We start from the raw sequence: 144,179 nt of genomic DNA on the forward strand, positions 1-144,179 counted from the left end.
CTACAGAGGGATGAGGAAGTAAAAGAATTGGCGAACAAGTTGGCAGACCTTCAGTCAGTCGTCAATTTTATGATGCAGAATAATGTTATGCAGCCACCATACCCGCTGCAAGATACACCGATGCCAGCAACCAACACCCAGAAGGGCAGAAGAAAAACAATCCCCGAGGTCCCTCAGCATACCAGGAGCGGAAGGCATTCTCACCGACCTTCCAGGGAAGTCGGACGAGAAGAGCCGAGACAAGAAGAGTCCCGAAGGACGCACCACATGAAGAATCCAGAGCCCAAAGAACATCGGCATGTTCAAGGGCAAGCACTCTGCTTTGACACAACTCATGGAGAAAGATCCAAACGGGCCCACCACGAGGCCGAAAGCAGTGTACCAAAAAGACTAAAGTCAAAAGACAGCCGAGCTCCGGGGAGAAGCAAAGAAGACCTGAGGGACTACCTCAAAAGGAGACAGCAGAATGTTGAAGCCGAGGTAAACTTCCCAGTAAAGCCGAAGACAGCCTTCTCGGTGGAACTGGACAAATTCGAACCACCAAAGAGATTCAGTATGCCGAGGTTTCAAATTTATGATGGTAAGTCAGATCCAAACTTTCATGTCGGACTATACCTGAATTCAATGGCATTATATAGCGGGAACGAGCCGTTGCTCTGCAAAGTATTCCCCTCATCCTTTGGGGAAATTGCATCTGATTGGTTCCATAAATTACCAAAGAGAAGCATAAAGACATGGGAAGGCCTGGCCGAGATATTTGTGGCCAGGTTCGTGACCAACAAACTGTAGCCCCTGAGGGTTGATGCTTTGATGGCTCTCAGAATCACCAAGGAAGAAGGCCTTAGAGCCTATGCGAAGAGGTACTACGAGGTATTCAACCGAATACCCGAATGCAACCAAGAGGTAGCGGTCGTGTCTTTCAAGAACGGCCTGAAAGATGACTGCCCACTACGGAAGTCTTTGGCAAAAACATTGCCAAAAAGCATGGAAGAACTCATGGCAAGAATTGAGAAGTACGCCAGAGCAGAAGAAGATACATCGGGAAACAAAGAAGTAAAACAATAAAAGGGAAACGGCTCGCCGAAGCGAGGCCGAGGCAACAATGGGCCGACCAAACAAGAAACAGAGTTGAGAAGTAAACAGGCGGTAACAACGGTATTCCGAATCCCAATCCATAAAGTCCTAGATCAAATACGAAACCAACCTTATTTCAGGGCTCCGGCAAGAGCACCAGGGGAATTCATGGGAAGGAACGTTGGTAGACGTTGTGCCTACCACAATGAAGAAGGGCACCCAACTCAAGGCTGCAGAGCCTTGAAAGCACACTTGGAGGACCTAGTAAGACAAGGCCTTCTGAGGGACCTGGTCGATGAAGCCAGGACAAGGGAAGAACAGGCAAGGTTGCCTCAAGCACCAGCGGCACCGCCTCCCCCAGCACAGCCACCACAAGCAGGAGGACCAAGGGTGGTTAATGTGATCCACTCAAGGGTCAACGAAAATGAAGTCAGAGGGGAGACCCAGAGGGTAAGACATTTACAGCATGTCTACCAAGTCGGGGAGAAGAGACATCGGCCAGAAGAACCCCAAGGGCCGATGATAGCCTTTACTGAAGCCGACCTGGAATTGGTCCAACATCCGCATAATGATGCCTTGGTAGTATCCCTCCAGGTTGGGGAGTGCCAAGTGAAACGCATCCTAATAGATCAAGGCAGCTCCTGTGACATCATGTATGTCAGATGTTATAAGGAGCTGGGCCTTCACCCTGATGACTTAGAACAATCCAGCGGCCCGATGGTCGGCTTTAATGGAACGCCGACATGGCCACTGGGGGCAACAAGCTTGGAAGTACAAGCCGGCACTAAGAAGATAAAGACGGAATTTCTGGTAATTGACACACCCTCACCATACAACATCATCTTGGAAAGGCCGTGGTTGCATGCAATGGGGGCAGTTCCCTCAACATTGCATCAACTACTGCGATTCCCAACAGGGAATGGGATTGAAGAAGTCAGAGGAGATCAACTGCAAGCAAAAAATTGCTCCATGGTAGCAATGAAGTCCACCTGTAGTATACAGGAGCCAAGGAAAGCAGAAGTTGAAGATGAGGACATGGAGGTCCTAGAAGACGTCGAAAAAGAACCAGCCGAAAAGAGCGAAGAAGTGCTAAAGAAAGTTTTCGTCCAGGAGGGCAACGAAGAACGTTTCTTTCTTCTCGGCTCAGGCTTAGCTAGAAACGAAGAGAGAGAACTGGAAGATTTTTTACGGACAAACATAGAGGTGTTCGCCTGGACACCTTATGAAATGCCAGGCGTTGACCCCGAGGTCACTTGCCACAGACTGAATGTCAACAGGTCGGTAAAACCTGTGATTCAACGAGCTAGAAGGCCGACGTTGATGCACGTCGAAGCAGTAGAAGAAGAGGTAGACAGACTCCTGGAGGCTAGGGCCATCTGAGAAGTTCAGTACCCAACATGGCTGTCCAACACAGTAGTAGTAAAAAAGAAGAATGGCAAATGGAGGGTTTGTGTAGACTTCACCAGCCTTAACAAAGCCTGCCCCAAAGATAGCTTCCCTCTGCCCAAAATCGACCAACTGGTAGATGCTACTTCAGGACATGAAAGAATGAGTTTTCTTGATGCATACAGAGGATACCACCAGATTACCATGTACCCTCCAAACGAGGAAAAAACCGCGTTCATCACCCCTAAAGGCCTGTACTGTTACAAGGTAATGCCTTTTGGGTTGAAAAACGCAGGAGCAACCTATCAGAGGTTAGTGACAAAAATGTTTAAGCACCTGATTGGCAAAACAGTAGAAGTCTACATTGACGACATGGTCGTAAAGACCAAGGAATCAAAGGATCATCTTGCCGACCTAAAAGAAGTCTTTGACATACTCAAAAGATATCAGCTCCGACTCAACGCCTCAAAGTGCGCCTTTGGAGTTGGATCAGGTAAATTTTTAGGGTATCTGGTAACAAGAAAGGGCATTGAGGCTAGCCCAGACCAAATCAAGGCCATCCTGGAACTACAGAGCCCGACGTCGGCAAAGCAAGTTCAAATGCTTACTGGAAGGGCCGCAGCCCTAAACAGATTCATCAGTAAAAGCTCAGATAAGTGCAGACCCTTCTTCAACCTGGTGAAAAAAGCCACAGACTTCCTATGGACAGAAGAATGTGAAGCCGCTTTAGCCGACCTAAAAAAGTACTTGACCACAACTCCTGTACTTTCCAACCCAGTACCAGGGGAGGAACTGTTTTTGTACTTAGCAGTCTCAGAACACGCAGTCAGTGCAGTGCTAATCCGAGAGGAAAAAGGGGAGCAAAAGGCTGTTTATTATGTAAGTAAAACTTTGGCCGACGCAGAAACAAGATATCTACCACTGGAAAAATTAATGCTGGCCTTAGTAATGGCTTCAAAGAAGTTGAACCATTACTTTCAGGCACACAAGATTGTAGTCCTAACAGAGCACCCACTGAAGTCCTTGTTGCAACAAGGAGACTTAACAGGAAGGATAGCAAGATGGGCAGTAACCCTAGGCCAGTTTGACCTGGAGTTCAGGCCAAGAACAGCAATAAAAGGACAAGTTTTAGCCGACTTCGTTGCAGAATTCACACCTGAAACCATCGCACATCGGGCTCCGTCAAGCCAAGATGAGCATTGTCCTAACAAGCAAAAAGAATCTCAGCCAAAGGCAAAAAAGCAAGAGAAGGAGAAACTCAGACCCTGCAGCATCTACATCGGCGATTCATTCAGACTATTCGTCGATGGAAGTTCAAACCGTCAGGGAGCAGGGGCAGGAGTACTGCTGATATCTCCAGATGGAGAAATAGTAGAACAGTCCATCCGTTTGGGGTTCAAAGCCTCAAACAATGAAGCAGAATATGAAGCATTAATTGCAGGGCTAAAGCTGGCAGCAGCAGCAGAAGCAGATGAGGTAATTGTTTTTTGTGATTCACAACTCATTGTTAACCAGTCAACAGGAGAATTTGCAGCCAGGGACGAAAGAATGTCGGCATATGCAAAGGAAGTCATCAGATTGGCAGCCCTATTTCAGAACTGCAGATTACTCCAAGTAAGCCGAGATGACAACACTCACGCCGACGCGTTGGCTAACCTGGCCAGTTCAATTGAAACTGGAAAAACAAGGACAATTATGATCGACTACATGTCGGCCCCAAGCATAAGTAAACAGAGCACCGAACAAGAAGCAATGTGCGTGTACTTGGGACCAAGCTGGATGGATGCAATCATTGCATTCCTAAAAGAGGGGAAGCTGCCAGAAGACCATAAGGAAGCACATAAAATCAGACTGAAGTCAGCCAGATTCAGTCTAACAGCAGAAGGCCATCTCTACAGGAGGTCCTTCACTGGGCCGCTTTTAAGGTGCGTACACCCTTTGCAGGTTGAAGATTTTCTTTATGAAATCCATGAAGGAATTTGTGGAAGCCATGCTGGGGGCAGATCATTAGCCCATATGGCCATTACCCAGGGGTATTGGTGGCCCTACATGCAAAAGGATGCTGAAGCCTACGTGAAGAAGTGTGAACAATGCCAAAGGTTCGCACCTTTGATACATCAGCCAGCTGCTGACCTAAACCCAGTATCCCCTTGGCCGTTTGCCCAATGGGGCATGGATCTGGTTGGGAAACTTCCCCAGGCAACTGGACAGAGAAAATACTTGCTGGTGGCAACAGACTACTTTACAAAATGGATAGAGGCAGAACCTCTTGCCAAAATTCGAGATGTGGACGTCAAGAACTTTATATGGAGAAACATCATCACCAGATTTGGGATTCCAAGAGCAATAGTTACCGACAACGGAATACAATTTGACAGCAAACTCATCAAGAACTTTTGTGCCAAATTCAAGATCAAGAACTACTTTTCAACACCAAGTTTTTCCCAAAGTAATGGGCAAGCAGAGGCATCCAACAAAGTAATTCTGGATGGAATAAAGAAGAGGCTACAGGCGGCAAAAGGAAAGTGGGTAGACGAATTGCCCAACGTACTTTGGGCATATCGGACTACGCCGAGAAGATCAACAGGAGAATCCCCCTTTGCCATGGCTTATGGCACAGAAGCAGTCATCCCATTGGAAATCGGCATCCCAGGGATCAGAACCCAGGGAGTAGAGAATGGCACCAATGACATACTCTTAGCCCGAGATTTGGATTTGTTGGAAGAACGAAGAGAGAAAGCTGCAATTCAGCTTGCAGTATACCAGCAACAGCTTGCCAGAGCTTACAACAAGAAGGTTAATCCAAGAGATTTTCAAGTCGGCGATCTAGTCCTGAGAAAAGTCGTCGGGAACAAGAAGGATCCCAGGGAAGGCAAGCTTGGCCCAAACTGGAAAGGACCCTACAGAATTACTTCAGTATTAGGCAATGGAGCTTATCGGCTTGAGGACAATGAGGGCAAAGCATTGCCCAGACCTTGGAATACTTGTAATCTAAAATTTTTCTATCATTAGATGTGCATCATTTTTGGACGATATCATCAATAAAGTCTTTTCAGAATTCTTTCAACACATATAAAATTGTGCATTGATGTTTATTAAGAACATGAATAATGAGAACCCAAGTAGAACTCAGGTTCACATTGGGGGCAGAAAGAAGAAGAATACGATTACCACTTGTCGAGATTTATAGCAAAAACTGAAATTAAACCGAGATGATGCTTAACCGAAGATAAGCCGAGATGATTCCTTGCCTCCACTTGTTGAAATTTGTAGCAATTTACAAGTTGGAGTCAAGCCGATTCCTTGCCTCCACTTGTTGAAATTTGTAGCAATTTACAAGTCGGAGTCAAGCTGATTCCTTAATTCACTTGTTGAAATTTGTAGCAATTTACAAGTTGGAATTAAGCTGATTCCTTGCCTCCACTTGTTAAAATTTGTAACAATTTACAAGTTGGAGTCAAGCCGATTCCTTGCCTCCACTTGTTGAAATTTGTAGCAATTTACAAGTCGGAGTCAAGCTGATTCCTTAATTCACTTGTTGAAATTTGTAGCAATTTACAAGTTGGAATTAAGCTGATTCCTTATCTTCACTTGTTGAAATTTGTAGCAATTTACAAGTCGGAGTCAAGCTGATTCCTTAATTCACTTGTTGAAATTTGTAGCAATTTACAAGTTGGAATTAAGCTGATTCCTTACCTCCACTTGTTAAAATTTGTAGCAATTTACAAGTTGGAGTCAAGCCGATTCCTTGCCTCCACTTGTTGAAATTTGTAGCAATTTACAAGTCGGAGTCAAGCTGATTCCTTAATTCACTTGTTGAAATTTGTAGCAATTTACAAGTTGGAATTAAGCTGATTCCTTATCTTCACTTGTTGAAATTTGTAGCAATTTACAAGTTGAAGTTAAGCCGAGATTATTCCTTAATTCACTTGTTGAAATTTGTAACAATTTAAAAGTTGGAATTAAGCTGATTCCTTATCTTCACTTGTTGAAATTTGTAGCAATTTACAAGTGGAAGTTAAGCCGAGGTTATTGCTTAAGTTCTCATAACAATATGTGGGTTGCTTAACCCTAAGGAAGATGCTTAACACTTGTTGAAATTTGTAGCAATTTACAAGTTTATGTTAAGCCGACGTATGGTCACCCGCTGAGTTATACAGAAATTTACAGGTTGAAGTCAAGGCTAAGTATATTATTTAAACACTTGTTGAAATTTGTAGCAATTTACAAGTAGGATAGACCAAGATCACTGTTTGATACTTGTTGAAACTTGAGAAGAGGCTTGAAAAGCTTACATTGAGTAGTATATGTTTTATACTTGTTAAAATTTATACAAGATTTGCAGGTCAGTATCTTGCCGAAGTAAAAGTTTTACAGTTATAGCCGAGGTATATAACCCCGAGAAAATTGCACAAAGAAGGAAGAAGTATGTAAACCATACAAAATATTCTAAGTATAAGAGCTATGCAGAAGCAATCAACAGAACATCACAAGATTGAAAACACCTATAGAAAAACAGTTGAAATTATACTGGAGAAAGTAAATTGTTTTTACGGGAAAAGGCACTTCGGCCATACAAAGAAACTTACACTGTTCAAAGGAAAGAAAAAAGTACAAAGGACATTCAAATCAAGACTCTTCAGTGTTAGCAGTTGCAGGGGCTGGGACCTCGGACGACTCTAGGGGAACCTCCTCAGCAACCTTTTCTGCCTGTATCTCGGCGTCAATCTCTGCTAATGTTGTATCAAGATCTCTTTCAACCAGTAGAAGGTCGGATGATAATTGCCCGATGGCAATTTCCTTGGACGCCTCCCCAACTTCATCACCCTCATCATCCAAAGTTAAATCCATCACTTGCTCAGCAGGAGGAGGGGACTTGGCTTCAGCAGCATCCTTGGGTTTCCTCACCAAGGCTCCATCATCATTATTCTCTTCATCCTCATCCTCAGCATCAGCCTCAGTCTCTGATTCATCTTCAGTCTGACTTAGAGGAGGGAATGGTAAAGGAATGGCGTCGGCCTGGCGCAATGGCGAGTCAGCAGGAAGATCAAGCTTCTTTATCAGGGCCATCCAACCAAGGGAAAATCCCCTGTTGCATGCCTGCCTGACTTGAAGTTTATAGTCTTCTGTGACGTCGGCCATACCCCGGGCATAGGCCTTTTCATCGGCCTCTTTGATTTCGGCCTCTTTGGTGGCCAGAGCTTGCTGGAGCTCTTTCTCCGCTTGGGCCTTCTTAGCCTCGGCCTCTCTTCTCTCGGCTTCAGCAAATTTTTTGACAGCCTCAGCGGATTCAGCCTTCTCAAGAGCTAAAGTTTGGGCTTTAGTTGCAGCCTCGGCCTGATCCTCCAGTTTTTTCATCTTTAATTCAAAGGACTTTATCTCCTTCTTCAGAGAGGACGTCTCCCTCTTCATATCAACCAATCTTTGACGATTTTCAAAAGATTGCATTGAAAATGAATGGGCGTGTTGGATGGCCTGAAGAAAAGACAGAAGTGTTAGAAGATATTCTCAGTAAGAAACAGAAGCAAAAATCACAAGTGCAAACAGGAACACTTACTTGAACAGAGTGTTGGAGCATAAGAGCGTAATTCTCATACTCACTGAGCTTAGCATTTCGCTCCAAATCCTGCGGAAGAAGAAGAGTAGTGCTGACGGCGACACCAACGTTGATATCGTCGGCACTTTCACTGGCCATAATAGGCCTATCCTCCAGAGTTAGTTGAGGGGCCCATGGAACGTCTGGCTTCTTAGACGCCGAGGTCGTCGCAGACGATGACCTCGGCTTTTTTGATTGTGTAGACCCTGAGGGTTGGGCCTCAGCAGACCTCTTGGTGGAAGCAGAGGTTGATTTTTTGCTTTCTGCCAACTGAGAAATAGGCAGAGCATCCTCAGCCTCGGCATCAGTAGCCTTGGCCTTGAGCTGAGCCTTTTTTGCTCTCTTTGGCTTTGGCGGGGGCATCGCATGCGTTGAAACAGCATCGGTGTCGGTTGGAAGGTCAGCAAGAAGATCTTGAGCGACAGGCCTTGGGCGAACCATCTCGGCAGTCTTCACAAGTCTTCGTCGGCGTTTACGTTCTGGAATTGGTATTAAGTAGGGGGCCGAAGTAGATGGAAGATCAGCTGGATCAGAAGTAGATCCTTCGTCGGCTCGTGATATGGAAGCAATGGAAGGAGTTATGGCAGAAGGTGGAGAGAGACTTTTCTTCTTTTTTTTCGGGATGTCGGGTAAAGTGGATTTATATGTAGGGATGAAGTTTAGTAACAATGGGGCTTTTCGTTTATGAATTGGAAGGCCAAGGAGTTTTTTCAGATCTGTTCCTGGGAAGAAGGATTGACGGAAGTTCTTGGGTGGCTGGTGAAGATCTGCAGAACAAGCAAACAGACATTAGCAACAGACAGAATTTTTAAGACTTAAATAAAAAACAACTGGGAGTTGGCACTGGGCTCTTACCCTTGCCCTCTATAACTGTTCGGGGAAGAGGGTAGAGGTGGACGTCTTCGTCTGGGCCAAATTCCCAGTTTCCCGAAGCAATGACAAAATCATCCCCAGCCCTTTTGTTAGAGTCTGGGAGGTCGGCTACGATTTTGAACTCGGTTGACCTCGGTTTGAGATAGTAGACATAACCTCTTTCTTTCAGGTTAAGGGGGTACATTGTATAACAGTACTGAAGGTCGGCCAGGGTGATCCTAAGATTCTCTTGTCTAGCTAAAGCTATAATACCGTTAATCACCCTATAAGAGTTGATAGTAAGTTGCATGGGGTTCAGCTTGTAAAAATAAAGAACTTCACGAAACAGGGGATTAAGTGGAAGCCGAAGTCCACATTCAGTAAAGGCTACTATTGGAAAGGGCATCGTATGGTCTGTGGGCATGATGGTATCATCATCCCCAGCTAACTTAAGGTGAACATCGGCTGGGATAGAGAATTCCTGTCTAAAGTATTCAAGTTTTGTTGGGGTATTTACCCTATGTCTCCACATACCCATTTTATCGACCTAAATAAAGGAAGAATGTGTTTCAGAAGATAGGTATTTTTAGAAGGGTTGCAAGAACCTCGGCAAAGACCTAGGAAAGGACTGACAAGGCTTGTTTCAGTTTTCCCTAAGAAATTAAAGGTTCTACACACCAATCCCAAGCTTAAGAACTATAAAGATCAAGATAGAAGGCAAAGATCTGGAACAGATACGAAAAAACAGAAAACAAAGGTAAAGTTTCAGATTCAAGAACAAAGATGGGCTATCAGAAACACGAAGAATACAAAGAGGTAAAAGTCAAGAACGATGGCAAAAGAAAAGTGGTGAAATAGTACAAGTATTCAAAATATAGCCACGATTCAAGATACAAACAGATCCAGAGCTATGAACAAAACAATAATGGCATAGGGCAGACAAAAGCACATAAAGAGAACTAAGAGTAAAAGGGACAGAATCTTACCAGAACAAATGAAGTCGGAAAGAACGACGCCGAGAAATGGTAACGATTGCAGGCACGACGAAACAGAGAAAGCTTCACTGAGGTGAAAGGACCAAAAAATCGCAGAGCTTCGATTTTGAACAATGGCGGATTTCAGAAAGCTTAGAGAGAGAGAAAGCAAGAAATCAAAAGTGCAAAAAGTAAAGAAAGGAAAAGAGAAAGAAAAGTTTTATCAAAAACTTGAAACGGCGGCAAAATTAGGGCATTTATTACGCCTGGAGCAACGCACGCGTCAGACGGCGCAGACGAACAAAAGACAGCTTTCAGGCGCGTCACAGACACGCTCCAATGAAGACAAAGCACGTGAAAGGAACGGTTAGATGTGCATGACAGCTCATGCGCGTGATAAAGTTTATTTGAATCCTTGTTCTCCGAAGAGAACACATCGGCTGGAAATGGATTATGTCGGCTAAATAGTTTTTGAGCCATTACTTAGAAAAGAAATGTCGAAATATCGATATAGGTTCCATCACCTCAGAATGCCGAGGTAATAGAACCTAGGGGGCAGTTGTGGGAATATATTTTCTGAATACCAACACGTGGCATGGTGACGCCGACGAGTCAGCCGAGGTGCCACGTGTCGTGGTAGTTAAGCCAAGATGATCTCGGAGTTGCCGAGGTTATCTCCGAAGATATCGGGATCCGAGATAAGCGGATACGGAACAAGAGTCCTAAGACGAAGAGGGAACTTAACCAAGATAAGGATAAGGCTCTTATGGAGTTTATCTTTATCTCTTGAGGAGTCCAAGGTAAGCACTAAATTGGAGTTCATAGAAGTCATATTTCTAATGGGACTTGGATTGAGAATATTATAAAAGAGAGGCACCCCCATGGGTCTAAGGTATGTGATTTATGTTTTGAGTATTAAGTTTAGCACTTGATTATCCTTTGAGAAAGATACTGACTTGATCGTCGGAGTGCCCCCGGGTGGAAGAACCACCGCCGGAGCCTTTTCTTTATGTTACAGGTTACTGAAGGCATCTATTCTGCCTGTGCTCTCCAGTTGATCACTAAGCAGGCAGTGTGGTCAGATTTTCACCCACACAACTTCCATATAAGAAAGCTAATAACTATGTATAGTTAGACTAAGAAAGCTTAAAAAGAAATCTACACCTGGACAGAGTTTTTGTAAACCTCTAACTTGACTTCTATAAATTTGACATAATAATTATATTGAGCTCTGTTAAGATTTTAATTTACCTAAAACTTGGCTCCATTTTTACTAATAATTTGTTAGGTTCATGGATGAAAAAAGAAAAATGTCAATGCTTTACATTAAAATATATATTCTACTCTTATTTACCATATGTCCACAAATTAGCTGCATTAATTTCAATCATTTCAATATTATTGAAAGAGAATTCGATTTAATTATATCAAACTTATAGGATACTTATTATATGGCAGCAAAGGAATAATTGGATCATTTTTAATAATCTTTAACACCATCTAGTCTGTCCCTTGAATATACATCATCATTTTTTTTTTTCAATAGTTGTAATCACTACCAGTAAAATATGGAGGGTTGGAACAACCATCAATAATTTGGGTTCTTATAATGGTTGCCATTGATCAGTTCTAAGATTGTTAAGTCCAAAAATAATAGAGCCCTTGCTCTGATATCAATTGTTACCGAGAAGACAATCTAAGAGAGGGGGTGAATTGAGTTTTTAAATAAATTGCTAAATTAAAAATTAACCCAAATAATAAATAAATAAAAATGCACAACAATATAAAAAGAGTAATTAAATAAAATGAGCAAAGGGAAGAGAAAGCAAACTTAGCAATTCATAGTGGTTCGGCTTAACCAAGCCTACATCCACTCTCCAAGTATCTTCCTCAAGAATTTCTCCACTATTCTTCAAATAGTAACAGACCCCTAGCTTCGCAGGCGCTAGTGAACATTTACATCAAGTAACCAATCTCGATAACTTTGACTAGTTTAAAATTCAGTGCCTAGTTACACCTAACCAAGTGATTTTATCTTAAAAATCACTCACAAAAATATCCCTACTAGTTTTGACTTTGGTACCTAGTCACACCCAACTCAAGTGATTTTATCTCCAAAAATCACTCACAAAAACTCTCTCTTTTACAAGAATAATACGAAGGGTATGAAAACCCTTTTACAATTTTTGATCAAAGACTCAACAAATTTTCTCACATAAAATAATACTCAATGAAGCACAATAATATTTTAAGAACAAATAAATATCACAGATTTTTCTTTTACTTGAGAAACTCCTATAGCACGCTGCTTCGGATCATGAGGAGACAACACATGGAGAGCACGCGAAAGTTTCAAAAAAATAAAAGATGCATAGTGAAATCTATTTAAATATTATTTAGATCATATGCATCATACAATATATATTTTAACAGACAATATTGTGTTAAAGAATGTAAAGTATGTTTAATAAAAATCATGATAGATCTAATGTATTTTAGATATCATCAAAATCAAACAATATGATTAACATATTCATTCCAGAGTACCAAAAAAAAAAAAAAAAACGGTTACCAAAAGGTATAGTTCAAATCAACAAAAGAAACTAATTAATCAACAAATCGAATTAATGAAATGTTCCAGTGGTGTGAAGCAAACATAAATGATTCACATTGTATTACATTGAAGAGTGAGATAATATTTGTACTTCACCAGCAGTGTGAACCAAACATAAATGAAAAGGAAACATGACTATATAATCAATTTTCCACACAAAACACACAATCCACTCACTATCTGATATTTGATAGCAAAGAAATTATGGAACACAATTTAATAAGACAAAATTAGGGGAAAAAAAATTAGGTAGACTTTATTCAATTAAAATATGATAAAGACATAGGGTAAAATTATTTATTCTATTAAAATCTGATAGTTTATGAGAGAGAGAAGTTATGGTAAATTTTTTTGTTTTAATTGGCCCAATAGAATTTTTAAATCAACAAAAATAAATTAGGCTTATTTAAATTTTAAATATACTACTAACGAATTTGGGAGTTCTATTTTGAACCAAATTTTGGGGCTTAAATCACAAGTCTTAGTGGCCTTAACCCAAGGCCAGCCTGCTCCTGAGTCACAATGGAGAACAAAAACAACAAATGAGAAGGATAATCGAGAATTACTGAAATGATCAAATAGATGGCTTTTATAGAGGAATTATAGAAAGTTTTACCATGAGGAGGAAATTTCAGTTTGGAAGTACATGTGGCCAACTTAAGTCCTAGAACAATATGTCAACAAGAAACTTGGTGTGTGTATAAAATAGAATCTTGAATTATACAAATGGTGTATATGAGATGGAGAGTATTGGCAATGTGTTCTCTCTCTATTATCCCATCTCTTTTCCATTTGATCAGTATTTATTGTTGTTAATTGTACTTCAATTTTTATTATTTTTTTGGGCACAAATTTTCCTTAGTCCAATACATATGAGCGCACCATTGTTTTTTCTTTCTTGCTAAAATTTTAGTTTCAGGTCGTGTGAGACAATGGTTGGAACATTAATCTTAGATAATAATAAAAAATAAAAAATAAAAACTAAAGACCAAATAGGATAGGAAAAATTACTTATATTAATGTGTGATTTTGGTACATATGAAAAAATAAAATAAATTATTTACAAGATGTTCAGTCCCTCCCTTTTCTTTTATTTTCTTATATATTATAAAAATGTGGTGTGGAACGTGAAATGCCTCCAAATCCTTAATACTAAACTCTTAATCACTTTCTTTCCAACTTTGTATTCTTTCAAGTCTCCTTTACTAATTTTCCTAATTTCTAATTAAAAATAAATAAATAAACATAACAAAAAAAAAATATGATATTCGAACAGATAAAATTAATAAATTTGATCTATATAGCTTCAATTAAAATCTTTCTTAATTAACATTGATCTCTATCTCTTTAGTTAAAATCTTTTTTTACCTCTCAATATCTAATTGTAAATTTTAAATTTTTTTAAAGTCTATCTAAACAAATCTAATTTGAAAATTTGATTTTTTTATTTTTTACAAGAGCTTCAAAACATTAAATAGAATTTTTCAATTTTAAAATTTTCAAAAAATAAAAAATATATTTGGCATAAAGTGATAAAAAAAATTACACACCCACAAATGTTTATAACCATATACATAAATTAAAAATATCTATAAACCCACAACAAATATAGATAGATAGATTTTTGACATTCAGTTTATTATTAGTGTTTTTTAGCATATATATGTTTTAGACATTAGGGTTATTGAGAAACATCTTATTTATTGTTAGTATTATTTCATTAGTTAAAAATCAAGTATATTATTTCAAGAAAAATAGATCAGTTGAATGATAATAACATTTTGTGAATATTTGTTTTGAATTATTGTCTTTACTTATGAAATTTGAGAAGATGATCCTCTATGCATTATGATTATAATTTTATGACCTAAGTTAGAACTTAATGCATTATTAAAAAATTTACACATTATTAAGCCAGTCTTGTGCATAGCACAAGTTTACCACTAGTATATAATAAAAATATTTGTATGCCATGTAATTGTGAATGTGCCATTTGTATCTAATTTTGAATAAAAATTAGCTTAAGGAGTAAGTTGGGAATAACTTGAAACATAAAAGACCAAAGTGGGAAAAAAAAAAAAAAAAAACTTTAAAGGCTAAAGTGGGCAATTGTCTAAACATAAAGGGGCAAAGTGTAATTTATCCAAAAAAAAGTGGACCGTCTGTAATTTCCTAATCTCTCGTTCTCCGTCCTAGTCATCTTTGTAATCGCTCCAGTGCTTTGTATTTCTCGTCATCCTCATCCATGGAAGCAGCCCCTCCTGAAGGTAAAATACATAAAAGGAACACTAGCATTATAATTGTGGTTTGTATTGTGTATAACATATATTCACTTTGTTATCATTATTATACTTTTTTTTGTTTTAATAATTAAAATTATGATCAATTAAGTTTCATATGCATGGAATACAGAACTTAATTATGTATGTCTAATTTTTAAATTCATCTATGATTGGTACTGTATTAATATATTTATATTTTGGATGTTTATTATAATTTTATGATTTGTATGATTTTCATTATCATAAATAATTAAAAAAACAAAATAAACATTTTATGCATTAAAATAACAAATATGTTTTTGAGTTTTTGTTTTTAAATTTTTTTAAACATTTTGTTTAAATCAAATATGTTTGCAATTTTTATTTTTTAAAAAAATAAACAAAAACTAGTTTATAATTTTTTATAAACATAAACAAAACCGTAGATATTACTAAACGCCAACTTATCTTTCACCGATAATGATATGATAAGGATGTTGAGCATTACATAATTAAGTTTCCGACAAATCAAAAATTGATACATAACCTCTAATGTCATTGTAAGTAAAATTATACGACTTAAATTGTGAGTCTGAATATTTTTTCTTATAAAATTATAGTTTCTTTCTAGGTGAAAATACTATTTTATTTGGACAAACAACAAATAAAAGTGGACATGTATGTTTTTTATTTTCTTTTTCTTTTTCTTTTTCTTTTTCTTTATTGAATTCAAATTAGCAATTTAATTTATAAAATTTATAAAAAGTAATTTTTATTTTTTTATCAAATCTCACTACTTTTAAAGAGAATCAAAACATGGGTTTAAATTTTTTTGTTTGTCGCTATTCTATTTTATTTTAATTTTTTTGGGAGAGGAATTACTTATCTGTTGATAGAAAAAAAATAAATCACACAAACATGGAGGGATGCAAGTGAGACTTGCATCTCACAACTTTTCACTTGCACCCCACCAAAAAATCACTTGTAATTTTTTTCTCTACTCCACTATTAAGTAATTCCCCCCCCCCCTTTTTTTTCTCTCACATTTTTTATCAATTTAATCATCCAACAAACTAACGAGAGAACTCTTTTTTTCTTTTTTTCTATTTTTTTTTTAGCAAAAATTTCAATCCAATCAAACTGTAAGAGAGAAATTTTCGCTTAAAATTAATGAGGTGGGTGATTCATTATCATTTTTTGGTTTTCTCTTAAAATTAAGATTAGTGTTTTAATCTTAATTTATTTATTTTGATTGAACTTTAAAAATTTTATAAGACTTACAAATGTTTTCTATTTTTTCATACTTTCATACTCCAAAATGCCCCCACACGATCAAACACCAACCTCCTCTTACATGACCATTTGTAATCTACACAACCTAGTCCCCAACCGTTTCACTTTTACCCAATTGTTGGGATTTTTGGTAATAAATTCCATTTGTTGTGCTGCTCACATAATGAAAAGTTATCTAGTAGGTTCATCATACCTTATCGTTGTATGCCTATATTTTAGCAAGAGAATACCTAATCATTTTGTCTAAAACATAGAAGAAAAAGTAAAAAACATTAATTACATGACTCAATACAATTGTAAGGACGCACCCCGTCACATATAAAGTGAACCTATTTGATAATTTCTTGGATGAGACACTTGTTGCCTTTCTGCTCTTCAATTGGCAATAGTGCCTCTTGACCACCACTGCCACAGTCCATCTTCAAAACTTTTACACAGATAATGACTTGAAATGTTTCATCTCATAAGAATATCCATTCACCACTTAGCACAATTACATTCTTTCTAGAATTACTTCACACAAATCACCTTAACCTCGACTGCTTCTACACTCACAAATTATAGTACAACCACGCCAACCACACTACTTGAAAACTCTAAGTCACAATATTTGTTACCCAACCAAAACAATTAAAACATGAGTTAAAATTTTTTTTTTCCCCTTACAAAATTTCACCACTTTTAAAGACAATCAAAACATGAGTTTAAATTTTTTTTTGTTTGTCACTATTTTTCTTTCTTTTTTTTTTTTGGGGGGGGGGGAGAATTATTTATCAGTTGGACATAAAAAACAAATCACACAAATATGAAACTTTTTACTTGTACCCCACCACAAAATCACTTATATCCTCTATATTTTTGTAATTTTTTTCTCTACTCCACTGTTAAATAATTTCCTTTTTTTTTTCCTCACATTTTTTATTGCTTTAATCATCCAACAAACTAACAAGAACTCTTTTTTTTCTATTTTTTCTTTTAGCAAAAATTTCAAGGGTAAACTACCAATAGGTCCTAATAGTTGGACTTAATTCCCATAAAGTTCTACTGAAAATAAGTCTTGATAAAATTGTCGCTAAAAATAATTTTTTGTGACAATTTTTTTATATATGTCACTAAAAATTGACAATTAGTGACTTTTTTTGTCATGATTTTTATAAATTGTGGGTAAAACTTACCATTAGTGACTTTTTTTATGAATTTTTTTTTCTATAGGATCTATTAGACAATAAATCCACTTATTATGACCTATACGTAAGTATCCCAAATTTCAATCCAAACAAACTGTAAGAGAAAAATTTTCTCTTAAAATTAATGAGGTGGGTGATTCATTATTCTTTTTTGGTTTTTTCTCTTAAAATTAAGATTAGTGTTTTAATCTTAAATATTTATTTTGATTGAACTTCAAAAACACATTATTTTTCATTATCAGAAATATAAGAATGTTATGGGTTGATGAAAAAAAAATTTACTTCTAATTTTTTTCACTAAACTACTTTAAAGTGAAGACTTACGAATGTTTTCTATTTTTTCATAGGGCCAGGCTTCTCTCCATTCCTAGATTGAATTGGAACGTGTTGTTAGGCTTGTGGGGGCCCATTATGGGTTATGTTTATAGTGATCCTGGTTTTTCCTCTATTTATTGTATTCCGGATTCGGTTCCGTGGATGTGTTATTGTCTTATTCTCAATTCCATCCTTTACTCTTTGTATTTGAGTCTTGGGTTGTGTTGGGCAGGTTTGGAACAGGTTGGTTGTGCTTTGAAACCTAGAGTTGATGCCCAAATTTTGGCCTTCACGCTCGAGCAGGGCTTTTGACGCTCGAGCGGGCCCTTTGATTTTGTTTCTCCGCTCGAGCGGGAGTTTTGACGCTCGAGCGTGATTTTCCATCTCCCAATATTTTTCTCTGCAGGTCTTCAGATGCTCGAGCGGCAGTTTTGACGCTCGAGCGTAACCCTTTGATTTTGTTCTTCCGCTCGAGCGAGGAGTCTGACGCTCGAGCGGGGACCATGGTTTGCAAAACTTCTGGAAGTGTGCAATCGACGCTCGAGCGGCGCTTTTGACGCTCGAGCGTGAGTCTGAGTCTGATGCTCGAGCGGGGCGTTCCACGTTCGAGCGGGGAGTGCAGTATATCAGTTCGAAGTCTGATTTTTGGATCACTTTTTCAACTTCTTTTCTCTTTCTTACTTTTCAAAACCTCCATGGGAGAGCTTCTCTCTCTATAAACACTACTTCTCTCTAGGTATTGATCTAGTTTGAGTGATCTACTCCCTTTGTCCCTTTGTAAAAAGTGTGGAGTTTGTTGTGGGCTATCTATCAATCTGAAAATTTCTTGGTTTGGAGCACTTCGAGATTTCTTCATCTTCTCCATTGGGTTTTATCTCTTGAGGTAGGGATAACTACTCATTCTTATGTGCTCTAACATAGATGTTGAGCTATTTGTATAGATGGTTTGATTTGGGAAGTTAAGGTTTGAGATGTGTTATATTGAAAAGAGGGGTTTTGTCCTTTTGACTCATATATGTATATTTTGGGTCTTGAAAAGGTGATTATTGAAGTTGTTGATAATATTTGAGCCTTTGGGTCAATATTGAGAAAAATGGGAAAAATGCCATGTTGGGGTATATTTAGGTCATTAGTGTAATTAATGACATTTATCTTGGAATTATGAGATTGAGTTGGAAATAATGAAATTGACTCATTATGAGATAGAATGGTGGAGTTGGATTTATTAATCGCTCACTTTGAAAATGTCAAAATTATATATCTGTTGAGACATTTATTATATGTTTAGAAATAACTGCTTTGGGCTATCGGTGGAGGATAGCCTTGATTGTTGTAGACAATGCATGATGATTAGGCGAACCAAAACTAATCAATTGAATATGTCATTGAATATGACGGTGCGAATAATACATCAAATTTATGTATTGATTGATTATGTATATGATATGTGTTTATATACATTGTGTTGTGTGAGAGAAGATAGGGGATGTACTCCACGGTTTAGGGAAAGATAGGGGATGGACTCCTAAACCGGATATTATTTGGGAGGAGATAAGGGATGTACTCCATTGATACAGCAAATATGCGTATCTATTGAATTATTGATACAGCAAATCTGTGTATCATTTGTGAAGTATGGAAGTGTTTTATGTGTTATTGATACAGCAAGTCTATGTATCTATTGAAGCTTATGGAAGTGTTTTGAGATGAGTTGTTATCTCATTTGAATTGTTGAAATGGAAGAATTATTTATATGAGATATAATCTCATTTAAAGTGTATGGCCAGGTTCTGAGCCAAGGTTATGAATTGAGAAATTGGTTAAGAAATGAAACATGGACACATTTGTCATGTAATTGAAATGGGTTATGATTTGATTCATGCGAGTTAAACATTTATCAAATGCTAATGTTTTAGTTATTGCTCATATTATGTTTAGTATATCTCTACTGGTCATTGGCTCACCCTATATGGGACATCATTTTCAGGTACAAGTATTATGCCACCTCCAAGGACGTAGCCTGGAAGGCTTGGTGTTGTGGACTTTTGTTGTTTTTGTTGTATTACATGTATATCAAGCGAATGGCTTATTTCTTGTAGAGTTAGTACTCTTTTTTTTTGTAACCAAGTGTTGACTTGGAAAGTTGTAAGCCCGTAGGACATTTACTTTTGTTGTCAACATGTAATACTTTTGGACTAAATACTCTGATGAATAGAAATATGTTTATTTCTCTTATGTTTATAGATGTCGTGAATGCATGATTTATGGGTTTATTTTGAGGGTGTTACAACTTGGTATTAGAGCGTACCGGGTTTGAATACTTTGGGTGCGTGGAAAGTGATTAGTATCACAATAGGTTTGTCTCGCTTGTTAGAGACTTATGTGTAATGTTATGTGCTTATGTGATAACATGTTTATGTGACTATATGGGTATGAGATTTAGTTTCTAGGATGTTGATAGGACCCTTGGGTTTCTGTGAGTCTTGTTGGAAAAGCACTTGATCAATGCTGTTTCTAACCGGAACTCTAGTAACGGCATAGGATTATCATTATCCAGAAATGAAATTCATAGGTGCTTATGTGATTATGTGTTTACATGGAGTGAATTACAGTTGTCCATGCATTAGGACGCGAGTGTTATACCTTCGGCACACGTGTGAATGTGCTAATGTTCTTCGTTACCTTTATTAGGATGTCAGGACGAGAACGAGGACGTGGAGGTAGACGTGGTAGGCGTGGTAGGCAGGAAATGCCTTTACCGGATGATATTCCGGTGCAGCAGGAGGGTGTTGGCCAGGCCAATGTGGCCGAGCCAACGGGTCAGCAGGCCATGGGTGCCTCAGCCCGCGAGATAGCAGGAGCCTTGAGGGAATCCATGGGCATTCTCAGAGTTGAGAATCAAGTTCAGGCCTAGGTTGTTGATGCAGGGCCTTCCTTTCTGAAGAGGGAGTTTTTCTGGTCTAACCCGAACGAGTTTGTGGGGAATCCGAAAGAGCCACTGAAAGTTGATGAATGGCTCGAACAGATGACGAAGACGTTTGAGATGCTTGGCATTGAAAACGGGGCTTTGAAGGTGACCTTGGCATCTTTCCAGCTTAAGGGGGATGCGGGTCAGTGGTGGAAGTACATGAGGGGTCGTATCGGTGGCACGTGGGAGGCTTTTGTAAATGCTTTCCAGGAGAAGTTTCTATCTCCAGCTGCCAGGGAGAAACTAAGAGACCAGTTTTGTCAGCTCAAGCAGTTGAGTTTATCAGTGGCCGAGTTTGAGGCTGCATTTACCAGTCTATCTAGGTTCGCACTTGAGCTTGTGGCATCTGAGGAACGCCGTTGCCTTGAGTTTGAAAAGAAGTTGAGGCATGGCCTCAAGATGAGAGTTGGGGGTTCTGTGACCCGGGACTATGGGCGCCTTGTAGATGCTGCGGCCTATATGGAGATTATGATGTAGGAGGAGGAGGAGAGACAGAGAGGCTCCAAGAGGAGTCAGGATGGCCAGGGTGATGGCAGGAGACAGAGGGGTTCTAACCCTTAGCAATCTCAGGGTGGTTTTATTAGATCTATCTTTCCAGTGCTGAGTGCAGGCCCTGGGAGTGGCAGCCAGGGAGACATGACTTGTTATAAATGTGGTCAGTTGGGCCACAAGTCTCCAGCTTGCCCACAGAAGGGCGAAGGGCAGAGAGCAGCTTCATCTTCAGCTCGACCTTAGAGCCAGAGTCAGGACAGAGGTCAGCCACTGTCTTGTTATCTGTAACAACCCTCACTTCATCCTAGTTATGCTCGCATATATTATATGACCTTATCTTGATATGTTGCGTTTGCAAAGCTTGATTTGTCTTGCATAAGTGTTACTTACATGTTTCGTTCCTTGTTTGGTGTGTGTAGCCGAGGTCTCCTTCAGCCTAGAACCATCTTAGAACCACTCACGTTGACCTCTATCTTCATCATAGCATATTGGCCGAGATGTCTCTATCTAAGCCGAGGTGTATACCACCGAGGCCGAGATGTGTATCATCTAGGCCGAGATGTTATCCTTGAACCCAAGTGATCCTGTTCCTGGACCGGTACGACCTAGACCGAGGTGTGGCACATCTAGGCCGAGATGTGGCACAGCTAGGCCAAATGTTGTCCTTCCTAGCCGGGATCATTGATGTCTTACCTACCAGAGCCGATGATTTCACCCGATGTCAGTACCTTGCCAGAGTGCCATGCCGCTTTACTTGTTGAACACCCTTTCGCCATGCTTTTGTCTGGTCTGTCAGCCACCCTTTTTGAGGAAACCCAACCGGTTGCTGCCACGTGTCCCAGCAGAAGGTTAAGCCTAGAACCAGACGGGAGAACCCATCATTTTGTATCATATCCTTGCCTTTTAGAGAGAGAAGCTCTAGGAGGAAGAAGAAGTTTAGAGTAAGAGAGTAGATCTCGAGCTTGGTTCCTAGAAGATCAAACCGTTAGATCCGAATTTCGAGGTTAGAATCTTAATCTACTCTTGTTGTTCTTGTTGATCATCTAGCTGCATTGCATGATCGAACCTGATTTGCAAGCCATGCATTGATTGAAAGTTTAGCTTTAGAAAGAGAAAGTGGCATTCATGTGTTCTTGAAGAAAAAGCCTTGTTTGATCCGAAAGTTTGCATTAAGAATCATGTTTTGTGTTTGTTTTCATAAATCTTCGAGCATGGGTGCCCAGGTCCATGTTTTTGAATTCATAGCATGAAATCTTAGATTTTGTAATAACAAGTTATGATTTTAACATTCGCGTTCTTCATGTTCTTCATGGTCATATCCTTCATGTTCTTCATGGTCATATCCTTCATGTTCTTCAAAGAAAGGGAAACCCAGATTTTCCCGACTTCATTTCCTTGGATGTGGCCATCGGAATCACACCTTGGTAAAGGAGGTGTGGGACCTCGGCCAAGACCTGGTCGGTACCCAGCATGTTTTCCGAGATGAGAAACAGTGTTTTGCTTTGGTTTGTCTTGGCTCTGAAAGAATGCCGAGATCATTTGCATTCATGTAAATCTTGTTTGAAAGTGCATTCAACGGACCTTGCCATGTGTTTGTAGGACTTGGACTCTCGCTTGACCCCGATGTTTGAAGAATTATGTGAGTGGTATTTTTAATAAAGTTATGTTGTTAAGTTTTGATAAAGTTTTGCCTTGCTTGTTTTGGAAAAGTATTTGTTAAGCAAAAATGACCATCCCTATTTTGTGTATCAAGTATTAGCTTTGGTTTTGACAACCTTTGAAAGTCTGTACGTGCTAGGGGACTATAAGCATTCGTAGCACAACCTTTGAAAGTCCGTCCGTGCTAGGGGACTATAAGCATTCGTAGCACAACCTTTGAAAGTCCGTACGTGCCAGGGGACTATAAGCATTCGTAGCACAACCTTGAAAGTCCGTACGTGCTAGGGGACTATAAGCATTCGTAGCACAACCTTTGTTAATGTCGTCCCTTGAAACTTGGAAGCTTGAGAGACTTTGATTGATGAAGCTTGAGAGATTTGTTAGATGAACTTGATTTATTCCACGTTTGTTACAAGCTATGATTATGTATTGTTTTGTTAAAGATCTTGGATGTCATACATGCAAAGCCTTTATTACTTATACCATTCACTGAGTATCCAAGCTCACCCTCTATATATATATATGTAGGTGATGAGCAGGACAGCGGCGACGCCTAGATGTGCTTTGCAACTTGTTTTGGATTCACATTTTGTAGCATCTTGAAGATCATGCTTCTTAGCTTGCATTTCATTGTATTTTGTATATGATGGCTCCAGAAGCCTTTTGGTCAAGATGTATTTTTGTACTTCATTTCTATTGTACTCAAGTTGTAAAGCTATGTAAAGATGTATGCCATTTCATTTGACTTATGCACAGCTCTTATGGACTAATTAGATCTGTATATACTGCTTCCGCACATGCTAGCCCCATATGTAATACTCTGATTGTGTGTGAATTTCGAAAGTTGGCCTTCGGTAATCTCGGATTACTGGCCATTACGACACCATTCTACTAGGGGCGGAATGGGGTCGTGACATTATCAGTGTGGTCAGGCGGGGCACCTGAAGAGGTTTTGCCCGCAGTTGAGTGGCACTTTTGGTGTATCTGGGCAGAGGCAGAGTTTCCAGCCAACTCAATCAGTTCAGGCCTCGAGGGCCAATCAGGGGGCTTCATTGTCCCAGTCTGTGCAGCAGTCCTTTGCTCCGAGAGGTGAGCAGGTAGATCAGGGGCCTTCAGGGCACGTGTATGATGTTACCGCACAGGATCTTGTACTGGCTCCATCTATTATGAGAGATACTTTTTTTTTTTTGCAACTCTGTTGCCAGTGTGTTGATTGATACGGGTGCATCCTATTCTTTTATATCTGCTGCATTTGCATCTGTTTTGGGTTTGGAGTTGGCACAGTTAGCATCTCCTATTTGTGTTGTATCACCTGTTGGAGGTGAGTTGATTTTGAAACAAGGGTGTCGGGGTTGTGATATAGAGGTCGCCGACCGTCGACTTCGATTTCCTTTTGTAGTTATGCCTATGTTGGGTTTCGATGTTATCTTGGGTATGGACTGGTTATCGTCATACCGGGCTGTTATTGATTGCTACCGCCAGAGGGTCACAGTATGTACCTTGAGCGGGGATTGTTTCCATTTCTTGGGGGATCGGGTTGGTAATGTGTTGCCACCGGTGTATGATCCGCGAGGGCGGAGTGAACTTAGTGGTCTGTTTGCTAGCTTTATGAGTGGTGAGTGTGATAAGACCCAGACTGTATTGCCGAGAGTGGTTTGCGAGTACTCGGACATCTTTCTTGAGGATCTTGTTAGTTTGCCACCTCATTGAGAGATAGAGTTCTCCATTGACTTAGTGCCCGGCACGGCGCCAATTTCTATGGCACCTTATCGTTTTGCCCCAGCCGAGTTGAGTGAGTTGAAGATTCAACTCTAGGAGTTGCTAGATAAGGGTTTTATTCGCCCTAATGTTTCGCCGTAGGGAGCACCGGCCCTCTTTGCTAAAAAGAAAGATGGTGCCTTGAGACTTTGCATCGATTATCGAAAATTGAATCGGGCTACGGTTAAGAATAAGTACCCTATGCCTCGTATAGATGATTTGTTTGACCAGTTGAAGGGGTCCCGTTGTTTCTCTAAGATAGACTTGAGATCGGGTTACCACCAGTTGATGGTCAGGGAGGAGGATATTCCAAAGACAACATTCCGTACACGGTATGGCCATTATGAGTTTCTGGTGATGCCTTTTGGGCTCACCAATGCACCGACAGTGTTTATGAATTTGATGAACCGGATATTCTGGGAATTCCTAGATCGTTTTGTAGTCGTTTTCATAGATGACATTCTGATTTATTCACCTTCTGAGGAAGAACACGAGAAACACTTGAGAGTGGTGCTTGAATTGCTTAGAGCCCATAGGCTGTATGCCAAGTTTGGGAAGTGTGAGTTCTGGCTAAGAGAGGTTAAGTTCTTAGGCCATATGGTTTCCGGGGAAGGAGTGTCTGTTGATATATCCAAGATAGAGGCAATACAAGATTGGGCACAACCTAAGAGTATTTTTGAGATCCGCAGTTTTCTGGGATTAGCTGGGTATTACCGCCGGTTTGTGAAAGATTTCTCCGGGCTAGCTTTGCCATTGACTAGATTGACGCGGAAAGGGGTCAAGTTTGTATGGAGTGAGACTTGTGAAAAGTCGTTCCAAGAGTTGAAAATTAGATTGACCACCGCTTCGGTCTTGATTATTCTGGAGAAAGGTTTGGGTTATGCGGTTTATTGTGATGCATCACGAGAGGGTTTGGGTTGTGTGTTGATGCAAGAGGGGAAGGTCGTAGCCTATGGCTCGCGGCAATTGAGAATACACGAGAGGAATTACCCTACTCATGACCTAGAGTTAGCCGCCGTCATTTTTGCGTTGAAGATTTGGAGGCACTACCTTTATGGTGAGAGATTCGAGGTGTTCTCGGATCATAAGAGTTTGAAGTATCTGTTTAAACAGAGAGACTTGAATTTGAGGCAAAGAATGTGGATGGAGTTCATTGAGGATTATGACTTCGAGTTGCACTATCACCCGGGGAAGGCCAATGTTGTGGCCGATGCCCTTAGTAGAAAATCCATTAGTGATGTAACTTGTATAGCCATCCGGGAGTGAGAGATATTGGGTGCACTTGGTGAGTTTGATTTGCTTCTGGGCGAATCCGTTGAAGTTGCGACTTTGTTTTCTGTTGTTGCGCAGCCTACACTTATAAATCGAGTGTTAGAGGCACAGAGAGGTGACCTTGAGGTAGAGTCTCTCCAAGAGAAGATCTCCAGTGGGAAGGCTGAGAAAGGTTTGTCTGTGTGTCCCGACCTGAGTGTGAGATATCGAGACCGCTTGTTTGTACCAGAGTCTTGCTGAGAGGAGGTACTCCGAGAGTTTCACCATTCACGCCTTACGATGTATCCGGGAGGCACCAAGATGTATAGTGATTTGGGTTGCCAGTTTTGGTGGTGGGGTATGAAGAGAGATGTGGCAGTTTTCGTATTGAAGTGCCTTACGTGTCAGCAAGTGAAGGCCGAGCATCAGAGGCCAGCGGGTTTGTTGCATCCCTTGCCTATTACCGAGTGGAAGTGAGAGCATGTCACTATGGACTTCGTTGTAGGTCTTCCGAGTACTCAGCGGGGTAGTGATGCTATTTGGGTGGTTGTAGACCGGTTGATTAAGTCGGCGCACTTTATCCCTATGAGCGTGAGAGATTCGGTAAATCATCTTGCCGACTTATATATTCAGGACATAGTGAGGTTGCACAGGGTCCCAGTGTCGATCGTCTCAGATAGAGATCCACGCTTTACTGCTAGGTTGTGACAGAGTTTGCAAAGTACCTTAGGTACTAGATTGACCTTTAGCACGGCTAACCATCCTCAGACTGACGGGCAGTCCGAGCGTACTATTCAGATCCTTGAGGATATGCTTCGAGGTTGTGTCCTTGACTTTAGTGGGTCGTAGGAGAAGCACTTGTCCTTGGTGAAGTTTGCGTACAACAATAGTTTTCAGTCGAGTATCGGTATGGCACCATTTGAGGCCTTGTATGGTTGACCATGTAGATCCCCAGTTTGTTGAGCCGAGGTGGGTGATGCACCTTTGTTGGGCCCGGAGTTGGAGAGGGAAACGACGGAGAAAGTGAAACTTATCCGTAGAAGGCTTGTAACAGCCCAGAGTCACCAAAAGAGTTATATCGACCGTAGGATGAGGCCTTTGGCATTTGAGACGGGTGATCATGTTTTTCTGAAAATATCACCTAGGCGGGGTTTGATGAGGTTTGGGAAGAGTGGGAAGTTGTTCCCTCGGTTTATTGGTCCCTTTGAGATCCTTGAGAGGATTGGCGAGGTTGCCTATCGTTTAGCCTTGCCGTCACTGTTGTCCGGAATGCATGACGTATTTCATGTTAGTATGCTTCGGAAGTACGAGTCGGATCCATCGCATGTATTGGATTGGACCGACTTAGAGGTTGACGGTGATGCCTTGTATGAGGAGAGGCTGGTTCGGGTCTTAGATAGGCAGGATCAAGTCTTGCTAGGCAAGACCATCCCCTTGGTGAAGGTTTTGTGGAAACATCCCGAAGTGGAAGAAGCCACTTGGGAACGTGAGTTGGAGGTCTGTGAGAAATACCCGGACATGTTTGTTAATGTGTAATCATGCATTGGAAATTTTGTAATATTAATGAACTTTAAGAGCATCGAATATGTCTTAAGTTGTAAAACATCGTATATGTTTTGAATAATGGAAGTATTTTGAAACTTGCCTTGAAATGGAACTTGCCTTGTAACATTGCTTATGTTGAATGTATTGTAGAAATGGAAATATATCATGAACGCTGAATATGATATAGAATATGTGTTGAAATTGGTAAATTTCAAAGGGAAAGCATGTTGTTAATGCATATTGAGTTATATATTGTGATTTGCCTCTTGAAAAGAGATGGGATGACCGGTATTGGGTCAAGTTGATGAATGTTGAGTTGTAATACTGTTGAGAATTGAGAAAAACATGTTTTTGAAAACTTGTTGTTAGGTTTTATTTCTTGGCAATCCCGTTTGACAAAACTCCTTTGAGTTGTAATTTTATTCGCATTTTTATTTCAGTGAGGCTATGAGTTGTTACATGCGAATCCAATCCGAATCGAGCGTTTCAGAGAAGTTTGTGATGCAAATACTTTCAAGATTGCCACTTCGCTGATTATTACGGGGGTCCCGGTCAGCTCGCGGGCCGAAGCAAAATGCAAAATTGCACTCAAAATTGTAATAATTTTTAGTTCCAGATTTTCCAGTTTTGGTCTTCCCGCTCAAGCAGGGAAAGTGACGCTCGAGCGGGGTTTGCGAGCTCACAGTATCTCTGCTATGCTTGAAAAAGTGCTGGATGGTGTGATTCGCCGCTCGAGTGGGGAAACGGACGCTCGAGCGTGGAGCCTATATGAAATCACAAAATATGAAGTCTCCGCTCGAGCGGGAAGTCCCACGCTCGAGCGGACCGCGCGAACACAGTTTTCTGGATTTTAATAAGGATTGGGTTTTCTTCCAAATCTAGGATTACTTTTAGTTTTCTATAAGTAGTTGGTTTTCTCTCAAAACTAGACTACTCCACAAGTCCTCCAGATCTTTTTTTTGGATTCTAAAGGCTTATATCTGGGGATATTTTGTTAAGTTTTCTTTGATATTTTATTGAGTATTCAACTCATGGTTTAAAGATTATATAGCAAAGGTTTGTTTGTTTATTCTATACAAAAGAGAGAGTTGTTATTCGGTGGATTTTGAAGAATTCGAGCCTGAAGCTTTGGTGGATTCTGGAGTGGCTCATCGTAAAGACAATTTCGAGGTGAAGACGGGGTTGGAAGAGGCACATAGAGGTTGGTTCAATTCGGGCGTGGATTCGCTAAGTAATTGAGAGTATACCTGTGTAATTCCTTTAAATCTTCTTAGTGGATTGTCTTGTGGCTGTTGCCCGTGATTTTTTTATCACGATTGGAGGTGTCCAATTGTGGTTTTTCCACGTAAAATCGTTGTGTCAATTTGTCTTGATTGTTTGATTGGGATTGTTATATATTGCTTAAAATTGATACATAATCACAAATCAACATCTAGGGGATTTCTAGATTTTTCACTTGTACTTAATTTCGGAGACAAAATTCCTTAAGGGGGGGAGGTTATAACGATCCTGATTTTTCTTCTCTTTATTTATTGTATTCCGGATTCGGTTCCGTGGATGTGTTGTTGTCTCATTCTTAATTCCATCCTTTACTCTTTGTATTTGAGTCTTGGGTTGTGTTGGGCAGGTTTGGAACAGGTTGGTTGTGCTTTGAAACCTAAAGTTGGTGCCCAGATTTTGGCCTTCACGCTTGAGCGGGGCTTTTGATGCTCGAGCGGGCCCTTTGATTTTGTTTCTCCGCTTGAGCGGGAGTTTTGACGCTTGAGCGTGATTTTCCATCTCCCAATATTTTTCTCTGCAGGTCTTCAGATGCTCGAGCGGGAGTTTTGAAGCTCGAGCGGCGCTTTTGACGCTCGAGCGTGAGTCTATGTCTAACGCTTGAGCGGGGTGTTCCACGCTCGAGTGGGGAGTGCAGTATATCAGTCTGAAGTCCGATTTTTGGATCATTTTTTCAACTCCTTTTCTCTCTCTTACTTTTCAAAACCTCCATTGAAGAGCTTCTCTCTCTCTATAAACACTACTTCTCTCTAGGTATTGATCTAGTTTGAGTGATCTACTCCCTTTGTCCCTCTGTAAAAAGTGTGGAGTTTGTTGTGGGCTATCTATCAATCTGAAAATTTCTTGGTTTGGAGCACTTCGAGATTTCTTCATCTTCTCCATTGGGTTTCATCTCTTGAGGTATGGATAACTACTCATTCTTATGTGCTCTAACATAGATGTTGAGCTATTTGTATAGATGGTTTAATTTGAGAAGTTAGGGTTTGAGATGTGTTATATTGAAAAGAGGGGTTTTGTCCTTTTGACTCATATATGTATATTTTGGGTCTTGAAAAGGTGATTATTGATTTTGTTGATAATATTTGAGCCTTTGGGTCAATATTGAGAAAAAGGAGAAAAATGCCATGTTGGGGTATATTTGGGTCATTAGTGTAATTAATGACATTTATCTTGGAATTATGAGATTGAGTTGGAAATAATGAAATTGACTCATTATGAGATAGAATGGTGGAGTTGGATTTATTAATTGCTCACTTTGAAAATGTCAAAATTATATATCTGTTGAGACATTTATTATCTGTTTAGAAATAACTGCTTTGGGCTATCGGTGGAGGATAGTTTTGATTGTTGTAGACAATGCATGATGATTAGGCGAACCAAAACTAATCAATTGAATATGTCATTGAATATGACGGTGCGAATAATATATCAAATTTATGTATTGATTGATTATGTATATGATATGTGTTTATATACATTGTGTTGTGTGGGAGAATATAGGAGATGCACTCCACGGTTTAGGGGAAGATAGGGGATGGACTCCTAAACCGAATATTATTTGGGAGGAGATAGGGGATGGACTCCATTGATACAGCAAATATGTGTATCTATTGAATTATTGATACAGCAAATCTGTGTATCATTTGTGAAGTATGGAAGTGTTTTATGTGTTATTGATACAGCAAGTCTGTGTATCTATTGAAGCTTATGAAAGTGTTTTGAGATGAGTTGTTATCTCATTTGAATTGTTGAAATGGAAGAATTATTTATATGAGATATAATCTCATTTAAAGTGTATGGCCAGGTTCTGAGCCAGGGTTATGAATTGAGAAATTGGTTAAGAAATGAAACATGGACACATTTGTCATGTAATTGAAATGGGTTATGATTTGATTCATGCGAGTTAAACATTTATCAAATGCTAATGTTTTAGTTATTGCTCATATTATGTTTAGTATATCTCTACTGGGCATTGGCTCACCCTATATGGGACATCATTTTCAGGTACAGGTATTATGTCACCTCCAAGGACGTAGCCTGGAAGGCTTGGTGCTGTGGACTTTTGTTGTTTTTGTTGTATTACATGTATATCAAGCGAAGGGCTTATTTCTTGTAGAGTTAGTACTCTTTTTTTTGTAACTAAGTGTTGACTTAGAAAGTTGTAAGCCCATACGGCATTTACTTTTATTGTCAACATGTAATACTTTTGGACTAAATACTCTGATGAATAGAAATATGTTTATTTCTCTTATGTTTATGGATGTCGTGAATGCATGATTTATGGGTTTATTTTGAGGGCGTTACAATGTTTCAATGATCCGAACCATTAATATGTGGAGCTCGTCGAGTACTTTATTCTTGTAAAAGTCCACGTTGATCGGATATCGATAGCTACTTGATTGATTTAGATTTCTGTCAATGGTAAATATAATTTTCAAAATAAATTGTTGACAAAAATCTGAACCGATCAAATATCTATTGATATCCCATCAATGTAATTTTTTATAGGGATAAAGTACTCGATGAGATCTATACATTAAACGATTTCGATTTTCAAAACAAGACCCGTGGTGGACCCACGAGCCCAACAACACCGTTGGAGCCCAACAGCGACATGGTCTGACCTTTTTTAATATACACAGCTTGTTACCCAACCATTTTACTTTTACCCAACTGTTGTGATTTTTGGTAATAAATTTCATTTGTTGTGCTACCCACCGAACGAGAAGTTATTTGGCAGGTCCGTTTTACCATGTCACTGTATGCCTATATTATAACAAGAGAACACCTAATCACTTTGTCTAAAACATAAGAGAAAAAGTAAAAAACATTAATTACATGACTCGATACAATTGCAAGGACACACCACGTCACATATAGAGTGAAGTTATTTGATAATTTCTCGAACGAGACACTTGTTGCCTTTCTGCTCTTCAATTGGCAATGGTGCCTCTTGGCTACCATTGCCTCAGTCATTCTTCAAAACTTTTGCACAAATAATGACTTGAAATATTTCATCTCATAAGAAGTTCCATTCATCACTTAGCACAATTACATTCTTTCCTGAATTACTTCACACAAATCAAAATTCACAAATCACCTTAACCCCAACTGTTTCACCTCGAACAATAAGAGACACCTACACTCCTGAAATATAGTACAATCACACCAACCGCACTACTGGAAAACTTTAAGTCACAATATTTGTTACCCCGCCGAAACAATCTTTACATTAGCCTTACATATCTACTCTATCCTACACAATTGTTAACCACATTACACTCTAGGATTTAACTAACAATTCATGTAACATCTCCATGAGGGTGTTTGGTAGGGCTTTTTTGAGCCAACTTATAGCTTCTGGCTTTTAAAAAGTTTATTTTAGACTTTTTGGTTAAACTTATTTCAAACAGCTTCTGATTCTAACAACTTATTTTAAGTCAAAAAAACTGATTCTGAGAAACTGCTCACCCCTTGCTTCTGATTATTAGCTTCTGCTGTGGACATATTAATTCACGATTATACTCTTAAATTTTTTTATTTTTTATTTTTTTAAAAATAGAAAAAGACACAAATGGACTATAAAATATTATTATTATTTTTTATGAGAAATGTAGACAAATAGTGAATAAAAAATAAAAATTAATTGAAAAAGCTACTTCACAGCTTATTTAACAAACACTACTCAGCAGCTTAAATTTATAATCCAACATTTATACCAAACAGATTAACAGCTTCTGATTAAAGTCATAATTTATAATCTGTTAAGCTATAATTTATAATCTGTTTTAACAACTACACCAAACAGTACCCATATCCACTGAAATGATCTTATTCTAAACTTTAGGCCTAGTTTGGGAAGATTGAAAAAAGACAAAAAGTTAAAAAGTCACTATCCTATTTAAGTCACATCATCTTATTTAAGTCACATCACCTCTCTAATACATCACTTCAAACCCAACCCAAACCCAACTCATATTTCATAAAAAGTCAAAAAGTACACTTATTTAGTATTCCCAAACTAAACCTTAATTTACCCAAAAGCTATCACAATACTATTTTAAGTTGACATAGAACTCGTGATGATTAGGTACACTTCCTAACTATAATAAGGTACTCCTAATGAAAAAATTAACTCAAAGCCACACTTTCAATCCTTTAAACCAATGCCATGCCATGCCATGCCATTAACTCCCAATTTGCAGCACGACTCCATTTCACGCTAATATTATAATGATCCACAAGATTAAAATTCGACAACTCCCGTAATACAGCGAAAGCGCCGTAGGGATCGGTGGCGTCGGCACGGGGGCAAAGCTAGGAGGGCACAATCGACACGTATATTCTCTCGCCCAACTGTACAACGTCGCAAGAGGAGAAATTCACCGGTTATTCTCACTAGTCCGAGAGCTAAAAAGCGGTCTCGTCGGAGAGGAATTGGGGAACCGAAGGCTGGACAGCGGAAAAGGGGTGCCATTCAGGGCAGTAATGGTGGAGGCTTTTCCCAATATAAGCCTTTTTTCCATTTTATTTCCAAAACTAGGTCAACTTTTGACGGAATTCCAAAACTAAGCTAAAACGCCATTACTATTCGCGCTTTTACTGTTAGGAGGCCAAAAGTTGATGAATAGTGAAATCGCTATTTTAAATCGCGATTTTAATTAAGAAAACGCTGTTCCAAATCGCGCTTTTAACATAAAAAAAATTTCTGAAGAAAACGCTATTTAAAATAGCGCTTTTACTGTGCATATAATAATTTTTTTTTTTTTTTTTTTTTAAAACGCCATTTGAAATGGCGTTTCTATTGTAACCCACACACTGACGCGCGCACACACACACCAATGGCACACCCACAACACTCAAATTGAAATAATATAATTTTTATATATAATAATTAATTATATAATTTTTATAATTTTCGTAAATATAAATCATTTTTAGGTTATGAATGGTTTGATTTATAATACGAAGGATAAAAAATTTTATAATCAAAAATAATTTTTGCAATTTTTATAATTAAAAATAATTTATAATACGTATGTATTATAAATTTTTTTATAATAATTTATAATACGTATGTATTATTTAAATCTTTACATTTTTTATTTAAAATTTTTTACAGTAAACCCATCTTCACAATTTATAATACGTATGTATTATTCAAAAATAATTTATAAAAATTTATAATTAATACGTATGTAAATAATTTAATACGTATCTTCACATTTACATTTACAGTAAACCCATCTTCACATTTACATACGTATGGTTTAAAGGTAAATTTTTTTATAAATGACTTAAATGATAAATCAAACCATTCATAATCTAAAATTTTTTACCCTTACATACGTATGGTTTAAATAATTTATAAAAATTATTGCCATACGTATGTAAAAATCGATTATAAAAATTGCAAAAATTGATTATAAATTTTTTTATATATAATAATATTTTATAATAATTAATTATATAATTTTTATAATTTTTAAATTTTTTTAAATTTTTACAATTTTTACAATTTTTTTACCTTTTATTTTATAAATAAAGGGTAAAAAAATGATTTATATTTACGAAAATTATATTTTGCAATTTTAAAAATTATAAATTATCTAAATGTGAAGATGGATTTACTGTAATAATAATTTACTGTAATAATTATATCATTTTTTTACCCTTTATTTATAAAATAAAGGGTAAAAAAATTGTAAAAATTGTAAAAATTAAAAAAAATTTAAAAATTATAAAAATTATTATTATATATAAAAAAATTTATAATCAATTTTTGCAATTTTTGTAATCGATTTTTACATACGTATGGCAATAATTTTTATAAATTATTTAAACCATACGTATGTAAGGGTAAAAAATTTTAGATTATGAATGGTTTGATTTATCATTTAAGTCATTTATAAAATAATTTACCTTTAAACCATACGTATGTAAATGTGAAGATGGGTTTACTGTAAATGTAAATGTGAAGATACATATTAAATTATTTACATACGTATTAATTATAAATTTTTATAAATTATTTTTGAATAATACATACGTATTATAAATTGTGAAGATGGGTTTACTGTAAAAAATTTTAAATAAAAAATGTAAAGATTTAAATAATACATACGTATTATAAATTATTATAAAAAAATTTATAATACATACGTATTATAAATTATTTTTAATTATAAAAATTGCAAAAATTATTTTTGATTATAAAATTTTTTATCCTTCGTATTATAAATCAAACCATTCATAACCTAAAAATGATTTATATTTACGAAAATTATAAAAATTATATAATTAATTATTATATATAAAAATTATATTATTTCAATTTGAGTGTTGTGGGTGTGCCATTGGTGTGTGTGTGCGCGCGTCAATGTGTGGGTTACAATAGAAACGCCATTTCAAATGGCGTTTTTAAAAAAAAAAAAAAAAAAAAAATATTTATTATATGCACAGTAAAAGCACTATTTTAAATAGCGTTTTCTTCAGAAATTTTTTTTATGTTAAAAGCGCGATTTGGAACAGCGTTTTCTTAATTAAAATCGCGATTTAAAATAGCGATTTCACTATTCATCAACTTTTGGCCTCCTAACAGTAAAAGCGCGAATAGTAATGGCGTTTTAGCTTAGTTTTAGAATTCTATCAGAAGTTGACCTAATTTTGAAAATAAAATGGAAAAAAGGCTTATATTGGGAAAAGCCTCGTAATGGTGATCAGTGGCGTCCGGACAAGAAACATTGTTTTGACTCCGAGAAAGACTCAGGTAACACTCTGTTGCGTGCCTTTGGACATGTGGAAGCCATTCCTTTAGTTCTTCCATAATTTCACCACAAAAGACTTGTACAAATTTTATTAGCCCTCACAGTATGATCCTTATTCTACACTACCCTTATCTTCCTCAGCATATCTCCCTAGCCATTTTTCTAAAAAGCTTTGTTCAAAAACCTCAGTTTCCTAAGTCCCAATCCTTCATCCTTTAAAGGAAGACATGCTAAATCTTAATAAGTTAGTAATACTTGAATTCATTCTCAATACAAATTGAGTAGTGATGTAGGAAGAAGAAAAATGAAGAAGGACAGAAGAATAAACCTGCGATTAGGGATGTGCAATTTACCCGCCAATCCACCAACCTACCCCAACCCACCCCAACCCGCTACCCGCAGTTTGAGAAAGGTTATTCTCTTGAAAGTATCAGTATTGACATGTTGGATAGGGATAGAGCTCATCTATTGCAGTACCTATGCTGTTATGCTACTTAAAAACATTATTTATCAAACCTCCATTGGATACTAACCCTTAAGGGAGTTGTGTCTCTAGACTCTCTCCTCACTACTTCAATTACTAGGTCACAGTTTTGTTATGGCATTACAAAACTAGTTATCAAGGACAAAAGGACCATGACAAATATACATACTATGGGTATTAAGCTCCTGAAGGGTTTCTGTGAATGGTGTAATTATCTTGATTATGTTAGATTTACACCGGGTTCATTGAAAAAGTGTTGTAGGTGTAAAAAGGATGCCGAAAAAATGTTCATCATTTAATCTTACATTGGCATGTTGGTGGCAGTGATGATGCCAAGAATCTGCTATAGAGTTGATTGGGTGCTGGCAGAGGGGTTGCCAAAGGGGGAATATGAGGTTGTGGTAGTTAGCTCCTTCATGTCTCATGGGGTGCTTGTGGAGTGAGAGACAATAGAATTTTGAGGGAGATAAGGCATTGTTTCATGAGAGTAATTTGGACAGTTTTATTATCTTTTGGTCCAAAGAGTTCTTTCCCTTTGTTGGATTCTTGTCTTGAATTTTTGGGCAAATGTGTCTATTTGTAAATTATATTGGTTTTATATCTTTTGGATTCTTGTAGATTTATTTTTTGGTGCTTTTATATACCTCATTTGCACATGGGATGCCTCCACTTTTTTGTTTCTATTTTGTTAATCTTTGCTTTTTTAAAAAGTAGTCTTAACTATTCTTTTTATATGTTGATAAAACAGAAATTATGAACCAGTTTGATTTTAAGCTGATCATTCTGTTACTTTTTAAGTGGTAATCATATTCCTTTTCTATTTGTAATTGAGCCCCTTTTATCTGTTACAATTATTTTGCACTTGTGTCCTTGCTATGCTCCAACATTGATTAAATGTTTACCATTGTGTTATGCCATGTTTCCCACACGTGTCAAAATGCAGCCACATAGCCTGTAGCTTCTCTAAGGGTGCTACATACAAGCAGATTATCATAGCCTCGTGAATTTGAGAATGAGATAATGTTACACTCATTTTTTATTTTTCATTCCTTCTTAAAGTCTGTTGTATTACTTGGCTCAATAGCCATAGCTGAATATCTTCAGGTGAGAAGTTTGATGAAGCTAAAAATGCAGGAGCTGATCTGGTTGGTGGAGAGGAGTTGATAGGCCAGATAAATAGAGGATTCATGGAATTTGATAAATTAATTGCTACTCCAGATATGATGCCTAAGGTCTGTTTTGTTTGATCAATATAGACTGCGTCTGGTTTTTTTTTTTTTTTTTTTATGTGGATGCCAATAGAATCTCTGTTCTCCTATTTAGACAAAGTGTTTAGGATAAATTCTGAGCAGAAAATTCAAATTTAAGTTTGGAGATTTCTCATTAGATGAAAAATCATCATCAACTTGGTTATAACATGTCCAGCAAAAGTATTCATATAGATTGCGAGATTTGTGCATTACCTATGATCAAAGTTTTGTATTTATTCTATTTTCTACCTTTTTTTCCTCTCTTTCTGTAGCTGTACTTTCAGATACCAAATTTAGGATACAATTTGAGATCATTGTCATGAAAAGGTTTAGGCAATCTTAAAATAGTAATGCTGGGGATACCAAAATTTCTGCCAAATGTCTCACATGGGTATTGGTCCCCCCCATGAGTGTAGGGTCCACATGCATGTGAGTAAAACATTTGATAGAAATTTTGGGGCCTCTAGCAATTTCCATCTTAAAAACTTATGCAAAATCACTATTTGTTAGCTGATTTTTCATTTCAAAGGACAAAAATGTAATTGAGGTGTGTCATAAACCTTTTCAGATTAAAATTCAATCCAAACAGAAACTATGTGGATGTGTTGAAGGTTCTTATGCCTCAATGAAAAGGACTTAAACAGTCAACATGTGCCAACTTAAAGGAAATTGAAATTAAAGGTAGAGCTAGAGAGAAAGTTGTAATTACTGAAGGAAAGAATTGCAAAGCAGTTGGATCAAAAGAGGAATATTGGATTTGGCTTAACTTAGAATAGTAGGATTTATTCTTAATTAATTTGGTTCTTTCCTCTAGGTAAAAATACATATGCATAAATTAATGTGTTTGTATTGTCTGGAGATCATATTTCCTATGCCTGACTTTATTTACATTTTCCTATCCATCAGTTTGCCCAACTAGGAAAGATTTTGGGTCCTCGTGGACTCATGCCAAATCCAAAAGCTGGTACTGTTACAACTAATTTACCTCAGGTACGATCTTTTTGTTTCATATATACAAATTTGGTATGTATGCATGTATGTCTACATTTACGTTCTAGTGGATATGTTTCCTGATGATGCCAGACTTCTCATGAGGTGAGATATTTTGTGTTAAATTTTCATTCATTAATGGTATAGCTTCTGTAAGTTGTGTTTCACCTACAATTACAAATGAGACTGAGGAAAAGCAATTTGTGAGAGAAGAAAAAAAAAATGTATAAATGACTAAAAATTATTATGATCTTTGTATCATTGAAATTATTTTAGCCACGGCCAAGCTTCTCTACAAAGGTGGGTTTTTTGTGAGTGGTTAGTTACCCATTGGAGTTTTCGTAGTTGACAGCCTTAGGAGGAGAGCAAACATGACTACAAATTGGACTTGTCAGTGGACCACCTTGCCCTTTTTTAGGGCTGCAGTGGAAGTTCAGTTCTTGCTATTGGCATTACTTGGCATGGCATAGGTGTGTAATTCGAAGGAAGGGTATTCCTTCTAGAAGGCAAGAGAAGACTCTCAGTTTTTGCTATACCTTGTTTGGAGGTCTTGTTTGGTTGGCTGAGTAAAAGGGAGAACCGTTTAACACTATCAGTTTTATTTTTTGTTCTGGTCTGTGTGTTTTCTTGTTGTTGTTGATACTGGAGACACTTTGCCTTCGTGTAAATGATTGTACACATATTTTACACAGTGAATGCAAGATTTATGTCCCTTAGAGGCCAACTAATACGATTTACTTATCATTATAAAAAATAAATAAATAAAGGTCATCATCACGCTGCGCTATCAACAATATATGAGTTCTCTGATGGCCTACACTCTTAAAATTTGCTGAAATGAAATGAATTCAGGTTGCGTTTGTCTCAGGCCATAGAGGAATTCAAGAAGGGCAAAGTTGAATGCAGAGCAGATAAAACTGGGATCGTTCACTTACCCTTTGGAAAGTCAGATTTTTCTGAGGAAGATCTTCTTGTGAACTTGCTTGCTGCAGCAGTATGCTCTCTCTCTCTCTCTCTCTCTCTCTCTCATGTTTTGCACTGTCTGAATTATATGTACTCAATTTCTGAACTGTATTTCCTTTTTATCTCTTTAACTAACATGACAGAAATCAGTAGAAACAAACAAGCCATCTGGTGCAAAAGGAGTATACTGGAAAAGTGCACATATATGCTCATCAATGGGGCCTTCCATTCGGTTAAATGTAAGGGAAATGCTTGATTTCAAGCCTGCGACTTCGAATGTTTAAGGAAATCTAAATACACATGTAAATTATATCTTCTAAACTATTCAGGTAGCTTCTTGGTTTCCTCCACAGTGACTTGTGAATGTTTGAAAAGGGTAGGACACAGGCTGAGTTGAATATGATAGGGAGGTATTCAGATTCATGTTTGCATTTACAAAGAGCATTGCATTGGCTTCTTTATGCCAGTTGTATCAAAATCTTGTATTGGTATCATGATTTTTTTTGTGTGCACACGATAGGATGTTAGTAGGTTAGTAATAAGTTAGATTACAACAAAAGAGCTACGGCCGCTCTATCAACTCAGACCTTCAAACCCTAACCTTCTCACTATCCCAATGGACAGTTACATGGACTACTGAGCCAACTGTCTTATTCATGTTGGCATCATGATCAATTTTAGTAGATTTTGGCAACCCAATCATTGAAATTTTCACCTCAAGTTTAAACTGCCTTTGAAAATTACAAACAGGAAAACATGTTTTAAAACTATGTAGCTATATTATCTATAGTATTGTATAATGCATACACTTGAGTTGGTGTAGTTTTGTCACGTTTTATGATGTTTTTCAAAATATCCCACAACATGATGACTTCCATGAGATCTAGACTGCTTCAATTCTCTCAGATTTAAATTGCTTTAGATAATTGTTATAGTTATTTTAAATTTTACATGTGTGTTTACATGTAGTGTTAGGTACAAATGTGATGCATTTGTAATTTTATATTTAAATTTGTGGATGATTTGATGATAAATGAGTGGTTTGATAAATGAGAACACTGTTTAGTGACAGTTTGATAGATGAGAAAAATCATTTAGCAAGTTATTAAAAGGGTAATTCTAGTTGCATAACAATTTTATTTCATTACACAATTATTCTAAGGGTAAAATTCATTTTATTCACCCAATTCCCCAGTTGCTGTGGCCACTTTGGCTGTTGAAGCAGAGGTAGCAGAAGAAACTGAACAACTCCAAGAGGGTGTTGTGGAAAGTGGTGTTGTTGTTACCCCAACTAAGCCCATGAAAGGCAAAGCTGCATTGCTTCTCAAGAGTGACAGAGTATGTGTAATCTCATTCCTTATTTCCCTCTCTCTTGAATTATGGACACATTAGTGATTTAATTTATTGGGTTTCTTTGATTTTCACATTTAATTTAACTGTGATTGTAAAATTTTTAGTTTCAAGAATCTTATACTTGAGTTGGGAATAGATTGTGCTAGTTAAGATCTACTTTAATTGGTATTTATTTTGTTTTTCTTGGATTGTGGATGTGTGTAGTGAATTACATATATAATTTTGTTTGATTTCTGTTTATTTTGCAGTTTTAGTTATAGGAAACCAATATGAGAGATTGAAACCATGTATTGTGGGTGTATTATAGTAATTTATTTACTTGTTTTTGCTTGAGTTTTATCTTAATGATGACTTAAGCACTTCAATCCCTTAGAATCCTCCATTGTAGCGTCTGAAAAAGACTGTATGTCATATTTTTGTTTCTTCATTTCTTCATCTTTTGATTATCTACAAACTCTGACTATATCTAGTGGTTTTGCCCTATATTTATTTATTTAAGTTTGGCTATACAGGTTGTGGTTGCAGTAGAGTATTAGTTCATTCTCAAGTTTTGAGAACACCTTTTTTTGTCATAATTCATGATCATTTGAGAAGAATGCCTTTTATATAATTGGGTCTTGAATATTAACAATAATTCTGCAATTTTATATGAATTCTCAAATTATTCAAAATGATTAAAAGCCCTTGTGTTTTAAATTATTATAAATTGTAAATTGTTAGAGAACAAGAGTTAGAAGACCTCACGTTTAAAAAATTCTTGACATATATTGCCTTTTTAAATTAGAAATTTGCTTTGTATGAATCCCGAACGTGATATTTATCACTGTTGTTGCTGGTCTTGTCTCCTCTTTGGTTTGTTTAAGTTGTCTACCCCCATACTTTCACATTCCTGTCTCCTAGTTTCACATTCATGTTGTTACTGCATTTTTAACTTACTCCTTATCCTCCTTTTGTTGGGATTATTAGAGAAGGTCTAAGAGATTCTTGGAAATTCAAAAATTGAGGGAAAACAAGAAAGAGTATGACTTCAAAACAGCAATATCATTGCTCAAGCAAATGGCAAGCACAAAGTTTGTCGAAACAGCTGAAGCTCATTTCCGTCTCAACATTGACCCAAAATACAATGATCAACAGCTGAGGGCAACAGTGAGTTTTCCCTGCATTTGATTAACTGTAATGAGAAATATGGTAGCAATCTCATGGACTACAATTAGTTTCTGCTGTTGTTCTAATTCTTTCATGATAGGTGAATTTGCCCAAGGGAACTGGACTGACGGTTAGAGTGGCTGTTCTCACTCAAGGTAGCTACTATTTCTAGTTCTTTTTCTTGACTTCTTTAATAAGTAATGTTCTGTCAGGAAAATGCATCAAATGGGTGCAACCATGTACATAGGATAGGATGTAGATGTATTTTAGCAAGCAAAACAAGCCTGTAGGCTGTAGACTCATTCCACCCAAATTATAAACAGAAAAATCAATATAGAAGGAGGATTTTCCCTAATCCCTGCTAACCAAATTTGGGGATCTCACATCAGCATGTTTTAATGCCAGATCAGGTAATTCCAGTCCTTCAAAAGATTGCCTATGTTACTCCATCCAAATACAAGCATGGAGGAGCTGTTGGAAATTGCGTACCTAGGCTAGGTGTAAAGGAATTTAAAATTTATTTTGATTCTCAATCCCCATGATTATATTTGAGATATATATGAAACATAGATACAAACATCCATAGAAATAGTTTGAACAATACCTCGAACATAAAATTCAATTCCTTGCTTGATTTTTGAGTTCACTCCAATTCAAAAGTAGTTCAAGCATCCGACCTCTAAAAGTCTTATAGCAAAGGCATTGTCAAGCTCACAAGTATTCTAGAGAGACAATGAGAGGCAGATGTCAATCTCTGGAGTGCTAGCTCTTATAATAGCTCTCATATTTGAGGGCCCAGTCTATCTTGTCCCACAGGGGTTGATGATCTTCCTGATCTTATAACAAAGATGTTTTTTTTTTGTTTTTTGATAAGTACGTTACAATGAACAAGTTTTATCACAATTAACTCTTAATTGCAATAATCTCATTAATTAGCTCATGTTTTCAAAAAGCAGTGTTACGTAACGGTTGCAGCTGTTATGTAATGGTTGCGGTGGTAAGCGCTACCCGTTACACCCGCTTTTGTGGTGTGACGGAAATTCACGTGTAACCAAGGTTTTGAAAAGCGATTGCGGTCGCCGTAACGGTAGCGGTGGCGCGGTTGTGGTTGCGGTTGCGGGGTGTAAAGGCCGTAGCATAACGGTTGCAGTAACCAGAATCGTGATTTTTTTTATTTTTTACACAATTTGAAAAAAAACTTACCGGTACACATTTTTTTCCATGATCATATTTATTGGGTTTAAAATAAATATTGATCAATTTTTGTAAAATTTTAAGTATGATCCAATATATTTCATATTTTTAAATCACTATAAACTGAGTTTTTTACATTTTATTTTAATAATTAATGACTTTATATTATACAAAAAATCAATCACTAACTATTATATATAAGAAAAACAATGACAAAAGTAAGAGAATAAATAAGAGTCTAAATATATATATATAGATATATATTTTAACCAAGCCAAATAGATAAGGGCAAAACACCAATAAATCCTAAATTTTAATTTGTTAAACCATTTAGTCCTACCTTTTATTTTGTAGACTGATAAGTCCTATTTGAATGTCAATTACGTATATACCCATTTATTTAACATGTAATTTTTTTTTTGATGGAGGGAAAATGTAAGTTTTTACTGATGTTGTAATGACAAAATTACCCAAAAGGCTTACTATAGGCTTTTTTATGATTTCCCTCATTTCCGAACATCAACAACGTCAACTACACCATCAACATTAACTACATCATCAACATTAGGAAACATCAACTACATCCTCAACATCATCACCATCAGCAACATTAACTACATCATCAACATTCTCAACATCATCACCATCAGCAACATCAATTACATCAACATTAACTACATCATCAACATTAGGAAACATCAACTACATCCTCAACATCATCACCATCAGCAACATCAACTACACCATCAAAACATCATAAAAAATCACCAACATCATCAAAACATCATAAAAAATCACCAACATCATCAAAACATCATCAACATCAACTACATCATCAAACAACAACTACATCATCAACATCGTGAACATCATCAAAATCTTCAAACATCAATTACATCATCAACATCATCAAACATCAGCAACATCATCAACATCATCAAACATCAACTACATCATCAACATCGCGAACATCATCAAACATCATCGCCGGAGTCGCCTTCCACCTTGTGCCGCCGCTTCATACCCTCAGACGCTATAGATCTTCAAGCTCTCTCTCTCTCTCTTTTAGTTGCCGAAATCGCAGAGCTATAGATCTGAGCATGCCATCGCCAGAGCTATAGATCTAGGCATGCCTCACGCTGCCACTCCACAATGTTGTATCCGGCGTCACACGTTTCTTTCAATTATGATGTCCTCCAACAGATTCAATTTCATGGTAATCATTATTTCACAAACCCATATCATATATATATATATATACGCTTCACACACCAAAAATGTCCTTCTTGTGCCTTTTCACCTTGAAAACAGATCAATTTTGTATAAAAAGTTGTGCTTTTGAAATGTGATTCTACATGCTAGTTTCAGCTCCATGTTTGGTAAGAGTTCTCGAATTAATTTTCCAAAACTCTGCCGAAAGCTCTGTCCATTCTGCGCGTTTCTTGTATTTTTTTTGGCCAGGGGAAGACCGCCCGGTCGTCCCTAGGGACTACCACCCGGACGTCCTTGGGGACATCCACCTGGATGTCCTCTGTTGTACAGATTTTTTTTTTTTTTTTTTGCAATTGATTTATATAATTGGGAAAAATATTTTCTGAATTTTTTTTAATTTTTAATGTGCTTTAAAATAATTTTGAGTTGTATGTTTAGTTAGGAGTTGTAAATTTTTGTATCACATATCAAATATCACATCAACAATTCCCCACTCAAATCAAACCTCTTTTCCAAAACTATTTTCAAAACTCTTTACCAAACAAATTTTCTACACTCAAATCATAATTCTACAACACACAAACTCAAAATACAACTCATACTCTCAAATCACATTTACAAAACACAACCAAACGCAACCTGAAATTTGTTGTTTTTGATTGGTTATAAAACGTGGGTATTGTGTTGTTGGTTGATTGCGAACACGAGAACTGTGCTGTGAGTGTGTTTTGCGTGTTTTTGGTTTTTGGTTTTTGGGTTTTGCTGAGCTTTCTCCCTATTCGCAGAGACGAGTTATGGGTGTGTTTCAGTGTCGAGGAAAAAGAGGAGAGAGAGAGATTAGGGTTGTGATGGAGAGCACATTGAGGAATGGTGAATCGGTGGCTGACATTGAAGATAAATCTGGTGTTGGTGGTGGTGTTCGGGACGCGTATGGCAAGGATAGTGCCACGGAGGACGAGATCTGGAACGTCGTAGATCTACAAATCTTTTTTTTTTCTATCACCGATCTGTGCTGTAGATTTTTCTTTTTTCTATCACCGATCTTTCCAACATCATCAGCGGCCGAAGCACTAGACAGACTGAACCGGAGGAGCTGCCATTGTTGGCGAGATTGGGAGACCTGTAAAATGAAATCAATAGGGGTAAAAATGTAAACTTCGTATATAATATACCAAAAACATATATCATACCAAAAATAAAAAGGATTAAATGGTTTAAGAAAAAACACTCAGGACTAACTAGAGCAACATTTACCAAAATAGGATTTATGAGTAATTTTTCCAATATAATGACCACACTTATTATTATTATTATTATTATTATTTTCAAACAATATATAGATAGACACACAAACAAAATGGTTGAGTGATAGCAGCTGAATAGAATAGCATAGGTTTTACAGTTTCAACAAATCAATAACACGTTCTTCATCTTTCCTCTTCTCTCTCTCTATCTCTTGCTCTTCCATCTTCTCTCTTTATCTTCCCTCTTCTCTCTATCTCTCTTCCCCCATTTTTAGCTTCTTTTTTTTGTGTTTTTTTCGAAAGATGCAGTTTGGAACCGTTACGTAACGGTGCGTAACAGGCCGTTACGGTATCGTTACGACTACTACAGCAGCCGCTATAGCCGACACACCTGTGAATCTCAATCACACTACAAAAGCGGCCGTAATGGGTGGCGGTAACCATCATAACCGTTACGTAACGGTTGCGGCTGCTTTTTAAAACCTTGTGTGTAACTGTTGTTTCGGTGTTACGTAACGGGTTGTAACGCCCTCAAAATAATACATAAAACACATTATTTTAGACATGCAATGATATAAAAGAAACCAACCATTTCTATTTATCAGAGTAATTCTTACAACTGTATTACATGTTAACAACAAAAGCAAATGCCCTATGGGCTTACAGCTTTCCAAGTTAACACTTGGTCACAAAAAGAAGAGTGCTAACTCAATACATATTAAGCCCTTGGCTTGAATTTACAAGTAATACATCAAAATAAACAAAAAAAGTCTTCAACTCTCATCCTCACCCAAGCTATGTTCTTGGAGGTGGCGTACTACCTGTACCTGAAAATAATGTCCCATAAAGGGTGAGCCAACGCCCAGTAGAGATATGCTAAACACAGTATGAGCAATAACTAAGACATTAACAATTGATAAATATTCAATTTTCATAAACCAATTCATAACCCGTTTCTATTTCATGACCACTATGTTCATGTTTCATTTCAATTTCCATTTCTTATCAATTTCACAATCCACATCAACGGCTTAGAACCTGGCCAACCACTTACATGAGACAGTGACTCATATTAAACATTTCCCATTTTACAATAGATAAACATATTAGTTGTATCAACATCTCAACAGATAAGCACACAAGCTGTATCCACATTTCCACAGATATGCATATTAGCTATATCAACACTTCCAGTGATAAGCATATGAGCTGTATCAACACTTCCAAAGATAAGCATATGAGCTATATCAACACATTATCTGACAAGCATATGAGCTGTATCAGTGGAGTCCATCCCCTATCTCCTCCCAAACAACATCCGGTTTAGAGGTCCATCCCCTATCTTCCCCTAAATCGTGGAGTACATCCCCTATCTCCTCCCACACACACAACGTATATACTCAAAGGTCATATACACAATCAATCAATACATAACGTTAATGTATTCTATCAACCGTCATACTCTATGACATACCCAATTGATTAGTTTTAGTTTGCCTAATCATCATTCATTGTCTACAACAATCAAAACTACCCTCCACCGGTAGCCCAAGCAATTATTTCTAAACAGATAATAAAAGCTTCAACAGATAAAATATCAATGTTTTCAAAAGTGAGCGATTTATAAATCCAACTCCACCATTTCACAACATAATGAACCAATTTCATTATTTCCAATCCAATTCCATAAGTCTACTACTTTCCAAATTAATTATACCAATTAATTTATACAACAATTTAGGGTTTTCTACCCCATTTCCCAATATCAACTCAAAGGTTCAAATATCACCAATCAACAACTATATCATCATTTTGAAACCCAAAATACATATTATGAGCCCAAAATCACAAACCCTCTTTAACACATTTTGAAACCCTAAGTCCCAAAATCAACCATTTAAACAATAAGCTCAAAATCTAGGTTAAAACCCATAAGAATGAGTAGGAATCCCTACCTCAAAAGATGACACCCAACGAAGAAGATGGCGAAAACGAAGTTGCTCCAAACCACGAGTTTCTCGGATCAAAAGATAGCCCTCGACGATCAACAACCTTTTTGTAAAGCCCAAAGGTGGGGAAACAACTCTTACCAGATCAATATCTAGAGAGAAGGCAAGGCTCTAGAGAGAGAAGCTCTCAAAATGGCTTTTTCGGAAAAGTAAGAGAGAAAGAATGAGAAAAAGTGATTTAAAACTGCCCCACAGCCAACTGATATACGACATTCCCGCTCCGCTCGAGCGGAAAACACAACGCTCGAGCGTTAAGAACAAAAACTAGGTACGCTCGAGCGCAAGAAGACCCGCTCGAGCACCAAGACACAAGAATAAAGCACATCCGCTCGAGCGCGAAAACCAGTCCGCTCGAGCGTAGATTTCCCCCTCCCAGAACTTACACCAAAAGGTACTACCTGCTCGAGCGCCAGAGTACCCGCTCGAGCGTAAAGAAACCCGCTCGAGCATAAAAATCACACCGGCAGAAGTTTTGCAGGGACACGAAAAAGTGGGAGTGTGCAATCCCCGCTCGAGCGCAAGAAGACCCGCTCGAGCGGACCGCCTAAAAACTGGGCAACAAGGAATTGAAACCAAGGCCTAACCAACCTGTAACAATCCTGCCCAAAACATCCTAAAACTCAATCAAGTGGAATTAAGGGACGACAACAAGATAGATACAACTACCAACTTCACGGAACCGAGTTCGGAATACAACAGAACAGTAAAGGGACAACCGGGATCGCTATACGGGTGGTACTGTAATGGCTTGTTGCACACCATTACAATATTCTAAATAGTTTCTTTTCCAAAAAAAAAAAATCTTACAAAAAAAGAATGAATACTCAAGTGATTCAAGTCCAAAGAAAAAAAATTCATTATAATTTATTTTTTAATTTTTATTTCATTTTATTAGCATGTAAAATAAAAATATATAAATAGTGGTTGTATTTATTTTTATAATCATTTCACTTAATATTTAATTGTAAATATTTTTTATTTTGTTACTATAATGTGTTGTCTAAAAAATGTCTTTAAAAAAAATCTCAAAAATAATTTTTGCTTATGGCACAATTTTTATTTTTATAATCATTTCATTTAATAGTTAATTGTAAAGAATTTTATTTAGTTAGCTGTAAAGTGTTGTCTAAAAAAATATCTTTAAAAAAAAAATCATTAGCTCAAAAATAATTTTTGTTTATGGCCCAATTTTTATTTTTATAATCATTTCATTTAATGCTTAATTGTAAATAATTTTATTTAGTTAGCTGCAAAGTGTTGTATAAAAAAATATCTTTTAAAAAAAAATCATTAGCTCAAAAATAATTTTTGTTTATGGCACAATTTTTTTTATTTATTTATTATAATCATTTCATTTAATAATTGTAAATATTTTTTATTTATTTAGTTCAGGTATTCGTCAAAAATAATTTTATAGACATTTAAAATCAATTATTCTTAAAGTCATTAACTATTGAAATAAAATGTAAAAGGCTCTTTTTATAGTGATTTAAAAATATGAAATATATTGGATTATACTTAAAAACTAACAAAAATTGATTAAAATCTATTTTAAACCCTAATAAATTTTATTTTGAAAAAAAAAAATGTGTATCGGTAAGTTTTTTTCAAATTGTGTGAAAATTAAAAAATTCACGATTTCGGTTACCCGTAACCGTTACTCTACGGCCTTTACACTCCGCAATTGCAACTGTTACGGTGACTGCAACCGCTTTTTGAAACTCTTAATTATTTTAAATCCCTGATTAACACTTAATTTGGATTAACTCTTTTCATTCCATTATATTACATGTTGTCCTTATTGTGTGTGAAATTTTAGGTTCAAACTTATCTGTGTAGTAGAAATAATATAAATTCTTGATATTTATTATGAACAAGGTTTGGAAAAACGGTTGTGGTCGCCGTAACGGTGGCGGTGGCGCAGTTGCGGCTGCGAGGTGTAAAGGCCGTAGCGTAACGGTTGCAGTAATCGGAACCGTGAATTTTTTTATTTTTTACACAATTTGAAAAAAAATTATCGGTACGCATATTTTTTTCCATGATCATATTTATTGGGTTTAAAATAAATATTGATCAATTTTAGTAAATTTTTAAGTATAATCCAATATATTTCATAATTTTAAATCACTATAAACTGAGTTTTTTACATTTTATTTTAATAATTAATGACTTTATATTATATAAAAAATCAATCACTAACTATTATATGTAAGATAAACAATGACAAAAGTAAGAAAATAAATAAGAGCTTAAATATATATATATATATATATATACATATTTTAACTAAGCCAAATAGGTAATGACCACATTTATTATTATTATTATTATTATTATTATTATTTTCAAACAATATATAGATAGACACACACAAACAAAATGGTTGAGTGATAGCAGCTGAATAGAATAGCATAGGTCTTATAGTTTCAACAAATCAATAACATGTTCTTCATCTTTTCGCTTCTCTCTCTCTATCTCTTGCTCTTCCATCTTCTCTCTTTATCTTCCTTCTTCTCTCTATCCCTCTTCCCCCATTTTTAGCTTTTTTTTTTGTGTTTTTTTCCGAAAGATGCAATTCGGAACCGTTACGTAACGGTGCGTACCAGGCCGTTACGGTTGTTACGGTACCGTTACAACTGCTACGACAGCCACTACGGCTGACACACCTGTGAATCTCAATCACACTACAAAAGCGGTCGTAATGGGTGGCGGTAACCACCACAACCGTTAAGTAACGGTTGCGGCCACTTTTTAAAACCTTGATTATGAATTTTAAATGTCCCATGGAACATTTCCTTGGGCTTCCACAAATCTTGAGTGACACCAAGCAACATATTATGAACATACCAGATATTATGAATATACAAAATGAGCCCTTCTAACTGTTAACATATATTCAATCCTTTCATCGTATAATGTCTCAAAAGGTCATTAGGACATTGAGGTTTGTCAAACCCCTAACTCCAGTGGCGGAGGGAAGTGAGGACCAAGGGGGTCACGTGGCCCCCATAGATTTTGGGTTTTTTTTTTTTTTGCAAATATAAAGAAAATATTTTAAATAAAAAAAATTACAAAAATATTATTAGAGTGAAATGTCAATGACATTTTAAAAATTATGAGAATAATAATGGTTATTTTGATTGAAAATGAAGAGACTATTATAAACCATATTATCTATGAAATTTTTTGAATGTAGCGGTGATGTCATTATTATTGGCATGCAAGTATAAGTAATTGTTAAAATTAATGTATAGGAAAAGAGAGAGAGAAACAATTATGTATGTATTATGATTGATGTATTATTGATTGATGTATGTTCTATTACAAATGGTGAGGGGCTCCTTATATGGGAGATATAGTGGAGTAGGTGGAGTAGGTGGTAGTGGTAGGTGTGTAGTAGGTGGTGGTAGGTGTAGTAGGTTTTGGTACATTTTAACAGCCCCCCGCAAACTCAAGGGGGATAGGAACTAACCAACTTGAGTTTGGAGAGAGTAACAAAAACAAGAAAATAGACTAATACATAAAATAAAAGAGGATAGGAGACACTGTATGGTCGTGTCAGACCGTTGTAGAAGACTGTATGGTTATGGCAGACCGATGTAGAAGACACTGGCTCGTGTCGGACCGATGTAGAAGACAGTTTATAGGGTCATGTCGGACCGGTGTAGAAGACAGTTTACGGAGTCTTGCTGGACCCTTGTAGAAACTAACCGGAATCAATGTCGGGACAGTTTACAGAGTCTTGTCGGACCCATGAAGGAGCTAACCGGAATCAATGTCGGGACAGTTTACAGAGTCTTGTCGGACCCATGAAGGAGCTAACCGGAATCAATGTCGGAACAGTTTACAGAGTCTTGTCGGACCCTTAAAAAGTCGCACCCTCAAAAGGTGTGCCCAATCTTTCAAAAGGCGTGCCATCAAAAGTCGCGCCCTCAAAAGGCGTGCCCACTTCATCAAAAGACGTGCCCGACAGAAAGCGTCGAGCCATCAAAAGGTGAGCCGGACACGCGGCGAGGCACGTGAACGACAGAGCGGCGTGTCGGCCGCGTCGTCAGTGTCGATATAAACCAATGCGGAGGCTGTGGAAATCAAACCAGGCTGAAACCTCTGAACATTGGCATTCTGAAACACTCGGTAAATACTCTGTATCCAACCCTTCTCTGAAACACTCAGCAACCCAAAAAACATGGCCTCTTCTTCCCGTGGTCTGCTCACTCTCTTTCCCGACCTCAACGAGTCAACAGGAGAGATAACTGGTGCGGTGGCCCGTGAACCTCAACCAAACACCTCTGGTTTTGCTCCGTTGAACTTTCCGATGCGGTCGGTGGAGCAAAAAATGGCAGTGCAAACGGATATTGAGGCCAATCAGTATACATTGAAGTCATGTGTGGAAACCATGACTGCGGTCACAAACTTGTCGCACCGGCTGCAGAGTAGGACAAATGAGGTGCAGCAGTTAAACGCCCAACTGGCGCTGCTCCAGCGCATGTATGAGGATGCGCGAGCAGAGATAAGTGTGCTAAAGGCGGAAAATAAGGAGCTGAAGCGGAAGGCCACCGTGATGTTCCGATTTGGAGATCCACCATATGCTGCAGTGGAGGAGCAGGGGGGAGTGAACGTGCTCGGCGGCGTGGGAAACACGGAGGCAGCACTGGCAAGGGCCGCCCAGGACGGAGGCAAGAAGAAGAGACCGGCGGCAGAGTAGAGAAGAAAAATCTCACTGTTCCGATTTGTGTTTTTTTTTTTTTTTTTTTTTTTTGTGTGTGGTGTAAAATGGGGATCGGGGTGAGCCTCGACATGAATAAAATGAGTTTGGTGTGCAGTTCGTCTTCTTTTTTTTTTTCTTTTTTTTTTTAATGAAAAATAAATAAAATAAAATAAAAGAAAGAAAGTGGAGCAACGTGGGTGAGGTGCAAAAGGTGAAGATTGATTGTGCAAAAGTGGACATGGTGAGAGCTTGAGGTAATATATTATAATAAACATATATATATATTAAAAGAAAAGAAAGTTGAGTGGGATTGGTGTTGGTGAAAGCAAGATCAAGATCTGTGAGTGGGGTATTAAAAAAAAAAGATTAAAGGTGAGTGTCCTGTAAAGTGATTAAAAACAATGTGTTTATCTGAGAAAGTTGTGTTTGGAACCTGCGTCTCCTCCCAATTCTGCAGATCCATAGCCTCTCTGGAAATAATGTGTTTATCTTCTGCACATAAGTGCGCATGGGTTCGTACCCCATAGCCAGCGTATGTATAACGGGATTAACACAGGAAGGAATAAGTCCCAGATCTTCCCCACAAGCCAGACTCGAATCACCGTCCACGCGAATGTTGCTGAAGCTGCTGCAATGTTGAGGAAGGTGGTGGCGCCGGCACGGAGCTCCGTTGTGAAGGTGGTTTTGCGGTCGGCGAGCTTGAAGTGCTTTCCAACTTTGCTCTCTGCCCCCCACAAGAGAGAGATAGAACCTGTATGTTTCCATGTGGGTTGAGTATGGTGTTTTTCTTTGATCATTTCTGGTGCCATCCAACGGTAAGTGCTCGTGAATCCCTTTGCACTGCCGCATTGAGACTCCAAGCATGAGATTCCAAAATCTGCTACCTTCTGCCCCCCAAGCAATAAATTTTCTGATTTAAGATCCCTGTCAAGTATCCCCAGAGAATGAAGAAATTGCATCCCACGTGCAATGTCGAGGGCCAACTTCAGAACTAGGTTGAGAGGAAGTGAATAAGGCTCCTGCTGATGAAGGTATTTTCTGAGAGAGCCCACAGCCAAATACTCAGTGATGATACAAAACACGGGGGGTTTGTTACATGCTGCAACAAATAGTTGATCCACCAACTGTGCAAGCATCATCAGCATCGCCAAGAGGATTTTGTGTGGGAAGGTTCAGGAAAGTGAAGGTAAGTGTAGAAAATAAGCGGACTAGGTTGAGGTCCGGCGGGCGGCTAAGGTGAGGTTGCCGCCCGCCGGGGAAGCGAAAAATAGTAGGTTCTAAACCTGCTCTGATACCATATTAAAATTAATGTATAGGAAAAGAGAGAGAGAAACAATTATGTATGTATTATGATTGATGTATTATTGATTGATGTATGTTCTATTACAAATGGTGAGGGGCTCCTTATATAGGAGATATAGTGGAGTAGGTGGAGTAGGTGGTAGTGGTAGGTGTGTAGTAGGTGGTGGTAGGTGTAGTAGGTTTTGGTACATTTTAACAGTAATCCTACTATAAAGATATGAAATTTGTTAGATTGTTAGTTACATTTGACATGCGAGGTTCACTCTCTATGTGTTTATTTACTGTTAGTTGGTGATATCACATACTAATGATGACGTGTTATTCCCATTATGTTGAATTTTTAATCACATTTTGTATAAAAAAATAATTTATCATTATATAATTTATTTTAAGACATCTATATTTTTTTATATTGTCCATGATATACTAGTTATAAATAACATTATTTTTTTTATGTTTCTCAAAATCAATCGTAAAAACTTGTGTGAAATATTTTTGTAAAAATTTTTGATATTGTAATTAATAAGTGCCCCCTCTAATTTGATTTTTTGGCTCCGTCTATAGCGATCCCAGTTGTCCCTTCACTGTTTTGTTGTATTCCGGACTCGGTTCCGTGAGGTTGGTAGTCGTATCTATCCTGTTGTCATCCTTTAATTCCACTTGATTTAGTTTTAGGATGTTTTGAGGAGGGTTGTTACAGGTTGGTTAGGCCTTGGTTTCAATTCCTTGTTGTTCAGTTTTTAGGCGGTCCACTCGAGCGGGTCTTCTTGCGCTCGAGCGGGGATTGCATACCTTCAGTATTTCGTGTTCCTGCAAAACTTCTGCAGATGTAATTTTTACGCTCGAGCGGGTTTGTTTACGCTTGAGCGGTGGCACTCGAGCGGGTAGTGCCTTTTCGGTGTAGGTTCTGGGAGGGGGAAATCTACGCTCGAGCGGACTGGTTTTCGCGCTCGAGCGGAAGTGCTTTATTCTTGTGTCTTGGCGCTCGAGCGGGCCTTATTGCGCTCGAGCGTGTCCAGAATTTGTTCTTGGCGCTCGAGCGTTGTGTTCTCCGCTCGAGCGGGTTATGCGTATATGAGTTATCCGCTGGTTCATTTTAAATCACTTTTTCACTTTTCTTCTCTCTCCTACTTTTCCAAAAACACCATTGTTGAGCTTCTCACTCTAGAGCTCTACCTTCTCTCTAGGTATTGATCTAGTAGGAGTGATTTCCTCACCTTTGGCCTTTACAAAAAAGTTGTTGATCGTCGAGGGCTATCTTGTGATCCGAGAAACTCGTGATTTGGAGCAAGTTCGTTTTCATCATCTTCTTCGTTGGTTGTCATCCTTTGAGGTAGGGATTCCTAATCACTCTTATGGTCTTTTACCTAGATTCTTAGTTGTTTTGATAGAGTGTTGAACTTGGGAAATTTTGGGACTTAGGGTTTCAAAATATGTAAAAAGGGTTGTGTGATTTTGGGCTCATAACTTGTATTTTTGGGTTCCAAAGTGATGATATGGTTGTTGGTTGTTGATATTAGGCCATTGGGTCAATATTGGGAAAGGGGGTGGAAAACCCTAATTTGTGGTATAAATTAATTGGTATAATTAATTTGGGAAAATGGTGAACTTATGGAATTGAGTTGAAAATAATGAAATTGGCTCTTTATGTTGTGAAATGATGGAGTTGGATTTATAAATCGCTCGCTTTTGAAAACACTGATATTTTATCTGTTGGAGCTTTTATTATCTATTTAGAAATAATTACTTGGGCTACCGGTGGAGGGTAGTTTGATTATTGTAGACAATGCATGATGATTAGGCAAACTAAAACTAATCAATTGGATATGTCATAGAGTATGACGGTTGATAGAATACATTAACGTTATGTATTGATTGATTGTGTATATGACCTTTGTGTATATATGCATTGTGTGCGTGTGGGAGGAGATAGGGGATGTACTCCACGGTTTAGGGGAAGATAGGGGATGGACCTCTAAACCGGATGTTGTTTGGGAGGAGATAGGGGATGGACTCCACTGATACAACTCATATGCTTGTCAGATAATGTGTTGATACAGATTATATGCTTGTCATTGGAAGTGTTGATACAGCTCATATGCTTGTCATGGGAAGTGTTGATATAGCTAATATGCATATCTGTTGAAATGTGGATATAGCTTGTATGCTTATTTGTTGAGATGTTGATAAAACCTGTGTGTTTATCTATTGTAAAACTGGAAAATGTTTAATATGAGTCTTGGTCTCATATAAGTGGTTGGCCAGGTTCTGAGCCATTGATGGAAACTGTGAAATTGATAAGAAATGGAAATGGATTATGAATTGGCTTATGAAAATTAAACATTTATTAATTGCTAATGTCTTAGTCATTGCTCATACTGTGTTTAGCATATCTCTACTGGGCTGTGGCTCACCCTATATGGGAATATCATTTTCAGGTACAGGTAGCATGCCACCTCCAAGGACATAGCTTGGGAGGCTAGAGGCGGACACACTTTTGTTGTCTTATTTCTTTTTGTTGTATTACATGTAAATTCAAGCCAAGGGCTTAATATGTAACCGAGTTAGTACTCTCTTTTGTAACCAAGTGTTAACTTGGAAAGCTGTAAGCCCGTAGGGCATTTGCTTTTGTTGTTAACATGTAATACTTTTTGATGAATGGAAGAATGTGGAGTTTTTATATATCAATACATGTCTATATTGATGGGTTTAATGTTATTATTTTGAGGGCGTTACACCGCCACTACCTAACTCAATCATGTGTCTAATCTAATGCATATCAACTTGTATTGGTGAAATTAGAAACTCCTTCTAATTATTACTTTGCCTTGACCAAGGTATTTCTCAAGTTATATCCTAAAAGATCACATATATTCTATCTCTTTACTTGAGAGTGATGGATCAATTCTTAAACACTCAGGTGCCTCCATGGGTGTCTCACTAAGTCCTATCTATATAGGTTCATATTTCGTTGTTAGAATATAAACATATTGTATTGTCAAAACTTAGCAATGCACACAGGATAATCATGATGCTCTCAGTCTAAGGATTGTACACACAACTATAACATATAAGCGAACTAGATATGTTCCTGGGTGGTCACTTGTTCTCTAACAAACACACACTGGTTGTTTGATTGTTCCACGCAAGTGACTTGAGACTACTCCCTCTTCCAATTGAACAAACATAATACAGTGCTAGTCCATTTGGTTTGGATTACTAACATCCAAATAGTAATCGTATAACTAGGAACTTTTAAGAATAAAATACTGAGAAGTACATGTCTCTCAATTTTAACTCTTAAGACATAAATTCTGAACTTTAATTGTATGGGCTTACAATGTAAACAATAGCACAAAAAAGATAGTATGATAAAAATAAAACTTTTCCCTTCATTAATTAAATGACAAGGGCATACCACTAATAGGAGCCCACCATCCATCAATGTTTAACTCTTATCCTCACTTGACGACCACTCTGAGTTGTTAGCGCTCTAGTAAGGTATATCCTAAATAATGAAAACAAAAAGAAGCGTTTAGGCTTTAGCCAATAGGTTGTTAACTTTTTCTGGATTTCCTTTGAACACTTTCCCATTTCACCAAATTATCAAGATCATAATTCTTCCCAATGTTGATATCTATCAAGGGAAAAAGAGAAGGGACACTTTAGGAAGGCCTTGGTCGATTATTGGCTAGGAATATTACTAGAATAGAATCGAACCTTAAAATTTTTCACGCTTTGTGACTTCCTGCCACAAAATAAGCCTTCTACCCCTTTGGTATTTACCAGAGTGGGATAAAGCATGGCGATGTTTCCACCTTGTCAACGTCTCATTCTTGCAAGGCCCTATACAACTGGGCCAAACCACTGTACCATCTACTCCACTAACATTGCCTGGTACCATGGCTTCCTTATATGATGTGATTTTGAAGAGATTTGGAACTAGTAGTCTGTGGAGCTTACTACCATACAGTAGTCATCATGAAATCTCATCTTTGCAAATTTCCTACCGAAAAGTAAATATGTTTGGAGAATTCTTCTTAGCCATTCCTTTAGTTCTTCCATAATTTCACCCCAAAAGACTTGTACAAATTTTATTAGCCCTTACAGTATTCCTTATTCTACACTACCCATATCTTCCTTAGCATATCTCCCTAGCCATTTTCTAACATTCTTTGTTAAAAAACCTCAGTTTCCTAAGTCCCAACGCTTCATCCTTTAAAGGATGACATGTTAAATCTTAATAAGTTAGTAATACTTGAATTCATTCTCAATACAAAGTGAGTAGTGATGTAGGAAGAAAAAAAATGAAGAAGGACAAAAGAATAAACCTGGGATTATGGGTGTGCAATTTACCTGCCAATCCACCCCCCCAACCCAACCCAACCTGCTACCCGTAGTTTAAGAAAGGTTATTCTCTTGAAAGTATCAGTATTGACATGTTGGATAGGGATAGAGCTCATCTATTGTAGTACTTATGCAGCTATGCTACATAAAAACATTATTTATCGGATCTCCATTATTGATGGTTGTGGTTATTGTTAGTATGGTGTTGAACATCATTGGGTTGTTGGGCTTTGTTGTTGATAGAAATCACGAAATTTCGGGATGAAATTTCCTTAAGGGGGGGAGATTGTAACATTCTGTTCTAGGAGACCGCTCGAGCGATCAAGTGGTCGCTTGAGTCGTGATTCGAGGCTCCTAGTATCTTGCCTGTTTACAGGCGAGACCGCTCGAGCAGTCAAGTCTTCACTTAAGCGTAGATGTGAGGCTCCCAGTACTTTCACTGCAAACCTGCAAAACTTCTGTAACATTGTATTTACCGCTAGAGCAGTGAAGTGTTTCGCTCGAGCGGTATGTTCGAAATCTCTTCATCACTCCCATTCTTGCAGTCTTCATAGACGACAGATACATCTTTGAAGTAGAGAGGAGGTAGCGGAATAAACTGCAATATGAGCAATCAAAACTACCAGGTACTCACTCCTCAAAAATCACCCAAACTAAATATATCAAAATTATTATTTTATTATTTTTATCAATGCTAACACTGTCGCAATCTCCTCATCTCATCACAATAGAGCCTGTGTATTACTTATAATATATATATATATGGGGAGGTTGGGCTATGTTTTTTTTTTTTATTTTTATTTTTTATCATAGCAGTTTTCCTTTTTAAATGTAAAAAAAAAAAATTTAAAAAAAATAAAAACATTGAATTTGAAGGGTTGAAATTGAAAAAAAATTAAAAAAAAGATGAAGCATTTGAGATGAATTTTTTTTCATCAAATTTGATAGAAAGAAAAAATTGGGATAAGAGGAATTTTTTAAAAGATTTTGATGTAAGGATTGGAGTATTTCATATCAAATCAAACTTTTTATTCAAATTTGGAGTCAAAGTAGATGAAAAAATTGGTGAAGGGGTTGGAGATGCTCTAACTTGATGGAGGTTGAAGATAAAGAGGCCAAATTAATTTCTTAAATATATATATATATATATTATTGAAAAACAAGAGAATTCCATTTCAAGTGTTCTCACTGTTGGTCTCTTGCCAAAAAACCACTGTATTCTTCTTCATAGAGGGATTTTGGGCCTATGTTCAGAGTTTAAGGTGGTTTTATATGCTGCCTGTTTTTTTCTATTCTTTATTATCCCTTCCCCGTGTTTATTTATTGATTGTAATGATTCACATTATTATTCATAAACTCTTTTTGTTTTCTGATAAAAAAATAAAAATAAAAATCATATTGCAGAACGGTAATTTGTTTTCTCACTTTAACAGCCCAAACACAATTAGGATCACATGCCCAATCACAATATATTTCTTTTTCTTTTTTAATTTTTGGGTTGGAGCATTGATTACTTACCTAGAATTTATGTATTTTCACCATGAATCATTGATGTCTTTTTGCTTTGTCTACATATTTTGTTAGATCTTCGTTTTGTGGCAATCACTAACCCAATTACTTTTCAATTTTCAGCAATTTTTCTACTTAAGTGGTGATGCCTATGGATGACAGTGTGGTTTAAGGGTTCTTTAATGTTGAAGTTCTATTTCTTTCTTTCCGCTCTTCCAAAGCTCAATGTAAGCATTATCAAATCTGACTCTGCATCTAATATATTCTTTCTTTTATTTTTGTAAAATTGTTTCTCCACCTATGATTTTGAACTGATGAAGTAGAACATGAGTGAGGTTTGTCAAGTTTTTAAATTCCTAACCTCATTTATTTGGTAGACTCATCAAATAATGGTTTTTGACATGACTTTCATTTTGTTCATTAACGTCTAAAAGGAGACGGGCATGTTCTCTTTTGTATGTGTAGCTTTTGAAATGGATTCTACTTCAAACTCTACTCTTAAATCAACATTGGAATAGGTGAAGTGCAGCACCTTCTGCTTGCATCACGCACGTGCCACTATGGCCCCTGAAAAATCTAGAAATCCCCTAGATGTTGATTTGTGATTATGTATCAATTTTAAGCAGAATATAACAATCCCAATCAAACAATCAAACAATCAAGACAAAGAGACACAACGATTTTAACGTGGAAAAAACCACAATTGGACACCTCCAACTGTGATCAAAAAACCACGGGCAACAGCCACAAGAACAATCCACTAAGAAGAATTAAAGGAATTACACAGGTATACTCTCAATTACCTAGCGAATCCACAACGCCTAATTGAACCAACCTCTATGTGCCTCTTCCAACCCCATCTTCACCACGGAATTGTCTTTCTGATGAGCCACTCCGGATTCCACCAAAGCTTCAGGCTCGAATTCTTCAGAATCCACAACTGAAGAATAACTCTCTCTTTTGTGTATAACAAACAAACTTTTGATGTACTCTCTTTAGATCATGAGTTGAATACTCAATAAAAACATCAAAGAAAACTCACAAAGTATCCCCAGATATAAACCCTAGAAACCAAAAAGAAGATCTGGAGAAGTTCTACTCAAAATCTGACCCAATACGCGAATTTATAGAATCTGTCCCGCGATCTCCGCTCGAGCTCAACACAGCCCGCTCGAGCGGACTGACCAAAAACTGCGTGCGAACAAACTGAGATGCGCTCGAGCGTAGGAGCATCCGCTCGAGCGTAAAATCACACCTTCCAGTATTTTTACAGGCGACTGCAGAGATGCTGAGAGCTTCCAATCCCCGCTCGAGCGTCACTTTCCCCGCTCGAGCGGGAAGGCCAAAAATGGAAAAACTGGAAAAATATAACATGCTCGGACAGGCAACTTTGAATGCATTTTTGCATTTTGCTTCGGGGGCGCTGCCCCTCGACCCCGCCGTGGCGCTGCCCCGGACCCGCCAAGGGGCGCTGCCCCCTGGACCCCCGCGAGCTGATCGGGCAGCTCGATCCCCGTCATAATCAGCGAAGTGGCAATCTTGAAAATATTTGCATCACAAACTTTTCTGAAAGGCTCAATTCGGGTTGGATTCGCATCTAAACACTCATAGCCTCACTGAAATAAATGTGCAAAAAATAAATACAACTGAAAGGAGTTTTGTCAAACGGGATTGCCAATAATAAAACATAACAGCCCCGTTTGGTGTAGCTGTTAAAACAGATTATAGATTATAGCTTAACAGATTATAGATTATGACTTTAATCAGAAGCTGTTAATCTGTTTGGTGTAGCTGTTGGATTATAGATTTAAATTGCTGAGTATTGTTTGTTAAATAAGCTATGAAGTAGCTTTTTCAATTACTTTTATTTTTTGTTATTCACTACTTATCTACATTTCTTATAAAAAATAATAATAATATTCTATAGTCCATTTGGGTCTTTTTCTATTTTAAAAAAATAAAAAATAAAAAAATCTAAGAGTATAACCGCAAATTAACATGTCTATAGCAGAAGCTGAAGGAGTGAGCAGTTTCTTAGAATCAGTTTTTTTGACTTAAAATAGTTGTTAGAATCAGAAGCTGTTTGAAATAAGTTTAACCAAACAGTCCAAAATAGCTTTTCAAAAGCTAGAAGTTATAAGTTGGCTCAGAAAAGCCCAAACAAACACCCTCTATATTGGGCATACATGTGGTTATGCATGTACAACTAAAACAATTTTTTTCAAATGAAAAAAAAAGAATCGAAGTATGGATTGCACAAATATTGTTTCATCGTGTTGGTTGTACAAAGTGTTTGTTTGCTTTTGTACCAATGTTTATTTTCTGTAGTCCTACCTCACACCTCCTTTATATGGCTTTCATTAATAACAATTCTTCACATGAAGTAAATGAGCCGGTTGATCCATTATATATCCTGAGAGTCTATCAAGAATTGACCTATTGAACACACCCTTCCTTTCAAATAGCAGGCATATATCAATGTGATGCAATGATTTTGGCCATTGTTCACATTTATTTATCAAAATTTCAATAAATTTAATATGGTTATTAATTCTGTTTAACTTGACATATGTACTATGTTATTCATCTTTATGGCTAAACAAATGATGAAAATTGTAAGCTTATTTTGAAAAATTGAACACACCAAAGCATGTAACATGGTTTTACTTGAAGTTTTGCCTGTATTCCATTTCATAGAGATTTGGTTTGTTAGAGATTGTGTCTTCTCATGACTATCGAAGAAACTACAAATTTTACCATAGGTTACGGATATGGCTATGTGCTTAGTTGCTTACACCGACTCCATTGTTCATATTTGATTTCACTATGTTTAGGCATTGTGTATCTCTATATCTTTTAGTGGCATATAATAACTTCTTTTGGTATATGGTTAGTCTTGCTCTCATTTCTGCATTACTAGAAGCTTATGCAAATAGTAGTTTTATGATGAAATGCTTTTTCCTTCCCGTCAAAGAGTCATAGACTATTTATTTTAGTGCTTTCATAATTCACCATAAGTTTGTTGCTAAACCACTCTTTTATTTTATTTATTATTATTATTATTTTTTCCCCTGTGGTGTTTCTAGATTTTAGTAAAAATTGTTCAAGGTGTAAATGTCATCTATGCCAACTAAATGTTATTTAGGTTTCATGTGGTTTAAGTTTCGGTAGATGCTTGTCAAATATTTGTTTGTCATTGTATTTATCACAAAAAAAAAAAAAAAAAAATCTTTGTCATTGTTGTTATCGTTTTCATTTACAGGTTTGATACATTCATTTATCTGCTCTGCCCCAACTACTGCTATCCTTGGGAAACCAACAGAGCTTCCGGAGGATGGTATCAACTCTTTCAATCATTTTCTGCTGCGTCCGGTGAAGTAAATGTTGCATCTGATTTAAAGAAATGTTGCATCTTATTGAAGACCGAAAAAAGGTTTGACGAATCTAGATATGAAGTGGCTTGATGATTCTGTATTGTTGTTGTTTCCTTGGTTCTAGTCGTGCTGCTTCTTTTATCAAACTCTATTTGCTTTTGTGCACGTGTCACATATAAAAGCTCAATCGTGAATTGACTGGTTTTATGCTGATGCTACTGTTGTTGCCGCTTTGGCTTTCTAGCCTTTCTGTGCAGCTATTGCTATCTTCTCATGGTCTGTATGTTGTATCTGTTGTACATATGTTCATGTCAGATGTAAACAAGGCCTAGATTGACTAAATGGTATTGTCCTCATGTTTTGCTTGCTTAGATGATTCCCATCCTTGTTTGTGTTGTCCGTGTATGCTCCTTGTACTATGTATTTACTTTTGATCTTTGGTATATATTGACTTACCCGAAAAAAATGATGTTTTGTTCATCAAATAATTTGAGTGTTGAAATTTGATTCATATTGTTTGGCTTCAGTTGCAGTCAGCATATTTTCACATTTTGCAGCAGTAGAGAGTGAGTAAGTGACGGCAAACTAAAGATTGAAGTATCTAAGAATTACAAGTTCTGTCGAGGGGATGTCCACCTAGAGAATTTTTTTCTAAAAGAGAAGGGTGAAAAGATTTCACCTTCTAAACTCAAATCATATGAACAATGTTACTGTATAAATTAGTAATTATGTGCCTGAAATGGCAAAGGAAACTAGAGAATACTTCGTAATCTTTCAACAGCCTCCTTAGCCCTGCCTACTATGAGTTTGAGTCTTTCTGTCAAAACAAATCGAGCCAATAAACATTGAATACTAACCCTGTGACTATAATTACAGTGAGTCTAATCTCATATGATGAAAGATTCATTACATAGATTTATGGTTCTAGGTAGTTCTAATCTAAAAATCAAGAATGAAGCTCTCTTGATTAAGTGGTGGTGCAGGTTTGCATCTGAACCAAATCTCCTTTGGAAAAGAGTGATTTGTGAAAAGATAAATTGGGACAACAAGAGATGGGATATTTCATTTCTTAAACGATAATGCAGTTTTTTTTTTCCCTGAACATGTCCCCAATAATGTGCTACTAAAATTGGGAAATGGAATGAGATTTCTCTTTTTGTTTGATATATGGGTGTCTGATGTAACAAAGATGGTCTCATTAATGATTTCATCATTATGAGTATGTCATAGAGGAAGATTTTCTTGGTATGGGAGGAGGAAGACCATCATAGGTTGTTGCAAATGCTGCCAAAGGTTGATCAGGTTAATGCCAATCAATGGATCAATTAATTTTGAGAGTGGATCCATCAGGTAACTTCTCACTAAAATCTTAACAAAACCTGTTTACCTCATCTCAATGTTGTATTATTCCTACAATAGAGTTTGTGGAAAAGCATTGCCCCCTTTGGAGGAGTTGTTTTTGCTTGGCTAGTCCGGCGCAAAAGGATTACCATTTGTGGTCTTTTGATTAAAATGAATTCTCTGGATGAATCCTGTTCTAGGCTCTGTTAATATTTGTGCGAATGAGTTACTATGTAGAAGATCATGGAAAATTTGGGGTGATTGTTAAAATCCACCTACTCTCCACCTACTTCACCCACTTAAACCTACTCCACTAAACCTAACCCACTACACCACTACCACCTCACCTACTCCACTAAACCTAACCCACTACACCACTACCACCTCCACTTCACCTACTCCTTACCTACTACACACTCACCCTCTTCTATATATAGGAATCATGAATCATTGTAATAGAAATCAATTATTAATCAATCAATAATACAATTCTCTATTTCTCTTTATACATTAAATTTTCTACATGGTATCAGAGCAAGGTTAAGCATTTAGTATTTTTCGCTTCACCGGCGGGCGGCAACCTCGCCTTGGCCGCCCGCCGGACCTCAACCTAATCTGCTAGAATTTTCTACACATACCTTGAAATTTCTTCGAGTCCACCACCACTGCCTCTCCTCTCACTGTTGTCCTCCCATACACCACCGTCTCAATCGTCTTCATCTACAATGTTGCAGTGAAGGATCTCAAGCGTGGTTTTGTTGCATCCAACTCAAAGGATGATCCAGCCAAGGAAGCTGCAAATTTCACCTCCCAGGTTATTATTATGAATCACCCAAGTCATATTGGTAATGGGTATGCTCCAGTTCTTGACTGCCACACCTCCCACATTGCTGTCAAGTTTGCTGAGATTGATCGTCGATCTGGCAAGGAGATTGAGAAGGAGCCCAAGTTCTTCCGTGAAGATGCTCTCCTTCCTTTTACTCTTGGAGTGAGGCAGATGATTTGCTGCTGTAACAAGATGGATGCTACCACTCCTAAGTACTCAAAAGCAAGGTATGATGAAATTGTGCAGGAAGTCTCTTCCTATCTGAAGAAGGTTGGTTACAACCCTGACAAAATTCCTTTTGTCCCCATCTCTGGTTTTGAGGGTGACAACATGATTGAGAGGTCCACCAACCTCGATATGATTACACAGCCCAAGAGGCCATCAGACAAGCCTCCTCTTCTCCACATTCTTGATAACACCAACAGCAACAGTTTGACGCATTTATTAGAGAAAAGGTCCAAAGGCAGCTCCTGTCAAAGCTGATGCTCAGCAGGCTGTACCACCTATTGAAGTGCCAGCACTATCCTTGCACATGGGGGGCACCCACTCATTTCTTTATTGTTTTCTTTTACTCACCCATGTGACCCACGATGCAACCTATACTTTTTCTTTTCTTTACACTCTTGTTCCCCACTTTCTTTATTATATATATATATATATATATCTCTTTTTATTATATTATATTAAAAAAAAAAAAAAAAAAAAAAAATCTTCATCTCTCCTCCGTTTGATTTCCAACTCCATTATTTTTATTTTTATTTATTTTCTCCAAACCACTTTCCTTATTTCCTCCATCTTTCATTTTTTGATTTCAAATATATTATTATTATTTTTTCTTTATTTTTCTTTCACATTCTTTTTAATCTTTTTCCAATTCCCTTCATACCATATAGCTTTGCACACCAAATCATATTTTATTCATCTCAGGGATCAACCCCGATCACAATTTTACACAAAAAAAAAAACAAAAAAAAAAAAAACCAACAAACAAACAAACCACCACAACACACCCGCACCCACAGTGGGATTTTTCTTCTCTACTCTGCTGCAGGTCTCTTCTTCTTGCTTTTCTCTTGGGTGTCCCTTACCGGCGCTGCCTCCATACTACCCACTCCACCGAGCACGTTCACTCCACCCTGCTCCTCCACTACAGCATATGGTGGACCTCCAAATCGGAACATCACGGTAGCCTTCCGCTTCAGCTCCTTGTTTTCCGCCTTCAGCACACTTATCTCTGCTCGCGCATCCTTATACATGCGCTGGAGCAGAGCCAATTGGCCGTTTAAATGCTGCACCTCATTTGTCCTGCTCTGCAGCCGGTGCGACAAGTTTGTGACCGCAGTCATGGTTTCCACACATGACTTCAGAGTATACTGATTGGCCTCAATATCAGTTTGCACCGCCATTTTTTGCTCCACCGACCGCATCGGAAAGTTCAACGGAGCAAACACAGAGGTGTTTGGTTGAGGTTCACTGGCCACCGCACCAGTTCTCTCTCTTGTTGACTCATTGAGGTCGGGAAAAAGAGTGAGCAGACCACGGGACGAAGAGGCCATATTCTGGGTAGCTGAACGGGAAGACGAGGCCATGTTATGGGTTGCTGAGTGTTTCAGAGAAAGATTGGTTACAGAATGGCAACAGAGTGTTCCAGAATCTCTTTCTCAGAAACGGAAGAGTTTTTTCAAAGGATTTTCGGCGGTTTCAGACTGGTTTGCACAGCCTCCGCCTCAACCTTGGTTAAATAGCCGAGGCCGACACGCCACTCTGTCGCTCACGTGCCTCGCCGCGTCTCCGGCTCACCTTTTAATGGCTCGACGCTTTCTGTCAGGCACGCCTTTTGATGAAGTGGGCGCGCCTTTTGAGGGCGCGACTTTTGAGGGCTCACTATATATATCCATATATATATATATTTGGGCAGCCTATATACACCATCATACAGTGTATTTTTTAAGGGTCCGACAAGACTCTGTAAACTGTCCCGACATTGATTCCGGTTAGCTCTTTCATGGGTCCGACAAGACTCTGTAAACTGTCCCGACATTGATTCCGGTTAGCTCCTTTATGGGTCCGACAAGACTCCGTCAACTGTCCCGACATTGATTCCGGTTAGTTTCTACAAGGGTCCAGCAAGACTCCGTAAACTGTCTTCTACAACGGTCCGACATGACCCCATAAACTGTCTTCTACAAGGGTCCAGCAAGACTCCGTAAACTGTCACCACAACTGTCACAACATTGTCTGCTACAACGGTCCGACATGACCCCATAAACTGTCTTCTACATCGGTCTGACACCGCCATCCAGTGTCCTCTACACCGTTATGACACCACCATACAGTGTCCTCTACATGGTTATGACACCCCCATACAGTGTCCTCTACAACGTTATGACACCAGCATCCAGTGTCTTCACCAATGGTCTGACACGACCATACAGTGTCTCTTATCCTCTTTTATTTTTATGTATTTTCTTGTTTTGTTACTCTCTCCAAACTCAAGTTGGTTAGTTCCTATCCCCCTTGAGTTTGCGGGGGGCTGTTAAAATCCACCTACTCTCCACCTACTTCACCCACTTAAACCTACTCCACTAAACCTAACCCACTACACCACTACCACCTCACCTACTCCACTAAACCTAACCCACTACACCACTACCACCTCCACTTCATCTACTCCTTACCTACTACACACTCACCCTCTTCTATATATAGGAATCATGAATCATTGTAATAGAAATCAATTATCAATCAATCAATAATACAATTCTCTATTTCTCTTTATACATTAAATTTTCTACAGTGATTGTTTGTCTTGGTGGGGAATGGAATGAGTTTTTTTTCATCAGTTAGTGCCTTACTTGATTGGTGGTTTCGAATGAAATTCAAGAATGTGAAAAAGCTCTTATGGGAGGCTATAATCATCCATGACAGTTTTTTGGACCATTTGGAAAACCAGAAATAGCCTTATCTCCAATAATGGTTTAGCTTCTTGGGAAAATGTCTTGGAGTTAATTAAAGAGAAAGTTGCAACTCAGGTAAAAGGATATTGAAATATCCCTTGCTATACAGTTGCTGATTTAATCTTAAAGATGAAAGAAGTCAGAGGCCTACACTTCCCTTTAAAAGGCGAAGGACTTTTGTGATTTTCAAGTTTTCCCTCGACAAGGATCTGCTCGGTTCTCTTTGTTCTTAGTGGTGTTAATGGCGATTCAACTTTGGATGATGATAAGGACTGATTCAATATTGGAAGATGGATGAGAGTGGGAATGGAATGCAAGATGGCGTGGAATGAAATACTCATTCTCACTCTGCTGGTTGGTTTCTAACATTGAATGACGTGGAAATGGACACTTGTTAAGCTACTGTATTGGAATGAAAATTCTAAACCAAAACACTGTTCAAAGAAAAAAATTCTAAACCGAAACTGATGTATACTATTAGGAATTGAAAACAATACTTACACAAACTTTCTTCTACAGAAAAAGGAGTACCTAAAAATTGAGTTGGTTGGATTGGTTAAGATTAAAAATCTTATGCTTGAATGGTTAAAAAATCCAAATAAATGAGTTATTTATCTTGTGTGGACTCAGCTAATGTCTATATATAGCTCTCATAAAGTTTGTAAGTCCATAGAGTAAAAGCTTTTCTGGTTGGTTTTGTGGCTCATTTTTGTTACTAATGTTCCCCATATATCAGTGACCAGGTTTTGAGAATTGACTTTCAAAAGGTTATAAACATGAAGGAAGGAAACTCACAGAAATCATCCAAAGTTTTGGAGCTCAGCATCATCAAGAAACTTAACTAGTTGCTGTCTTGGCAGCCACTATGAGGCATTTGGCTCAATTGCCTGTGTAAGTCATTCATGGTTCTGCTTTGCATTGTTCGGAAAGGCTTTTTTGGTTTTCATGGTTAATTAAGAGCCGTCAAAATAGTGTAATTTTTTTTTTTTTTAAATTCTGATGCTTCACCTTTATTTCAGTACTAATTTTACCATATATTATATCACCTTCAGTTTCTTTTTCAAGCAGTTCATTCAGAGTCTGAGCTAGATAGATAATGCCATTGAGACTTGGGTTTTCTCTTTTCCATGTAAATTGTAAAAAAAAATTTCTAGCTTGTATACTGTTGTGACATGTGGTGTTTATCCAACTCAGGTTGTGTCTCTTTTCAGTTTCAATTGGCATAGACTTTGTGGACCTTCTTTCACATTTTATAGCATCACGACATGTAACATTGTAGAAACCATGAGTTTGATCGGTAAATCCTTTAGATTAGTTATTTAGATCTCTCTATATTTGTAGAAGTTCTCATAGGTGCATGCAAGTCGCCACCAATACCAAGATCCTAATGCGCTATGCAGGAACGTACCAATTTCTTTTGAAATCCTTGAACCTGGAATGTACAAAATTTCTTTATTCATCCAGAAGTTTACAAATTATGACTGTATTATAAGCAAAATAGCCTTTTAAATAGTTTACGAATGTGCTGGCAGGCCTCATAGTGACAGGAGGCTCATGAACTGAAACTGCATTTTTTTTTTAACGTGCATGTGCTGTTGAAGAGCATTAAGTTATATTGATATCATTGTCATATGCAAGCTCAAAACAAATTATGTTTGAAGCATTTGTGCAGTCATCCTCTTGAGGAATAACTAAAAAACATAGCATCCACAATTTTGTTTTTGTTTTGTTTTTTTTCTCCCAATTGGTCTTATTTGGTAATTGAAAGTTGAAATTGTCATATTCATAAGAGGCTAGCTTTTTCAGTGTTATATGAACTTCCTTGTCTTTGCAGAAATTTAATCTAAAATTATTTCTTAATTTCAGACAGTAGGTAACTCCAAATTCCATCAAATTAAATAAATATGGATGGAGGGTTGTTATATATCACTTAAATATTTCACTAATTTTTTTCATTTCTTATGTGACTTCTCATATGGCTTGACGGGTTGATGATAAACATTAATTTTTGTCAACACACGATCATGAAGTTAACATATTTAGAAACTAGCCATACACTTCATTGTTTCATTCAATCTGAAAAATTAGGTCCCTTTCTAGTTTCCTCTAAAATTTTATAAGTGTAACCCAAAAATTTTAAAAATATAAAAATGGTGAAAAAAGTTATAGGTACAAAAAACTATTCACAAAAATATGAATTATTTTATTTATTTTGTCCTTTCCTGCTAAGCATGAGCATGAGTCTATAGCTGAAAATATAGGCCAACAGCCAAAAGGTGACGCTAATCTAATTTAGGACATGTATTAACTACATTATCTAATTTAGAGCACCAAAATCGCCCCTGAAGTCGGGAGAGAGAAAACCTTCAGAGTGTATGGTTCAGAACCAGATTCTTCATTAAAATTGAGGTGTCTCATTTACTTGAAATGACTACTTCTCTTCAGCAGATTGTGCTCCATCACCCTTCAAACACTTTCCCAAAATGTCATATTAAGATCCCATTAATACACATCAATAAAAAGCACCAAATGGCATTTAAACATACACGCAAGACCAAAGGAAACCATGACAAACACATATATTCATATTAATTGAACACTTGCAATTTGCTCAATTTTCGCTGAGTGTATGAAAACAATATAAATAAATAAACAGTGATCAAGCACAGATAAAAAGAGTTCCAATGATAAAAAAAAAAAAAAAAAAAAAGAGTTCCAACGAAGACAATATTTGGTTTCTTCTTCAATACCTTGTACTGTTTTTTTTTTTTTCTTTTTTTTTTTTTTTGTACTCAACAACCAAATCTAACATGTATGTTGTGTTTGTTTGCTGCGAATTACAAGAAACAGAAAGATCATGAGTTTTATGACCATAGGATGAAGTGTGTGCATTGTTGTTATCCTTCCTACCTTGTCCATGTTTGGAACAAGCTCTTGTAGTTTCCTCATTCTTTCACTGATCTGGGTTCTCCTTGACTGTGAATTGCATGAATAAAGGAAGAAAACAAGTCACCAATGATAGATGTAAGCAGGAAAAAACTAGCTTTCGTTCTGGAAAATCAACAATAAGAAGATTTGAGGACATATGAAAAATGACATGCCTTGTACCAACTTATTTAAAGATCTCCTGACCTCAAGTAAAGCACTCTACTCGCGATTGGGATTTTGATATAACTAGCAGGTACCAAAGATGAAAACCAAGCTTGAAAGCTTTAAACCCACAACAATGGTGGAAAAGGGTCAGACGAGAGAGAAAGAACAAGAGAGAATGAAGAAAAGTGGACCAAAAAGTGACTTTTAAACATACTGAATTCGGACACTTCGCTTGAGTGACCAATCCTTCGCTCAAGCAAAGAACACGGATTCCCAAAAGTTCAGATTCAACAAGACAGACCGCTCGAGCAACTACTCATGCGCTCGAGCGGACATCGACAACTCACAGAATCTCAGACAGACCTGCAAAAATACTGGGAGCTTTGCGAGACAGCTCGAGCGAGCATTCCTTTGCTCGAGTGACGAGAAAAAGAAAAAAAATTCTAGAGTGCTATAACCTCCCCACCTTAAGAAATTTCATCCCCGAAATTAGGGAACGACTGAAACCAAAGGACAAACCAATACAGATGGAAACACAACCTCTGACTTAATACACGTGGGATATATTTCCGAAATAAAATCGGAGTCAAATTAGAAGCTATTCAATTCTGAGGGCAAGACATAACTTCCAATCAAAAGCTAGACTCACACTCGATATAAATTCTCGAATTCAGACTCAAAACCTTAGCGCCCCAAAGACACCCAAACAAGAAGAAACACGAGAAAGAGATCATAATTTATCAGTATACTCATCAAAATCCAAGAGACAAGGAACAACACCAACCATTCTACTCCCCTAATGACAACACCACGCAAAGATGACCACGGAGAGACCAAATCCCAATGCCGAAGGGAAAGGAAACCACCATAAAACAATACTTGGACAACACTTAGGAAAGAAAAGACGCCCCATACTCACTGCCCAAAACACAAATTGATATAACAACTGCAATCGCATTATATTTCCTCAAAATAAATATGCCAATATATATATATATACACATACACAACAAGCAATTCAACCCAGGTTTCCATACAACCCCATTATAAGAGATAGAACAATGAACGGTCGCAATTTTGTAAACAAAATTCTCCATTCCTCTTGAAAATCTTTTCATTTTTATATATATTCCCACTTAGATTAGATCTTCCACATTAATTTAACTATGCCATCCTAGGCCACAACACAAGGAAAAGAAATTTTCATTTTCCAAACCATTCTCAACATTCATTCGATGAATCCCAACCATCACCCAACAACCTCCATCACCCATCCGGTGATGTTACAACCCATTTACCACACACATCTGTAATAACAATGAATAGAAACAATAATAACAGTGCATTCAAGGCATAACACAGCACATTCGACTTCCCGAAAGTTGGAAGTTCCCAATCACTACAAACATCATCACTAACAATCGATAGTACACATTGGCACAAGTGCGATTACAATAATCTACATTCAAACAATTTGATTCAATTTGAGTCATTTCACAGGTTCATATCAACAACATACACACACAAGCGAAGCTCAATGCCCTCCAGTACTACCTAAGTACCACCAAACCGTACAACTTTTTACTCAAACCGAATCAATTCCCAAGATGACTATATGTCAATAAACTTCGAATACCACGCATCCAGACCACCGATTCCAAACCAAACCAAGCAACCAAACCAAATCAAACCAAGTCTTGAGTCCCATTAAAAGGGATCGGCCACAAGGATCCATTTGCTCTACATGACTTAATCCACTCATCGATTCTCTACTCTCACAATTCAAACATCGACAGGCTAACCAACATGTATCACCCCTATCCAAGTTTCAACACACACCCACTTCATACCTGAGTCCAAGTTGGACTCCCTAAAACCAAATCTCACAGCTCAGCGCCAAACCACTAAAGTGACTATTTGTCACCCAATCCAAATATCAACCATCCGACCACCCATCAATTAAAACACAGTCCATATTTAGTACCCAACCACTAAGTTCCCTTCACATTCATAAACTCCACACAACTCTTGATCATGACGTTCACTACTTAAATTCCATACTCCTTTGCACCCACACATGACTACCATCTCTCAGCAAACTTTACCACTTCCTCGTCATTACAAAACACAACCCTCACATCCCTTCCAAGCACTTTCACAATCTTCTGAGTACTCAGATTAATCTCATACCATCCTAAGGTTCTACCTCCTCCAAACCATGCACTAATTGAACCATATAACTCTCTCTTTCAACAAATGTTTTTAAATCAAGTCAAGACTCATAAGCCAATACATGCTTCATTTAGGAAATAAAATCAGCTACACAACAAAATGCTAAAATTACAAATTCATATAGCACTATCCACCGAAATGATCTTATTCTAACATATAATTTACCCAAAAGCTGTCACAATACTATTTTAAGTTCACATAGAACTCGTCATGACTAGGTACACTTCCTAACTGTACTAAGGTACTCCCAATGAAAAAGTTAACTCAAAGCCACACTCATTCATTGAAACCAATGCCATGCCACTAACTCCAAATTTGCAACACGACTCCACACTATACTAATATTATGATGATCCACAAGATTAAACTTAAATTCAACAACTCCCATAATACAAACTCACCCAATGATAAATATTAATATCACTCCCAAGACCAACTAACTAAAAATTTTACCTCTCATCTTAGAAGTATCTGGAGCAATCACAAGGAAACAGCTGTAAGAGTATTGAACAACTTAGAAACTAATCTACTCCAACTAACTAAAACGCAAGGAAAACATAACCTAATTCTTACAACTGCTCGTGTCACAAGAAAAAGGTGCCAATTGCCAAATAAGACAGAAGGGTATGCCAATGAATAATCATGTTCTTGTAGTCACTTCAAAATCCCACCTAAAATCTATAGTCAAGTCATCTTTACCCAAACTCAAAAAATAAATAAATAAACAAATTAAAAAAAAAAAATACAACCACGAGCTATAATGCCATCCATTCATTCTAAGAAATCTTATGTCAACAACGGATATTTCAAAACATTTTTTTTTCTTTTTTGTTTCAAGACTAACAAAATGATAAAAGTATTTCATACCAACTTACCCCCCAACGAGAGATCCGCCAAATAACTACTTCTAAGATAATGTCACCACAAAACACGATGGAATAAAAATTAAAATAAAGAATCACCTTCCATCAAACAAAACTAAATACCTCTTAATTAGGACCACCACTAACCACCTAAGATCAAATGCACCCAAATTAAATCCAATGATAATACTAGACCAACATATCAACACCACAAATTCTCATCACACCGCACCACACCTATAGCTAAACGAAATATCAATATAAGGGATTCACAATACTTATACCAATGATACAAGACAATCTTATAGCTAATAACTAGGGATACAAAAATAATCTCCATTTAAACACATTGTTTGGGAAGGGTTAAAATAGCCCATCCCAGATTAAAATAGCTAATTAAAAAAAACATCCCACCACATCACTCCCCTCCCTACTTTTTTGCATGTCTTTTCATGAAATGTCAAATAGCCAACTAAAATAGCCTATTCCTAAACGGGGCTTATTTCAATCCAAAATACTCACGTATTACCTCTAGTCTTCACAATTTCTAACTTATAGCTATGGATAACTATAAATGTTAATATTAATTATCCTTATCAAGCATATAAATTTTCACGAAAATATCCAAATCACAACCACACCAACTATCTCAAAATATCTAGTCATAATCTCTATAGAATCACAATATTCTCACAAGATCATTTCAAAAATTTTCTCCAAGGACATTGGTCATCAATCACATCATATCCCTAAACACTCATATATTACACTTGAGTACATCAACAACAAATTCTGAGACAACTGATTCCACAAATTCAAAAGCATACGAAATTCGACTACATATCCCAAAATGTCAACTCACAAGTCACCATTTTCACTACTAGAAATTCAACCAAATGGCACAACCCAATCAAATTTAATCTTATCCCGATTTATTCGAAAATTCTTTATCCAGTTCGTTCACTTATAATATGTTACAAGATTCCAAACTAAACAAATTCAATAAGCAACACTTTCCTTAATACACTTTACAATTCCCACCATAATAAGACCACACCTATTTCCGAATACATACCAAGATGATCAGCCTGAGGCCTAACACTAACCTCACAAGTAGTCAATCAAACAAGTGGAACAACCCAACCATAACTAATTTCATCTATCCCAAGGAAACTTAGAACTAGTTTTACATGTTCCGATGTCAACACTCCAAAATAATCTCTTAGGTCACTTTGATCATCATCAAGGTCTCAACCAAATCAGACTACTACAAGTTTAATGTTTAACTTATTCTACTTCCAAGACTCTTCATCTAGCCCACTTCCACAAATTTGATTTAAAGATCAGAAATAATTAACTCTTCATAACAACAAACTATTTGCTATGTAGCGTAATCTCTACCATTCTAATGTCACACTTACACTCATAAACATACATAGTTGGTTGACCTACAGTTCAATGCCAATTATACGGTTGATTTCTTACACAATGGAAATGATTAACTTGCCAAGTAAGGTGGCACAAAGAATCCAAGTCACAAATATCTCCCAATTGGGTCATTCACATCACAACTTGACATATGCATCACAATTCACATCACATAAGCACATAACCACACAGCACATAACGGATTACTCTTCAAGGATTATTATTCGCCTCAAGAACATTTCAAGAGTTCCTATTGGAATTGGCGTTGATCATGTGCTTCTTCCAATGAGACTTCTAAGAATTTCCTAGGTTTAAATAATACCTTAGAAATTTAATCCTATATCCAAATAGCCACATAATCATGTTGTCAAATAGAACATAGTATGCAATCATTCCTCACTCATGCATTAAACTCATTGTGGTAAAAATCATGTCCCACGAGCCTAAGATATTCATACCCGGTGAGCTCTGATACCAAGTTGTAACACTCCGATGATTCGAATAATAAAACAAATCGATTCTTTATTTAATTTAGGAAAATTATAATTATTTTTTTAGAGAAAAAATTTAAGATTTAAATAAAAACATATATGGAGCAAATTATTGATTGAATCCACAAAATAGAACAAACCACTCTTCGACAATGCATTGCATTCACTTCATGAGAATCTACGAATCTCATACATTTCATATTCAATCACTACGTGGCATGAAGATGAAACATGCAAAAACATCATATTTAACATTGCTCGATTATTCAAATAAAGTGTCTTAAAGACTTACATGTATAAGGGACATTGCGCTATTTACAACAAAAGAGAATCTCAACCCAATACAAAAAGAGCACAAGGCTTTACAAATAAACAAAAATAAATGAGCACCCCTCCTCTTATAATCTATCTCTCTCCTCCTCCAGTTCTCCTCCTATGTTATCTCACCTTTCGTTACATTTTTTTACCAACAATAAAAATAGAGGATGCAACCATCACAACCGGCCAACCCCTCGTTCTTAAGCTCTTAACCAAGCTGACCCAAATTGACATCAACATGACAAAAAAAAAATCAAATCAAATCCCTGTTAGTCTAGCAAGATAATAAATCAAATAATTGGCACAAATATTACATAAACAATGACAATAAATAAATAATAAATATTATATACAAAAAAAATAATAATAAGAGTAGGAAAATATAGCTGTGAGACTTTGGGAGTCGCGTTGTCACTGTCCTAAAACTACTTCCTTCCCTCGCGAAGAAACAACCAGAATGAAGCAATTCCAAGATATAACCCATATGGTGCTCACAACGTCTCTCATCTAGTGTTCACAACCACTAGGAGGCTTGAACCATACCACGAACCAGAGTTGTCCAAAACATAAACAATATATAAAGTATAGAGAACTCTCTTAAAGCATTTCAAAAAATAGGTTGATGAATTTATATAGGAACCTATGTAATTAACACGATTAACCACGATCAGTATTGAAATAGTTATATATTAAACCATATAATAAATTGTATTTATATAAAAAATTGTTATGTAATAAAACTTGTAATTGAATTTGTATTAAAACTCATTGACTAATATAATGAATATATTAAATATTATTTATTTTTGTTAAAATATCCCAACAGGTCCCCACTTTTAATAAAAATAAATTCTTTAAATATTTTCACAAAATTTATAATATACCCCCACATTTTAAAACTATAATCAAAACAATATAAAATAAAAAATATATAAATAGGCAACATATACTGTGTAATAGGTGTAGGTGTCTTCCGGATTTGAACCTCACTTAGTGTTAACAATTTCCTTCCGAAGAATCATAGTGAACTAAGTCTTAAACTAGACTCTTTGGACTGAAGGTCAACATGTCACACACACAGCACTGGTATTGGACAATAGTTCGTGGGTTAGTGCATTTAATGGCCACACACTCTGATCTTGATTTTCATAGGAAATTTAGAGACTAGCCCAAGTCCCACGGCCACGACTACGACGGTTCCCACTTAGTAGAATCCTCCAAGGCTACAGTGACGGAATGCACCTTGCGAAAGATTGTTTGCCTTGGATTCATTTGGGGTAAAAACTCTTCCTAACAAGTCACTCATCAGCACTATTGCCTTAGAGATGGGTAGGATAACAACTCTTGTGGTGTCTTCTAAAAATAAAGTGCTGGAATTAAATCACACCATAAGAATTGTTTCTACCCATTGAACCTCCTTCATACGGTTACCAATCATAGAGGTTGGGTTACTTCCTTAGGGCTTAGCCCATCCCCCTTGACAAATAAATATGGATTTAGCCTCGCTAGTGCAGAGGCAAAAACTCCTCGAAATTGTTAATAATATTTACGTCATAAACATTTTTGAGCTTCTCAAGCTTCAAATTTCATATATTAGTTTATCAATAATTTTCTCCATCACAGAGTATCTCATAATAAAGTCATTCTTATTCATTGCGCGCCACAACTTTTCCTTTTAGGGTTCATTAGGTAAATTCTTTAAATCAGACTCATGGGTGATGCTATGGTACATTTGGATGTACCATACATCTAGTTATGAGATTATGTGTTTTTATATTATAACCAATATCATATAGATCATAACCATTATTATATTGGCTCATAACTTAGTTATATTTAGTTATTCATACATATCATATTATGTCATAACCACCTCATAACTAAATTATTTTAATAATTTAATTTTCAATTGACAACAAATGTAACCGGTTACCAAAGGACGACAAAGGAAATCAGTCGAGGGGTGTAAAAATGGCCCGCGGCTCAGGATGGGCCTAGCCCGATTAGGCCCGGGACCCTGAACCTGGGCCTGGGTCATCATTTTGAAGCCCGGCTTGGCCCGTGGCCCGCTCAAGGCCCACTCAAAGCCTGGCCTGAGGCCTAGCCCACCCAAGTCCCAGTGTCATCTTTAGTAGAAATGAATAAAATTTTGGTGAAAAAAATAGAAAAAAAAATTTTAAAAATGTTCAGGCCTGGCCCAAGCCTAGACCGGAATACCCCCTGGTCCTAGGCCTAATTTTCCAACCCGTGGGCTAGCCCAGCCTAGCCAACCCGAACTCGAGCCTGGCTGGGCCAGGCCGGGCCAAATTTACACCCCTAGTCAAGGGGTCACAAGTCAATTGGCCTCCCTTTCTTGCTCTTGCTCTTCTCTTCTTCTCCCTTTTCTCTTCTGCCATAGTCAAAGCTTTAGCCATTGCCGAAGACCACCAGCCCAATCAGCGTCGGGGCCACCTTTCTCTTAGTGTTGACATCTTCACAATCTCTCACTCTCTCGACATCAAGAACTAGTCGCTTCCATTCTAATCGAATCTTTCCGAGAGATCTTTTTTGTAGCTCAGGTTTGTTTCTAACTCTAAACTTCATTTACATTAGGGCTTTTGATTTCAAAACCCTAACCCTTACTGCATATCTGATATTAAGTTTGGTTCTCAATCAAAATTAACATCTGTAGCCAATAGCTGTGCTACTAGAGCTTTGATTCCAAAGCTCTTAACTGTGAAGAATGAATATGTGGTATTAAGTTTTATTTTCTTAGCTTTTTCCTTTGAAAAAAGTCAAAATTTTTAATCCAATTATTGGCTCTATCTTTGACTTCATCTATAATACAATGTCATTGATCACATTCCCAAATCATCCTTTGTTTCTTTTGTTTCTGTATCATCCTCTGTTTTCTGGGAATTTATCAAGTCTTTGTTTATTGGGGGATGCACCAATAAATCCCAAATTAATAACTTATACACTGTTTAGTCCTAAAAGTTTCCTTATAGACTGAAAGGTCCCATTACAATGTTTCAAACATCAGATTAATGTTTCGAACATTAGATTTTGAACATCAGATTAATGTTTCGAACATTAGATTTCGAACATCAGATTAATATTTCAAACATTAGATTGATGTGCAAATGGGACTAAATGGAGCATAAGAAAACTTTTAGGACTAAATGGTTCAACTTTTCAGAAACTAGGACTTATGAGTAAATTTTCCTTGTTTATTTGTTTTTTAATTTTTATTTTTTACATTTTAATTTTTTTAAAACCAATATAAAAATTTTGGTTTTTAAGCTACAAAATTTCTTTGTTAAGTTTTTTGTAATTTTTTAAAAAGTTTTTTGTATTTTTGAGTTTGGAATTTTCAAATAAAACCAACACTAATTTTAACTGAATAATGTGTAAAAGAAAATTAATATTTGGTTTGGAATTTTCAAAAGCAATTTTTTGAGTTTTTAATTTGTATATTGAGACATTTAGATTGTTCCTTGTTGCTTGTTTATTTTCCTGTATTATTTTTGGAGAAACTCAATTGTCTTCAATCTTCTCTTCCAAACTAACCAGCCCAAGAACTACACTCTGGGGGGGATTAAACTTTACCTATACCAATTTACTGGTTAACAGTTGTGGGCCAGAACTTGCTTGGATGAACACCTGTGCTTGAGGCAGCCCAAAACAGATTATCAACAGGAGCTGATGCTAACGAAGTTTTGATACTTAAAACCTCCACTTTTCCTAATCATAAGCTGCCTTCTAAACTGAAACTCCCAATCACCTGCACTTTATTTAATCACTGACATTGAGTTGAAGGACACCACTTTATCCACAATCAATCTATTTAGAATAGAAAACTCTTCTTTCAGCACCATCTGTCAAACCAGAATTTTATTCTATGGCCATCCATTTATTTCTTTGTATCCAAATCTCGAGTTTAAAGCATCGAACGTCCCCTTCCCTCCAGATCAGATTGAGCTGGTTTCCCCCTAATCACACTAATCACATAACAAGAAGGATTGACAGTCTTAAGCCCCCAACTCTTATTTGACAATTATCTAAGCAAAACCTCAGTAGGATATTACTCTGGTTTGTAATGGACACAATGTCATTCCACACTCAGGAGAAATTGCTGGTAAATTCTATATTTGGCATCCAACTACCCACCTCCAATTTGTATTTGCTACAAATAATTCTTCTCCATAGTGCATCTTTCTCTACACCAAATCTCCACCACTATTTAATCAACAAGCATGTGTTAACTTCTTTCATTCTCCTTATCCCCAAACCTCCTTGTTCCATACTTTTTGCAACTTAGGAGAGAGAGATTCTAAGAGAGAAAGGTGAAGCAGTGTGCCATGCATTCTAATCACCTTATCAGATATTTTCTTTGGTTCTTGGTTGTTTTCCAAAGAGCTTATTGACTCATAAGAAGTATATTCAGACTAGAGAATCAAATCAAGAAAATCAGTTACAATATAGCCATAGGAATAAACAACCAAAATTCATTAAACTAAGGGAGAAAAATCCATGAATCATCACCTTGTTGCCTACACTTGCATCCACCAGTACAATTGCAGACATGCCTGTGTTCGGGCTAAAATCACCATTAAATGTGTTCTCCCACATGCTAACCTGGTGGTGGATTGGCTCACATAAACCTGTCATTCCTGAAGTGGCAAATTGAGTTGATGAAGAGTTCGTAACTTAATTCACAGATAAAAACGCAAAAACAATAATTCAGCTGAAGCATCATACAAATGATGTAACTGAAATTATGCAAAATTGCATCAACCCACAGTGAAAGAAGACGTCTCAGACGAAACTAAGAAATTAATTGAGTGACCAACAAGAAAGTAAATGAAGAAACAGAACTTGACCAAATTACAGAATTATAGACAAAGCCCACCAATCACAGCCTTTTAATTACAACTCTTGCTACTGTCATTTGCTATGATAGTATCAGGCACTTAACCCCTTAATTGTAAGTGGGTAAGTGCTACATCATTAGATCCAATTTTCAACCCCTTAATTAAATCCTGGTTATGAGTCCTTAAGAGTAATGCACTTAACCCTTCAGCTACAATGTTAAATAAGAAGGGGGATAGGGGATCCCCTTGTCTTAGGCCCCTTTGTGGACTAAATTCCTTTGTTGGAGATCCATTAACAAGCACAAATAACCTTGCAGTAGTTACACATTCCTTCATCCAGTCTACCCATTTTGATCCAAAGCCAAAATTTGAAAGCATTGAGAATAGGAAATCCCAATTAACTGAGTCGTAGTTGTTAACCAGTTAGCTAGAAAAATGAAAAAAACTAATAGTAAATTAGAAAGACATGTCAATGAAGTAATTATATAGTCTATTCAAATATATAAATATTTGGGGCCTCTTCAATGTTGGAGGCCTTAGACAAATGTCTTAATGGCCTATCAGTCAAGACATTACCAATTAAACACATTGCATTGCAGAGTTGACTATGTTTTTTCCCACTCCCCTATTCTTGATTGATTCTTTTTGTTATTCAATTCGTAAATACATTTTAAGGCTTTTTGGACTAAAAGTAGTCTCTGTTCTTCTAACTTTGAATGCACTATTTTGTCTCTCTTGGAAATTATATTAAATTATTGCTATTGTTTATTGCTTTTTCTACAAGAGCATGAAGATACTTGAAACAGAGTAATGCCTTTAAAAAATTATTCACCATGCTTGGTTTGAGTTTTCAGAAAACTCTTTTCAGAAAATTCTACTTTCTTATTTTCCATGTTTTTTTATTTTTACTGAATTTTTTTAATATTTTAAACAATTTTTTTACTTTTTAGACACACCTAACATAAATACACCTAAAAAGTAAAAAATTTGTAAAAAAAAACTTTTAAAATTCACTAAATACCAAAAATACAAGAAAAATACAAGAATTTAGTACATTTTTTGTATTTTTATGTATTTATTAATTTTTTAAAATATTTTTTCACAAATTTTTTACTTTTTAGATACATGTAACTAAGGCGCATCTACAAAAGTAAAAAAAATGTTTAAAATTTAAAAAATATTCACTAAAAACAAAAGAATACGAAAACCAAAAAACTCAATTTTCAAAAAACTTAATTCAGAAAACTCAAACCAAACACACTGATTGTTCTTCTGTTTTTGGGGACTTTGATTTATTGATTCATTCCAAACTAGAGTTTATATGGGGTTTTGTGTGGTATGTATGGTCATGCTACCACGCCCCTTTTGGGATGTGTACCATATGCAAATTATAACATTTGTGACGTTGATTACCACAAATGTCATAACTAAATATGAGTCATAAGTAAAGAAAAAAATATGATATGATTATATGAAAGAATAGGGGCATTGCTCAAGTGTGAGCATGAAGGTTTGAGTCTTCCTATCTTTTACACATCCCAACATCCTCAATTACTGGGACCAACAATGGGTAATGTTCTTTAGGCTCTTATGAAACAATCAATCTGAGTACCTCCCAAATTCATAAATTCAGTAGTTCCTTATACAAAATTGAAAAGATTTGTATTCTAATAGATAAATCCAAAACTGTTCATTATCCAATCCAATTATGATATACTATGAACAGAGATTTATGAAACTGATGAGAGGACCATGTGATAGGGGTTTGTTAAAAAATAAAAAGAAAAAAGAAAACAGAGCTGCAATGTATATATATAATATAATATAATAAGTAGTCAGAAACTAAGAGGGGAATAGGCATTTTTGCTAGGACACTAAAGTAGAGTTGAGGCTGCTTGAAAACATCCCACATATATTGATTTATTAGTGCAGAAATTTGGCCTAATTTCCAAAGGATTTACACTCTAACCTGTATCCTAATTAATATGCTATATACTTATTAGAGTTCTATAACCCCTCCTGTGCAATTGTAATTATTTCACATTTTTCCATCAGTTTGTAACATGGTGCCCTTTTGTATATACTATTTTCCCACCACCTCATTAACTCTTTTGCAAATAACAAGTTCATTTTGGAATTTCTAAAGTTTTGGTATGTTCTTTTATGTCTTTTCATTTTTTTCCCTCTCCCTTAGTTTTGTGTTTTGGTTGAAATGCTTGATTCCTTATTTTTGTTAGGTAAAAGGAGAGCCCAATACCTCTTACATCTAAGCTTATATTTCGAGCGACGGAGTACACTACAACTATTGACGTCTGGTCTGTTGGTTGTGTTGCTGCTGAACTACTTCTTGGACAGGTACATATTTTGTCCTACTAGGTCCTTTAAGCTTCAGTATATCTAAATTATATGGTATGCCTGATGGCCAAATTGAAAAGCAAAATTTTTATGATATAACTTGTACAGTCACACCCTCATTCGTCATAGTTTTTGTATAAAAAAAAAACTGAGATTAAAAGTTTAAGGTCACAGTCAAAAATTGTGACCGTTAACCAATTTTGTAGTAGTGCTCATATATTAGTAGTATGTATTATGAATCTAAAGTATCAATGATAGAATAAATGTAAATAATAAAATCAAACAATAAGCATAGCATTAATACAAGGCGTGCTCTATTCACAGCCCAAGATTCATTGTGAGTAGTAGTGGGTTGCAGCGGTAAGCAAGGGTCCTGAAGATCACACCCTTCAACTTCTCAGACCTCAAAAAGACCTTTATTGTATATATTAATTGTTTTATATATTTTTTGTACATTAATTTTTTGTGAGAAATTTTTTTTTGTCAACAATAGTCCCAAAACTAAAAAACGATGTTGTTCTTATTGCCTATTTTTTTGGGACAAAATAATTTTTGTCACCAATCACCTATTTTAGGCGCGCTCAATTTTCATATGGTGCCAAAACATTTGGCTCCTTATGCGAAAAAAAAAAAATTTCTTACCAAATTTGTGACATTTTGTTCTAGGTGACCGCTCGAGCGAAGGAAATTGCACTCGAGCGGAGAATTGTTGCTCCCAGTATCTTGCCAGTTTACAGGCCGGACCACTCGAGCGTAGAAAGCTGCGCTTGAGCGTAGAATGTGAGCTCCCAGTAGTTTCACTGTAGCTCTACAAAACTTCTGGGAATTGTCATTTTTCGCTCGAGTGATAGAGTCGTCGCTCAAGCGATCCCCTCGTCATGGTGTTGCCCGCTCGAGCGAAGGAAGTTGCGCTCGAGCGGTTTGCACGATTCTTCACTTTAAAAAGTACGATTCTAATCATTCTCTCCACTTTTCTTTTCTTCTCTCTTCCCCCTTGTCTCAAGCCCGAAGAACCCTAAGTTTCCTCTCCAAAATACTCCTCATTCTCCTAAGATCCAACCTAAAATCTCTTGCAAAGGGTGAAGAACACTTGAAGATCATCATCCTTACCGATTAGAATTTTGTTTGGTGAAGAGTTCATCTAGATGCTTGGTTCTTGTGCTCATAACTTGAGGTAGGGTTACTTTTAACCAAGTATTTCTTTGATTTGAAGAAGTTTATATGGTATTGTTGTGATTTTGAAGATTGATTAAATGATTGAGTTGGATATAAACTTTGGATTTAACAAAAAGGGACATTCCACTCACTTGTTATTAAAATGTCAATTAAATCTACATAAAAGAGGAGTATTGATGTTAAGACTTTATATATATATATATAAATAGAGGGAAAGCCCCAAAGGTAGCAAAAAACCCTAATTTCCAACTAAGTAGAGAGTAGAATTTTAATTGGAATTTCCTTACAGTCTTGGAATCTTGTGAACAATAAAGGATAAAAGATGTGAATATTGTGATGACAATGAGATTGTGGCTTGGAGATTAATTCTTCTTGAGTGTGATTATGTGTTTCATCTCATATTGTGTTAAATATTTGTTGAATGAATGAAAGTTTAGCAAATTGAGCATGAGTCTTTTGTTATGATTGTATGTGTTGATACCTGCGCAGGGAGTCAAGGTGCGCAATTGCCCTGTCTTGAGCTTATCGTCGGACGAATGTGGGAAAAAAGGTTTTTGGGTGTCTACTGGTCCAGCTGTATTATAGTCGGTAAAAGTGAAAAAATGGATGATTTTGGGTGCCCACGTCCTGCCGTATAATTGTCAATAAATGTGGGGATGGTTTTTAAATTAAAGTATAACTTGCATTTGGTTTATCTGGACTCTTATGGGGTACTCATGGTGTGTTTTCTTTTCCAATATGATGATGTTTGGCGTGAGATAGAAATGTGATTATTCAACGGGTCATTAGTTACATATTAACTATGTTTATAAGTGTACTTTAATTACTCACCCTGTCTTATCTTAATGGTGTCGTGGGCTTATTCAAATGATTAAATACTTGGTCAAATGTATTCCTACTAGGCATATAGCTCACCTCTATTTATTTTACAGGAGATAATGACATACAACTTTAGAAATGAATTGGATTTAGCAGTGGTTCAGTTTGGACTTGGCATATCAAGAACTTTTTGGTTGTTAAGACTTAGAATTTTGTATTAAGACTTTAAAAACGTACTTTGTTGTACCAGGCTAGTACTTTGGAATGTTGTATGCCCTTGGGGGCCTGTCTTTTTTGTAATATCGTCTAGATCATTGAACTTGGAGATGAGTTCAAGGTATTTTGAAAATATAAACTTTGTAGTTGTAACTTCTTGAATCTTAGTTCAATGGGAAAGATGGCTATTTTGTATATTGCTGCACTTGTGGTGGTGTATTCATGTGTAAATTTGCAAGGCGTTACAAAATTAAAAATTTCGTCTAAAAAAAATCAACTTCTTTAGTCTGTTTATTAGGGTAATGCGACCTAACAGCTGGGGTATCACTTTTTGTTTATTATTAGATTTTTTTTTTAGTTTCTTTTTTTTTTCTTTTTTTTTTCTTTTTTTTTGCATTGGAAACTTAGTCTCAGTATTTGTTAACTACATTATTATTAAACAAATCCATTCATGTGTGCATGTGGTGCACTTGATGTATTTACTGTAACCATTAAGATTTTTGTTTGTTTGTTTTTTTCCTAATCGAATATATTATAAATTTATTTTTCTTGTCTTTCTTCACAAGGAATTCTGATTGAAGCATGATGGATACATCAACTGGTCCTCAAAAGCGCCCGATCGCTCCATTCATTTTCTTTTGGTATTCCGTTAATATCTATTTGTATGTAGTTATATATTTTCCATTATACGAAATCTTATATTCACTTTCATATGTTTATAGCCAAGACCAATCAATGGAGTTGAAAAAAACCCAAATGAAAGTACACATAAAGGTAAATGTAACGTATTCTTGTTGCTTGTAGTATTCCTCTTGTACTTGTAAGCTTGTATGTAATTGTTCATATGGTTTTATGCATGCAATGTAGGATATTGGACACAAATGGAATCAACTTCTCGAAGAAGAAAAAAATAAGTACATACAAATGGGAATGTTGCAATCTGAACGATATATGCCCAATTAAAATTGTGGTCCAACAAAAGCCTCCAAAAGTAAAAATTCAAACCCGGATTGAGCTTACATCGATTTGTAAGATTATTAGAAGGTTGGACAAAGCACAACAATAGGCAATGACTAGAATGGGGTTTCACGGCATCCTAAGCCTTAGGTGCACGCACATAGAACAGGACTTGTGCCATTGGTTAGTTCAGAACTTTGATCCTTCAACTTGTTCATTGAATCTCCATAGTCTTCGAATGCTTCTTACCATAGAAGATGTTCATGTGTTGATGGGATTACCTTCCAATGGTCTAGTTGTCGAGTCAACAGGGTTCGCGGTTGAAATTACAAACCTATGTGATGACCTTGCGGTGAAGAATAAATTTGTTCCGTTCACATCTCTAAAATCTTATCTGATTGAAACAAAAGATATTGGAACTAAATTTAAAAGGAAATTTGTTCTTATACATCATAGGAGCCCTCTTATGCCCACCACGAAGGCAAGCGTACACCAATCATTCATTGAGATGGTTAAGAATGTTGAGTCCATCAGTCAATTCAATTGGGCAAAGCACACACTTGATTTTCTCATCGACCGCATTGATATTGCCAAGGTCAAAGAGCAGTCTGATGTGTAAGGCTATTTGCTTCTCCTAATGGTACCTACCCTCTACGTGTAATTATTTCATCTATTAATTTTTATTGCATATTGTCTTAACCCTCCCCAAACCAATCCCATACTTTTCATTTATTACTAGTTACAATATAAAAAAGATAAATCTTTATTTTATTTATTTTCTTTTTTATTTTTGTACTCTAATAACTACTCTTTATTTTACCTAATGACACACAAACGCTTTAAAGAGTCTTTCAAGACTATTCAAATGTAGTAATCCCTGAAGAATTTTGTTAAAAAAGCTATTATAATAGCTAATCCATTAAAGTGACTAAAATATGATAATGCTAATTATAATTGCTAACAAGTCTTGTTTAAAGACTCCCTTAGAGATTCTGATATATATATATATACACACTAGCATTACACCCATGGGATGCACGGCCTTAAAACAAATAATTGAAAATTTATTTTTTAAATTAAATAGTAACAATTTTAATATTTAAAGGTAAAATGGTTAAAATCATGTAAATTAAGTTGTTTTTGAACTACACTCAAGTGATGTTTTAATTATGTCGTCATTAATATTATATTGGGCAAATTATACCAATGGTCCCTATATTTTACTCATTGTGTAATTTTGTTCTCTACACTTTCAATTGACTCGATTTTAACCCTTAATTTTAAATTTTGCGTCAATTTGGTCCAATTGATAAAATCGCTAGTGTATTTTAAGAAAAATTATCACTAAATTAGTTGAGGTTAAGTTACTGAATTTGGTAAGTTTATAATTTCGCCTATGACACATGATAGTTATGTGCATAGTTTTCATTTAAAAAAATGCTAAGAGTTGTAACCAATTGGATCAAATTGGGACAAAATTATAAATTCAAGGTCAAAATCGTGCTAATTGAAATTACAGGGACTAAAATGACACACGGACCAAAGTACAGGGACTACCGTCATAATTTGCCCTATTATATTTTAAGTATTACCTAACAATAATTATGTTGCAACCTGACTAATTGATATTAAAGCAACGAAAAATTTCACTTAGAGTTAAAAATAAACACATTGTTTAACGTCAATATCCTGTCACGTGACAACCTGAAGCTTTTAATTTACAATTACATATTGAAACTCAAATTAGAGAACGAAATGAAAGAAAATTGAGAGGAAGTAATACTGACCCATTTTCTTAAGTCACTCTCTCAAATCAAATTCATCTTATCCTACATCAAGCCCTAACTATAAATCATTTCACACTCCCTTCTCATCGCTTCCAATTGCCTTTTTTAGTATCTTTTTCTAGTGCCTTTCTCCAGTCACCCTTACAACTTTCAACCCAACAATGCAATTTGCTAGAGCTCCTAAAATATTCTCCAATCTATACTCCTGTTAACTAAACTAACTCTTTGTGAATAATATCCTTAAATTGTTAATTTTAAAGTTAAAGGAGATTTTTGTAATTTTAAAGTAGGAGATTTTTTATCCTGATACGGTTAGCTTTAGTTTGGGGAGCTTCTATATACACACACCTAATCCCCTCAATACACACACTTAATGATATTTAATTTTATTACAATTTTATCCCTAAGTGAAATTACCATTTTAGACACCATTGTTAATTGAAAACATCTCAATGCACACCTCAGAGTTCACATTGTTGCATCGTGTGTGTAAGCCACTGGTTTGGCATGCTTCTTTGAAAATGGCTTTGGCATTTCTGTAGGGTTTTCATTTTTTACAAAGGGCTGTGGCATTTCTGTAGGGAAAATATAATTGTGATGGAGGATTTGTCTTCTGAAAATCAGCAAATAAGCATTCATGTGAAGCAGAGCGAAGGAAATGTGAGTTTAATTTTTTTTTTTCGCAGCGTCGTTCGAATAACCAGAGTTATAGCGGTCCCGGTATTTCCTGTTGTTGTTTAACTATAATCCGGACTCGGTTCCGTAGATTCGTTGTTATCTTATCCTCATTTCTATCCCTTACTCTTTTAATTAGAGTTTTAGGTTGTGTTGGGCAAGTTGGGAATAAGTGGGTCGTGTTTTAAAACTTAGAAATTTTGCCCAGGTTTTGGTCTCTCCGCTCGAGCGGCGATTTGACGCTCGAGCGGGATTTTGTTGTTGCCTCTCCGCTCGAGCGGACGTTTGGACGCTCGAGCGTGAATTTCCTTCTCTCAGCATTTTGGACATCTGCAGAAAATTCTGGGAGAGTGCATCCGGCGCTCGAGCGGATCTTGGGACGCTCGAGTGTGAACCTGTGTCTGACGCTCGAGCGGGGTGTTGTACGCTCGAGCGGACCTGTTTTTATATCAGTCCGTGAAATCACTTTTTTGATCACTTTTTGATTTCCTTTCTCTCTCTTACTTTTTCAAAACCTCCATTGGAGAGCACCTCACTCTAAAACCCTAACTTCTCTCTTAGAATTGATCTAGTAGGAGTTGTTTTCTCACCTTGGGCCTTTACAAAAGTTGTGTTGATCGTCGAGGGCTATCTTCTAATCTGAAAATTTCAGGATTTGGAGCATTTCCGTTTCTTCATCTCCTTCGTTGAGCCCCATCATTCGAGGTAGGGATAACCTACTCCATCTTATGAGCTTTGTCTTTGAATTTTATCATTTTGATATGTTGGGGGTTGTTGGGTAATTTTGAGAAAGTTTGGGCCTTTGTGTAATTTTACAAAAGTTGGGGTTTTAAATATATAAACCTATATGCATGTTAGGCATAGAGAAATGAGATTAATGTTGGGACATTGATGGAAATGGAACCTTAGGGTTGTTTTGTGAACTATGGTGATTTGCCCTAATTGGATTAATTAATTAATGCATACGATTAATTGAAGAAAATGAGGAATTGAATTGAGAATGTTAAAATTGGGAATGTATGTGACTAAAGAGTGTAGATGAATCTTTTATTGCTCATCTAGTTGAAATGTTGATATATTATCCATTTGTGCATTTATTTCCTGCTTAGAAATAATTGCTTTGGGCTACCGGTGAAGGGTAGTGTTGATTGTTGTAGACAATGCATGATGATTAGGCAAACTAAAACTAATCAATCGGATGTGTCATAGAGTATGACGGTTGATAGAATACATTAACTGTATGTATTGAGTGATTGTGTATATGACCAATGTGTTTATATGCATTATGTGTAGACGGTTAGTAGAATACATTAAATTTATGTATTGATTGATAGAGTATGTGATTTTGTGTTTACATGCGTTATATTGTGTATAGAACCTTTGTGTTTATATGCATTGCTTGTGTAGAGGAGGAGATGGGGGATGTACTCCGCGGTTTAGGGGAAGATGGGGGATGTACCTCTAAACCGGATAGGATTGGGAGGAGATGGGGGATGAACTCCGTAGACACAGCTCATATGCTTGTCTAGAGAAGTGAAGATACAGCTCATATGCTTGTCTTTGTGAAGTGTAGATATAGCTCATATGCTTGTCTAGAAAGTGAAGATACAACTCATATGCTTGTCTTTGTGAAGTGTAGATATAGCTCATAGGCTTGTCTAGTGAAGTGTGGATACAGCTTATATGCTTATCTGTTATGGTATTGATATAGCTCATATGCTTATCTGTTGTGGTATTGATATAGCTCATATGCTTATCTATTGAAAAGTTGGTTTGATTTGATATAACACTAAAATGTATATCATCATCGTTTGTGAAGTATGGAAGTAGTTTGTGTGTTATTGATATAACATCAAAATGGGTATCCACCGTGAATTTCGAAGGTGTTCTAGTGATGAACTATAACCTCATCAAATGTTTTGGCCAGAGTACTGAGCCTTGTTTTCAAACTCAAAGTTGAATAAGAAATGAAAATTGAATTGTATCATAGACTTAGTTGTCATGGAATTGAAATAAGATATAAATGGAGGTATAAGTATTGACCATCTTTCAGTTGCTAATCTTTTAGGCATTGTTTATAATTGGTTTAGTATATCTCTGCTGGGCTGTGGCTCACCCTATATGGGAACATCATTTCAGGTTCAGGTGGCATGCCACCTCCAAGGACATAGCTTGGGAGGCTAGAGGCGGACAGACTTTTGTTCTCTTATCTCCGTTTGATGTGTTACATGTAAATTCAATGCCAAGGGCTTAATGTGTAACCGAGTCATTACTCTCTTTGTAACCAAGTGTTAACTTGGAAAGCTGTAAGCCCGTAGGGCATTTACTTTTGTTGTTAACATGTAATACTTTTGCGATGAAGTACTCTGATGAATTGAGGAAATGTGGATCTTTTGTATATAAATGTATGTTTATATTGATGGGTTTAATGTTATTATTTTGAGGGCGTTACAGCCGAATTTTGTTATTTTGTTCGGAAATGTACTACCGAAATAATTATGTATTTTCGGAAGTTGATGTCCGAAAAAAGTGATAAATTTCGGAAGTTGTTGTCCGAAAAATGTATTCAAATTCGGAAGTTGTTGTCCGAACAAAGTTAACTTGTACAACATTCAACTTCCAAAATTTGAAAAAAAATTCGAACAACTACTTCCGAATGAAGTAAATTTTTTTTTCCATTTTATATTCCAAATTTGCAAACTGCATACCAAATTTACAGTTTCAAATTGCAAATTAATCTTTATAATGCCATTAAAAATTTGTAATGTTATACAAAACATGCAGGAATATGTGTCAACTCAAGGAAGTCAGGTTTGCGCGGATTTTGTGTTAGATTACACCACTCATTTCACAACTGAACAGGTTCAGTCTACGAAATTATAACGATTATGTTTTGAATTGCTCACCAAATGTAAATGTTTGATAATATTTATTTAACTTTGTAGGTATTCAAAAGTAAGGATGAATTGCTCAACTGGGTACGTGAAGTTGGAAAGAGAAATGGTTTGGTCATTGTAATCAAAACATCAGACTATGGTGGAGGGAAAAAAAGACCCAGGATGTATCTTGCTTGTGAGAGGAGTGGCCAATATAGAGCAACAAAGAAGTTAAAACATGATGGCAACAATACATCAAGAATAACCGGTACGAAGAAGTGTGGTTGTCCTTTTGATATGAGGGCTCACAGGTTTACCACATATGATGAATGGACATTGACTGTAATATGCGGATTGCATAATCATCCACCTGCGGTGCACCTCAAGGGACATTCATATGCGGGGAGGCTATCAAAGGATGAGAAAGCATTGTTAATGGATATGTCAAAGAGCATGGTTCGGCCAAAAGAAATCCTAGTAACCTTGAAACAGCGAGATGCCCTCAATGTAAGCACACTTAAAACCATTTACAATGTACGCCATCGAAACAGGGTGGTACAGAGAGCTGGAAGATCACAGATGCAACACTTATTGGGTGAATTGGCCAAGTATAATTACATTGAGCGCCATCGGTCTGAAGAGTCCACGATGACTGTGACAGACTTGTTTTGGGCACATCCTACCAGTTTAGACTTATTTCGGTCTTTCCCACGTATATTAATTATGGATTGCACATATAAAACCAACAGATATCGGCTTCCTCTTCTTGAAATTGTGGGAGTGACATCAACTGAAATGACATTCTCTGTAGCTTTTGCATACTTACAGTATGAAAGGGTCGATAACTATGCGTGGGTGTTAGCCACATTACGTGATGTCATGGATGGGTTTGTTGTGCCAACAGTTATTGTTACTGACAGAGAGCTAGCCTTGATGAATGCCATACAGAAGATATTCCCGAGTGCCAGACATTTATTATGTCGTTGGCATATCAGTAAGAATGTGTTGACCAAATGCAAGAAAATGTTTGAGACACAGCAAAAATGGGAGAAGTTCAACCATGAGTGGAACTCTGTAGTGTATTCATCTTCTGAAATTCAATACGAGGAGCGTCTTAAATCATTACTTAAGGAATTCAGTAGTTATCCTGATGCAGTCAAATATGTCATGGATACTTGGTTGGTTCCTTACAAGGACAAATTTGTGGCGGCATGGACAGACACGTATATGCATTGTGGCAATGTTACAACGAACCGGTAAGATTACTTTTCTTCAATATGTTATTAATAACTGCCATGTACTTGATTTTAACTTGACTTACATTGAATTGAACAGGGCTGAGAGTGCACATGCAAAACTTAAAAGATAATTGGGTTCATGTCAAGTCTCATTTCAGGCATCATTTGAGAAAATACACAGTCTGCTTGAGTTGCAACACACTGATATCAAGGCTTCATTTGAGAAAAGTCTAACTATTGTGCAACATCAATTTAAACCTTCTCAATTCAGGGAGCTACGGGGGAATGTGTCTATCTCTGCATTGGAGTATTTGCTTGTCGAGAGTAAGAGAGCCAATTCCATTGGTATTGATGTTGAAGCTTGTGGATGCATCCTTCGCCACACTCATGGTTTACCTTGCGCCCATGAGATTGCTGACTACATCAGACAAGATCGTCCTATACCACTTGCTACCATACACTCACAGTGGAGGCAACTTCATATCTCCATATGCAACAAAGAAGAGGAAACAGAGGTGACTTGTCATGCAGAAGTAGAGTTGTTTGTCAACAAGTTTAATGAAAGTGATAGAACCATGCGATTGGAGCTTTTGAAGAAGTTGAAAGAGATTGTATATCCGGAAAGCACTTTTCTTGTTGAGCCGGAGGTGAAGCCCAAAATACGTCCTCGGGATCATAAGAAGATCAATGTTTCTACCCGTCGTGACCCGTGTGCATTTGAGTTAGTGCAATCTGGACATGATTCCTTCTCACCTAGGGACACTCAAATCACTACATTAGCTTCTACTCTGCAAACCAAGAAGAAGCGACCTGTTAAGGGAAAGGAGAAGGTGAACCCGAAAGGGAAGGCATACATTACTAGAACAGTGAAGCCTGGTGCATATGTTGATGCTTTCCCTACTGGATTAAAACCATACATTAAGTTTGTCAAGGATGCAGCTGCAGATGGGAATTGTGGTTTCAGGGCTATAGCTGCTTCAATTGGTCATACAGAAGATGATTGGGCTCAGGTTAGGCGTGACCTATTGGGTGAGCTGCACACACACAAAGACGAATACATTACACTTTATGGGTCCTATGAAAGGTTTGAAGAATTGACAAGCATATTGTCATACTTTGAAGACAATCCTGGATACTCACATTGGATGACTATGCCAGACATGGGGCATCTTGTTGCATCGTGCTACAATCTTGTGTTATACCACTTGTCTTTACAGCAATGTCTCACCTTTTTACCTCTTAGAACCGTGCCAGTACCTCAACTTGATAGACGTGAGATTGCCATTGGGTTTGTCAACGGAAATCATTTCGTCCAGGTATAACAGAAACTTATCAATTGCGTTTATGCATGTACAAGAAGTTATGAGGTATGACCACTAAGTCAATTGATATTTGGTGCAGGTTTTGTTGCAGCCAGGCCATCCAGTTCCTCCTATTGCCACGAATTGGAGAAAATACCGTCACCCTTGCGCTGTGGACTGGGATGATGCATATGTGCGTCGCATTCAACATTTCAAGGACATTATTCATGATAATGTAGCTACTCGAGAGACTTTTGATGTTGTTGATGTCGCATGACACATGTATGCATTTGACAATGTTACAATTATGGAAGAAATTAATGGATGTGTTTTTGATGTTGATGTGTTATGTTTTGCAATGTGGATTGAATGTTATCGACCATTGTTACCATTCCATTGTAATAAGAAAATATCATTTACAAAATCAACGACCATTGTTACCATTCCATTCTAATAATAAAATGTCATTACAATGTCATTACAATACCATTGTTGCCATTCCATTCTAATAAGAAAATATTAACCACTGTTACCATTACAACAATGTCATCTTACAAAAAACACCAAACAATATTCATCAACTAACAAAATAACATGTAACAACATAACATGTCACGAATCAGCTGTATGCCTACGCCTAGGCCTACGACTGTATGTCAATGTCGAAGATGGAAAGCGACCTCTAGCAGAACTAGGTCCAGCAGAACTAGGTCCAACTTCGTCAATGTGCTGACCTTCAAGAACATGTGTCATACTCTCGATAGCCTGGTAAAGTCGATAAGGATGGCAAATCCCCTTCTGATAACCAGCGTCAATAATAGGATGTGAAATCTGTAGTGCATGTGCAATACGCTGCATTTGAAAAGAATATCACATTTTAGGGAACATATCAGAAAAAAAGAAAGTAAGTTACATATGCATCAGAGAGGATAATAGATTACATCCGCATGTTCGCTGAAATCCTGATGGTCATGGACACGCGGTTCATCAGTGTGCTCGACATATAGGTGCGTGATATTCTTATACCAATCCATGTAACCCGGTACACATTACCAAGGCTGACGAACTGGTGTGCTCCTCCGTTGCGCAGACAACACGTGGTTATCCCAAGCCTTCCACATCCTATCCAAGTATCTGTACATGACGGTATATCGTGCAGATATGTTGCCTCGTGCACCACGACTGGGAGCTAGCGGTGCATCTGGGATGGTTTGAACCCTGCCAAACTGCCTCAAAACTCTATCTGGATGATAGGGTTCGACAACGTCTAAGCACTTTAAGCATCCATGGTAGAACGTAACCGGGTTACATGGATGCCGGTCTCTGCAGCTGTGGTATGGATCCCAGATAACCTGTAAACGTAAACTGTTTTTGCATTAAAGTACATGAAGGGTAAGATAAATGGAAGTCTTAAAATTATCGCAGGATGAGTAAACTTACATCAGTAGCTACTAAACTGTCAAGCTCGGCTCGAAAAGATTTCAAATGGTCAATGGAGGAATCCGCCTCTCTCCTAGATGCCCAATGGTACACGTGTGGCATGTCTTCATTGTAGCCGATGTTCTGATGAGGTCGGAATGCTCGGAAGTGCTCATAAATCCACGCCTCGAAAAGAGTCATATAACCACCCATCTGCTTAACCCCAGACCGGCTAGCAAACCCCAACTGTCGATATAAAAATGCTAATGCAGCAGCACCCCAGGCATAAGTATGTATAGATCCCAAATCCATCAGCAAGCCGAGGTAAACAATGGGAACCCTGCCGCTACTCTTGTCACTGAAGAATGTACATCCCAACAGAAACAATAAATAAGCTCTTGCAGCGCACTGTATAGCCTCCTCGGGGTCTGAATCTGTGACACCAGCAAACTGACTTCGCAACCATTCAAGCCTGACTGAATTGCCACCAGTAGAAGAAACCTCTTCATGTGCTGCACGTTCAGTAATCCCCAAGCCATAAACGAGTAATGTAACTCCATGATAATCTGTCACATCTGGTATGCTGACTGATTTGCCTACAATGGGAAGGCCAAGAATAGTGCCAACATCATCCAGGGTCAAGGTCATCTCATCAACTGTCATGTGAAATGTGTTCGTCTCAGGTTGCCATCTCTCAACAAAACATGAGACTAGAAGCTTGTTGACGAACCGATAAGTGCAACGAGCTAACTGTGATAGTCTAGACTGCTCAATAATGGCTTTGAATCTGATGTTGTTCTCTACTAACCACCATGGCCATGCAAGGATCTTGGAAGAGTGATTATGACACTTTAGGGGCCCTCGTTCCTACAACACAAATGATATCTCATTACAAACTGCCATACAACACACAAAAAAAAAAAAAAAAAAAAACTCATATACAAATGAATTTCAGTTTTACTGAGGAATGTTTACCTCTCCATGCCAAATAGCTATAGCCACATGACTATTGAAACTCCGCAGTATTGATGGATCAGTCGGTCCACTTGGAAAAGCATGAGTAAGGTACTCTTCCTGAACAGGAGGAGAATCAGGTAAAGAGGTATCCTCCACAGCAATGTCAGGCATATCATAACCTTCAACTCGTCTTTGGCTTTGGCCCCCACTTTGACTGGCACTGGGAATATCATATTCTACCGAAACTGGATCACGACCTCGACCATGACCTTGACCTCGTCCTCGCCCACGCCCTCGTCCCCGTTGATGGTCTACATCTAATTCACGACGTCGTCTATTTGAAGCAGTAGGTGGGACACGTTGTTGATATTCAGAATCCATATTATCTGCAAAAAATACTAAGTGTGTGTAATGAGTGTGTGCGTAAATAAACATAGTGTGTGTAAAATTAATGAGAGTGTTTTAAATTATAAGTGTGTGTGTAATGAGTGTGTGTGCAAAATTAATGAGAGTGTGTGTGTAAATAATAAGTGTTTTAAATTATAATGAGAGTGTGTGTAGTGAGTGTTATAAGTAAGTGTTATAATTAAGTGTTAGAATGGGAAAAAAAAAAAAAAATTGTGTTCGAAAGTTGTTGTCCGAAAACACCTATTCTGTTCGGAAGTTGTTGTCCGAAAATACCTGTTCTGTTCAGAAGTTGTTGTCTGAAATTATAGCTAATACTCGGAAGTTGAAAACCGAAAAAAAAAATTATTTTCGGCACTTGAAAGCCGAACCAAGTAAATATTTTCGGAACTATAGTGCCGAATAGAAGCAGAAATTTCGGAACTCTAATGCCGAACAAAAACAAAAATTTCGAATAACCAGTTCCGAATGAAACACGACAATCACTTACATTGGAGTGGACTGAAAATTTCGAAAATGGTAAAAATTAACCCTACATTACAAATAAAATAGGAATGAGAAGATTCTAATCTGTGTAAACTAACCTAAAATGTGAAAATTTCAATGCTCTTCAATGCCCTTCAATGCCAATACTTCAATGACACAAATGGATGGATGAAGCTTTTGGGGAGGAACGGTGGAGAGTGTAAGAGATGGGTGTGTGTGTGAGAGGGGTTCTCAGATGGGTGTGTGTGTGTGAGGGGTCTGTCACGGGCGTGTGTGTGTGAGAGGGGGTGTGTGTGTATGATTTACATTTGGGGGTATATGTGGAATGATAGGTGTGTGTAGTGAGTCAAATTTATTAGGATTTATTTTTTTAGTGTGTGTATTGAGAAGGATTTGTATAGAGAGGAAAGGGTGTGTGTATATAGAAGCTCCCTTTAGTTTGACATAACTGAATAATACAATATTTGAGCCAATTTCTTTTGCCCCAAGTTCAACTATTTTAAGTTATATATATTTTTGACGTATATTTGAAATAATTACATAAGATTTTAACCATGAGATTCTTTTGTATGACATTTATGTTTTGTTTGAATAATGAATTTAGGAGAAATAAAATGAAATTAACTAAACAAAAAATATATTACTTTTTTTTTATAACAATTATCTTTTCTTTTCTTTCACTTCATTTTATTTTCCTACGGTTTTTTTGTTTTTCATGATTCTTTTATTATGTAAATCCAAGATCCAAACAAAAATTTAAGTCCATGATAATAAATTTATAATATTATAATAATTCCAATTATTTTGTCTTAACATGAAACATAAAGTGACAAATTAATCTTACTTGAATAATACCTTTGCGCCTATTTGATAGATTATTATCTATATGCATATTTGCTTCTTTCTTTTTTTTTTTTTTTGGAGAAGCGTATTTGCTTGTTGTAATAAAAAAATCATATTTTCTTGAATTAATTTATCTAACAATATTTAGTTTGTCTTACACTAATAACTAGGTATCATAAGATTAATAAGAAAGATGGACCATTTTGGTCAAGTGAATCATTTGACTCTTTAATAATAATTTATAAGAACATGTTAATATTGCAAAATAAATAAATAATAAGCTTATCCAGGCTCGTTTACTTAAAAAATTAATTTCAAGCATATTAGAGTTACGCTATAATGTTAAGTCAAGTTACTTGGCTCATATTCATACTTAATTACATGAAAATTATGATTTTGGGATCAAACTAATTTTTTTATGAATGATATATATGGAGGGAGGGCCTACGAAATGAATTATTTGGATTATCGCGTCTTGTGGTGGATCCCAAGTTCTCTCAATTTTAGATTTAAACTTGAGAGAAACCTAACCTAATAAAATTCATATGATAGTATGGCTAAACTCAATTTTTATACTCAATTCTCTTGTATTTTAAGGGTATATTATTCCTTTTTTTTTTACTCTTTCACATTATTTGTTACCATTAATCACTTAATTTATAAACAAAAACGATAAAAAAAACTTGTCTTTTTCTTATAATTTTTTTCACCAATCACTACATCCAAACAGAGTATTACTCTAATATTTTCCCTTTCTTTTTTGTTGGTTTTCCAATTACGCTGTCATGACTGTGATACAAGCAACAGACAAGTAGCTCTAGCTACTAGAACGAGGAGGAAAAGAAAAGGGCGGAGGAACAAACTCACTCTTCGGTGCTTGGCGCGGAGGACCTCCAGCGAGATCTTGTAGGGATCTTCGTCAACAGCTTTCGGAGCTTTTCTCCACAACGGAGGATGCGACGGCGAAAGCCAAATAGGTCTCGGCAGTGGCAATGGGCAGAGGCGACGACCGAGAGAGAGAGAGAGAGAGAAACTTCTGAAAACGCTTGGGCTGAACAAAGGGTCTAGGGATTTGAAAAAAAAATTAAGAGGGAATTTGATTTTGACAAAATCATTTGTGGAATTTTTCGTATTTTTTTTGTTTTTACTGAATTTTTTTAATATTTTAAGCAATTTTTTTTGCTTTTTAGACACATCTAACATAAATACACCTAAAAAGTAAAAAAATTTGTAAAAAAAATCTTTTAAAAATTCATTAAATACCAAAAATACAAAAAAAATACAAGAATTTAGGATATTTTTTTGTATTTTTACGTATGTATTAATTTTTTAAAATATTTTTACTTTTTAGATACATCTAAGTAAGGTGCATCTAAAAAAGTAAAAAAAAAAATTAAAAATTTAAAAATATTCACTACAAACAAAAAAACATGAAAATCAAAAAACTCAGTTTTCAAAAAACTTAATCCAGAAAACTCAAACCAAACACACTGAATAGTGTTGAAATAGATAGAGAGAGCAATGACGAGTTCAAATATCTATTGCAGAGACAAATGAGTAGAGAGATGAAGAATCCAGTGAGGAAGAACTATCAACGATGGTCGTTCGATAATCTGAGTGAAATAGAAAAGTCTGAGTAAGAAATAGAGAGAGCTCAGGCACAACTAAGACAAGTCAAGGGAAAGAAAATAGAGCAGAGAAAGAAAAGAAGAAATAGTGGGAAAAAAATTAAGGAAGAAAATGATTTAGTAGAACAAAATAAAATCATGTTGTAGATAATTTTTTCAACATATTTTTTTTATTAAAATTTAGTTAAATTATATATATGTGTGTGTGTGTGTGTGTGTGCGCGCGCTTGCTCACGTGTTTATAGATATTTTAAAAAGTATATTGTTTGTCTATTACTATTTATGTTATGTTCAATCAAGACACTATGACTAAAAATAAATCTAAAATAGAGATATGTGATCAATTGCAATTGTCACTTAGGGATGAAACTTTAAAATTAATTAAGAAAGCTGAGAGTTGAGAGAGAATGAGAGTTTGAGAGAGAGAGATTTGTTTGTGAGAAATAAAATGAGAGAAGGGTGGTATTATATGACTTGGGGAAGGAATGGGTTAATTTATAAAATAAAAAATAAAAAATTGGTTGTTGGTGGAATTAACAATCATATGACCGTTTCAATTTTTTTTTTTATAAATTTTTGACCATTGTACTTACAGAAGATAGGGGGACGTTGGGCCTGGTCGGGCTAGGTAAGAAAAAAAAATTTGGCCTCACAGGATGGGTTGCACTTCGTAACACACCCGGGCCAAGCCGGGCTCCAGAACACAAGACCTAGGGTCTTGGGTTAAGCTTAAGCCTGGGCCTAGCTGGGCCCACCCAAGGCGCGAGCGGGCTTCGAGTGTGCCGCTGGCCAAATTTACATAGCAATATGTGGGTGGTGGTTATGAGATATGTGATTAATGGTTATGAAATATGTAATGTTGGTTATAATCAAAGTGGTATGGTTATGAGTCAAATGGTATTAGTTATGAGATATGTGATTAGTGATTATGAGCAAAGTAGTGTGGTTATGAGATATATGGGTAGAGGTTATGAGATATGTGATGTTAGTTATGATCAAAATGATGGTTATGAGTCAAAGAGTGTTAGTTATGAGATATGTGATTAGTGGTTACGATATATATATAATGTTGGTTATGAGGCAAAGGGTGCTGGTTATGAAATGTGGTTATGACATTTGTGGATAAAGGTTATGAGATATATGATTAGTGATTATGCGATATGTGATTTTGGTTATGAGCAAAGTGGTGTAATTATAAGTCAAATAGTGTTTGGTTATGAGATATGTGATTAGTGGTTATAAAATATGTTATTGTAACGGCCCCAAAATCCATGTCACATTTATCTTTATTTATTATGCGTTAATATGAATTAATTTGAGAATATCTATCTGAAGTGGGAAAATATCTGTTGGAGTTACGACTTCGGAACTGGAATTGGTGATCTTAATGGGTTTAAAAACCAAAATGAAGTACATGGATATGCTAATGGGAATTTTTAGAGCCATTTGGGAAGTTTAATTGAAAAGTGATTTTGTTTGATTCGCTAAGTCATGTTTGGCTCATTTTTTTGTAATTATATATGTATATATGAGATATGAGCTTATTTGAGTCAACAAAAAGAAGAAGAAAAATCTGGGGAAAGAGAGAGTTCTAGAGAAAGAGAGGAACCAAGAGGAATGTGTAGAATTTGAAGGAGAGGCTCAAGATGAAGCTTGTATTCAACAAGATTATGCAAGATTAAGTAACTATAAAGACCCTAGGTAAAAATCTAATCCCCAATTCTTGAAGATTAAGTGTTATGGAGTTGAATTTATGAATTATGTGTGAGTTTTGCATGTATTCTTGCTATATAATGTTATGAACATGTTGTATCCTCATGCATGGCATAGATGCATGGAAATCATGTTTATAAACTTGTTTTTCTTGCATGATTCTTGAGATTTGAAGAATAACTCCATGGATTTCAAAGATGGGAGCTTACTTTGCACATTTTGTATTTCAACTCAAGGGTTTGAATGTGTTGTTTTAAATTTAAGCTCCATTTTGAAGTTATGCTTTTGTTTAAACTAGATATGTTGCCTTGAATATGTTTTTGTAAGTTTTTGGCCTTGAAATACATGGAAATGAAGTTTGATTTTGGCAAAAATGAGGTTCCATTCAAGAGCAGAATTTCGAATTGAAATTGTGCCCAGACTGCTCGAGTGGCCTAGGCCACCGCTCAAGCGGCCAATCCTTTTTTGGCCAAAATTGCATTCTGAAGTTCCACCACTCGTGCGGCCAAGGCCACCGCACGAGCGGCCAGACCACCGCACGTGCGGCCCAACAGGGTAATTTTTCCAGTTTTGTTTCCTTCCTGTTTTCGGACTTCCGAGCCTTTATTTACACGGTTTTTACGTGTCATATACATCCATATGCATTGCATGAGCATAAAAGAAATTAAGAAATAATAGAAATGCTTTATCGGATATGTAACGAATGAACCGATTGAACGAATTAAAGAAAATGTGTTTTGTTATGCTTGGTTCTATTTTTGCAGGTTGACCCGTTAAGGTGGATCATCCAGCCAAGCACTGTGAGTAACAAAGTTGTAAAGTTATATTTAAGTTCTATTTCCTTTCGACTGCCATTGTTAAGGACTGCTTCGATATGATTTACTGAATAAATGAGCTCATCCAATATGTTCACGTGGCCCTTACCCGAGGGTAATAATACCGTGGTTATGTTTACGTGGCCCTTACTCGGGGGTAATAATACCGTGGTATATGTTCACGTGGCCCTTACCCGAGGGTAACAATACCGTGGTATATGTTCACTTGGCCCTTACCCGGGGGTAACAATACCATGGTATATGTTCACGTGGCCCTTACCCGGGGATAATAATACCGTGGAATATGTTCATGTGGCCCTCGCCTAGGGAGTAATAATGCCATGGCTTCATGTATACAAGATATTGGTTTATATGATCGTCTGTTCTATGATCTTAAAGACCACTACATGTACACGTGGCCTTACGACTGCTATGCTTGCATTTAACGAACATGCTACTGCTATGTGAACGAACTTGCTACAGTAACTGATTGATTTTAATGTCTCATTCATAACTTCTTTATGCATTTGTTATTCACTGGGCTTTTGTTCACTGTTTTTTGTATATGTATGTATAGGTGAGTGTCCTGGAGGTTAAGCCTAGACAAATACCGTTAGTCAAGCCACCGCCTAAAGCCTATTGAGTTGTTTTGAGTGCCTCTAAGTTGGGGCTAGGCCTGGAAGGCCGTTGGCAAGGTTTTGATTTTGATGTACACCTTCGGCGCGCGCATATATATTGTTTAAGATGTTATGTTATAAATTATGAATCGTTATGTGGGTAAATTAACGATTTTGCATTTAAATATTTGTTCGTATAGATGCACAACTCTTTGGACCATTGGTATTTTCGTATATTGCTTCCGCTAGCCCCGATTATTTTTTATTATACAGAAAGGCCTTTGGTAATCTCAGATTACAGGCCGATTACGACACTATACCTATTGGGGCGGGTTTGGGTCGTGATAGTTATGTTGGTTATGATCAAAGTGGTGTGGTTTTGAGATATGTGATTAGTGGTTACGATATATGTGATTTTGGTTATGAGTCAAAGGGTGTTGGTTATGAGATATGTGGGTAATGGTTATGAGATATGATTAGTAATTATAAGATATGCGATTTTGATTATGAGCAAAGTGGTGTGGTTATAAGTCAAAGGGTGTTTGGTTATGATATATGTGTTAGTGGTTATGAGATGTGTGATATTGGTTATGATCAAAGTGGTATGGTTATGAGCAAAATGGTGTTGATTGTGAGACATGTGACTAGTGGTTATCAGATATGTGATATTGGTTATAACTCAAAGGGGTAGGTTATGAGATGTGGTTATAATCTATGTAGGTAGTGGTTATGAGATATGTGATTGACGATTATGAGATATGTGATATTAGTTATAATCAAAGTGGTGTGGTTATGAGATCAAGGGTTTTGGTTTGGAGATATGTGATTATGGTTATGAAATATGTGATATTGGTTATGAACAAAATGGTGTTGGTCATGAGATGTGGTTATGACTAAGTTATAATCAATTTGATTGTAATTATGAACAAATATGATTATGGCCCATAATTATAAAAAGTGATAATGACGAAACTCAATCTTAGCCATTAATTTTCAATATACCATACATTTTTTGAACAAAATGTACCAATAGTAATATCATTTTGCTAGATCTACGCATAAATTAGAAAGAAAACTAATTTTGGATTGTTAGTCTAGCAAAGTAATAAATCAAATAATTAGCACAAATATTATATAAATAATGACAATAAATGATATATATACATATATATAACAACACGAGTAGGAAAACATAACTGTGATATTTTGAGAGTGGCATTATCACTGTTCTAAAACTATTTTTCCTTCCATCATTAAACAGTTCTGAAATAAAACTCATGTTGCTTACAACGTCTCTCATCTAGTGTTCACGATCACCAAGAGGCTTGAACCAGACCACGAACCAAAGTTGTCCAAAACATTAACAACATATAAAATATAGAGAATTTTCTTAAAACATTTCACTTTTATAATAAGTCTTCTTCACCATTTTCTCTTTTCTATGAAAACACTTTTCCACGATAGATTATAAAAGGGTTGGGCTTCCCTTCAGTCGATGATCGGACTGGAGAGTGCTATTGGGCCCGTGGGGGCCCACCACGAGTCCCGTTTTGATAATCTGAATCGTTGAATGTGTAAAACTCGTCGAATACTATACACATGTGAAAAATCACTTTGATCGGATATCGATAATTACGTGATCAAATCAGTATTGTATAAAAAAAATGGATAGTGAAAAAATAAACGATTGATAAAAATCTGATCCGATGAAATAACTATCGATATCCGATCAACGTGATTTTTTATAAACATTTAGTACTCGACAAATTCTACATATTCAACGGTCCGGATTATAAAAACAAGACCCTGATAGATCTCCACGAGCCCAACAACACTATCTAGTCTGACACAGATCGGAGGGAAGCCAATCCCACTATAAAAAATCAATTGATAAATTTATATAAGAACTTATGTAATCAATACAATTAATCACCATAAGTATTGAAACAGTTATATATTAAATCATATAATAAATTGCATTTATATGAAAAATTATTATGTAATAAAACTTGTAATTGAATTTGTATTAAAGCTCATTGGCTAATATAATGAATATATTAAATATTATTTATTTTTATTAAAATATTTCAACAATTAATCAGTGCCATTTCCTCCGTAATTAAAACATCATCCTCTCCTTTATCATATTAGCACTAACCATCAACTCACCAAACCTCCACCATGTTGCTGACTGCCATCTCCATCATAACCCCTTTTTTTTTCCTTTCAAAACCATGATTTTTTCTTTTTCTTTTTTGTTATTCCACTATTCAATCTCTTTAATTGGACTGTGTGAGATTAACTTTTCATATCTGATTGGAACCTCCGAACCATTCCAACATGCCATAACCCACTGTGGGGATATATTTTCTGAGTCCCAACACGTGGCCAAGGTGACGCCAACGTGTCAGCCGAGGTGCCACATGTCTAGGTTATGACGCCGAGGTTATCTCGGTTAGGCCAAGGTTATCTCCGAAGATATCGGAATCCGAGATAAGAGGTTAAGGGACAAGAGTCCTAGAATGAGGAAGGACTTCAGCCTGGATAAGGATAACACTCTTAGGGAGTTTATCTTTATCTCTTGGAGAGTCCAGGATAAGCACTGAGCAAGAGTCCATTGAAGTTAGGTTTCTAGTGGGACAAGGATTGAGTTAACTATAAAAGAGAGGCACCCCCATGGGTCTAAGGTACGCAATTTATATTCTGAGCAGTGAGTTTAGCACTATTGATTATCTTTGAGAGATATACTGACTTGATCGTCGGAGTGCCCCCGGGTGGATGAACCACCGCCGGAATCTTCTCTTTCTGTTGCAGGTCAGCAAGGTGTCATCTATTTTCCAGTGTTCTCCAGCTGAATACTGAGTTGGGCAGTGTGATCAAAAAATCACTCACACAATTTGGCATCGTCTGTGGGAAAGAAAGAAGAATAGATGGCCAGTGACGGACAGAAGGAAAAGATTGGGGACGACACTCCTGCTGGAAGTGCAGGCATATCAACCTTGACGTCAAAGGAGTCAACCGCAACACAGAAACTCGTGACCAGAATCACAGCAAGAAAGACGTCGGCCGGGATGGTGACGTACCAAATAAGCCAGATCGAAGTGGGTACTACAATGAGGATGACCTCCAGGTGTGGAAGGATAGATGCTTGCGAAGGGACGAAGAGGCAAAAGAGATGGCAAACAAATTGGCAGACCTACAATCGGTCGTCAATTTTATGATGCAAAACAATGTCATGCAGCCACCATACCCGCTGCAGGACACGCCAATCCCAGCGGCCAATGCCCAGAAGGGAGGGCAGAAGCAAATCCCAAAAGCCCCTCAGCATACCAGGAGTGAAAAACACTCTCACCGGCCTTCAAGGGAGGTCGGACGAGGAGAGTCAAAGAGAGAAGAATCGCGGAGGACGCATCGCGCGAATGAGGCAGACCCTAAAGAACATCGGCATGTTCAGGGGCAGGCACTCTGCTTCGACACAACCCATAGAGAAAGATCAAAAATGACCCACCATGAAACTGAAAGTAGTATGCTGAAAAGACTAAAATCAGGAGATTGCCAAGCTCCTGGGCGGAGCAAAGAAGACTTGAGAGATTACCTCAAGAGGAAGCAGCAGAATGCCGATGCCGAGGTAACTTTCCCTGAAAAGCCGAGAACACCATTCTCAATAGAGTTAGACAAATTTGAGGCTCTAAAAAGATTCAGTATGCCGAGGTTCCAAATATACGATGATAAGTCAGACCCCAACTTCCACGTTGGATTATACTTGAACTCGATGGCATTGTATAGCGGAAACGAGCCATTGCTCTACAAAGTGTTCCCCTCATCGTTCGAGGAGATCGCATCAGATTGGTTTCACAAACTACCAAAGGGATGTGTGAAGACCTAGGAAGGCCTGGCCGAGATGTTTGTGGCCAGGTTCGTGACAAACAAGCTGCAGCCATTGAAGGTGGATGCATTGATGGCTTTGAAGATCAGTAAGGATGAAGGCCTTAGGGCCTATGCAAAAAGGTACTATGAGGTGTTCAACCGAATACCAGAGTGTAATCAAGAGGTGGCGGTCGTATCTTTCAAGAACGACCTAAAAGACGACTGCCCACTACAAAAATCTTTGGCAAAGACATTACCAAAAAGCATGGAAAAGCTCATGGCAAGGATCGAGAAGTATGCCAGAGCCGAGGAAGATACATCGGGGGCTAAGGAGGCAAAGCAAGAAAAGGGAAACGGCTCGCCGAAGCGAGGCCGAGGTAACAACGGATCCAACAAGCAAGAAATAGGACTGAGGATTACACAGACAGTGACAACTGTGTTTCGAATCCCAATTCACAAAGTCCTGGATCAAATTCGGAATCAACCCTACTTCAGAACACCAGAAAAGGCACCAGGAGAATTCATGGGAAGAAACCTTGGGAGGCATTGTGCTTACCACAATGAAAATGGGCATATGACTCAGGGTTACAGAGTCCTGAAAACATACTTGGAAGACCTGGTGAGGCAAGGCCATCTGAGAGACCTTGTCGATAAGGCTAGGACAAGGGAAGAACAGACAAAATTGCCTCAGGCGACAGCAGCTCCACCTCCCCCAGCACAGCAACCACAAGCAGGAGGACCTCGGGTAATTAATCGAAAATCAGCGAAAACGAAATTAGGGGGGAGACCCAGAAGGTAAAGCACCTGCAACATGTCTACCAAGTCGGGGAGAAGAGACATCGGGCAGAGGAGTGCCAAGGGCTAGTAGTGTCCTTTTCTGAAGCCGACTTTGAGATGGTGCAGCATCCGCATAATGATGCCTTAGTAGTATCCCTCCAGGTTGGGGAGTGCCAAGTAAAGCGCATCCTGATTGACCAAGGCAGCTCTTGTGACATCATGTACGTCCGATGTTACAAGGAGCTTGGCCTTCACCCAGACGATATGGAGCTATCCAATAGCCCAATGGTCGGGTTCAATGGAACGCTAACATGGCCACTGCGAACAACCAGCTTGGAGGTGCAGGCAGGCACTAGGAAGATAACAACAGAGTTTATCGTAGTTGACACACCCTCCCCTTACAACATCATTTTAGGAAGGCCATGGTTGCATGCAATGAGGGTTGTTCCCTTAACTTTGCATCAACTATTGCGGTTCTTAACAGAATATGGGATTGAGGAGGTCAGAGGAGATCAGATGCAGGCAACGAATTGCTCTATGGCAGCAATGAAATCCACTTGCAGCATAAGAGAACCAGAGAAAGCATAGATCGAAGACGAAGACGTGGAGGTCTTAGAGGATGTCGGCAAGGAGCCAGCCGAGAAGAGTGCAGAAGCACTGAAGAAAATCCTCTGCTAGGAGGGGGATGAAGAACGTTTCTTTCTTCTTGGCTCGGGCTTAGTCGAAGAAGAAGAGAAAGAGTTGGAAGCTTTTCTGAGAGCAAATATTGAGGTGTTTGCTTGGACACCTTATGAAATGCTTGGCATTGACCCCGAGGTCACTTGCCATAAATTGAATGTTGATAGGTCGGCAAAACCAGTGATCCAACGAGTAAGAAGACCGACGTTGATACACGTCGAAGCAGTGGAAGAGGAAGTAGACAGACTTCTGGAAGCCAGGGCCATTCGAGAGGTAAATTACCCGACATGGCTATCAAACACAGTGGTGGTGAAAAAAAGAACGGTAAATGGAGGGTCTGCGTGGACTTTACCAGCCTGAACAAGGCCTGTCCCAAAGACAGTTTTCCTCTATCTAAGATTGACCAGTTGGTAGACGCCACTTCGGGGCATGGAAGGATGAGCTTCCTAGATGCCTACAGGGGATACCACCAGATAGCCATGTATCCCCCAGATGAGGAAAAGACTGCGTTTATCACCCCAAAAGGTCTGTACTGCTACAGAGTGATGCCTTTCGGGTTGAAAAACGCAGGAGCAACGTAACAAAGACTGGTAACCAAGATGTTCAAACACCTAATTGGCAGAACGGTGGAAATTTACATCGACGACACAGTCGTGAAGACCAAGGAACCTAAAGGTCATCTGGCCGACCTGAAAGCAGTCTTTGACATCCTCAAAACATATCGGCTCCGACTCAATGCAGCAAAATGTGCATTTGAAGTGGGATCTGGTAAGTTTTTAGGATACCTGGTGACCAGAAGGGACATTGAGGCCAGCCCAGATCAGATTAAGGCCATCCTGGAATTGAAGAGCTCGACGTCGGCAAAACAGGTACAAATGTTGACTGGAAGGGCCGCAGCCCTGAATAGGTTCATAAGCAGAAGCTCAGACAAGTGCAAACTTTTCTTCAACTTAGTGAAAAAAGCCACAGACTTTATGGACAGAAGAATGTAAGGCCGCCCTGGCCGACCTGAAGAAGTATTTGACCACAGCTCCAATTCTTTCAAATCCAGAACTTGGGGAGGAGTAGTTTTTGTACTTAGCAGTCTCAGAACACGCAGTAAACGCAGTGGTAATCCGAGAAGAAAAAGGGGAGCAAAGGGCTGTTTACTATGTAAGAAAAACCTTGGCCGATGCAGAAACAAGGTATCTACCCTTAGAGAAATTGGCACTGGCTTTAGTAATGGCTTCAAAGAAGTTGAACCATTACTTCCAGGCCCATAAAATTGTGGTGCTAACTGAACACCCATTGAAGTCTTTGCTACAACAAGGAGACCTGACAGGGAGAATAGCCAAATGGACAGTGGCCTTGGGACAGTATGACTTGGAGTACAGACCCAGAACAGCAATCAAAAGCCAAGTTTTGGCCAACTTCGTGGCCGAGTTCACACCAGAATCCATCGTATATCGGGCTTCGTTGAACCGAGGTGAACGATGTCCAAGCAAGCAAGAAGAAGCCCAGCCGAATGCAACAGAGCAAAGGAAAAAGGAAAAACTTAGACCCCGCAGCATTTACATCGGCGACTCTTTTCGACTGTTTGTCGATGGGAGCTCAAACCGGCAAGGAGCGGGGGCAGGAGTAGTACTGGTATCTCTAGATGGAGAGGTATTGGAACAGTCCATTCGATTGGGGTTCAAGGCCTCAAACAATGAAGCAGAGTATGAAACATTGATTGCAGGACTAAAGCTGGCGGTAACAGCAGAAACAGATGAAATAATAGTCTTCTGTGACTCCCAGCTCATAGTCAACCAGACAACGGGCGAGTTTGCAGCCTGAGATGAAAGGATGTCAGCTTACGCAAAGGAAGTCAACAGGTTAGTAGCTTTGTTTCAGAATTGCCAACTACATCAGGTTAGCCGAGATGATAATAGTCACGCTGATGCATTGGCCAATCTGGCTAGTGCAATACAACCTGGAAAAGCAAGGACGATAATGGTCGAATACTTGTCGGGCCCGAGCATTGAACCACCGATCGCAGAACACGAAGCAATGTGTGTGGATATGGGACCAAGCTGGATGGATGCAAATGTTGCATTCTTGAAAGAAGGAAAGCTGTCAGATGACCACAAGGAAGAACACAAGATCAAATTGAAGTCGGCAAGATTCAGTCTAACAGCAGAAGGACATCTCTACAGAAGATCCTTCACTGGACCCCTTTTAAGGTGTGTACATCCTTCACAAGTTTAAGATTTTTTATATGAAATTCATGAAGGAATTTGCGGAAGCCACGCTGGGGGCAGATCACTTGCCCATAGGGCCATTACCCAAGGGTATTGGTGGCCCTACATGCAGAAAGATGTAGAAGTCTATGTGAAAAAATGTGAAAAATGCCAAAGATTTGCAACACTGATACACCAGCCAGCAGCAAACCTGAACCTAGTATCCAGTCCTTGGCTGTTTGCTCAATGGGGCATGGATCTCGTTGGGCAACTGCCCCAAGCAACTGGACAAAGGAAGTACCTACAGGTAGCAACAGATTACTTTACCAAGTGGATAGAAGCTGAGCCCCTAGCCAAGATCCGAGATGTAGACGTAAAAAACTTCTTATGGAGAAACATCATAACCAGATTTAGGATTCCAAGAGCAATAATTGCTGACAATGGAACACAGTTTGACAGCAAGTTAATCAAAAACTTCTGTGCAAAATTCAAGATCAAGAATTATTTTTCAACCCGAAACTTTCCCCAAAGCAATGGACAAGCAGAAGCATCCAACAAAGTTATCTTGGATGGGATAACGAAGAGGTTGCAAGTAGCAAAGGGAAAATGGGTGGATGAACTACCAAGTGTGCTCTGGGCATATCGGACTATGCTGAGAAGATCAACGGGGGAGTCCCCCTTTGCCATGGCTTATGGCACAGAAGCTGTCATTCCACTGGAGATCGGCATCCCAGAGATCAGAACCCAGGGAGTAGAGAATGGGACTAATAATGTACTCTTAGCCCGAGATCTGGATCTACTAGAAGAAAGAAGGGAAAAGGCTGCAATTCAGTTAGCAGCATACCAACAACAACTTGCCAAGGCTTACAATAAAAAAGTTAACCCAAGGGAGTTCCAAGTCGGTGACCTAGTATTAAGAAAAGTCGTCGGCAACAAGAGGGATCCTAGGGAAGGCAAGCTTGGCCCAAACTGGGAAGGACCCTACAGAATCACTTCGGTATTAGGCAATGGGGCATATCGGCTTGAAGATAATGAGGGCAAAGAGTTACCAAGGCCATGGAACACTTGCAATTTGAAATTTGTCTATCATTAGAATTTTTTGTCATTTTTTCCGAAGTAAATGAATAAAATTTTAGCAGAATTCTTCTATATTTGTGATTGATAAGATACTTGCCGATGTTTCAAAAATGCATGTATAATGAGAACCTAAGTGGAACTCAGGTTCACATCAGGGGGCAGAGAGAGAAGAGAGATGATGTTTAACACTTGTTGAAACTTGAGAAAAGTTTACAAGTTGAAGTTAAACCAAGATGATGTTTAACACTTGTTGAAATTCTGAGAGAATTTACAAGTTGAAGTTAAACGGAAATGATGTTTAATACTTGTTGAAACTTGAGAAAAGTTTACAAGTTACAGTTAAACCAAGATGATGTTTAACACTTGTTAAAATTTTGAGAGAATTTACAAGTTGAAGTTAAACCGAAATGATGTTTAACACTTGTTGAAACTTGTGAAAAGTTTACAAGTTAAAGTTAAACCGAAATGATGTTTAACACTTGTTGAAACTTGAGAAAAGTTTACAAGTTGAAGTTAAACCGAAATGATGTTTAACACTTGTTGAAATTCTGAGAGAATTTACAAGTTGAAGTTAAACCGAAATGATGTTTAACACTTGTTAAAACTTGAGAAAAGTTTACAAGTTGAAGTTAAACCGAGATTATGTTTTAATACTTGAGAAAAGTTCACAAGTTGAAGACTAAACACTAGTTGAAATTTTATGCAAAATTTACAAGTTGAAATCAAGGTTATGCTAAGAAAATTACTTGGGTACTTGCCGAAGTAAATCGTCAGTTTGTATAAACCAAGGTATGTCACCCCGAGAAGGTTGCACAATATTGATGTATATATTAAAGATATGCAAAAATATTCTAAGTGTGAAAGTCATACAAGAGCAATACAGAGAAGACAAACATACAAGCTTTCAAAACAAAAGAGTTGAATTGAAGGCACATCGGCCAGATAAAGAGTTTACATTACTTCAAAAAGGAAAACAAAGTACAAAGTACAGAGGAAAAAGAAGTCAAAGTTAAGACTCTTCAAGCGACGACAGATGGTTGAGTCTGAAGATCGGACGATTGTTGGGAAGACACCTCGGCAGCCTTTTCTGTCGCAAGCTCAGCATCAATTTCTTGAAGAGTTTGATCAAGGCTCTTGTCGGCAAGAGGCACATCCAAAGATGCCTGCTCAGGGGGTAGCTTCTTTGGGCACCTCCTCACCCTCCTCATCTTGGGTCAAGTCCAGGACTTGATCATTTAGAGAAGGGGACTTGGCGCTAGCAGCGTCTTTCGATTTCCTCACCAAAACCTCCTCCTCAGATTTAGAGTCGTCAACAGATTGAGTTGGAGTGGGAGGGAATAGAAGAGGAATGTCATCGGCATTCCTGAACGGCGAGTCCTCGGGGACCTCCAGCTTTTTTAGCAATGTCATCCAACCAAGGGTAAAACCCTTGTTGCATGCTTGCTTTACTTGCTTCTCGTAGTCTGCCGTGACATTGCATGCTTGCTTTACTTGCTTCTCGTAGTCTGCCGTGACATCGGCCACCCCTTCGTTATAGCCCTTCTCGTCGACAGCTTTGACTTCGGCCTCTTTGGTAGCCAGGGCTTCTTGAAGTTCGTTTTGGGCTTGGGTCATTTTTTCTTCGGCCTCTCTTTTTTCAGACTCGAGTACCTTCTTAATGGCCTAGGCGGATTTTGCATTTTCTTCGGCAACATTTTGGGCCTTGACAGCAGCCTCGCCCTAGTCTTCCAATTTTTTCATCTTTGACTGTAAGCTTTTGTTGGCCTTTTGAAGACTGGAGACCTCCCTCTTCATCTGGGCCAGCCTCTCCCGGTTCTCGAAAGATTGTACTGAGAACGAATGGGCATGTTGGATGGCCTGAAAGTAAACATAACAAAAGTTGTTAGACAAAATTACAAGTATGGAATGAACAGAAAGAAAGAAAAAGTTGCCAGATAAAAGGCACTTACTTGAACGGAGCGTTGAAGCATCAGAGCGTAGTTTTCATACTCGCTCAACTCGGCGTTTCGGTCAAGATCGCCGGGAAAAAACAGAGCAGTGCTGAGGGCTACGCCGACGTTAATGTCATCGGCACTATCATTGGCCATAACTGGCTTGTCTTCCAGAGTAATTTTGGGGGCCCAGGGGGCATCATGTTTTCGAGACCCCGAGGTAGTTGCTGTGGACGACCTCGGCTTCTTTGACTTTGGGGATTCAGATAGTTGGGCGTCGGCAGGTCTCTTCTCCGCAGCAGAGTGGGACTTACCACTCTCAGCTAGTTTGGAGATCGGCAAGGTGTCCTCAGTATCAACCTGAGTCACCTTTGCCTTTGGCTGAGCCTTTTTTATTCTTTTTTGCTTTGGTGGAGGCTGGGTTTGTATTGGCTGAGCGTCAACGTCAGAAGGGATGCTGGCTAAGAAGTCTTTTGCGACAGCTTTCTGGCGGCCCATTTTAGCAACAAAAACTGTTCGTCGCCGATGTTGGTGTTGGGATATTGGGATCAGATAAGGAGCCGAGGTCGACGGCTGCTCAGCTGGATCCGAGATTGATCCTTGGTCTGTCCGAGATGTGGACGCGACTTATGGAGATGTGGCAGAAGGAGGAGAAAGGCTTTTTTTCTTCTTTTTTGGGACGTCGGGAAGAGTCGACTTATAAGTGGGGATGAAGTTGAGAAGTAGAGGGGCCTTCCATTTGTGAACTGGCAGATCCAGAAGTTTCCTCAAGTCTTTGCTGGGGAAGAAAGACTGACGGAAGCCCTTTGGTGGCTGAGGAAGAGCTGCAAGCAAAACAGACGTTAGAAGCAGATAAAGAATTAAAGACTTTATAAAAATTTGAAAGCAAGTAAGTATGGGCGCAGGGCTCTTACCATTGCCCTCTACAAAAACGGTTCGAGGAAGAGGGTAGAGATGGAGGGCCTCGTCTGGAGAAAACTCCCAGTTCCCCGAGGTAATGAAATAGTCATCCCCAGCTCCCTTGTTGGAGTATGGGAGGTCGGCTACGATTTTGTACTCCGTGGACCTCGGCTTAAGATAGTAAACGTAGCCCGTATCTTTTTTGAGGCCACACATGGTGTAGCAGTATTGGATATCGGCTAAGGTGATCCTAACATTTTTTTTGTTTGGCTAAAGCAATTATATCGTTTATAACTCAGTAAGAATTGATGGCAAACTGCATTGGCTTCAACTTATAGTAATTGATCTCGCGAAAAAGGATGTTGAGTGGGAGCCGAAGTCCGCACTCGATAAAAGCGACAACAGGAAGGGGAATGGAATCAGTGGTGGGCATAATGGAATCGTCATCCCCAGCCAACCTTAGATAGACGTCGGCAGGGATGTCAAACTCACGCCTAAAGTGATCTAATTTGCTCGGGGTATCTACTCTATATTTCCACATACCCATGATATCGGCTTAAAACTGAAGGGGTTGGATTTCAGAAGGGGTGTTTCTAAAGGGTTTTATGGACCTCGGCTACAGCTAGAAGATGCACAAAATTTGTGGAAATAGTTTCAGTTTTTCTTAATAATCGTGGGTTCTACAAGCAAATCCCAAACCTAGATCTATGGAAACGAAGATTGAAGGCACGAAATCTGGAAAACAAAAAAGCAAGAATGTGCTTCAGAATCAAGAACAGAGATGGACTATCAAGAACATTGTAAATACTAAGGGTATGAGGCCAAGAACAGTGCAGAAAAGTTGTGAATAAGTGTGAATATTCAAGACATGGGCAAGGAACAAAATCGTGAACTAAATATGCTCAGATACAAGATTCATAAGTCCAAAACTTGAGTAAAACAACAATGACGACTAATAATGAAGTAGAATTTCTTGAAAAGCAACAAGAAATAAGAACTAGGAGGAACAGTGACTTACCAGAAAGAGGGAAGCCAGAAAGGGATTTGCCGAAGTCTGACAATGGTTGCAGAGGCGGAAGATCGGTGGAAGTCACGCCGGAGGTGGTAAACGGAGCAAGTTACAGAGCTAAGAAAGCTTGAGCAATGGCAGATCTGAGGAAAAAAAGCTAGAGAGAGAGAGAACTTCAAAAACGATGAAAAATAAAAAGACAGGGGGAAAGAAAGAAGTTTTGATAAAACAGAAACCGCAGCAAAAGGGTCATAAATGTGCCTAGAAGAACGTATGCGCCAGAAGTCGCACGTGAATGATTCGATTTACAGATGCGTATCAGGTACGATCCGGTAAGAAAAAGACGCGTGGCTAAAAAACGGTTGAGTTGTTATGCATGACAGCTCATGCGCGTGAAGAAGTTCTTGGAGATCTTGATCTTTAAGAAGACATGTCGGCCAAATAGTGATGAGCTCAGCTTAAGCCGACGTACTGGCAGGAAGTACTGATATAAGTTCCATCACCTCAGAATGCCGAGGTAATAGAACCTAGGGGGCTGTTGTGGGAATATATTTTCTGAGTCCCAACACGTGGCCAAGGTGACGTCGACGTGTCAGCTGAGGTGGCACGTGTCCAGGTTATGACGCCGAGATTATCTCAGTTAGGCCGAGGTTATCTCCGAAGATATCGGAATCTGAGATAAGCGGATAAGGGACAAGAGTCCTAGAATGAGGAAGGACTTCAGCCTGGATAAAGATAACACTCTTAGGGAGTTTATCTTTATCTCTTGGAGAGTCCTAAGAGTTTATCTTTATCTCTTTGAGAGTTCAGGATAAGCACTGAGTAAGACTCCATTGAAGTTAGGCTTCTAGTGGGACAATGATTGAGTTAACTATAAAAGAGAGGCACCCCTATGGGTCTAAGGTACGCAATTTATATTCTGAGCAGTAAGTTTAGTACTATTGATTATCTTTGAGAGATATACTGACTTGATCGTCGGAGTGTCCTGAGTGGACGAACCACCGTCGAAATCTTCTCTTCCTGTTGCAGGTCAGCAAGGTGTCATCTATTCTGTCAGTATTTTCCAGCTGAATACTGAGTTGGATAATGTGATCGAAAAATCACTCACACGCCAACTTATATTCAAGAAATGGAACAATGGAATTAATTAGGGTAGTTTATGTATTTGATTTTTCCGTCAGATTTTGGTAATCTGTAAATCGTAAAAGTAGTAACTGAATGGAATAATCTTGCAGTTGCAGTGGTGTTATCAAATGAAAAAAGACTGAGCCAAAAAAAAAGAAAAAAATAATGGATAGACGAGGCAGCAAAAAAAAATTAGAATGATAGAGGATAGATGGGACGGGAGAGAGAGAGAGGACAACAAAGTACGGAGATAATAAGTAGCAAAACCAAGAGGCGTATCTGTGAACCGTTGCCAACGTTTAGCCATATCTGGAAACTGTTGATAACGTTCCAATTGCGAGGTGGACCCAAGTTTGTATGTAATTTCATCAACTTCATAAGATATTTGTGAAACAATAATATGTATGAAACACTTGGACCCGTTTTGGGGTGAAGCTTTTTGACTAGTATACAAAGTCTTCTTGGTCAGGTTATTTGAGTAATTTTTTAATTTTTTAATTAAAATATAAGATAAAAAAAGTTGATGTATTGGAAATAATTTTTTAATTTTTTAAGAAAGATGTGTAAAAAGTAGAGAGAAAATAGAATTTTTGATTTTTTAATATAGGTTATTGGCTAGAGAGAAAAGTAAATTCATGACTTTTAGTATAAGTTGTTGCCTTTTTTATTTTTTAGTGACTTTTTAACTTTCAAGCTAAAATAGTTGCATACTAAACGAGGCCTGATCACATTATTTTATTTATTTTTTTAGAGTAATATTAGAGATTCTAAAAGTTCTATCAAAATTTCTACTAAATGTTTCACATGAGTGTGGCACATTCATATAAGACGTTTGGTAAAAATTTTAGTACAACTTTTGAGATTTCTAATATTTATTATTACAATATATCACAGTATGAGGTGATTGTGAGGTGTATATATATATATATATATGTAGGTGTCTACATTTTAGAAAATATTATTGTGTGCATCTCATTAAGAGTGTATATTATATACATATTACATAAAATATGTAATTTTCGTATAAAATTTTGTAACATTAATCACAAAATATATAATCTCGTCATAAATTGACGTAATAAAAAAATGTCATAATTAAGTTACAAATTTTTATAATATTAATTACAAAATTTTAAATATTTTGTTACATCAATTTATAATAATATTATATATTTTATAATTAATATTATAAAATTTTATAATAAAATTATATACTTTTATAATAGGATACATGTAACATGGACTCATAAAAAAATGCGAACCTAGGATTTTCCTAAGTTTTATAGGGTGTCACTGCACTATTTATGGTGCTCCATTTTTCGTACGTAGTAAAATATATATTTTTTCTAGGATGTTGTATTTTTAATGAGTAGTGTGAGGATTAAAAAATAATTATCAAAAAAAATATTAAACACTCACATGGGTGTGATGTGAGTGTTTAATAATTCATTTAATAAAAAATTTGGAATTTATAACATTATTCATTTTATTTGGTTTGATTTGATTTTTTAAAAATTGAGTTTTTATATTTTTTTGTTTTTAGTAATTTTTTTAATCTTTTATGTAAGTTTTTATTTTTTGAAAACACCTAATTTAGATGCACTTAAAAAATATAATATTTGTGAAAAAATATCTTAAAAAATCCACCAAATATAAAAAAATACAAAATAAAATAAAAATTCAATATATTTTTGAATTTTGTTATATTCAATAATTTCTTTAAAAAAAATTGTACAAATTTATCAAGATTAATGGATCTAAAAAGTAAAAAAAAAATAATAATTAAAATATTTTAAAAAATTATAAAAATATAAGAATACGAATTAAAATTTTAAAAATCTATTTTGAAAATTTCAAACCAAGTGATTGATTTTTAATTTTTAGTTGGTTTGATATGTGTGTTGTATCCACTCTCTATTTACGAATTTGTAGTGGCACAGCTGTTTAGGGATTAAAGCCATTAGGAAGTAAAGCACTTTTAATGATAAATTATGGGTTTGCTTTTTCATTTTTTTTTTTTTTTTGCTTTTTTTGTTTTTTTTTTAAATAATGTTTTTGGTAAGTGTTTATTTAGAAATGTTTTTGCTTTTTCGGAAATTGAGAATATATGATGTCCCATCATAAGTTTGCGTAGGAAAATTCTTATTTTATTCTCACGCCTTGGGATAATTCGAAAGTTTTACAGTCATTTTGTATTTTTGACTATTTTCTTATTTCGTAACTTTCCAAACATATTTTGTATAATTTACTTCTTCCTTTTTGGCTTTTGGCCTTTTTTGAAAAATAAGTAAATAAGCTGCTTATTTAATACTATATATTTTTAACTTTTCTCTCTTGAGAAGAGAGATAGTTTTTTATTATAGAGTGGTTAAACCCTGTGATGCTTCAAATTTTTTTTTGAAACGTCATAAGATTTAAATAACAATAACTTCTTAGATAAAATTTTAACTACTAGTTAGGAATTTTCAAGTTCTTACAAAACCAAAGTCCAACGACAAAATAAAATTACAAGTTCACACACAACGTCACAACATAGTTTAATCATAATACAAGGGATAACAGGATTTTATTCTGACAAAATCTTGACTCTAAGTCAGCCAAGGTTCGATATTGGCAGCAGCTCCAATTTCAACCTCAGTCCCTTCTTCAACATAATCTGGCATGAAACGCTAGGGCAACAAAATATATGTCATGAGTTTTGCAACACAGTAAGAAAACGTAGCCAACCTACCATTCTTTTTAAGAGACAAATAATGATATTCTAAACATGAGATAACAATATAATTATACACAGAAATTACAACCATTAGAATAGTTTCAGTAATTTTAATAAATTAAGTGACACTCGAAATCTCACCAAAGAGATTTAACTTACCAACCACTAAGCATGGCAACGGTTAATTTGAAACCCTCCCTTGGTCAAATATTTAAGTGTTACCAACCGTAACTACCAGGGATGCCCACGTTCGGAGTTATATACCCAAGTAGTGGCATCCGTGGTCTGCCCCAAGGAAACGGTCTGCCAGGGGTAAGGAACCTTCCTGTGTGCCACCTGCACATCCACCTTTATTCCAAAACCGAATACCGAAAAGGGTTCAAATAAGTTCCGTGCCATCTTAGAGTTTCGCAACACAATTTACATGAGAATTCTCAAAACCAGGGCTCACCCTGAACAACCGGTGTTAATCGTCAACCCTTAATTTCGTACAGTCTTTAAACCAAGACTCACCCCGAACAACTGGTATTAACCGTCAATTATTAACTTTGTATATGCCGTTAATCAGTTAATTTTGATATTGATCACAAATAATTCCAAATTTTTAATCACAAGTAATGTTATACCAACTCATTAAAATTCTCAATCATAAAATATTGCATGTGTCACACAATACTAAATAAAAGTACGGAATTTAAATAAACAAATTATTTACACCATGGTATGAAATAATAACTTAGATACAAGAATTAAACCCTAAATACACACATGCACAAATTTTTGATTTACAAAATTAGACTAGCATAATATTAAAGTGGTGATTTTATCCTGTCCAGAAAAATTTTCAGAGTATATATCTTGCAAATAAAATTATAAATACATTACTTATACAACTCTAAAATTCATATAAATCTACAGGATACTCAATAAACATGTTATGGTTATTTTTCAGAAAGTATTTTCCAAAAATAACTTATAAATAATTCTAAACAAATTCCAAGGGTGTTTATGACACAGATTTGTCACATTTCCTTACATTAATTCCATGCTTAAATTTATAGATCAAACCCATAATCTAAAAATTTATCATGAAACTAGACTTCTCAAATTTCATATTTTAGTTAGAAATCACCAGATTTGGCTTAGTATAGAATTTTAAATAAATTTTCAAATACATGGTAAAATCTGTCTCACAGTTTCAGATTTAGTTAGAAAATTTTTATAAATTCGTAGAAAGCTCAAAAATTGTTTTCAAAACTTTCTAGATAAACTAGACATCATTATCAACAACTTTGTAGAAGAAATCATCTCGAAATTTTGAGTGTAAAATTATATAAAAATTTGGGTAAACATGTTGGCAGATTCAAAACAGTTTATTCTCAACACAGTTTCAGATTTAGTTAAAAATTTGTATAAATTCGTAGAAAGCTCAAAAATTGTTTCCAAAAATTTCTAGATAAACTAGACATCATTATCAACAACTTTGTAGAAGAAATCATCTCGAAATTTTGAGTATAAAATTATCTAAAAATTCGGGTAACATGCTGGCAGATTCAAGACAGATTATTCTTGACACAGTTTCAGTTTTAGTTAAAAATTTGTATAAATTCGTAGAGAGCTCAAAAATTGTTTCCAAAAATTTCTAGATAAACTAGACATCATTATCAACAACTTTGTAGAAGAAATCATCTCAAAATCAGTATTGCCTTCCATAGACTCATCCTCAGTGTCTGACTCAATCACAATAACCTCCGGGGGTTGTATATTGGTACAACTTCTTCAACTTCTTCAGACTCAGGTTCAGGCTCAAGTTCAGGATCAGGTTCAGGGTCAAGCTCAGGCTCAGATTCATAGTCTTCTATAGGCATTTCCACTTCTTCACTTGGGTCGGATTCTATGTCATAATTTTCCACCGAATTTTCCTCGTTAGAGTTAATATCTGATGACCCTGGGATCCTACAAATAAAAAGGTTCTAACTTAGTTAGGTCACCGAGAATTACAAATTAACTTAAGGTTTTCTTAATTGTAAAAATAATAAACTACTACCCATGGCCCAAAGGTTCAAACCTAGGCTCTAATACCAAGCTGGGCAAGGTTCTAAGCCTACTCAAAATACTCAGACCAACAAGGGGCAGCCACAAGCCTTTAGGAATGAAGGCCGACCAAGAACACAACCACAAGGAGCTGGAAATGGGAAGAAACCAGGAGAGACTAACCAACAAGCAGTAGGGAGAATGTATGCTCTCGAAGAAGAAGAAGATGTTGATAACCCATCAGTGATTCAAGGTATGTTAATCCTTATGAATTCTTGGGTTAAAGTATTGTTTGATTCTGGAGCTTCGCATTCTTTTATATCCACTGCATGTGTGACAAGTTTGGGTCTAGAGCCAGAGACGCTAGGGATAACTATGAGTGTCGCTTCGCCCTTAGGAGGTCAAACCCGAGTAAATCTAGTATGTAAATCTTGCGAGCTAGAAATCTCCGGTTCACAATTGATCTGTGATCTAAGAGTTATGGATATGTCTGATTTTGACGTCATCTTAGGAATGGACTGGTTGTCAGTTCATCGAGCCATTATTGATTGTTACTGTAAGACAGTGACAGCATCCTCCCTTAACGGCACGAAAGTTCAATTTAAAGGGGATAGACAAGATTCTCTAACTCCAACATGTCGCAAGTCGCAATGGCATGATCAACTAAACAGATGGTTGGCAAGCCTAATTTTGGAAGACGAAAATCGAGAGGGTCCAGGATTACCCCATGTGGTGTGCGAGTACGCTGACGTTTTCCCTGACGAATTACCAGGATTACCTCCAAAACAAGATGTAGATTTCACGATTGAGCTTCAACCCGGGACTTCACCGATTTCAATAGCACCACATCATATGGTGCCAGCTGAACTTCGAGAATTGAAGGAGCAGTTGCAAGAACTGTTGAGTAAGAAGTTCATCAGACCAAGTACGTCCCCTTGGGGAGCGCCAGCATTATTCGCAAAGAAGAAGGATGTGACCTTAAGATTATGCATCGATTATCGACAACTAAATCGAGCCACCATTAAAAATCGATATCGCTTACCCAGAATTGATGACTTGTTTGATCAATTAAGAGGTTCAAAATGTTTTTCCAAAATTGACCTTAGGTCGGGATACCACCAACTTCGTGTTAGAGGAGAAGATATACCCAAAACTGCATTTCGAACCCGTTATGGCCACTATGAGTTTGTGGTAATGCCATTTGGTTTGACAAATGCTCCTGGGGTATTCATGAGTTTAATGAACAAAATTTTTACCCCCTATTTAGACCAATTTGTGATAGTATTCATTGATGATATTTTGATATACTCACGATCGGAGGAAGACCACGAGCAACATCTGAGAACCGTTTTGCAAATTCTAAGAGAAAACCAATTGTATGCTAAAGCTAGCAAATGTGAATTTTGGTTGAAGGAAGTAAAGTTCTTAGGTCATGTTGTGTCTGAATCAGGGATATCAGTGGATCCTGCTAAAGTAGAAGCAGTAATGGGGTGGAAACAACCTAAGAATACGTTTGAGATTCGTAGTTTCTTGGGATTAGCAGGTTATTATAGGAGATTCATTCAGGATTTCTCCAAATTAGCCAAGCCAATGACATGCCTAACACAAAAAGGAGTAAAGTTTGAATGGAACGAAGCGTGTGAGCAGTCATTTCAAGAACTCAAGAAGAGACTGACAAGCGCTCCAATATTAATCATACCCGAACGTGACGTTGGGTACACTGTTTACTGTGATGCCTCTAAAGAAGGGTTAGGTAGCGTGTTAATGCAAAACGGGAAGGTAGTGGCTTACGGATCAAGACAATTGAAGAATCATGAGAAAAATTATCCTACTCACGATCTGGAGTTGGCAGCTATGGTCTATGCACTTAAGACTTGGCGACATTACCTTTATGGTGAAAAATTTGAGATATTTACCGATCACAAAAGCTTGAAGTACTTGTTCACACAAAGAGATTTGAACATGAGGCAGAGACGCTGGATGGAGTACCTTGAAGATTACCAATTTACCTTGTCTTATCATCCCGGAAAGGCTAATGTTGTAGCAGATGCACTAAGTCGAAAGACAAGGGAGATTGTAGCCAACATATCAATTAAAGAATGGGAAATGGTAAGCACTGTGAATGGGTTTAAGTTACAACCAGAGACTCAGAATGGGAAGGGTAGGTTGTTTACAATAGTTACAACACCCCAACTTCTTACCAAAGTGTTGGAAGGCCAAAGATTTGATCAGGAGACCGACTTCATCAAGGCCCGATTAGTGACCGAGGAATCTTCACCGAATTGGACACTCCATCAAGATGGTAGTTTAAGGTATTTAGGTAGAATTTTTGTGCCAAACATCGAACAATTAAGAGAGGAAGTACTTAAAGAATTTCACCATTCGATTTTTGCGGTTCATCCGGGAGGAAATAAGATGTACCAGGATCTTAAGCGACAGTATTGGTAAAGTGGAATGAAAAAGGATGTTGCTCAATTCGTATCTAAGTGTTTGACGTGTCAGCAAGTGAAGGCAGAACATCAAAAGCCGGCAGGGAAACTGTCACGACCCAAACCCGGCCCTATGGATTTAGCACCGTAACCGGCCAGTAATCCGAGATTACCGAAGGCCTGCTTAACAGTAATACAGTAAAAACAGAGTACAAGGCCTGGCGGAAGCCAATACAGTAATTAAACAATGTCCAATGAGTTGTGACAGTCTGTATGCCAAAAAGATTTTTCATGCATTCATACATACACAAACAGTACAGTCTATACAGAATTTACAATCACACAGTACAGGGACCTAATCCCTTGATAACAGTACGGTAAACATTCAGTCTATACAGAACAGTTAGACAGTATGAAGGCAGGCGAGGGAAAACAAACAAAACACCCCCCCAAGCCATAGCATGGCAACTCGGAACCTCGCAGTGAGGCACAAAGGCTGGCTTGACAAAACTGGAGTTACCCTGACGCTCCTAGCTCCGATCTGGTGCCTGTACACCTACATATATATATGAGCAGTGAGCTAAAGCCCAGTGAATAACATAAAGTGTAAAGGGGTTTAGAATGAATGTCCTTACAGTAATGAAAACAGTTCAATTCAATCAGTATTTCAGTCGTTCAGTACAGTAAACAGTCATATGTGGTACATCCATTAGCATAACAGTAACAGTAGGTCTTGAAAGACCGAACAGTAATGATGGCCATCAGTCAGTAACAGTAGTGGTTCCAACAAGGGAACCGACAGAGATCTCTGTAACAGTAACAGTAAACAGTAGGTGCTAAGGATGCCACAATACAGTTCAGAATATAGGACATACATTCATTCAATTAACAGTATTCAATTTAGAAACAGTACAGTTCAGTTGTTCAGAAAATAATCATTTTTGAACATATCTTTACACAATCGTTACTCACAGAGTTTGGGCTACGGTATGCTAGAGCGTGTCTCCCCAGTCGCCAACCCTACACAGTTCACAGGTTGAACACACACTAAGCTACACAGTTGGGAAATATCATAACTTAATCCCTAATTTGCCTTGGTGTGTTCTACAATGATATCCTCATCAAGATGTCTTAAACTAGGCCTAAGAATGCCTAGGATGGGATGAGGATGCAAAAATACACTTAGAAAACATTTCGCAAACTTTGCTGAAAATAGGAGCCTCGCTCGAGCGGGACTTTCTCCGCTCGAGCGTGAGTCCAAAATCAAAGGCTTCGCTCGAGCGAGGAATCCTTCGCTCGAGCGGTCTGCAAAACAGTAAAAAATACTGGATGCTGAGATTTTACGCGCGATGGTCGCTCGATGGTCGCTCGAGCGGAGCCCTAGACAAAGGTGCTCGCTCGAGCGGGGAACCCTTCGCTCGAGCGAGGAAGCCAAATATGGAATTTCCAGATCTGCCTCCCAAGCTCAAACCAAGCATTCTACCACTCCAAACTCGACCTCTTGGGCCCAAAATCTGGAAAACATAACTAAATTCAATGTATAACAAGTTTCAAAGCTCAATTTATGAATTCAAGCCCCAAAGGTGAGTCAATTAAAACCATATTCAAACTCATTTTCAAGAATATGAAGAACATGCAAACATGCATGGATTCAAATCAATTCAAAGCTTCAATTTGATGCTCTAAGGAGCCGAATCTTTCAAAACATGATGAGTTCATGGTCTCTTGTAAAAATATGAGCATGCATGTACAATTTATGAAAGACAACTTCAAAACTTCAAAATAAAGGCATGCATGCATGAACTAGGCTCCAATTCAAGGCTCAAATCACTAGAGGCTCAAGAACTAAGCATGAACAAGTTCAAATACATTACTAGAAGGTTAAATCTCTTACCCAAGTCTAGAATTATAGGCAAGGAAGCTCAATTATGCAATCTATACTTCAATTCCTTCAATTTCCAAGCAAAACCAAGCCAAAAGAGGTGAAATCTAACTCTCTCTCCCTTAACTCTCTCCCTCTAGTCGGCAAAAGCAAGAAATGAGCTGAGCAAAATGTTTGATTCAAGCATACCAAGGCTCTAACATGTTATAATAAGGGTCCACTAACAATGGCAAAAGTGTAATTACGTCAAACTCTTTAATTAGCTTATTTTAATCTAATTTAATCGTACCCAATCAATTTTCAGATAAATATACCATAGAACACATTAATTCTGAGGATCATGGAACATCAATCGGTTTCTAATTCGGCCGCCGATATGGCCTTCAATTAGCAGTTTAAACATATAAGCATGAACAGATAATCATACAGTCAAACAGATAGAATGCAATTTAACTAACATATACTCAATCAATTCGGTTTCCAATTTCAGTCAGTCAGTTCAGTACTTTTAATCAGTTCAATTATCAGTCAGTTATCAGTCATTATCAGTTTCGTTTAATAGTAATCGGTGATTATCGGTAATCAATCGGTCATTAATCAGTAAACAGTATGGGGGTTGTTACAGTCTCCCCTCCTTATAAAGAGTTTAGTCCTCTAAACTCGAGTTACCTTCATTCTGGAAGAAAACAGGATTCAGTGGAAACAGTTCAGGATATCGTTTGGCCATGTCATCTTCCCTTTCCCAAGTGGCATACACGCCACCGTGGTTTTGCCAGTCAACTTTCACTAACGGGATCTCTTTGTTCCTCAGTTTCTTGATTCGTTTGTTCACAATCTGTATAGGCCGTTCCTCGTAAGTGTAGTCATCACTCAACACTACGTGGGTAGGCTCTATTACATGGAAGGGGTCCCGGAGATAATCTCTTAACATAGAAATGTGGAAAACATTATGCATATGTTCCATTTCAGGAGGAAGCGCAACTTGATACGCCACCGGATTGATTTTCTCAATAATCTCATACGGTCCGACGTATCTTGGTGCTAACTTGCCTTTGACTCCAAAACGAGTCTGGCCTTTCATCGGTGTCACTTTCACAAAAACGTGATCACCCACTTCATACTCTCTGTCCCGTCTTCTGACATCTGCATAACTTTTCTGTCTACTCTGTGCAGTTTTCAGTCTCTGCTGTATCAGTTTCACTTTTTCAGTTGTTTCATACACAATCTCGGGCCCAAGCAAAGGCCTATCTCCAACTTCTGCCCAGCAAATCGGAGATCTACATTTTCTGCCATACAATGCCTCGAAAGGCGCCATACCTATACTCGAATGGTAGCTGTTGTTGTAGGCGAATTCAGCCAAAGGTAAATGACTTTCCCAGTCTCCCTGAAAATCAAGGACACACATTCTCAGTAAATCCTCTAGAGTTTGGATGGTCCTTTCTGATTGGCCATCTGTCTGAGGATGATAGGCACTACTCAGTCTCAGTTCAGTACCCAATGCAGTCTGTAGGCTTTGCCAAAACCTCGATGTAAACTTCGAATCCCTGTCAGAAACAATAGACACAGGCACTCCATGCAGTCTCACAATTTCATCAATATAGATAACAGCCAATTTGTCCGCATTATAGATTGTCTTGGCAGGTAAGAAGTGAGCAGATTTAGTCAGTCTATCAACAATAACCCAAATTGAATCCATACCTTTTCTGGAGCGAGGTAACCCAACGATAAAATCCATCGTGATATGCTCCCATTTCCACTCTGGTATGGGTAAGGGTTGCAATAGTCCGGCAGGTCGTTGATGTTCAGCTTTGACCTGTTGGCAATGAAGACATTTGGATACAAAATCAGCAATTTCTTTCTTCATTCCCGGCCACCAGAAACTTTGTTTCAGATCTTGGTACATTTTCGTATTTCCCGGGTGAATAGACAATTTCGAATTGTGGCCCTCTTGCAGAACTCTTCTTTTCAGTTCGGTATCATTTGGTACACACAGTCTTTCTTGAAATTTCAGTACATTATTCTCAAGTTTGAATCCCGGTCTCGGTCTAGATTCTCTTTCTTCGATGATCTTTTTCAAGAAGTCATCCAGTTGCTGTTTCTCTTTAATCTCCTCAATCAGCGTCGGTTGAGCAGCAATAGCCGCTAAGATTCCACCTTGTTCTCGTAAAACAATTTCGATTTCAGATTTTTCAAGGTCACAAAGCAACTCTTTCTGTCCTGTAAGCAAACAGGCTAAGTTTCCAATCGATTTCCGGCTCAATGCATCGGCAACGGTATTGGCTTTTCCCGGATGGTACAATATCTGTAGGTCATAGTCTTTAATCAGTTCCAGCCATCTCCGCTGTCTCATGTTCAGTTCTTTCTGTGTGAAGAAATACTTTAAGCTCTTGTGGTCGGTGTATACTTCACATGTCACCCCATACAGATAGTGACGCCAGATTTTCAGTGCAAACACCACTGCAGCAAGTTCCAGGTCATGGGTCGGGTAGTTCTTTTCATGGGGTCTCAGTTGTCGGGAAGCATAAGCAATAACTTTCCCATTCTGCATTAAAACACACCCCAAACCCTTATGAGAAGCATCACTAAATACAGTATAGCCATCCGTACCTGAAGGTAAGGTAAGAACTGGTGCAGTCACTAATCGAGTTTTCAGCTCCTGGAAAGCAGATTCTCTTTGGTCAGTCCAGTCAAATGATGTCCCCTTCTGAGTTAACTGAGTCAATGGTAGGGCAATTTTGGAGAAATCTTTGACAAATCTTCTGTAATATCCAGCCAGTCCCAAAAAGCTTCGGACTTCAGTCACATTTGTCGGTCTAGGCCAGTTCACTACAGCTTCAATTTTCTGCGGATCAACAGAAATTCCATTTTTGCTAACAACATGCCCCAGAAACATAACATGGTCAAGCCAAAATTCACATTTAGACAGTTTAGCATACAGTTTCTGTTCTCTTAAGGTTTGTAGGGCAAGTCTCAGATGATGTTCATGCTGTTCTATACTTTTGGAGTAAATCAATATGTCATCGATAAATACTACAATGAAGTCATCAAGGTACGGTTTAAAGATTCTGTTCATAAGGTCCATAAATGCAGCAGGGGCATTCGTGACTCCAAAAGGCATAACTAAAAATTCATAATGGCCATACCTCGTTCTAAAAACAGTTTTATCAATGTCTTTCGGTTTAACCTTCAGTTGATGATACCCCGATCGGAGATCGATTTTAGAAAACACTTGTGCACCCTGTAACTGATCAAATAAATCATCAATACGCGGTAATGGGTATTTATTCTTTACAGTTACCTTATTCAGTTCACGGTAGTCAATGCACAGTCTCAGTGAGCCATCTTTCTTCTTGACAAACAAAACAGGAGCACCCCATGGCGAAGTGCTAGGTCTGATGAACTTTTTGTCTAGCAGTTCTTGCAATTGCACTTTCAGTTCTTTCAGTTCAGTTGGAGCCATTCGGTAAGGAGCTTTAGAAACTGGTTGTGTTCCGGGAATCACATCAACGGTAAATTCAATTTCCCTGTCAGTCAAATCTCCTGGAAGATTATCTGGAAAAACATCTGGAAATTCTCTGACTATAGGAATACAATTCACATCAGTTTTAATACTATCATCAGTAGACACAGTCAGTACAGAACACAGATATCCTTTACACCCCTTTCTAATTAATTTAACAGCTTTCACTGACGAAATCAAATACGGAGGAGGTACTACTCCACTCCCATTAAACACAAATTCAGGCAAACCAGGTGGACGGAAAACAACTTGCTTGGTCACACAGTCAATAGTGGCATGATATTTTTGTAACCAATCCATCCCCAATATTACGTCAAAATGATTAATGTTCAATGGCAGTAAATCAATAAACAGATGCATATCCCCAACAATAATTTCACATGCGGGGTACATATAAGCACATGTCATGGATCCCCCTACGGGTGATGATACGGCTAGCAGATAGTTCATGGGTTCTAAGGGTCTATTCAATTTCCGTGAAAAAGCATGCGATACATAAGAATGTGTAGACCCCGAATCAATCAATACATATGCATTTTGCGTACAAATAGAGAGGATACCTGACACAACGGTCTCAGTATTTTGCACGTCTCCCGGTACTAGGGCAAACACTCGGCCCTGCCTCATGGGCTCTTTCCCGGTAGCTTTAGGGTTAGGCTTTGGTGGAGCATTTGATGCTGCGCCGCTGGCTGCAGCTTTGCTATTGCCTTGAGGAGTAGAAGGGCAATCTTTAACCATGTGGCCCACCTTGCCACACCTGTAACAGGCTCCAGATAATTTGTGACAAACCCCTTTGTGCCTGTTGCCACATACAGAGCAGGGTGGTATGAATCCACTCCCTTGGCTGGGGCTAGTCGTTGACCCCGTATTCTGTTTCTTGTTGGCCGGGTTATGCTTGCCTTTCTTGAATTTGAAACCCTGCCTTTTACCATGCCATTCAGTTGTTGGTGTTTCAGATTGTTTCACTGCTGCAATGTTCGACTCGGCCATCAATGCCCGGTCGAGAACACCCACAAAAGTCGGTAGTTTCAAGACATTTATCCGGTCAAGTATTGCCACATTAAGGCCACCTTCAAATTTTCTGGCCTTCTTATATTCAGTATCCACCATGTGCGGTGCATAACGGGCAAGTTCAGTAAATTTTGTTTCGTACTCTGCAACGGACATTGTGCCCTGTTTCAGCTGTTCAAATTCAGTCACTTTTCTATCCCTGACACATTGTGGGAAGTACTTTTCAAAGAAGGACTCCTTGAACTGAGCCCAAGTCATAACAGTATTTGTATCACGGATCAACATCCACCACCTTCTAGCCTCTTCTTGTAGGGTGAAGGTAGCTAATAATACTTTGTTCGCTTCTGAGCACGGAAACACTTCGAATAATTTTTCTGTTTCCAGAACCCAAGCTTCAGCTTTTAACGGTTCAAGGCCTCCCTGAAAGGATGGCGGTTTCATTTTGCTGAACTTCTGGGTCAGAGCAATTATATCCCCATCATTCACATTCACATTAGGTTCCGGTTGAACCGGAGGAGGAGGAGGCTGTTGGTTCTGTTGCTCAAGTCTAGCAGTTATCAGTTCCATCATTCTTTCCATTCTTTCCATTCTTGCCTCAGTAGATGAGGACTCAGGTTCATTTGCATTGTCCATTTCACTATAAGCAGTTATAACAGTTTTAAACATAAGCAGTCATTTGTTTAACAGTTTAACACATTAACCTGTATTCAGTCATAACATAACCACACACTTATCATGCTCATGAGATGCCCTAATAACTTTTCTAGGACACCCTATAGCTCATTTGGACACGTGTGTGCGGTATAACTCGTGGTAAGTATCGCTCTGATACCACTCTGTCACGACCCAAACCCGGCCCTATGGGTTTAGCACCGTAACCGGCCAGTAATCCGAGATTACCGAAGGCCTGCTTAACAGTAATACAGTAAAAACAGAGTACAGGGCCTGGCAGAAGCCAATACAGTAATTAAACAATGTCCAATGAGCTGTGACAGTCTGTATGCCAAAAAGATTTTTCATGCATTCATACATACACAAACAGTACAGTCTATACAGAATTTACAATCACACAGTACAGGGACCTAATCCCTTGATAACAGTACGGTAAACATTCAGTCTATACAGAACAGTTAGACAGTATGAAGGCAGGCGGGGGAAAACAAACAAAACACCCCCCCAAGCCATAGCATGGCAACTCGGAACCTCGCAGTGAGGCACAAAGGCTGGCTTGACAAAACTGGAGTTACCCTGACGCTCCTAGCTCCGATCTGGTGCCTGTACACCTACATATATATATGAGCAGTGAGCTAAAGCCCAGTGAATAACATAAAGCGTAAAGGGGTTTAGAATGAATGCCCTTACAGTAATGAAAACAGTTCAATTCAATCAGTATTTCAATCGTTCAGTACAGTAAACAGTCATATGTGGTACATCCATTAGCATAACAGTAACAGTAGGTCTTGAAAGACCGAACAGTAATGATGGCCATCAGTCAGTAACAGTAGTGGTTCCAACAAGGGAACCGACAGAGATCTCTATAACAGTAACAGTAAACAGTAGGTGCTAAGGATGCCACAATACAGTTCAGAATATAGGACATACATTCATTCAATTAACAGTATTCAATTTAGAAACAGTACAGTTCAGTTGTTCAGAAAATAATCATTTTTGAACATATCTTTACACAATCGTTACTCACAGAGTTTGGGCTACGGTATGCTAGAGCGTGTCTCCCCAGTCGCCAACCCTACACAGTTCACAGGTTGAACACACACTAAGCTACACAGTTGGGAAATATCATAACTTAATCCCTAATTTGCCTTGGTGTGTTCTACAACGATATCCTCATCAAGATGTCTTAAACTAGGCCTAAGAATGCCTAGGATGGGATGAGGATGCAAAAATACACTTAGAAAACATTTCGCAAACTTTGCTGAAAATAGGAGCCTCACTCGAGCGAGACTTTCTCCGCTCGAGCGTGAGTCCAAAATCAAAGGCTTCGCTCGAGCGAGGAATCCTTCGCTCGAGCGGTCTGCAAAACAGTAAAAAATACTGGATGCTGAGATTTTACGCGCGATGGTCGCTCGAGCGGAGCCCTGGACAAAGGTGCTCGCTCGAGCGGGGAACCCTTCGCTCGAGCGAGGAAGCCAAATATGGAATTTCCAGATCTGCCTCCCAAGCTCAAACCAAGCATTCTACCACTCCAAACTCGACCTCTTGGGCCCAAAATCTGGAAAACATAACTAAATTCAATGTATAACAAGTTTCAAAGCTCAATTTATGAATTCAAGCCCCAAAGGTGAGTCAATTAAAACCATATTCAAACTCATTTTCAAGAATATGAAGAACATGCAAACATGCATGGATTCAAATCAATTCAAAGCTTCAATTTGATGCTCTAAGGAGCCGAATCTTTCAAAACATGATGAGTTCATGGTCTCTTGTAAAAATATGAGCATGCATGTACAATTTATGAAAGACAACTTCAAAACTTCAAAATAAAGGCATGCATGCATGAACTAGGCTCCAATTCAAGGCTCAAATCACTAGAGGCTCAAGAACTAAGCATGAACAAGTTCAAATACATTACTAGAAGGTTAAATCTCTTACCCAAGTCTAGAATTATAGGCAAGGAAGCTCAATTATGCAATCTATACTTCAATTCCTTCAATTTCCAAGCAAAACCAAGCCAAAAGAGGTGAAATCTAACTCTCTCTCCCTTAACTCTCTCCCTCTAGTCGGCAAAAGCAAGAAATGAGCTAAGCAAAATGTTTGATTCAAGCATACCAAGGCTCTAACATGTTATAATAAGGGCCCACTAACAATGGCAAAAGTGTAATTACGTCAAACTCTTTAATTAGCTTATTTTAATCTAATTTAATCGTACCCAATCAATTTTCGGATAAATATACCATAGAATCACATTAATTCTGAGGATCATGGAACATCAATCGGTTTCTAATTCGGCCGCCGATATGGCCTTCAATTAGCAGTTTAAACATATAAGCATGAACAGATAATCATACAGTCAAACAGATAGAATGCAATTTAACTAACATATACTCAATCAATTCGGTTTCCAATTTCAGTCAGTCAGTTCAGTACTTTTAATCAGTTCAATTATCAGTCAGTTATCAGTCATTATCAGTTTCGTTTAACAGTAATCGGTGATTATCGGTAATCAATCGGTCATTAATCAGTAAACAGTATGGGGGTTGTTACAGAAACTCCAACCTTTACCAATACCTAAGTGGAAATGGGAACACATAACAATGGATTTTGTAACAGGATTACCCCGGTCGCCGCAAGGCCATGATGCCATTTGGGTGGTGGTTGATCGATTAACTAAGACGACACATTTCCTACCAATAGGACCAGCAGGCACACTCGAATCTTTAAGTCGATTATTTATTCGAGAAATCATTAGATTGCACGGAGTACCAGTCTCAATAGTGTCAAATCGTGATTCTCGTTTTACATCACAGTTCTGGCAAAGTCTGCAAAAGGCCTTGGGTACAGAGTTGTGTTTTAGTACAACTTTTCACCCTCAAACTGACGGTCAATCGGAAAGAACAATTCAGACTTTAGAAGACATGCTTCGAGCTTGTGTGATGGACTTTAAAGGTAGTTGGGAGAAATATTTACCACTAGTCGAATTCTCTTACAATAACAGTTTTCAAGCAAGTATTGGTATGGCACCGTATGAAGCTTTGTACGGACGGCCTTGCCGATCACCCATATGTTGGACAGAAGTCGGAGAAGCACCTCTTTTAGGGCCAGAGTTAGTTCAAGAAACTACCGAGAAGGTGAAACTAATTAGGCAAAGGCTTGAGACCGCTCAGAGTAGGCAGAAAAGCTATGCAGATCAAAGGAGAAGACCTTTAGCATTTAAAGTTGGAGATCATGTGTTTCTGAAAATACAGCCTCGTCGAGGAGTTGTTCATTCCGGAAAGAAGGGAAAGTTATCACCTCGCTTCATTGGACCTTTTGAAATTTTGGACAAATTAGGAGAAGTAGCGTCCCGTTTGGCTCTACCGCCTCAACTGGCTGGAGTACATAATGTTTTCCACGTCTCTATGCTACGGAAATACGAGCCACACCCTTCTCACATCATCAATTGGGAGGAAATTAATCTTGATGAAGACGTGACATTTGAAGAAAAGCCTGTCAAGATTTTAGATCGTCGCGAGAAGAAATTACGAGGCAAAACTATACCATTGGTTCGAGTTTTCTGGAGACATCGTGGGACGGAAGAGTCAACGTAGGAGCGAGAAGATATGATACGTGTCAATTACCCTCAACTATTCGAGTCTAAAGGTACGAATTAATTTCGAGGACGAAATTTTCTTTTAGGAGGGTAGATTGTGAAAACCCATCTTTTAATTATTCCTTAAAGAAAATTAATTAATTAATTAATTTTGTCTACAGTCTATCTGAATTATATATTAGTGTAAAAGTTAGTTTTAAATTGGCTCAATTCAATCACTAACAAGACATTATTAAGAATAATAATATTTTGTGGGTGTTCAATATTTGTTGTTTATAAATTATTTTAATTAGGATTCAATATAATAACTATTTTTACTAAATATCTTAGTTAAAAATCTTAGTGTGTCAATTTTCAGAAACCCACACAAAAAAAAAAAAAAAAAATACAAACAAACAAACCGTGGGCAAACAACCCACAGCTCCTACCAAACCCACCATCTTTTATAAAATTTAGGGAAAGCTTGTAAAATTTAGGGAAAAGTTTATAAAATTTAGGGAAAGCTTGCTCTTAGAAATTGGAGAAAGGGAATGGAATTTTTTAGAGAAAATAAAATAATGGAAAGAATGAGAGGGAGAGAGAGATGTCTTCAATTTATATATATGCATGCAAGCCTTCCTTGTGCGTGCAAGCATTCGGTGAGAAAAAAGAAGAAGAAGAGAGAAATCCCCAAAGCAATCAAGCTTAGTGATAGGAGAGGAAGAAGAGTAGGAGATTAAGGAAGCCAAAATTCTCAACCATTTTGTCACCCTACTACTAAGTAAGAAAACCCTCTCAACCCTCTCATTTTTTTTATATAATTGAAATTTTTCAGATTATGTACATTTGATACATTGTATAAAACTGTGTTGAATCTGCCAGCATGTTACCCGAATTTTTAGATAATTTTATACTCAAAATTTTGAGATAATTTCTTCTACAAAGTTGTTGATAATAATGTCTAGTTTATCCAGAAATTTTTGGAAACAATTTTTGAGCTCTCTACGAATTTATACAAATTTTTAACTAAAACTGAAACTGTGTCGAGAATAATCTGTCTTGAATCTGCCAGCATGTTACCCGAATTTTTAGATAATTTATAATTATCTAAAAATTCGGGTAACATGCTATTATCTAAAAATTCGGGTAACATGCTGGCAGATTCAACACAGTTTTAGACAATGTATCAAATGTACATAATCTGAAAATTTTCAATTATATAAAAAAAATGAGAGGGTTGAGAGGGTTTTCTTACTTAGTAGTAGGGTGACAAAATGGTTGAGAATTTTGGCTTCCTTAATCTCCTACTCTTCTTCCTCTCCTATCACTAAGCTTGGTTGCTTTGGGGATTTCTCTCTTCTTTTTTTTTTTTTTCTCACCGAATGCTTGCATGCACAAGGAAGGCTTGCATGCATATATATAAATTGAAGACATCTCTCTCTCCCTCTCATTCTTTCCATTATTTTATTTTCTCAAAAAAATTCCATTCTCTTTCTCCAATTTCTAAGAGCAAGCTTTTCCTAAATTTTATAAACTTTTCCCTAAATTTTACAAGCTTTCCCTAAATTTTATAAAAGATAGTGGGTTTGGTAGGAGCTGTGGGTTGTTTGCCCACGGTTTGTTTGTTTGTATTATTATTATTATTTTTTTTTTTTTTGTGTGGGTTTCTGAAAATTGACACACTAAGATTTTTAACTAAGGTATTTAGTAAGAATAGTTATTATATTGAATCCTAATTAAAATAATTTATAAACAACAAATATTGAACACCCACAAAATATTATTATTCTTAATAATGTCTTGTTAGTGATTGAATTGAGCCAATTTAAAACTAACTTTTACACTAATATATAATTCAAATAGACTGTAGACAAAATTAATTAATTAATTTTCTTTAAGGAATAATTAAAAGATGGGTTTTCACAAACCCTTCCTAATGTATACAAATAAAAGTACAGTTCTTTAAATAAGGAAGGTGTTGAAGAAGAATTTTTTTGTGTATTTAAAGTATGAAAAAATAAAAATAATAAGATGTTTGAGATGCTCTTATATAATAAGTACTTTATATAATTTTATAAATTTAATTTTAATTAATTAATTTTATTATATTAGAATATAAATAAATATAATTTATCTTACATATGTATCCTAATGCTACTACTCTATACTCTCCCTATATAATTGGATTGTTTACACAAGACTCTTTAAACTATTGGGAAATATCACTTTGACTACGTAAATTATAAAAGTTTATACATAGACTCCCTAAACTATTGAGAATCACTGTCTCATAAATTATAAAAGAGTATAAATTGACCCCCTAAATTAAAAGAAGAAAAAAAAAATGTACAAAATTTTGGCCCCTAATGAAAGGAGTCCAAGTAAAACAAATCAATAGTCACTACAAAAAAATTAAGGTTTTGGGGATCAAAATTTAGGGACAAAATTTTTTTTTAGAGACCAAATATTTTTGTTGCAAAAAATGCCGTCATTATATTTTTAGCAATGAAAATTAGACATTAGTGATGAATTATTATTTATTTGGGACAAATTTTGTCTCAAAAAATAAACCATTTTGAAACCAAATTATTTTGTCTCTAAAAGTCTATTTATTAGTGACATTTTCAAAATTTTGTCGCTAAAAGTCTTATTTTTTACTTTTCAGGAAAACCTTTTAGTGACTATCCTCACGATGATAGAAATTGGTCCTTTTAAATGTCTTTTGCAACAAAATTTCCACTTTTAGAAATCAAAATATTTGATCTTTAAAACTCTTATATGTTGTAGTGAGTTTAAGAGTCCATTTGTACACTTTTATAATTTAGGGAAAAAATGATATTTTTTAATAGTTTAAGAGATCTATTTATATACTTTCATAGTTAGGGAATGATATTTTTTAATAATTTAGAGGGTCTGTATGTAAATAATCATATATAAGGTTGAGAAGCTAGCTATTATAAAATGCAAAGAAATGATTAAGCTATAAGAATAATTATTTGGTGATTTTAGAGTATTGTTTTATACTATTTATTACTTGACACTTTTTAAATTGTCACTCAAAAAATCAACAAAAAATATTGAATTCTACTATTTTAACCAAAAAGCACCGCATGTATTTGTTCTAAGAACAAAATTTTTTTTTTTTGTTAGTGGGGCCTAAATTGGAAATGGGTCATCCGAGGAGGAAAAGTTATTCGATGGATCTAGAATTTCACATTAGCAGTTTGACCATCGAAAACAATATACGGAGGAAAAAGGTTATAATACATAGAGATTTTTAAAACTTTGTTATGTGTTATTAATTTAAAAAATAATTACCGCATTTTATAAAATGAAAAAAAAAAAAAAAAAAAAAAACTTGAATGCATGGTGACACTACGCCATTGATATCACCATCTGATTATCTTTTGGCTTTTACTTTTCATATATATGTGACAAGATAATTATATTAAAGAATGGGATAGACCCTATGTAATTTTATTATGTATTAATAAAATCACATCATTAATATTACTATTATATTAAATTTTTATTTTTTTAAAATTTTATTAATTGAACACAAACCATTTTAATAAGATGCGTTTGAACACACTAGTTCAGCATATGATACGTAACGGGGTGTTAAAATGGCCCGTGGCCTATAAGGTAGCCCGAAACTCGCTCGTGGCCCAGGGTGAGTCTGGCTCGGTTAGGTCCAGGTCCGAGCCTAGCTTGGGATCGTGGGCCTAAGCCTGAGCCATCATTTTGAAGCCTAACTTGCCTGGCTCAGCCAACTCAAGACTCAGTGTCATTTTTAGTGAAAAAATAGAAAAAAAAAATTCAGACCCGCCCAAGGCCGAAATACCTTTTGGGCCTGGGCCTGAGACTAATTTTCTAGCCTATGGATCAGCCCAGTCTAACCCGAATTGACGAGAGCTCGCATAGCTTGACATGGACCAACCCTGGCCCAGGGTAGGCCGGGCCAGGCCAAATTTACACCCTTAGATATATTGTGTATTTGATCTATTTTATCTATTGAACAATTGGACACACTATTATTGACTCTTCTTTTTGTCTCATTACGCGATCTCGTTATTGACTCAATTGTCTCTTTGGGTCCAACAATAGTACTTGAAAAATCTAGATTTAGTAGGGAAAATTCTTTTGTAAAATTTAAATACATCCCGTTTAACGTGATTATTTCAAAAAAGATCAAGATTCATTTTTGAGGCATGCTTTGAAAAATTTCTTCAACAAAATCTCAAATTGATTATGTCAATAATCAATTGACCCCAAAGTCTTTGAGCCACCAAAATTATCTTGAATTGCAATATTGAGCATGAAACTTCCAACCATTAAAAACAATTTAAAAGGCCAAGAATAATGAGATCAAGAAGATAATGAACAAGAATTTGAACCAATAATTAAAAATAAGTTTTGGCGAAAGATATTGTCAAAACACAAAATCTTTTAGGATAAAAATCTTAATAATCTCCCCTTTTAACAATGCCAGGACAAAATTTCATAAAATGTTCCTATAAAAGAGATTAAACAGAAAATCAAGATTTTGTCTTTGGAACTAGATTACAAACTTGCATTGAAATGCACACAATTAGGATTCAAATCCTAACTGTACCCAAAAGTGGTATTTGTGTACATACATGAAAACAATTTAAAACCTTTTAGATGGGAATCTAAAATTCTGACCATTCAAAAATGGGTAAATTAGGCCTATACTTGATGAATACGTATCACTTTTTAACATTTGGAAAATTATGTTGATTCTTTTGTCATTGTAATTGTTTAGACGAAATTAACATTGGTATCAAAAGACATTAAATTTGTACACTCTCCATTTTTTTACTGTGCTTTATTTTTTTTTCTTTTCTTTGCTTTACTTTTTTTTTTCGATATAATTTCCTCTATTTTTTACTCGGAGTTGTTGTCTTTTATATAAGAAGAGGGTTTATGATATGAAACTATTAACTACAAAGACGAGAATATAATTTTTATAACGTTAGGTGATGAGATGTAATCGGATCAAATTTAAGGAGGTGTCAATGTAGGTGACGAGAATATAATTTTTATAACGTTAGGTGATGAGATGTAATCGGATCAAATTTAAGGAGGTGTCAATGTAATTTATCCAAAAATAAAAGATGTGACTTGTTAGGTAAAACAAGTCTCTTCTCTCCCTCTCTCTCTCTCTCTTCCTTGTTCATCTTCTCTCTCCTTGCCTCTCCTCCCCCTCTCATTGCTCTGTACTTCCATGCCCTTTTTCTCTGCAAAACAGATACACTCGTTCCTTCACTCTTTTTCTTCTTTGCCTTGCCTTCCTCCTCTCATTCTCTCCTGGTTCTTTGAGTGTTTGAATCCAATATCTATAGCTGAAACTTCCTCTCTCAAATAGAAAATTCGGTGTTCTAAATCAGGCTTTGTTACTTCGAGGGCTTAGAATTAATGGCTGGTTGTCTGGATAACTGGGTGATTTTGGTATTGGAGAAGTGATTCAAACAGATTCGTATGGAATTGGTGCTCTAGATCTGAGCTCATTGGCTAGGAAGGTGGCTGAGACCTCAAAAGGGTTAACGTTTTTATATATATAAAAAAAATAAATAAATGAAAATTGACAAAGTAATTCATTGATTGCTTGGCCTAATTCAACGTGGAGGACACCAGAGGACTTTATCATTGTTTTTTTTGTTCCAGAATAATTATATTGCGGTAGGGGTATATACACCAATTAGTATATCAATATGTATTATGATATTATTACTATCTATATTCATTATATAAATTATAAATATTTAAAACCTTTAAAATTATGCTACATTATTTATTAATACACTAATTAATATACCAATTGATACATATAACATTATTCATTATATTGAGATCGTAGCATGTAATGGTTTCTTTTATTATTAATTTATTTTGTGATTCTAGCAAGAAAAAATATGCAATTAACATTGTGCTGGTTGACTTGTACATGTATTTTTGATCATGTAAAGAGCATTTTCGATGTTTATTATTTTTTTTTATAAAATTTGTGTAAAAATTTGAATAAAAGCTTGATTTCATATTGAGCTTTTTAACGGAGAATTCTGAATTTTCATTAAATCACCAGGCAATCGAGGGAACATCTGGCTTGTCAACAGGCCAATGTATATTTTTACTATAAATTGCAAAGAAGTGTACTTTCGTGGGAGCAACTAGCCGAACATTCAGCTGGTCGTCTGGTGCTGCTGCCTGCTCTGTATCTCGAATAACTATGTACAATATTTTAATAAAAGGCACCAGTCATCCCCAATTTGATAAAAAGTTTAAAATATTCTCAATTTGATACTGATTTGATGACAACATTGGAGCACCAAAATTAGAGTCTTTTCACCATATTTAAATTTGATGAAAGAAAATATGCAGCGTTGGAGACACTCTAGCATCCATTTGATTATCTAATCAAATATGTTTTCTCACTTTAACTAGGGATTGGTATCATGTTGTGTTGGGTTGTGTCATTTTGGATGCGTGTTAGAATTATTTTAATGCTAACCCAACTTCGTGTCATGTTTTACTTATGACGTGTTCATGTTATATTAATGTGTCATGTCAAAAAAATGTTATTCAATATAATTTCACTTACAACTCATTAGCAAAGGGGTGTTTAGGAAGTTAGTTTTTTTTCACTTACGTGTTCATGTTTCACTTACGTTTTTTTTTACTAAAAGTCAAATTAGTTACAAAACTAAAAAAAAAACAAATATAAACAAAATATCACATCAAACTCCATAATCATTTCACTATGTCTCTCACAAACATCACATCAAATCACAAAAAAACCTAACTATCTTTCCAAACACAAAAAAAAATTTCTCTAATAATATCCTACAACTAAAAATTTTTACAAAAAACCCACTTTCTAAACACCCACTATGTACCATTTATAAAATCTAACTAATGTAGAGAGTCTCACACGAGTAGTAAGTCATTTCAAAACAAGTAGTATGTTAATTCATAATGAGTGGTAAGTCACTTTTAAACAAGTGATGGTAAGTAAGGTCAAGTTTGACATGATTGAAAAAGACAAAAAGTTAAAAAGTCACTATCCTATTTAAGTCACATTATCTTATTTAAGTCACATCACCTCTCTAACACATCACTTCAAACCTAACCCAAATCCAACCCATATTTCATAAAAAGTCAAAAAGTGCACTTATTTAGTCTTCCCAAACTAGGCCTTAGAAATAAGTGATAAGTTATTATACACAAAAGTAGATTATTGTATTATGAAATATGATCTCGCTTGTCACATGTTAACAAACCACTTACCATTAAACAAAAACTAAGTTATTTTAGGAAAATTTATTAATAAATCTCATTTTAAGGAATAGTAATTTATTTAGTCTCAAAGATTTTTTTATAGACTAATTAGTCTAATTGATTTTGAAAAGGTAGATTTAATATACTATTTGAAAATTAAATTTAATGTTATACCCTTATTTCTATTGTGTTTCCTTTTTTTTTGTTTTTGTTTTTTTCTTTTGTGCTAAAAAGGTAAGATACACAATCTATGTGAATCAAATCTGGAATGAATTTTTATATGGAAATCTTTTTTATTTGGAATGACTTAAAATGTGAGATTCTTCAAACATTTCAAAATGAGTACAAAAATGACTTGAAATATGAGATTTTTCAAACATTTGAAAAATATGTGAAAATTTTCAAATTATTTCAAAAGAAGTACAAAAACTCCTTAGTAAGTTTTCAACAAATGTATAATTTCAAATTGTAACACTCAAATGTAATATTCTAATGTAACACTCCAAAAAAAAATCCTTAGTATACTTTTACCAAACATAACACTCTAAAAAAACTTTTTAATATACTTTTCCTAAACATAATATTCTAATTTAACACTCCAAAAAAGATCTTTAGTATAATTTTACCAAACGTTACACTCCAAAAAAATTCCTTAATGTACTTTTCCTAAACATAACATTCTAATGTAACATTCCAAAAAAAAGATGTGGGATTCTTCAAATCATTCCAAAAGGAGTACAAAAATTCCATAGTAAGTTTGGGCAAATGTATAATTTCAAACTGTGAGTGTTATGTTTAAGAAAAGTATATTAAATAGGTTTTTTAGTGTTTTTGTGTATGTTACATTGGAATATTACGTTCGGGATTACATTGGTTGGAGTGTTACGTTTGGAAAAAGTATACTAAAGAGATTTTTTGTGTGTTATATTAGAGTGTTAAGTTGTTACGTTTGAAAAAAAATACACTAAGTAGTTTGTTAGTGTGTTATATTGGAATGTCACATTGGAGTGTTGCGTTCTTGTTCGTATTTGTTCCAGAAGGAGGAAAAATCCAAAACCTCTATAGTACAGATGACCCAAATGTATAATTTTACATTTAGAGAAACTCATTTTTATCTCTCAAAAATTAAACCCAAGCGTGCAAATGACTACCATTATATGTAATTTCCCTCTTAACGAGACTTTTAGGTTCATAAGAAAAAAAGATAGGATTAAACCATTCACAAGATTACATTTTGAAATTTATTGATGTTTCACCCGTTATTTTACTATTAAATTATGTTTTATCATTAGAAATGATAAGTAGATTTATAACGAAATTATTTTACTTACCACTAGTTATATGAAATAGTAAGTGTAATTATATCAAGTACTGAGTGTATTTAATTGTTGTGATAATTTTTTTTTTATTTTTTTATTTTCGGATTTGATTCATATAAGATATTACAATGAAATTTAATGAATTACCATTATAGTAATGAAAATTGAATATAATACAAACTCTAACAAAAAACTTCCAAAGTGAGAAAAATATATGAGGAATAAGACTCACACGCAGGTGAAGAGGTTTGAACTACTAATCTCTTAGTAAAGTGTATAAGTTTTGACAAATCAAGTTAACCTCATTGGTTATTGTTGTGATAAATTGAACAATTATTTTTAGTTTTGTATCAGTTTTGTATCACTTATATGATTTGATTTATGTTAGGTTTTCTAAATCTATAAAAAGATTTGTGTCAATTATCACTTCACTTACTATTCAATTAAACCCTACTTATTAGTGAATGAGACTCAACTTATTACTCATTAATACTTAGCTTTACTATACTATCAAATTTGACTTACAACTTGTGATGATCCCAAAATGCAAATCATGATTACAATTAATTAATTATGTGTTAAATTTTAATTGTCAAATGAGCCATGTGATTAATTTGTACCTATCTGTCTGATTTAGAAATTATCTGGTGAGATTCCTATCTAGAACTTAAAATTGATGGCCTAAATGACGTAAGAAACTGAAATTGGCCACATGAATAAGCTAATTGGAATTTTTAGAGCCATTTGGTGAGTTTAATTAAAAATTGATTCAGTGTGATTAATTAAGTTGTGTTTATTAATTGGTCCAATGTTCTAATTATTGTAATAAGCCACTCTAACTCTATATATAGAGCCTTAAGCTCATTCTTGAGCTCATTCTCTTCATTCCTTAGTGTAAAAATCTGAAAGAGACATTTTAGAGAGAGAGAGAGAGAGCGAACTCACTTGTAGAAAGAGAAAGTGTGTAATTGAAGAAGAATCTCAAAGATGTGCTTGAATTCGTCAAGATTCTGAATCTAACCTATAATTCTTGAAGATTATGTGATTTAGAGTTGAAATCATGAATTATATGAGATCATTTGTATGTATTTAGTTAAAGAATGCCAAATAGATGAATAAGG

At 37.0% G+C, this 144,179-nt stretch overlaps 4 protein-coding genes and 1 long non-coding RNA gene across 7 annotated transcripts; 4 read left to right on the forward strand and 1 right to left on the reverse strand.

Moving 5' to 3' along the window:
- Positions 1-35,214: 35,214 nt before the first annotated feature.
- LOC145820366 (large ribosomal subunit protein uL1c-like) lies at positions 35,215-39,388 on the forward strand. Its single transcript, XM_082915764.1, has 5 exons — positions 35,215-35,272; positions 36,859-36,986; positions 37,911-37,994; positions 38,863-38,988; positions 39,101-39,388. Exons 2-5 carry the CDS (start codon positions 36,942-36,944, stop codon positions 39,239-39,241), a joined length of 396 nt encoding a protein of 131 aa, XP_082771890.1. The 5' UTR covers positions 35,215-35,272; positions 36,859-36,941; the 3' UTR covers positions 39,242-39,388.
- Positions 39,389-39,699: 311 nt separating this feature from the next.
- Positions 39,700-55,783, forward strand: LOC145820367 (large ribosomal subunit protein uL1c-like). The gene is made up of 4 exons (XM_082915765.1): positions 39,700-40,295; positions 41,277-41,456; positions 41,557-41,611; positions 55,564-55,783. Exons 1-4 carry the CDS (start codon positions 40,257-40,259, stop codon positions 55,593-55,595), a joined length of 306 nt encoding a protein of 101 aa, XP_082771891.1. The 5' UTR covers positions 39,700-40,256; the 3' UTR covers positions 55,596-55,783.
- A 14,110-nt stretch (positions 55,784-69,893) lies between these two features.
- On the reverse strand, positions 69,894-99,323 carry LOC114257344 (uncharacterized). 3 transcript variants are annotated; one of them, XR_014361713.1, is made up of 3 exons: positions 80,429-80,624; positions 70,390-70,455; positions 69,894-69,943 (listed from the first exon to the last, which is right to left on the reverse strand). It is a non-coding gene; the product is annotated as an uncharacterized LOC114257344 (long non-coding RNA). The 3 variants fall into 3 exon arrangements; XR_014361715.1 differs by lacking the exon at positions 69,894-69,943 and adding an exon at positions 99,135-99,323 and having other exon boundaries at positions 70,018-70,455; positions 80,429-80,556; XR_014361714.1 differs by lacking the exon at positions 69,894-69,943 and adding an exon at positions 99,131-99,323 and having other exon boundaries at positions 70,018-70,455; positions 80,429-80,556.
- Positions 91,242-92,878, forward strand: LOC114293099 (protein FAR1-RELATED SEQUENCE 5-like). The gene is made up of 2 exons (XM_082913089.1): positions 91,242-91,604; positions 91,688-92,878. Exons 1-2 carry the CDS (start codon positions 91,488-91,490, stop codon positions 92,876-92,878), a joined length of 1,308 nt encoding a protein of 435 aa, XP_082769215.1. The 5' UTR covers positions 91,242-91,487.
- On the forward strand, positions 92,993-94,638 carry LOC114273835 (uncharacterized). Its single transcript, XM_082915766.1, has 2 exons — positions 92,993-94,172; positions 94,258-94,638. The coding sequence occupies exons 1-2, from the start codon at positions 93,432-93,434 to the stop codon at positions 94,432-94,434; spliced, it is 918 nt and encodes a 305-aa protein (XP_082771892.1). The 5' UTR covers positions 92,993-93,431; the 3' UTR covers positions 94,435-94,638.
- Positions 99,324-144,179: the final 44,856 nt, after the last annotated feature.

This window comes from Camellia sinensis, chromosome 2 (genome assembly GCF_055761805.1).
Source record: "Camellia sinensis isolate YWXY chromosome 2, ASM5576180v1, whole genome shotgun sequence".
In the NCBI taxonomy this organism is placed as follows: domain Eukaryota; kingdom Viridiplantae; phylum Streptophyta; class Magnoliopsida; order Ericales; family Theaceae; genus Camellia; species Camellia sinensis.

What these genes read in the sequence shown, in the direction of transcription:
- LOC114293099 (XM_082913089.1), top strand. Translation starts at nt 91,488, where the DNA reads ATGCCATTAAAAATTTGTAATGTTATACAAAACATGCAGGAATATGTG. An exon ending in CTCATTTCACAACTGAACAG is followed by an intron (nt 91,605 to 91,687) that starts GTTCAGTCTACG and finishes TTAACTTTGTAG; the next exon opens with GTATTCAAAAGTAAGGATGA.
- LOC114273835 (XM_082915766.1), top strand. Translation starts at nt 93,432, where the DNA reads ATGCGATTGGAGCTTTTGAAGAAGTTGAAAGAGATTGTATATCCGGAA. An exon ending in ACGGAAATCATTTCGTCCAG is followed by an intron (nt 94,173 to 94,257) that starts GTATAACAGAAA and finishes TATTTGGTGCAG; the next exon opens with GTTTTGTTGCAGCCAGGCCA.
- LOC145820366 (XM_082915764.1), top strand. Translation starts at nt 36,942, where the DNA reads ATGGAATTTGATAAATTAATTGCTACTCCAGATATGATGCCTAAG. An exon ending in CTCCAGATATGATGCCTAAG is followed by an intron (nt 36,987 to 37,910) that starts GTCTGTTTTGTT and finishes CCTATCCATCAG; the next exon opens with TTTGCCCAACTAGGAAAGAT. An exon ending in TGAACTTGCTTGCTGCAGCA is followed by an intron (nt 38,989 to 39,100) that starts GTATGCTCTCTC and finishes CTAACATGACAG; the next exon opens with AAATCAGTAGAAACAAACAA.
- LOC145820367 (XM_082915765.1), top strand. Translation starts at nt 40,257, where the DNA reads ATGAAAGGCAAAGCTGCATTGCTTCTCAAGAGTGACAGA. An exon ending in TGCTTCTCAAGAGTGACAGA is followed by an intron (nt 40,296 to 41,276) that starts GTATGTGTAATC and finishes TGGGATTATTAG; the next exon opens with AGAAGGTCTAAGAGATTCTT. An exon ending in ATCAACAGCTGAGGGCAACA is followed by an intron (nt 41,457 to 41,556) that starts GTGAGTTTTCCC and finishes CTTTCATGATAG; the next exon opens with GTGAATTTGCCCAAGGGAAC.